The sequence below is a fragment of the Alnus glutinosa genome, chromosome 8 (genome assembly GCF_958979055.1).
Source record: "Alnus glutinosa chromosome 8, dhAlnGlut1.1, whole genome shotgun sequence".
Lineage (NCBI taxonomy): Eukaryota > Viridiplantae > Streptophyta > Magnoliopsida > Fagales > Betulaceae > Alnus > Alnus glutinosa.
The window spans coordinates 723560-862710 of NC_084893.1; the positions used below are offsets into that span (position 1 = coordinate 723560).

Here is a 139151-nt window from a genome sequence, read left to right on the forward strand (position 1 = left end):
AAAAGCATTAATTGGTTTTTTTTTTTTTTTTGGTTCTTATTTGATATAAAGAGAACTATAAAGTAAGTAAAAGGCACACATAGGTGAAGCCCTCTCCAGTTCTCCCTACCCCCGGGTGGCTTCCCCTTTAAAGAAGGGGCGCCAGCACTTGACTCAGTATTTGCTCGATCTAATTAAGCATAACATAAAATTGTACGGAAATGGAATAATCACAAAAAAATTATTCCTTAATGCACTAGCTAGCTAACACACTCCAGGGAATATTTTCACTTTCAAGTATTTATTAACAATTCTGACAAAGTTTATTTTTTGAATGTGAAATGGTAGGATCGTTTCGTTTTAATTATTAACCTGCAACCAATTTGATTAAAAACAAAATACAACCATCAATATATATTGAACGTCTCTTTCCAACTTCATGTTTCAAAATACAACCATCTTTTTTCAAACGGCTCAATTGACCGTGTTAAGTAATTAATTAGAGAAAAACAATTAATTGTTCATCACCTTAATTAAGAAAATAACGACATTAATTCAAACCTGGGATGCCACCATTAATTAATGGTTCTTGATCAATGCAACTAGCTTCTAGCTAGCGCCAAACGCATAATCTTCTAAATCTCTATTATTTTCAGGAGTTAATTAGCATCCCCTTAATTTGTTCTCAGGCATGGACATGAGATGATCGATCGTGGGCATGTGAGCAGCAGGTGGCTTGGTGATTCGAAAACCAGTACACGGAAATATTATACAGGAGTAGCTAAGATATAGCATGGCGGCTGCAGGTCAACTAGGAATTATTACGAAAGGTGTTTTCTGACTGGGCAAGGCAGCATTTATATATCATTCATCACGACGATGAGCCTCTTATCCACCGTTTGATTTCTTCTTTATGTCAGATAGGCAAAGATTTGGCAGAGCTCACCCCCATCAAGTGCGATTACAAATCAAAAAGCTGCTTAGTGGGATTCTGATCTAAGGGCTCCGGATCCCTCCAAAGAGCAACTGGGCTGCCCACTCTCATATATAGTACAGGCCCCGTGCATTGTCTTGGAGTGCCTTTTGTTTTTTTGTTGTCGGGCTCTTGTGTATTATTCTTTACTTCTTTCACCTCGTCATGGAAGTACGTCTCAAGAGCCACCCACCAGTCATTTTCCTTGAACTAATTAATACGAGAATCTTACTGAAAACTGAAAAAGGAAGAGAATGGGCAAAACTCGTCCACTCACATGGCTAAATTGTCCTACTGTTCTTTCCGAAATATGTGTAATTGCAAGCTAGCTGTGTGTTACTTAATCGAGCAATTGATAGCAACAAACATGGTTCAATGTGCTTGGTCACTCGACAATTTTGTTTAAGTACCGGAGGAACCACTACCGTACCCTGAGAAAGATCAAGGAAGTTTCGGACTAAGATCTAGACATAAATGATCAGTCTCATATGAGAAATTGTTCGGATTCCACCTAATATTCAAGCAATTTAATTTGATTAGTCTTACCTGTTCGGACTGTTTGAGCATCTTTCCGAATATATATATGGAGCTCGAATAGCCTCTCATATGAGATTAAAGATAGCAGTTCTTGTTCACGAGTCGGATTAGAATATGTCAATCATAACTTGACTTATTTAATTAACCTTGTTAATTAGACTCACAATCCTAACTCGATAATTTTATATTGAATTCTTATCGATTCGATTCGTAAATTATGTAAAAAATTATTAATCTTTATGTCGCATATTAAATTCGAATCATATCAGTATAAATATAAGAGTATATATATATATATATCAACTCCAACACCATGCCACCCAACTATACGAGACTCCACTCGATCATTGCATGGAATTCCTGCAAGGAAGTCTCAAGTTTTCAAACTTTGAGTTGTAAACCTTAAAACCATTAAGTGGGTGACACATCAGAAAGGGCCTCGGTGGGACCACAGCTATTTGGGTGCTACGCTAGGAATAGTAGAAAGTAGGGTTTACTTAAGTGAGGGGGGGGGGGGGGGGGGGGGGGGGGGGGGGGGGGGGTTGTACGATAAAAAACAAACCAAATAAGGTTATATGGGCAGTGTTTCAGAGAGTAATTAATTATAAACTACTGGGAAAGAACCGAAAGCTACATTGCTGGCTCACACATGCGTGCAACTTGACTGTCCCTCCTCACTATAAAACGTGCCACCCTTGTGCCATTGAGTGATATGAGATAGCTAAGGGGTTCACTTGAAAACACTGCTTTAGCTAGAGAGAGAGAGTTGAAGAGAGTTGCAGAAATGGCCTTTCACCAGTCATGGGCTTTTGCATTTGGCCTTCTAGGTATATATATACTAAGTGTTATTGCAACCACTTACCAAAATGAATATATTTTTCCTTCACCTATTCTTCTTTTACTCTAGAAGATACTTATTAATCCTAATGTAACTCCAGTCTCCATGCAACTCAGCAACTTAATGCACATGCAGCTGTATATATTTCAAAATTTCTCCCCTAACGTACTATTTGATATCAAATATCTATATATATATATAAAGTTCTAGGAAGGTGAATGGCTATAAAATTCTTTAAAGAACTGACCTTCTTTGTTATTTATGTTTTTTTTTTCCTTGTAGGCAACATCATCTCGTTTATGGTCTACCTTGCTCCACTGTAAGCACTCTTTTTTCTGCTTTTGCTTTCTTCTTTTTCCAATATTTACTCAATGTGAGACTGATGAAAGATAATGGGGAATAAGAAGCTGATTCAATTTTTTGGTTTTTGTTGCAGGCCAACATTCTATCAGATATATAAGAAGAAATCTACAGAAGGTTTTCAGTCACTTCCTTATGTGATTGCACTCTTCAGTTCAATGCTGTGGATCTACTATGCGATGCTTAAGAAGGATGCAAATCTTCTTATCACCATAAACTCGGTTGGCTGCGTAATTGAGTCCATCTACATTGTTCTCTTCTTATTTTATGCAACCAAGAAGGCCAGGGTAAAGATCAATTCTAAAATATTGCTTCATTAACTACTCAAATAATGTTATTCTAATTGAATAATTAATATTGGTTTATTTTCAGATCCTGACTGTGAAGCTTGTTCTACTGTTGAATATTTTTGGGTTCGGCCTTATGCTTCTCCTCACTCTCTACCTAGCAAAAGGCACAAAACGTGTCCAGATTCTTGGATGGATTTGTTTGGTATTTAACCTTAGTGTGTTTGCTGCCCCTCTATGTATCTTGGTGAGAAGGAATTTTCATGGCTTTAATTACTTTGAGAAAATGTTTCAATCCTTTGGTAGCTATTGCTTACCTTAGCTAGTTTCGCATTGTACAGAGACAAGTCATAAGAACGAAAAGCGTCGAGTACATGCCATTTCCTCTGTCTTTCTTCCTAACCTTGGGCGCAGTGACGTGGTTCTTTTATGGCCTTTTTCTCAAGGACTATTATATTGCTGTAAGTGCATGCATGCGTTATATTATATAAACCTCCAATTACTTAATGCTTTTGTCATAATTAATTAACATCTTCTTCGATCTTCTTCTTCTTTGTGGGGATCAACAGCTTCCAAATACAGTGGGGTTTCTCTTTGGCATTGTTCAGATGCTGCTCTATATAGTATACATGAACGCCAAGAAGGTTCTGGAGGAGCCGAAGCTACATGTACCTGAGCACATCATTGATGCAGTCAAGCTTACCACACAGCTTGTGTGTCCGGAACTAACTTCTGTGCTTCCACTTTCAAATGGGAACGGAAATGACGCAGTTGGAAATCAAATTGACAAGGAAAAGGCACAAGAATCCAAGACAGCCATCGATGATCATTAGTACTCGGCTAAAGCTTAATTAACCATTGATCAAGATCGAGGACGTACGTGGTGGTTTTTAATTTGTTTGTGTTTATGTGAAGTTCGGTTTGCATGTTACTGTACTACTCAAGGGGTTAATTAGTCATTTAGTCTGCCTCTCTCTTAATTAGCATGTCCCAGGTCTCTCAAGATCCTAGTGCTTCTCTCTCTCTCTCTCTCTCTCCAGCTATCTCCATGTAATTGAAGTGTCCCCATCATATTATTGCAAAAAGCTTTCTTATTTTTCATCTTGCTTAATTTCTAGCCTCTCTCTTTAATTGCACAAAACAACATGGTATTAATGGCCCGGTCAAAGTCATTTACAAACTGATTTGATAATTTATAATTAGTAAAATAATTTTTAAAAAATTTAATAGATCACATTTTTTGCTTAATGATTTTACTAATTATAGACTCACCTTAATCTGTAAATAATTTGTACTAAAATTGTAATGTACCCCTAGCTAACACCGGCCACTCATATCTTAATCTTTTCATATGAATAATACCAACTATATACTATAATTAATTAATTTAGTACTTGAACACAGAGTACTAGATAGGTTATCATTTTGTTGCAAAAGCAAGAGGTTAATTTAATTTGCAAAGCAAAAATACCCCACTGAACATATATATATATAATTAATAGCTCAGTTCACGCATAGTAATTTTTCATATACAATATGTCAAAAGAATGGAGTGATACCACTCAACACAACCGTTTTATACCAATTAACGTGATGTATTTTAAGTGAGTTTTTATGTTAGTTAGTCACTTAAAAAAAATTAAAATAATACTTAAAATATGTCTATCAGTCAAAGTAAAATAAATTTAATAAATAAGTATAAAGAGTATTATAATGCCTAAGCAGCATAAAATTAGGGGCTTGGTATTTTTCATGTTTTAGGCCAACGTTAACCCACTTGTGATAGTGTGCACGCTTTAGGCCAACCTGCAGTAAATGAATGTTTCTCTGCTCTCACGGGTGGCAAAAGAGACAAAAAGAAACGGCTCCAAGGAATCCAAATAGTGGAGAATTTCAGATTCTGTCTATAGTATAGTAGTGTCAAATGACTTGAAAGTTGGTCTCAGTCAGGTCTTAATGCATGGCCCTACCATATCAATGTTTAGTACTGGTAGCCCTCAGCTTGGCCGATCGACACTACGAGGAAAATAAAAGAACAAGTTATAAAAAAAAGGGGTAAGCATTAGGGATATGATTTTTCTCAAAATATGACTATTGACCATCTTATTCATGTGATAATATGATTTTCTAGTTAGTTTTAAGTCTTTTTTTTTAATAAATAAATAAAAGAAGTAAAAATAGAAGTTGTCATGTAGACAAAAATAGTTAAGAGTACTTGTGTCTTGGAATGACAATGTTTCATATCTCTAAGCATTATTCAAAAAGAAATCATGTAGATTCATTTCCTCCTTACATGCTTTGTGGAGTTGATGTAAACCCCTTATGTGAATCCCACATATCTAATCGTAAATTTTAAAAATGTGAGGATGAAAGGATGAATTTCACATGTGAATTTTGTTAAATTATCACTTAATATGGTAAAAAGTTAATAAAATACTCTTTAATTAAGGTCTGCACTTAATAATTGTATAATAAATGTTATTTCCAAAACAAATTTTAAGACTTTAACATGGTAAAAATTTAATAAATAGTTTCTAACTAAGGCCCACAATCATGGTAAAAGTAATTACAAATTAAAAGTCTCATTTTTCACATTGAAAAAAATATATATATTTATAAATTCTTGAAAAGTTTCACTTATTTACTCTTTTTAAAAGTCTCATTTTTACATCAATGAAATTAATCCAACGTGCATAGTTTTTTCTCCAACGTTTATTTGAATTGAATATTTAAAAAAAATATGAAAGGTCTTCAAAGTATATAAATTATCATTGTCTGCGTTGTGCAGAATAGATAGAATTACACCATCAGTGAGTCTTTAATTTCTAACAATTTCTCTCGCATTATGTTCTATTACACAACAATCTTTATATAACTTATTTCCATTTTTCTCTTTATTTTTCTTTAAATCTTATTATTTCATGTCTTTGAATCAAGTGACAAGTCATTCTATATCTTATAAGTTATTAAAATATATTTTACAAATAGAAGAAAGTACTCTAATTGACATATTAAATAATATATATATATATATATATATATATATATAAAAGATAAATATTTAATTTAATTTAATTTAATTAATATTTAAATATAAGAAAATGAACTCACTTAAACTTGTCGCCTTATGCCTCAAAATTTATCAAGCCGGCTCTGCTTCTATCAATGGCCTTGCCTTTCCTTACACTTTTTTCTTTTCCTTTCTTTTCATTTCTTCTTCTTTTTTATTTTTTATTTTGTATATATCAAGCTGTAGCCAACTTGTAGGGATGCTTACTGCAGTAAACTAAGTCAGTTTAAAGTTGTCCAAAATAATGATTGAATATGGTTGAATTATTTGAAGTTTTATATTAGGTTAAACTTTTATATATAATTCATAATAATTTGTGAAAAATACAAGGCCTACCATTCTTTTACAACTTGCTGACATATGCTATATGTTATAAGCATGTGATTGGCAGTTGTTAAAATAAAAATTAGTAGCTAATGTTCACTTCCAATCACATGCTTACATGCATCAGCGAGCCATAAAATAATTGAATTAATTGAATCCACTTCAAGTCTAGGAATTAGTATTTATTGTCTTTGTCGAGGACTAATTTGGACTGTGCTTCTTCTTCTTCTTCTTCTTCTTTTTTTTTTTTAATCAACGGGGAAAAAGGGGGAAATTTGGACCGTGCTTGAACCTTGCACATGCTGCTCAATTTAGACCATCTAACATTGATTGCCTTTTGTTATATAGTTGCCTGAGTTGGCTCGTATGATTATACCATCATTATTGTTACTATTATTCAATAATGATATTTATTCTTTAATAATCAAACAAAGTTTATTTTTAAATTATATTGAAAAAAATTCTTTTAATTTAGTTTATTAAATTGATATATGACCTTTGAGTACGTGATTTCACATGCTCGGTTAAAAAGCTTCTCTCCAAACTGTGTTAGAAAAAATTCTTTCAACTCAATCTATTAAACTAACATGTTCTTAGAGCACGTGATTGTCACGTACATTTTTAATAGAGCACGTAAATTCACGTACTTATAAGGACAAAAATCAGTTTAGTAGACTGAAATAAAAAATTTGGAAGAAAACTTGGCTCTTAATATTCTAAGCGACCATTAACATAAAGAGGGGGTCAGATTTTCTTAGCCAGAATCTTTAGCGAGTACCAAAACCATAGGTATATTTACTTAGTGCGGGGGTTAGCAATAATTGAGACCTATATTTAAATTTTAACCAATTGATTCCTAAAGTTGTTCTCCATGAACTTCGGAGGCTTGGTCCTTTATAATGGCTAGTGGGAGAATCTTTGACTGAAATTATGCTCAAAAGAAAGAAATGTCCCCCAATTGAATTGCTAGAACCCAAATGTTACCCATGAACATTTGGGTGGGAAATTCATTGACATCAGCCGAATCAGAATATGGGGCTTAAAAATACATAAAGTTACCAGGAACTGAGATTTGGTGGGAGTGAGCGGACGACATTTCAGATTCTCACAAAAAGGGCACAACCCTAAAAAAAATCAAAACCATTACAAAAGTCCATGCATTAGTAAAAAAAAAATTGATACAAATTAGCAGTACATATGGAACTGGAACTATATGCATGAAGCTCAATACGGTTGAAGTGTTGGTCAGCTCACCAGTACATTCTATATAGTAGATCTGCTAATCTTTTACATTAAAGAAAGAAATAAAGCCAAAGTAGGACTCCTTTCTCTTTTGTGCATACACATTTCATGGCTGTCTAGCAAGAGTAAGGGCCAAATCTGGAGAAAGAAACAGGAATTGTTGGAATCCATGACCCACAAAAGCACATATGGTCTTCACACGATGAACCTGCAAATCCACAACTTAGCAGGACATGACTCCTATGACTGATTTGATCATGTTCTTCAGTAAACAGGGTTAACCCAAGTTCTACAATTTTCTCAGTATTTTCAGAACGGGAGAGCAATACAATTTTCTCAGGACATGAATTTGAAAAGGAAAAAAAAAAGACTGATTAGCTTATTGATGCCCAATCTGGATATGGGCATTCATAGGTCCATCCAGGTCCAGAGTATTTAAAACAATGTAGCCACAAACCCTCTTCATGTGCGCCGTATCTGCAATTTAAAAGGTAATAGTGTAATCATGCATTAAGTTTTTTTTGAGAGGTAGAGAAATAAATGAAGCATATTCAGAGAAGAAATATGGAATGCTTAGAAGCATGTGACTCAGCTCCAAAATGATGAACCAGTCAAGCAAGCATAGATGGTGAATCTTGAGAATAATCTTTCCGTGTTGATCATACCAAAATATTAATGCCACAAACTTTTCAAGTCTTCTGTAAAAATTGATAATAATTGAATACATCACATTCATTGCTCTGCAAAGCCAAGGTGCACTCTCAACCTAATAGATCCTCAATATTGACCTGACTGGACAGTCACCATTCCACTAGAAAATTGCAGTATTCATGCAGAGACAATTTCTTGGTACAAGAATTGAAAGATGTTGGAAATTAGAAAGATGAACAATGATCTTCAATGTTAAGTATCTTGTAAGTTGTTAATAACAGAGACAGAGTACCTTTAGTCTCAATTGTAAATATGCTTCAAGTTACTGGTAAATATATGAACCAGACACAGATCCAATCTATAGGCATTTTCTACCATATCTTTTTTGTCATCTCTCTACCATGTGACACCGTAACATGTTCCACCTAAATGGAAGACATGCTAGTATCAAGCACAAAAAAGAAATCACAACTAACTTGGGAAGGTTCTCATTATAACATAATCGAGAATCTGACAAAAAAATTGAACCTCAAACAAATAAATATTCTTTCACTCAGCAGGAACCCTCAGAAGACTGGTTTCCAAGTGGCCAGTGGTATTGGTAGACCCCTTCACACTAACAATATATTCATGACATATTTCACCTTATAAGTCATAAGTAATATCTAACTACATTCCAACAAATTTCTTATCATAAGAGAAAGTCCCTTACCCTTTTGGATCCAGATTTGGGCAATTTGTACACATAGGATCAATGCTAAACTCATCTTCAGAGTTTTCTTCATATTCATCAAGACATTTATCATAAAAACTGGACTCTAGAGAATGATGTGATTTAACAGCAGCTCTATCAGCACTCATTCCTCCAGCAGACCTAACAGTTGTATGTTCAGAGAGGTATAGCATATCGTTGGCTATTGGATGCCCAGTGTACTGCAAATGTACACGTATCTACACGAGAGGAGGGGGGGGGGGGGGGGGGGGGGGGTGTAAGAACTTGATTTAATTCAGACCAGAAATATAACAAAGCTAGTTCACTAAAACATATGTAAGGGAAATTTCAAAGGAAGAAGAAAATGAAATGTAAGAGCGCTTTATAAAGAAAATTAAAAAACACAATAAAAATATCACAAGGTCTGCTGAGAACAAATATTCACCCTGACAGTGAAATCAAGAAGGCAAAACAAAAACCAGCAATTTTTTTTTTATTTTTTTATTTTTTCATGAAAGCAGCAGACCTATCTTAAAATATTGCTACAGATAATGTAACATTCCCCAGGTAACGTGTCAAATTCTCTTACTTGATGACTTCGGCCCGTGATTGGTTCACACAAAACTATGCTATGAGTTCCAGTTGTACTAATCCGAGTAAATTTTGTACAAGCAGCCTTCCCCTTCGCAGGAGTATCACTGCTAGTATCTCTTACCTGCATAAACAAAAGATGCTTCTGGGTTCGGTAAATGTACGGCAATTGTCTCATTTAAATCAAATGCCTTTAATAGACAATTTAGTATTCAGTAAGGACCATGGCAAAGAGTTAGCCAAGTCAAATGTATTAAAAAAAAAAAAAAAAAAGAAAGAGGAAAATGATTGCTTTAACAAGCACTGAAAAGAGCTAGGCACACTCCTTGTGTCACTCTTCTTTCTCTCTGTTTCTCCTGTCTCACAGTTAATAGCATCTATAGTTCTGCTATTAGAGAGGGTTGAATAAAACAACTCACCTCTGCTGTGCTCCTTCCTTCTCGAGCATTATAATCTACGTTAGCATCAACAATTTGCTGAAAAGAAGATTCATAATAATTATGAAATGGCGAAATAATAACACTTTGACAGAACAAAACTTCTAACATCCATCACTAATACCACTAGATTCTGCAAAGAAAATATCACTGAATCATGAACATATAATTGAAAGCTGGAAATTGGTGGGCTCAACTAAACCCTATAATTCAGAACTAAAACAGATAGAAAACAAGTATATCTATTTCTATAAATAAGCAGCAATTTATTGTATTCAGCTTTGCCTTATGCTTCCCATTATGTTACATCCAACCTATAAGAGTTCTTTACAATGTCAGGCATATAAATGATCATCAACTTGACCAAGATTAAGTGGAACACCGTTCAGAATATGGTTGAATTTCTTCAAGATGCACATAGTACTCTGCCATGCATAAATGCCTCAAAAAATTCACAACAGCATCACAGTTCTTCAAACATAATGCCACGCCTACTCAAATATTTTTGAAAATCATAGACCATTTTTCAAGCAAGGAAACAAAAATTCTGTAGCATGCATCATGGAGAGAGAGAAGAGTTATGACATCCCTGGAAAAAGAAAGTGGAGTATAATATGGTAATCTAACGTCCACCATTCTAACATTCAAGTAGGTGGTCTATGAACACCACACTCTAACTCCTCAGGCCTCAATAAAGACAGATTAGTAGGGCGATTTGAAAATAAACCCCACAGCATGTCTTCATGATTAGATACTATGCTCTAATACAGAAGAAAAATATCATAAAGACAAAGAGATACCAAGAAGAACAATTTGACTCTGCTTACCACATCCTCTGGAAATTCCCCTTTGACTTTCGCAATATATTGTTTCTTCACCAACCCAGCTTCAATCTGAGATAATCACATTATACTCTTAAGTCGGTAAGAAACATGTTCTCATACATGCAGATAACAAGTACCATATAGATTCTCTATGCAACTCTACAATTTTCTTCAACAATAACAGTGACACAAAAGAGATCTTTGGTCTTAGAAAGAAGAAGGTCATTGTCATGAAACAACATAATGCAGTAACCATTCCAGGAGTGTGCAACACACAAGCCCGATACTAGTTCCATCAGCCAGTAAGTCCTAAACTTCATATGATGAACCTACTGAACGTTCTCTAATTTTCATCAACAATATGAGTGACAGGATAAAGATCCTTGATCTCAGAAAGAATCTGCAAACATTATGAAATGACATTCTACTATAATCTGGCTCAAGAGTGCACAACTAGTACGCATGGTACAAATTTAATTTATTTGGTAGTTCTTAACTTTATTGTGTCTGAGAAACCATCCTTTTTCTTTCAGTTAATACATTCATGATTCTGTCTTATATTTTAGGGTAAAAAATGTTTAGTTTCTTGCTCACTAGAAGTTTCATATAGCCAAAACAGTAGTATAAGGCTTACTTGTTTTTTTGATAAGTAGTATAAGGCTTACTTGTTGCCTAAAAAGGTCAGCCTTTGAAGCATTTCTGGCCAAAATAAGGAGTCCTGAGACAAGACGATCAAGTCGATGAATCGCTGACCACAATCACGTCAAGGAAATGCAAAATTGGACAACAAAAGAGCAGGAAAATAATTCGAGTAGAACAAGAAGCTAATCTAATGACTTCAAATTAGAAGCCTAATTGGAATTTAGAACAATTTTCATTTAAAAATCCAATATTTGGTTCCAACACTATAATCTTTTGGATACGAAATAGAGGTGCCAGGCCATGCTCTGCTTGAAGGATGCCAACAACGGTGTTTTTACGATATTGACCACAGGGATGCACCTACATGACAGCAAAATCTCACATATTTAAGACTGTGAAGTTAAACATACGAATTCAAATTAGTCTGAGAATTGATAAGTTCCCCTCTCTCCCTAAAGTTAACTAAGGCACATATGCAGGCTTTTATGGATTTTTCATCAAGAACTAAAGGACTTGAGTTAAACGATAATAAAACTTTATGTTTTAGTAATCATATTAATCTAGATTAATAGAGACTATCACAAAGATTGATATATCTTAATGTAAATGTTCTGTGTTCCAAAGTGTCACATAAACCAACAACATAATATTATCGATATATCTTGACGTAAATGTTATGTGTTCCAAAGTTTCAATTAAAGCAACAACATAATATTATGCACATATCAACAACCACTGCTGACTTACCGGAACAGATGCTGGCTTACAAATAGTTAGCACATCTGGTTCTTTTTGAAGAACAGAGATACCCAAAGCCATCACCGGCGGTTCATGCCTACAATCTTTGAGAAATTAATTGCCAGTTTGATAACTTCAAAATACATTTTCATACCATAATAATAACAGTAATGCTATATACCATATTTTTATCCCGTACTTATCCCAAAATGCTAAGGTGATAATCCTGACCAACCGTTGGATCAGTCATTTTTATTTTTATTTAAAAATAAATAAATAAATCTAACAATTGGATAGGACTGCCACCTCAACATTGTGAGATAAAAATGTAGTATATAACATTACTCTAATAATGATAAACAAAAAAAGTTGAAGAAAAAGTAACGAAAAACCAATAGAAATTTTCCAAATTAAAATCTCAAATCAACACAAAAAGGAATGAAAAGAAACCAATCAAATTGGAATAAAATAACTCGAGGAAAACATGTTCTTGTAGATATTTAAATGAATTCGCCATAAGAACAGCAACAAAACCTGTGTAAAAAGTGGCTTATCTTCTGTGACCTTTTAACTATGTACGAAATCGGCACTATTTCTCCATCAACTTGTATCCGTCCACATTTTACAGCACTAACCTACAGCATTCAAGCATATGATCCATAAGCTCAAGACTCACCCCTAACATAAAAAATGAGAAAAAATGCTAAAGCAGCTCTTTAAACGACAAACATAAACAACAAGAGATAAACATACGTCATAATTAGAGCTGAACAAAAGACAGAAGGCATTATAAGCAAAACCCATAAATCCACAACGTTAGCACAATAATGTTATATTAACAAGGCAGAATTGTTGTTATTACTACTCATGCATTGTTATAAAATCATTAAAAAAAAAAAAATACATTTGCTAAACCTGATATACACAAATTAAAATATAAAAGTGTTAAAAGTTATGATGAAAGTGTGAATTTAATTATTTAATTAATATTTAAAAACTTTCCTCGCATGTGGGCTCAACTTTCTGAATAAATGAGCTCAACATGTGAAATATTCAATTGAAATGGAATATAAATTACCGAGACAATGTTTGAATTCAGCCATGTGAAATATTCAATTGAACTGGAATATAATTTACGGAGAGGGTTAGAATTCAGACAATTTTTCTAATACCTCGTAAAATTATCAATTATACCAAAAACTTAACCAAAATTTAATTATTTAATTAATATTAAAAAAAAAAAAAGACATTTAAATTTAAGACATGAACGAGGATGAAGAACAAAGCATTACATAGTAATCATAAGGTCGGCCTTTGAACTCCTCAGCGAACAAGTCGACGATGGTTTTGCCGGCCCACCGATTCTTAACCTGCGGCAGCCCCACAAACATATAAACCCGAATAAAAATTAGGGTTTAAGCAATCTAATCATGGTTTATTGAAAAACTAAACACATTCAGAAAAGAGTATGTTTTCGAATCCAAGCAAGCTCACATGAGAGATGAACTCGAAGTAGTACGGCCTGACGTGGCGCCTCCCTGCATCATTCCCGCGCAAAAAAAGTAAACATAAAAATAAAAACTAAAACTAATTGCTTCGCTTTTTTCACGTTTTTTCTTTTCTTTTCTTTTCTCTTGTGGTTTGGTTGGTTACCGTTACGGAAGATGTAATCGTGTGGCTCAGGTGGGTTTGCCGGGGTTAGCCATACGATCTTCATGCCTTCCTCTGCGTCTTCCCTCTTCCTCTTCTTCATTTCTCGTATTTTCTTATTGGGCCTGACCTATATACGTATTGAGGAGTTTAATAATTTATTCCGTATTTACTGTCTAAATTTCCTCCGATCGTAATTACTCTCTTCAAATTAAATAGTTGAGATAATTGCACTATTGATTTTGAAATTGGCTTAAATTACGAATGACTTCTTGTAGTATAAAAAATTACTGTAGAGTCTTTGTGGTAAACTAATATTACGAATCATTCTCAAAAGTTATTTTTCATCCTCAAAGTTAACAAAAACCGTTAATTTGTCACATCAGACCAATAAAAATGCGACATGTGTAACTTTTAATAAAAAAAATATATATTAATATATTCAAAATTAGAAACCTAAAATTTATTTTTATAAAAAAAATAGGTTTTGAAAAGGAGTGGTTGCTGGTTAGGTAGCCACCCTTTTGGATCCAGCCACCCCCAAAGGGTTGGGCAACCACCCCTTTCCAAAACCTACAATTTTTTAAAATAAAAATAAATTTTAGGTTTTTAATTTTTTTTTATTAAAAGTGACACGTATCGTGTTTTTATTTGTCTGATGTAACAATCTAACAATTTCTGTTAACTTTGTGAACAGAAAATCATTTGAGGAGTGATTCGTAACTTTAGTTTATCACAAATATCTTACAATAATTTTTTATATCACATGGAGTGATTTGTAACTTAGGTTAACTCTAAGTATCAATGGTGCAATTATCTCTATATAGTTTAAATCTGATCTTATAATAAACATTGAGTTGATAAAAAAAAAAATTTAATATAATAATATTTAATTTTAAAACAATATTCTTTATAGGGATAATTGCACCGGAGGTCCCTGTGGTATACCATAATTATTTTTCACTCCCTATGGTTTAAAAAGTTCACTGGAGGTCCTCGTGATATGCAATAATTACAAATCGATCCCTGGCATCAAATTCTGTTAAAATTTTTAACAGATTCCGTCAAATGCCACGTCAGCGCCACGTGTCGCCAATAAGATGGCGACACGTGTCTATCGTAATAAAAAATATAAATTTATTAAAAAATAAATAAAAATACTTATTTTTTTATAAAAAAAATTCAAAAAAAAAAACAAAAAAAAAAAAGAAGTTGAAGGGGTGGCCTGGCCGCCCCCAGCCACTGGGGGTGGCCGCGCGCCACCCCCAGTGGCTGCAGGGGGTGGCGCGCGGCCACCCCCAAGGCCCAGGGGGTGGCCCGAAGGCCACCCCCAATGGCCTGGGGGTGGCCGCGCGCCACCCCCGGCCACTGGGGGTGGCCGTGCGCCACCGCCGGCGGCCTCTGGGGGTGGCGCGCGGCCACCCCCATGGGCTGTTGGTGGCCTGGCCACCCCTTTTGGGGGTGGCCAGGCCACCCCTTTCCCATTTTTGTTTTTTTCTTTTTTTTTTTGTTTTTTGTTTTTTTTTTAAAAAAAATAAGTATTTTTTATTTATTTTTTAATAAATTTATATTATTTTATTAAAATTAGACATGTCAGCGCCACGTGTCACCAATAAGATAACAACACGTGGCGCTGACGTGGCATTTGACGGAATCTGTTAAAAATTTTAACAGAATTTGACGCCAGGGATCGATTTGTAATTATTGCATATCACGAGGACCTCCAGTGAACTTTTTAAACCATAGGGAGTGAAAAATAATTATGGTATACCACAGGGACCTCCGGTGCAATTATCCCTTCTTTATATAAGCTTTAACATTTTCTACATTTTTTTTTTAAAATACAATCATAAAAGAGAAGAAAATGAACATTAAAGAGAAGGGATCTCTTCCATTACACATGAAGAAAGAAGGAATACGAAGAAAAAAAAAAATGAGTGAGGAAGCAATTACGTTGGCAATTTTTGACACGACCTGCGAATCCAACACGAACACGACATAGGAAAATAGGGTTTGGGTTTATCATAATCGGGTTCGGATCACCCGATTAAAATCGTGTATGACAGGTCAACCCGCGGGTTGACCCGCCAGACACGATTAGACCCAATTATATTAAAAAAAAAAAAAAAAAAAAACAAACAAAAGGGCAACCCTAGTTGCAGATGCCCGCATCTTTTCTTTTCCCTTCAGTGCCTTCACCTTCTTCACGCGGCACGCCTGTCGCCTATTTGCTCCAAGCCTCCAAGAGACTGTCCAGTGTCCTCTGTCCAAACTCCTTCTTCATGATTTATCTTGCACTGGGATCTGAGCTTCAGGATCTTGCAGTCTTGCTGTTGGAGATCATTAGCGGTAGGCACGCCATCGACGTGAACTATAGCCCACCCTCGATGGTCGACTGGGCGGTGTTGTTGATCAAGCACGGCAAATTCGTCGAAATCTGCAACCGTCGGATCGGTTCTCGGATCAAACTGTCCAAGCTCAGTTGAACCTACTCTACCTCATGTCCTCCGTCCTCGTGGCCTGTGGGATGAGGCGGTGCCGATGAGCAGTGGCCAATGAGCAGGCGTTAACAGAGTTGCAAAACGTGTTCATCGGGTTAGTGTCGTGTAACCCGATTTGTTATTGGGCTGTGTTCGGGTTTGCAGTTGTGACCCGGTTAATAATCGGGTCGGATTCGTGTTGAACCCAATTATGTAATCGGGTCAGACGGGTCAACACAAACTCAACCCGCTGACCCGAATTGCCAACCCTAGATGCAATCAAAATAAACTCCACCAGTGGCCTTCGACATTGATAATTGGGGTTCAAATTCACGTATTGGTATAATGTTTGGAATGTACAATCCGACTGCGGCTATGAATACTACATTTTTGTTATAATTTTTTTTATAAGTTGGTGCGACAATTTACATGTTATTTATTAAGTAAACCTTTAAAACGTGATTATTTCGTGATAGTTTGGACATTTACTATGTAGCCACCAAAGCATTAACATCACACATTTCCATTAAAGCAACCACAATCCTATTGAAGGATACTTTTTATTTTTGTCAAAATATTGATGAAAGCAATTTTGGTTATTTTGTTTAAAGTTAATTATTAATGCTTTTACAAAAAGTTATTTTTTTATTTATTTATTTATTTTTTTTTAAAAAACCCTTTAAAATGAAGCCACAAAATTTGAGAATATCTACGTGATTCTCCCTTGTATTTAAATTTGTGTTGGTTCATTTATTTTGTGCAGTCCTATTTTTAGACTCTAATAGTTTACAGCTTTAATCATTTTTTGGTAGTTGTTATTTTCAAATTGAGGTACAGATAGGTTTGTCTTAATTTGGTTTGAGTCTATTGTTGAGGAGTCCATCATTTTTCATTCGTAGGATCGTCAATTTCTTATTCCTTTTAGGTTAAAAGTGGGAAAAATCTACGTTGGTAACTATTTTCCTTATTCAATTAAAAATAAATAAATAAAAAATTCTCAATGAATTATAGATGATTTTAAACCGACAGACCATGCAATGCAAACGGACTCATTTGGAAATGTAAGAAGTCTGGTGAGCTGTACACTCAAACGTCGTCGTTTCAAAGATGGAGTTTCGGATTTCCACGAAAGCAACCAAAACCGCGTCGTTTTCACTAGCTCGGTTTGGCTTGAGAAACACTTCAAATTGTCCTTCTCTTCAGCTCACCCAACCCACAAAGCACAGATCTTTCAAACCCACCGCAGACCAAAAAGGAAAAGGAAATTTTAAAAAAAGAAAAGAGAAAAGCCTTAAGAATTGCGGAGCCTGATCGTCGCAAGCTACGGAAGGTGCGGATTTCAACTTCTTAACCTCTGTATTTTGAATCCAAATCATTCATTAGAGATTGATTGATTATTGTTAAACAATTCAAAAGTGTTAGATCTCATGCTTGATTAGGTTTTTGATTGGCTTTTTACGAATTTCAATCCGTGGGACACATAAAAGGAAGGGGTTGGAGGAGAGGGGAGGAGTAGTCAAAGTCAAATACAGATGCCGGAGGAGGAGTTGGTGGACATAAAGTTCAGGCTGTACGATGGGTCGGATATGGGGCCGTTCCGGTACTCGTCGGCCTCCACCGTCGATATGCTCAAGCAGAGGGTCGTCTCCGACTGGCCCAAAGGTTGGTGATTGATCTCATTATCCATGCCCTCCACTTGTTTGTTATACTGTGTAGCTTAACAATTGCGTTTCTCTTAATAATCTTTTATTATACTTGTTTTTTCTCAATTCAGGGAAGGTGGTAAATTGATAGATTTTTTATTTGTTTTAATCGACTTTCGTTGGATTTTTCCTATCAATGAGCATTTTGGAGATCGCATCAGTATCCAATTTCACAGAAATTTGGCTGGTTTTAGAATAAGCGCTTGAATTTGGTTACTGGGTGTCAGAGGTTTGATGGGTTTGTGGCATTAGATAAGAGCATTCAGCATTTTTCATCGTTGTACTTTGATTGGTAAATTTGGTAGAACTGAGACCTTAAACAGCCTAATGGGTATGGTAAAATTTAGGTTAAGTACTTGGGTAAGTTGCTTTTGGGTATCAAAGTCCTGATTGTTTTGTGGCGTTAGTCAAACGGTATTCAACATTTTTCATTATTGCATTTTAATCAGTAAATTCTGTAGAATTGAGCGCTCAAACAGTCTAATGGGTATGATAAAATTTAATAAAATACATATTGGGGTTCTTGAAATTTTCAAAGCATATGAAAATTTTGATCGCTATTGCTGGAACAATGTTTCCTTTAGTAAATCCTTTGATTTTTGTCTGAAATTCAATGGTTCGAGGGTACAATAAGAGCATGTTTGAATCAGGTGACTGTATGGAATGTCTATCATCTGGATTCTTGTTTTGATTTTTTTCTTAAATGCTCTTTCCATTCATAGGTAAAACAATCATACCAAAGGTGGCGAATGAAGTGAAACTGATTAGTTCTGGAAAAATTTTGGAAAACAACAAGACTGTTGGTCAGTGTAAAATGCCTTTTGGTGATAATGCTGGGGGTGTTCTCATAATGCATGTTGTCGTACAGCCGTCTCCGGCAAAGACTAGAACAGGTAATTGCCATTCATATATTCAATCATGATGCTTTGATTCCCTATGAAGATTGTTTTTGTATCTTCCAATGGCTTTGAAATTTAGCTCGATTCCATTGTATGAACTTGATTCTGTTATGGAAAAATGTTTTCAGTACCAAGTTGAATTCTCATGAGCATTGGCGTCCACTTGGTGACAGCTCGGTTTGATTTTACACATTGTGGTGCCTATTTTTAGGAGGAGGTTTTATGCTTATGGACTATTGGTTGTAGTTTACGTATTCATTTATGCTTTATCCTGGAGAAGAATATTGTAAACCCGTGTTAGAGTAGCCAATACTTCAATAAGGAACTTATCAAAAAAAGATATGTAAGAAGGAACCTGGTACAGAAAATATGAGTCAAATAGCCTACCAGAGGATGGCTTCATTTCTTTCTATCTTCTTCATCAGCAGATTTCTCTTCTGCTTTTATGTATTTCTTCAGTGCTAATAGAACTAGATCCTTAATCATGGTCAGACTATCAAAACATGAGACTTGCATGGAGGGGTCTGTTCACCTAAAATGGAATGCGTAAAATAGGACTGGCTAGCTTACTTTTTGATAAGTAGGACTGGCTAGCTTACTACCTAGTTCTTCCTGACAAATTATAGTGATGTCCTAAAGATGGAGGTCAATTTAATTATAGTCATTCTTAGTGTGTTGCTGCCTCTTATAGCAACAAGAATTTCAAGTTCAGGACTCATCTAGTCCTATATTGGAATTTGATTGGCCAATACGAAAACAGGGTATGTGATAACTTAACAATTTGCTTCTCAAGGTCATGCTGTGATCCTTGGATAATTTTCCTTCTTTCTTCTCATTCTTCCTAGAGATTTTTATTTATGAAAATAAGCATTAATTTATGTTCCTCGAGGGTTTTCTGTTTCCAAAAGAAATCATGGTCGAATCCATAAAAAAAGTAGTGTTCCCGCATTAAACAATCCAGGCTGCCAATCTAAAACTTTATGGCGTTTCTTGAGGGTTACAAGATAGATTTGTTATTTTATGTGTTTGGACTCATAATAAGTGATTTATAACTATGTATACGTTTATTCCCCTTGGTGTTACACATAATCAGATTGCGTTGCTCCCTTATCCTTAGCTTCATAATTGTCCATTGGTCAGCCATGAACATTGAAAGTTGTTGGGATCTTATGTTGGTTTGTCTTATGAACAAGTCTGTTTTGTTTATATGGTTAAGAAGTAACTCACTAATCATTTTCATTCTGCAAATACAGTCTACTTTTATCATCACTGTCATCCATCAATTGATATTGATTAATTTTTCTTTGGTACCATATCATAATTAATGTAAATATGGTGGATAAAAAACCTTGAAATCTGAAGGTCATCAGTTTAAGCAAGTACGAATGATGCATTGAACTGGTACCATATGTGGATATTGACTGAGTCAATTTTTGTGGCATTTAATATTTGTTGACCCTAACAATTTCATTTTTCGTTGTGGTTGTTGAAACCTGCTTAGTTTGACGATGCATGATTCTTTGTCTGAACAGAAAAGAAGATTGATGATTCACCTAGGAAAATTGTCTGTTCTTGTTCCATATTGTGAAATCAACTGTGTAGAGCTGGTGAATACCTTGCCCCTGGTGTCGAAGCTTTAGCTACAGAAGCATACTGTGTCTGTTGCAGCACTCATTTGTCCAAGTGCATATTGGTGATGATGTGTTTATAAAAAATCTGTGCTGTTGATTACTTCAAAGTTCTCTTTCTATCAGAAGGTTGCTGCTAGCCTGCTATTGAATATGCTTTTTTAGTAGCATTTCTTACTCTCTTTTTTGTGTCATTTCTTATGTTAGCCTGAATGATTTGTCGCTGGACCGCAAATCTGTATACATCTTTCTATGTAAAGACAATCTGCAATGAAATCTCAATGAGAATGCCTGTCTGTTTGTGATTGATAAGTCTCAATGAGAACGTGCCTGTTTATAAATCTCGATGGCGAAAGGTTTAGGTAGTTTAGAGGGTCAATTGCAAAATTTTAGGGTTTGGAGAACATTGCAACTTGGATGTAAATTTTGAAAAGAGTAACGGTTTTTTTTTTTGGTATGGGGTTTGTAAATAATAAAACCATGCAGGTTCTGGATTTTGGAGACGAGCTTCAGGAGCAAATAATAAAATCTAACAGTTGCCATGATACAAAAGGTTCGCATACATGCAGGTTCTCGTAAACAGAGATTGACTACAAAACAACTCTGAATACAACTAGAAACAGCAATTATGCTAGAGGAAAAAAATTGAGAACCAATTTCGAAGGTGGTAAGAACCGTAATTCTTATTAATGGAAATCAGAAAAGATCAAAAGAAAAACAGAAAAATAAAATAAAATAAAAGGTACATGTTACGGGCTTAATTTTTCGAGCACCTAAAAAAAATTTAGGGTGGTTCAAGAAACACTAACACTTACCAAAATAACTACAAGAAGAGCTGAATAATAATAATAATCTTTTCATATATTTTATTAATGAACTTCCTCCTTATATAGATCATAGATGGATACATGGAGAAGTAGAAGGGAATTGGAATACACGGCAGATAAGGAATTGAACTACTAATTAGAATCCTCCTTGAGACACACGTCTTTTATTTCTCCTACTAAAGATACCTATTGGGACAACACGTCCTTATCTAACAAAAGTCATGCTTTATGATCAAAACTCTTCTTCAAATTCTAATCTCTTTCAATCAGGTCTTCTCCTCCAATATGAAGTTCTCCTTTCATAAGACTGTAGACCCGAAACGGCATCCCACTTCAAGGGGCTCTGTCCTCCACAGATTGCTTATAGCAATTGATTGAAATTCTTTTTCGGTGAATAGCCCTATGGCACTTCCTAACCCAGCAAGGTAAGGAATCCTAACCTAGCAAGGAAAGGATTTATTAGCTTAATAATAATAATAACAACAATTTAAGGGTTCCTAACGGAAGGTTAAAGCTAGGAATTAACACACTAAATCTGCCGTAAAACCTTCTCAGCAGCTGCTATTGTTTTTTAAATATCTGCTAATAATAATAATAACAACAATTTGAGGGTTCCTAACGGAAGGTTAAATCTAGGAATTAACACACTAAATCTGCCGTAAAACCTTCTCAGCAGCTGCTATTGTTTTTTGAATATCTTCAGAAGTATGTGCCAAGCTTGTAAATCCAGCCTCAAACTGTGAAGGAGCAAAGTACACTCCTTCCTCCAGCATTCCCCTATAAAACCTTGCAAACTTTTCAGTATCACACTTCTTCGCATCCTCAAAGTTGTAAACTGGCCCTTCTGTGAAGAAAAACCCAAACATCCCGCTTATATGCCCACCACACATTGCATGCCCAGCCTTCTTCCCAGCATCAACTATACCTTGAACAAGTTCACCAGTGATCTTATCCAAATATTTGTAGGTTCCTGCCTCCTGCAACCGCTTAAGAGTGTGCATGCCCGCAGTCATTGCCAATGGGTTTCCACTTAAGGTCCCAGACTGGTAGATGGTTCCTGCTGGTGCCAGCATCTCCATAATCTCCCTCCTTCCTCCATATGCACCAACCGGCAGACCACCACCCATGATCTTCCCAAGTGTTGTTAAATCAGTAGTTATGCCAAAGTATTCCTGAGCTCCACCATATGATAATCGAAATCCAGTCATAACTTCATCAAAGATGAGGAGAGCACCATTTTCTTTGGAGATTTTGCGTATGGCATTAAGGAAGTCAGGTTTAGGAGCAATGAAACCAGAGTTCCCAACAACAGGTTCAAGGATAATTGCAGCAATCTCTCCTTTGTTGATCTCAAAGAGATTTTCCACGGCTGAGATGTCATTGAAAGGGGCATTTAGAGTTTCACAAGTGGCTGCTTTTGGGACACCAGGGGAGTCGGGGAGCCCCAAGGTGGCAACCCCACTTCCTGCCTTGACAAGGAATGGATCGGCATGGCCATGGAAACAGCCCTCAAACTTGATAAGCTTCTCCTTGCCGGTGAAAGCACGGGCCAGACAGAGCACACCCATGCATTCTTCTGTGCCTGAATTAACAAATCGGACCATTTCTATGCTTGGAACAGCTGAGATGACCATCTCTGCCAAAACATTTTCTAGCACACAAGGAGCACCAAAGCTGGTTCCTTTCTTCATTGTTTCAGCCAGGGCAGCAAGTACCTGCAGGGAAATAGTAGCTTGGGACATAATCCACTGCAATAACTGAGAGACTACCACAATAAAACGAAAACAAAGGATTAGGGGAGTCTTGTTCAGTTCATTTTCTAGGAAAAGTTTGACAATCTCAATTCTCCAATATTTTACCTTTTCCCCGGAAAGAGAACTGCAAAGTGGACAAACCTACTTTAACAGAGGGATCACTTCTCATCAACGAAGTATCACAAAGCTTCCTCAGCTAAATAAAATATCACATTACCAAACATCACTTTTTCTTTTTCCTTTTTAGATAAATATTACAAGGACTAGAATATTTTGCTGTGGTAAAATGATATAAAAGGCGGGACCATATGACCAGTGTCACTAAACCAAAATGTATTCTTCCACAACACGAAAATCGTGTGAGTAATGTTTAGAGAATCAAGATTGAAGCTTGTCAACAGATGCACATTGCACAATAGCTATGGATATCAGAATGGTGTTAAATTTTAAGATTAGATAGCGCCATATCGGTTAGATGACACGGGGTAAGAAAGAATAGAACCTCATCATCCGCATGACCAATTATTGCCAGCCCCCAAGAACCCACATAGTCGATGTACTCGTTGCCATCTATGTCCCACATATGAGAGCCTTTGACATAATCGATCACAATAGGTTGCCCGCCAAACAGATTTAGAAGCACGAACAGGGGAATTCACACCTCCAGGCATCAAATCCTACCAAAAGCTCTTAACACACGTCAGTAATCAAGAAACTTGGAACAAGGTTTGCCTTTCAGACATCAGAAAAACAAAGGGGTTTGAATGGAACATCGAAAGAACAATAACAAGAGGTTGCCTACAATTTTTTCTTTTAAATATACATGAAAAAACATTGACAACGTAGTCCCCCCAAAGATCATAAATTTGGACATAATTGGTCAGATTAATATTATCTGATTTGGTTTAGGTGCTGTAAAAAACAAAAAACTACGGCACATCTTCTTCTCTAGTTTTTTTAACGGTTCAAATTTAATTTCAAGTTTTTCATATGAAAGAGAGAGAGGAATTAAATCTTGACCGTTTGAAAAAACTATTGGAGATGTGTATCATGTGTTGTATTTTATTACAGCACGTAATATAGCATAGATCCTTTGATCAATATTACGCAAAATCAATGTAATTAACTCCATTAAAGTACCTTTAAGTTGCGAATTCTCCAATTTCACTCATGGTTCACACCAAAACTCAGTTAAACAATAACCCAAATTCAACTCCCACCGCCTGATTCCTTTAGTAATTAGTAACCAACACACGAAAATTGAACTCAAAATTGACAGACCCCAATTCCACCATAAACATTTCCAATGCAACCCCAAGAATTTCAAGTCCCATCCAAGCTCAAACTCAAATCACATCCAATTCCCAACCCAACAAAATATTTAAAAGAAAAATAAAAATTAGACAATTGGGAAAAAAAAAAAAAAAATAGAGGGTGTTCAGAATGGTAATTGCACCTTGGCGGCATTGAAAGTTTCTTCGGATTTCTGAAGAGTGAAATTCTTCTTCTCGTCGAGCGAGACGGCCATTCTCATGCAACAACGACGAGCCGTTGATTGCGAAGAAGAAGAAGAGCGTCTCTGGGAAATCTTCGTCGTAGAGCATGAAAGCCCCAGGCTTACTCCTACTCCTACTCCTACTCCAGCCATAGCACCAGGCTACCGTGGTTGCTCTTGTAAAGACGAGAATCTCACGGGTCTAAAGACCACGTGTTTTTTTTGTCTAAAGCAGTACAGAGTAAGGGAAAGCAGCAAATGTAAAGACCACGTGATGATAGTAATGATATATACACATAATAAAATATCTCAGCAGTGAGCACATTCTACTAACGTGTCGTTGCCAATTTCACTAATTTTTTTTTTTCAAAAGCATATATCAAGAAGAATTGATAATGTCATATTAACATATATATAGTAAGATAACGAAATAATAGCATAGAATATAGAATTATTTTGACGGTTTATATAAGCTATAAAATAAGAGTAATATTATATATCACACTACTTGTCTATTATATTAATGTGATACTATCAATTTGTTATTTTTTTTTTTTTCTTTCAATGAATGTTGAATTAAGTAAGTTGAATGTGTCACGTCAAAATAATAAGATAAGAGATAAAGTTTTATTCCAAGTTGGGTTTGAAGAACTTCCTACACAACTCGGTCTATAAAAATAATGTCATTACATGTGAAAAAACACATGATTTTTAAATAATATGTGAGAAATATGTTTTTTAAATAAATTATCTTTCAATTTTGTTCTTGTTATTAAAAATTTATCCAAATTTTTCGTTGTGTTTCCTCGTATGTTAGGTTAAGATTGTTAAAGTATTGATGACATAATTAAATTTGCTTTTTCTTATCAGCTTAGGCTTTTGGAATAAATGATAATTTACTTATGGAATCAGAGCCAAAATTCATGAGTTCAAACCAAAATACGAAAGCGAAATATATTAAGATAAGGGGTTAAATCATGGATTAAAATATATTAAAATTGAAAATTAAATCAATATAAAAAAAAATTAGTTTCCATTTAGTGTTAGTAAAATATAGGCAATATAAAAGTTACAAAATAATTGTTTCTTAATATATATAATTTTCAATTCAATCACAAATTTTGCATCCATTCTTTCGATGTGCAACATCAAAGAATCAACCAAAAACTCATATTTATTTTTGTTGTGAAGCCTAATTTTGACAGTAATCATGGCTGAAAATGTGCTGCATAAAAAAAACTGCAAACTCAAGTGCAAGATATCGAAAGTAATAAATTTTTTGTAAGACTGAGGTCAATCCATAAGGAATAATAGATACTAAAGTAAAATTCCTATTATCTTGCAGAAAAGTAAATTAAATTGTTTGTTATTTTTCCATTAAAAATGGAGCAATGGATTGGTTGAGAATTTAATTTCAACATCATGTTACAAGATAAATTAAGCACTCAATATATTTTCAAATCATAACAAATAAAACAAAGTAAGCATTTAATTAATTTGAGAGTAGTTTCGTCAACATGAAACTACTCTCAAATTAAAAACATCATCAACATTCAATCATTTTACAATTAAATATAAAACACACAAATCAGAACAAAATAAAGAATGATAATGCTTGTTTTTAATAATAATAATAAATAAATAAATAAAAAACATATTTTAGCTATTATCAGTATCAAAGTACATTTGTTGTGTAATTAATTTTTTGCATGAAAAATACATTTAAGAGCTGAGACATAAGAAATTTCTTAAAGAACTGAAAGTCATGACACGCAAAGCATCATGACTTTTTGAAGGTCACATGGGAATACAATGATTTGTATAAGGGTCCTTCTAGGACAAGGGTCCTTCTCATTTTATTTAGAATGAATAGAATTTATTTTTTATAGTTAAAATTTAAAGTTTGTACATCTGACGGTTACATAATGTTATATTATTTTAATTTTTTTAAATGCGTGTTAACATTAACATCATGTATACTATTAAATGCATTAACTTTAAATCATGATAATAAAATAAATATTATGTATTTCATTTTAAAATGAAAACGATGATATTCCAAAATGACCGACGGTTATGGGACAGGAAAAACCTCTAATCAGTTTATTTCAAAGCCACAACTCATGGTCAGAATTGCCGGGGATGGTTCGTTTCGAAGCCACCATCCTTCTCGGAGTGGCGGGGCAAATAATAAGATCTAACAGTTACCATGATACAAAAGGTTAAAATACATGCAGGTAGATTGACTACAAAACAACTCTCAAGACACCTAGAAAACGGGAATTATGCTAAAGGGAAAAAAATAATTTGAGAAACGAATTTCGAAGGCTAAAGATACAAGAATTAACACACTAAATCTGCCCAAAAACCTTCTCTGCAGCTGCTATTGTTTTCTGAATATCTTCAGAAGTATGTGCCAAGCTTGTAAATCCAGCCTCAAACTGTGAAGGAGCAAAGTACACTCCTTCCTCCAGCATTCCCCTATAAAACCTTGCAAACTTTTCAGTATCACTCTTCTTCGCATCACCAAAGTTGTAAACTGGCCCTTCTGTGAAGAAAAACCCAAACATCCCACTTATATGCCCACCACATATTGCATGCCCAGCCTTCTTCCCAGCATCAACTATACCTTGAACAAGTTCACCTGTGATCTTATCCAAATATTTGTAGGTTCCTGGCTCCTGCAACCGCTTAAGAGTGTGTATACCTGCGGTCATTGCCAATGGGTTTCCACTTAAGGTCCCAGCCTGGTACATGGGTCCTGCTGGTGCCACCATCTCCATAATCTCCCTCCTTCCTCCATATGCACCAACCGGCAGACCACCACCAATGATCTTCCCTAGTGTTGTTAAATCAGGAGTTATGCCAAAGTATTCCTGAGCTCCACCATATGATAAACGGAATCCAGTCATAACTTCATCAAAGATGACGAGAGCACCATTTTCTTTGGAGATTTTGTGTATGGCATTAAGGAAGCCGGGTTTAGGAGCAATGAAACCAGAGTTCCCAACAACAGGTTCAAGGATAATTGCAGCAATCTCTCCTTTGTTGATCTCAAAGAGATTTTCCACGGCTGAGATGTCATTTAAAGGGGCAATTAGAGTTTCAAAAGTGGCTGCTTTTGGGACACCAGGGGAGTCGGGGAGCCCCAAGGTGGCGACCCCACTTCCTGCCTTGACAAGGAATGGATCGGCATGGCCATGGTAACAGCCCTCAAACTTGATAAGTTTCTCCTTGCCGGTGAAAGCACGGGCCAGGCGGAGCACACCCATGCATGCTTCTGTGCCGGAATTAACAAATCGGACCATTTCTATGCTTGGAACAGCTGAGATGACCATCTCTGCCAAAACATTTTCTAGCAGACAAGGAGCACCAAAGCTGGTTCCTTTCTTCATTGTTTCAGCCAGGGCAGCAAGTACCTGCAGGGAAATAATAGCTTGGGAGATAATCCACTGCAATATCTGAGAGACTACCACGATAAATCAAAAACAGAGGATTAGGGGAGTCTAGTTCATTGCATTGGCAAGGAAAAGTTTGACAATCTCAATTCTTTTACCTTTTTCCCAGAAAGTGAACTGCAAAGTGGACAAACCTACTTTAACAGAGGGATCACTTCTCATCAACAAAGCATCATAATACTTACTCTGCTAAATAAAATATCACATTACCAAACATCACTTTTTCTTTTTCCTTTTTTGATAAAAATTACAAGGACTAGAATATTTTGCTGTGGTAAAATGATATAAAGGTGGGACCATATGACCAGTGTCACTAAACCAAAATGTATCCTTCCACAACACGAAAATCGTGTGAGTAATGTTTAGGGAATCAAGATTGAAGATTTTCAACAGATGCACAATAGCTATGGATATCAGAATGGTGTTAAATTTTAAGATTAGATAATGGTTCGATGACATGGAGAAAGAAAGAATAGAACCTCATCATCTGCATGACCAATTATTGCCGGTCCCCAAGAACCCACATAGTCGATGTACTCGTTGCCATCTATGTCCCACATATGAGAGCCCTTGACAGAATCCATCACAATAGGTTGCCCACCAACAGATTTAAAGGCACGGACTGGGGAATTCACACCTCCAGGCATCAAATCCTACCAAAAGAACAAAGTTTGCCTTTCAAACATCAGATAAACAAAGGGATTTCAATGGAACATCGAAAGAAAACTTACAAGAGGTTGCCTACTATTTTTTCTTTTTAATATACATTAAAAAACATTGACAACGTAGTCCCCCCAAAGATCATAAATTTAGACATAATTGGTCAGATTCATATTAACTGACCCGTAAGAGTACAATAATTGCTTATATGACAGTCGGTTTATAATAACAAATGTAATCTTCTAGCTGACCCATAATATAGCATAGATCATATGATCAATATTACGCAACATCAATGTAATTAACTCCATTAGCGTACCTTTGAGTTGCGAATTCTCCAATTTCACTCTTAGTTCGCACAAAAACTCAGTTAAACAATAAACAAAGTTCAACACCCACCATCTGATCCCTTTATTAACCAATAAACACAAAAATTGAACTAAAAATTGACAGACCCCAATTCCACCAGAAACATTTTCAATGCAACCACAAGAATTTCAAGTCCATCCAAGCTCAAACTCAAATCAAAATCCAATTCCCAACCCAACAAAATATTTAAAAAGAAAAATCCAAAAAATTGAGACAATTGGGAAAAGAAAAAATAGAGGGTGGTCAGAATGGTAATTGCACCTTGGCGGCATTGAAAGCTTCTTCGGATTTTTGAAGACTGAAATTCTTCTTCTTCTCGTCGAGCGAGATGGCCATTCTCACGCAACAACGACGAGCCGTTGATCGCGAAGAAGAAGAGCGTCTCCGAGAAATCTTCGTCGTAGAGCATGAAAGCCCCAGGCTTACTCCTACTCCGGCCATAGCACCAGCCATTGTTGCTCTCTCTCTCTCTGACTGGGTCTACAAAGATAAGGAAATATAAGATGCACGATGAGACTGCACTTTGGCTTCGTATAGCCCATAAAAGAACGACGTCGGATAGATAACGGTTCTTGCTGTGGCCTAACGCCTTTACCCAAATTTTCCATTGGTGTTTCGTTTGCTGTTGTGTTAGGTAAAGACTATAACAAAAGAAAACTAGGGTGTGTTTGGCCGCTCATTCCCTTTTTCTCATTTCTCTTTTAAAAAGAAATAAAGAAAACATTTTTTTTTTTATTACCAAACAATTCTTTTTTTCACTTTTTTTTTTCTCACAAAAATCAATTTAATAGATTGGATTGTTAAAAAAAAAAAAAAAAAAAAGAGGCAAAGAAATGGAGTTTCAACCTGATATATGAAATTTCAAAAGAATCGTTGGAAAAAAAAAGGCGCTAAGAAATTGAATTTAAGCCTGATATACGACCAAAAATTTATTCTTAAAAGGCAACCACGAATGACATGTTTAGTGTATGGAATAGCTCATATTTGTTTGGTAAAACTCTTTTTTATTTTTTTATTTTTTTTAAAAAATAATAATAATAAAAACATGAATAAATAAGAATACAAGGTGGTGTTTGATAATGTTTTTTAGGATGTGATTTTTGTGTTGTGGTTGAAAAATGTTTTGATGAGATATAAATATGAATGTAATTTTAAGTTTTTGTTCATGTTTTGCAAAATAAATTGTTTGTTAGCATTTTGACTTTTGTTGGGTCGAAATAAAAGGGTTCGAGTCCCTTTGTTCCTTTCATTTTTCTTTTTTACGCAAAAAAGTCGAAATATTAACAAACAATTTTCTTCACAAAAATAAAAAAATTATTTTACTTTTATATCAGTTCACACAAAAAAAAATATCTACAAAAGGTTTATCAAACACCAGCAAAAAGTGTTAACAAACAAGCACGTTTTTAAAATATTTAAAACTATTTTTCTATTTATATCATATCAAAAATATTTTTTCAAAAAAAAAAAAAAAAAGCTTGGACAAACAGAGCGCAGGAATTTGGGAACACGGCAACACCACCTTTCGCCAATGTTGTTTTTAATTAATGAGAGTAGGCGTTGTACTAGTTTGAATTTGGCAATTTGTGTCAAATCACATTAGTCAAAGGCATGGGTTTTTGGTGGGATTAAGGTGGTTGGGTTTGGACCTTATTCAACCAAGCTTGGTTTGGGTTGCCACTTGCCTCCACTAGTCCACTGGGCCTCAACCTATTTCTGATCCATGAAAGAAAGCAAACCAAAATCCAGGCCTTTGAAGACAGACTTCTAATTTCTAATTTCTCTGATCCATGGGGGGCAATTGTTTGTCCCCACCAATCATTTTTCCTCTTGTTAAGGAAGAAGTTAAGGGAAAAAGAGAATTAAGTTTTCCTCAAAAACAAACTCAAATTATTAAACTGTCATATATTAAACTCATGTAATTGGATTAGGATCCTCTACAATTTTAAATAAATTTTAAAAGAATTTTTTCTTAACTTTTGAAGAAACTCTTATTCTTTGCAAGACAATTTTTTGCTCAAAGTTTTTCTACAAAATTAAGTATAAAAACCCCATAAAAATATACTCAATTTTCATTGTTAACGTGTCACATTTTTAATATGTAGCACTTTTCATGCCTTTCAATGCATGAAATGATCTAAAATTCACATAATTTGAGAATCTATAATTTTAAAGAAATTGTAAGGGATTTTGATCCTATATAATTCTCACATGTATTTTTAATAAGATTAACCAAATGATAGAGCATGTAAGCATTATTAAAATACATGCTGTTAGAAACATATGCCAATTTAATGGATTGAATTAAAGAAAACTATATATAAAATAATAATAATAATAATAATAATGATGCCGGGAATGGTCCACATGTTACTGTAAACTTCTAAAATCTAATGCATTATTAACGATGATTATGATATGCATAATACTCTTTCTCAAATACTAATTAATGTTATAAATTATATTTTTTATTTTACAATGTTGATGTGGTAATTTTAACCAACTATTAAATCTAGGGGCGGAGCTAGCCCTAAGTTTGAGGGGGGCTTGGGCTTTTACCCCTAATTTTTATTTTTTTTTAGTTTTGTCCCCTCAAATCTCAAATACTGGTTCCGCCCCTGCATTGGATCAGTCTTTACTAATATATATATTAAAGGATTGGTTGGTCACTTGAAATAATTGTGGGATAAAAATATTGGTTTCAACATTACTTTTACTAAAAAAAAAATAAAGAGGAATCATATATGATTTTAGTAATGTTAGAAACCACACTTTTAATCCAAAATTATTCATTCTGTTAACTCGTTCAATGCCAATTAACCCTTAAATCAATTATTGTTAAAATATATATATATATATATTAAAGGCCAAATAATTACAATAACAATATTGAATAATTGTGAAATAAAGTATGAGTTTTAGTTTTACTTATATGATTTACCAAAATCGGACAAGATAATTTGTCCTTTTATTTACAATTCCTTGGTTCTGGAGTCATGCTCTGTAAAAAAAGAAAAAGAAAAAGAAAATTCCAAATGTGGGTACGAAAGCCTTTTGTCTTCGGAATGCCAGGCTGGGGCAAAATGGACCTGTTTGGTTTTGGGAGGTTGTCCAGTTGTTTTCTGACCACTGGGATTTTGGCAATTGAGCCCCCACCACTCTCTTAATTAAGGAGCTTGCGGATTCATTATGGTAAAAGAAGACACTGTTGGTAAAATAGATTAAAAAAAAAAACTAAAGATTTAAAACCGACGTGAAAATGTAGAAAATAACTTATAAGCATTAATTAATTATTTAGTTTATTGATAAAGTTGATCACACGTCAAAAGATCAATCAAGAGTGCCGGCAAAATAGATCAATTTATTAGGTGTGTCGGTATATATAGAATATTTATGATGCTTAACTCAATATATAAGAGAGTAATGACTAAACAATAAATCAGCCAAAATTTGACTGCTTAAAAGTTATTACGAAAATAAAAAATTTATAATTACTCCCAAATAAAAAGGCTAGCTAACATATTAATTTTGACAATGACGCTTACATCAATAATTTACTATCGACCGCCCAAAAGTGGAAAGGCTTGATTTTGGTTTTCCCTTCAAATTACATTGAAAAAATTTCTTGAAACTTAATTTATTAAATTAACGTGCGCTCAAAATATACATGATTTTAATGTGTATTATATAATTCTCGTAGTTTTAAAGATACATAGTAAAAATTACATGCATTTTATACACATCAATTTAATAAATTAGATTGGTATTTTTTTTTTTTGACAATGAATTTCCAAACTTTCTAAGGCTGACATCACAGTTATTCCAATATTCCATATTGCTTATTTTTCTTTTTGATCTTTATTCATGCCCAAAAAGTGTAATAAAGCTGAATAAAGTCCAACTTTTTTTTTTTTTCCTGAGCTACTGTTGATAGAAGTACAAACTACAACTACTAAAACTGTAATCAGTGATTTGTGACAAGATGGTTTGATGACTTTTTCACTCCCTTGACCGCATTAGTCCCCTGCAGATGACCCCAAAAGCTAAAAAGTTGTGTTTAATATTAATGCTTGTAAAGAGAGTTTCTTTTTTTGTTTCATAAAAATATTTTGTTCTTTTATTATTATTTTTTTTCTTGGTAAAAGAATCCAATGCCTAATTATGGAGATAGTCAGATAACTGTAGTTAATGGGTGATGCATTGAATATCGGAGAAAGTTTCGAGCGTTAGAAATTGAGAATGTATGAATGTTGTGGGATAACCAAAATAAATAAACGAAAACGTGAAGAAAAGTATACAAAAGACAAGGCCAATGAAAGCAAGCTGTCATGTATCCGTCCGTCCAAAAACGATAGACCAAAAGATCAAAATAATTCTGCCTTTTTGTTCACCACATCCTCTCATCCAAGTAATCACAGTTTCAATCTCGAATTTAATTCCCATATCGTATATCACTATACCTGGCTACGACAAGTATCCACCCAAAATATCAGTCATTATCAACCAATTCCCTCTCTCTGTCTCTCTCTCTCTAACCCCATTCCAAAAGAGACCCTTTACAGTATACAAAACGCTCGAGTCAATCGAAAGTCTCAGAGAAGGACTCAAACCAACAAACGTATAAAGCCAAAGCAGAAGCCACCAAAAAACACAAAAAAGGGTATAGAGTTTTATTAGAGTAATAACTGCTAACTAATTCCTGCTCTGGGTACTTTATATGAATGCTTTAACACCTATATATGTAGTGGATCGGATTGGTAAAAGTCTCAAACTATGTTACTAAGGACAGGCTATTGAGGAGACTGCAAGATGGTAGGGGAAGGTGTTGGCATACTGGAAAGAAATCGTCCCACCATTCTCCAAGGGTTTTCCGTCATTGACCAGGCAATTGTTGTAGCCAAGCCGCTTGAAGATCTTGGGGTTGATGAGGTGGGCAGAGCTGAACCAGCCACAGTTCAGATGAATGCTGGAGATGTCGCAACCAGTGAAGCAGACATTCATGATCTCGACCGTGTAGGTGGGAATGCCACTCGGGAGTGCAGCTGTGGGGCCTTGATTCACCACAATGTCCGCCACGGTACACTTTCCTCCCGCAATTCGGTTCGGTTCCACCATTGCTGTGTAAAGCATGTACACAATAAAAACAAAGGTCTCTATAATAATTTCGGATGGTGAAAGGACACCAGTTTAAAATTGTAGCATTAAAAGTAAAAACATTAAAAATGTGAACACCCACCAACCCAACCAATGGGGTACCCCGTCTACAGACAAAACACACTTTTTGGAGGTGATTCACAGGAATTATGGCCTAAAAAATAAATAAGGAACAGACAAAAGGTACCCAAAAGGATAAGGAGTAAGAACATCGTGCCCACATCTGCTTTTTTCCTTGCCTTTCTTTTCAAGGCCTTGTCATTGAAATTTAACAAAATTCGTCAAACCTCATTTCCAATTCCAGCTCGCCAAACGTGCCACTAATATATTGCCAGCTAGCAGAAACGAGGGTTGGTAATTGGCGCAAAAGGCCTAGGTGCCAGGTGCCAGCCAACCAAAAAGAGCATAAAAAGAGGGTATAAACGTCATGGGATACTTGGGATCTTGTCAAGGAGATACTCTAAACAGTAACAATATTCCATTCTTCTTGTGAGGTTTTAGGGGGGGGGGGGGGGGGGGGGGTTCCAACCTAGCCAACGGTGCACGTTAGCATGAACCCTAACGAAAACACAGGCGTGCACCTCTGACACCACACCCACCAAAGAATTGCATTCACAACCCAAAAAAAGTTGGGACCAAAAAATCTGAAATTCATGCTTCAAAAAGAAAATGAAAACCACTCACCACGTTCAAGAAGCTTCCGATGAGGGGCAGTGAGTGACGTGGCGTTCTCCCCCTCCACGAGGAGGACGGAGCTCCTCTCCACACCTGAAACAAATGAGAGAGAGACAAAAAAAAAAAAAAAAAGATAAGAAAAGGTTAACAAAATGAAATCGTTTTGTTTTGTTGCGAATAAAACAAAGAGAATTAGAGGACGAAAGGGAAAGGAATGTAATGCGTATAATATATAGAAAGAAGGAACAGAGAGGCCCCTCGTGTTGCTGAAAGCCAAGCCAACCAAAGCGAGAAACGAGTACAGAAATAATTGAAGAAATAAAATATTCGGCACCAAAAAGATAATAATAAGAGAAAGAAAGCACTCAAAGTAATGAAGAAAATAGCGGAGGAATATATATATATTTTTACGATAAAATATTTCACTAAGTAAAGCGAAGATTATTTTATTTTAGCACCTGACAGGAGCACAGGCGTAAAAACGACACCGAAGAAGAAGAGGCAGCAGCAGAAGAACGTCAACGACGACGCTGCTAAAGCCAGAGGGACGATTCGGAGCCTCGAGAATGACGAGAAGCAGTCTCTCATCCTTGGAAAACACCGAAGGAATCGGTGAAGACTCGGTTAGAGCGAGTGAGTCGGAAACCCTGTAGATTGAAGAGCTCCGAAAAAGGACCTGCACCAAAAAGTAAGACGAAAAACAAAATTCAAAGATATATAAATAGATATCACATCAACGAAATTAATCAGTCAAAAAAGCGAATAAGACCAGCCGTCGATGTGAACAAACGAGCGGTTCAGCTTGGACCTCGAGTCTCACACTCACGGGGCTAGAAATAGGACAGTTAGGACTAGAGTAGCCAAGACGACGGCGATTTGAACCAGACCCTAAGGAACCTAGAAAAACGAAGCGAAGCACGTAAAAGGCAAACTCCAACAGTTGGAACACACGGTTTTCCACGGAACACGAAGCGCAATTCAAAACCCTCTCGGACGGAAAAGGAAAAAGCGGAGTTTCCTGGAAAATTAGGGAAAACAAAAGGCGGTTCGCAGTGGGAATTTACTGCGCGAGAACAGTGGACAAAGAGCAGAGAGCGAGGCGCTGTTGGTTGTGCATGCAAAAGCAAAGCCAATCCACAACAGCAAGGCAGGGCGGCCTCCCAAGAGACAAATATGGCAGTGCAGATCCTGCTAAAGCCACAAATGACAAAACACCAGTACACCCCTATAGCCTTCCTCCATTTATTACGCTGCTATATATTATATATATATATATATATATATATATATATAGAGAGAGAGAGAGAGAGAGAGAGAGAGAGAGAGGACCTTAATTGGATTTGCCTTGGGGATAAGGGTTGACAGGGGTGGGGAGGTGGGTTAAGGGGGTCTGCGAGATATTTATAGTGTAGGGGTTAAGATTAACAAGGCTTGAATAAAAGGGAGTGCACGTGGGGGGATGTTTGCGTGTGTTTTAATGGGAGTGATCGATGCTTATTAGGGTAATGATTAGCTGACTCCCATTCTAGGCTGTGGAGCGTGTGCCGCCTTAGGGAGAGTATTACGTGGGGGCTTATTATGGAGTCTAATTCCGATAAAGGAAATAAATTCCAGGGTTAAATACTTTTTGAATTTTAATAATTTTTTTTTCTTTTTTTAATTTTAGGTAGTATATCGTTTATGGACATATATTCTAATAATATCTTTGTCTATTTGTCATTAAAAAAAAAAAATAGAAATTCACGTCAAAGCCACGCTCTCCCTTTAAAGAAGTGACACATGTCCTAGATACTATGTGATTTCTCTGATGTATTAGACAAAATAAAATCTTTTGACAACGTAAATTTTCTTCATTTTTTTTTTTTTTTTTAGATATGATATGTTGCCATTTAAAAACATAATTTTTGACCATCTTTGTTCATGTAACTCCCTAAATGTCTGGAAAAACAGAAGAAGACAGATGAGAAAGAAAGGAAGAAGAGTAGGCTATGAATGAAAACTGAAAAGTGATAAAGGAAAGGGTGAAGACAGCCGTGAGTGAGAGAGTGAGCCATGAGGACATGTGCCATTTTTTTGTGGTTATTTGTTAATATTTTGAATTTTTGATAGTTTATTTATCATTATATTTTATTATTTTAATTTCACTCCTAGGTGGCAAAAGATCATTTTTTTTTTCTTTATTTCTTTAGGTATGATACTCAGCGATTTTAAACACTTTATCGATATACTATTTTTTTTTTTTTTTTTTTGACATGAATCGATATGCTATTTTAAGTAAACTTTTGTTTTTCATAAATATTTAGTCAAAAATAAAAGATTATATAACCAAATTTGCATATTCATAAATATGATTAAAAAATAATAAAATATTACTTTAACCCAATACAAATCAAATATGAGGATTTTATACAAAATCAGAAGCCTTTCCTAGAAAAACACGTTTTATGTATTGATCAATTATTTTATGATTGGTTAAGAACAAATATTTACTTAAAGTAATATTTTAGTATTTTTTAAATCATATTTATAAATATACAAATTTGGTTACATAATCATTTATTTTTGACTAAATATTTATGAAAAACAGAAGTTTGCTTAAAATAGTATACCGATAAAGTGTTTAAAATCGCAAAGTATCATACCTAAAGAAAGAAAACTCACGTTGTTCAAAGATTTGATTTTATTTTATTTTATTTTATTTTATCTAATACATTTTAGGAAATTTTTAAATAACATGATAATATATATTCACCACATCATATATATATATATATAAAATGAAATTTCAACCACAAAATATTTCCTCCCCGTTTCACTTTCTCACATGCCCACAGATTTGGAGAGGATTCCATATATTTCTTATGCCCAAAGATTCACATTTGCACTTGTTTCCTTTTATTTTATTTTAAGAATGTCTCCTTGTATTATTGATTGGCCACAAAAGTCTTTTTTGTGTCGGTACGGACGTCTTCTTAAACCCTCAATTTTGACCGAATACAATCCTTTCCATTTCGTTTAATGAAATGAATACTTTTCATTTTAAATGAAAGATCAGACTCTAAAGCTGATGCATCTAACGATGTATATAAAGTTAATGTTAGTGTTGATACAGTATACCGATAAGTGACGTGTTGATCAATGATTCGTCAGAGTACTCCTCCTTCTCAAATCTGCAAACAAGAACAAGCACTGCGTCGGGGGGGTGCTCCGACGTTCCAGCTCCGATGCCTAAGCCAGAGGATAATTTGAATATGAGCAAAGTAATTTTTAGAAGCGGTTAAGATAGCTCTCGGTTTGTACGGAGATCGGTAGTTGAGGAAGACGTGGCCTCGGGCGCACGGACATTTCGGGTTCCACGACCGCCTATCTTGGGCGCACGATCTAGTTATGTATTGTGCGTCGTGTCCCTTAAATCTCGGGTAATACCAAGATGTCCGCAGGTTCGAGTATTACGAGGTATCCGGGTCGGGTGTCCGGGTTGGCTACCCTGGTCGGGTGGACCGGTTGGGCCCAAATAATTCTGATGGGCTTACATAAACTAAATATTTTCCCTAACAATTAGAATGTTTTTTAAAATTTAAAATAATGTGAAATCATGTACATCATTAAATATATTCCCTTTAAATCCTTATCATAAAATGGATGCTATTCCTTTTTTTTTTTTTTTTTGACATGTCCAAACAAGAGGGGAGATGAAGGATTTGAACTAGTGACCTCCGCTTTATGAGGCGTGGTCCCCAGCCGATTGAGCTAACCCTCGGGGACAAATGGATGCTATTCATTGTTTTCTTTTCTTGCTTTAAAATATTATTTATCACTTTTTATTATATTCTATTTTCATGAAAAATAGAAAAGCGATAAACAACAAAAAATAAGTAATATGGAGAAACAATAAAATATTTATCCAGTGTGCTACAGTAAATAGTAAAAGGTTGTTATTTTATCTAGTCTCTAACTAATTTGCTGGAAGAAAAAAAAATAATAATCATATTAACTAAATATAACTAATATTAAATATTTACCGAATCTGCAAGAGATGGTTAAATATCTATCTAAATAATATGCAATTCATTCCTTCGCTTTTTTTTTTTTTATAAGTCCTTCGCTTTTCATGTGATGCGACATAGTCAGAGACTGAAGACTGTCATGAACAAGTACACGTGGACAATTTAGAGACAATTACAACTTTTTTTTCTTTTTTGTCACAGTGTTGGGTCTCTAGAGGATGCTAAAGAGATGGTCGCCAAATCATGCAGAACAGCATTGCAAACATGACAGAAAAACAGTACAATGTCGACTTAGAGTTCATTTAGATTTGCGGTTTTAAAATTAGTCATGTAAAAAATAATTATTTCTAAATGTTCAATTATAAAATTGTGTAGTTTTAAAATCACAATCTTACCTCAGATTTAAAATCCCTAATTTTGTATATTTTCAAAACTGTACCTTCTAAAAAAACACTTTCAAACAATATAATTTCACTAATTTTATTCAAAATCGCACTTGAACCGTCCCATCAGCATTGTGAAATAATAATAAGATAAAATTGTGTCATCTATCTTTAAAGCAACACGTAATTTTCACGAGCATTTTTAAAATGTATGCAAAAATACATGTAAAAATCACATGTTCTACGCACGTCAATTAAATAGACCTACTTTAAAGAACTTCCACAGTTAAAAAATAAATAAATAATTCTGGATTTGTGACGCAGGAAAAGCCAACCAGAAAGCTAATACAAATGAATTTTTACTTGAGTGGAAACTATAATTACATTCACATATCATACCGTTCTGATTCAAAATTTGACACCAGCATTGGTGTCTGCAGCTCAAGATAACAATCCGGTAGCTGATCAGTCTCCAGTTTAATTACCTTTGTACACTACCAAGGGCTAAGTATCGACAAACTTTACAAATGAATGACAAATACTCTGAAAATTATGGAAGATTTAACTTCTGTTAGTGCTCTCAGCATTCTGGTTTGCTGTTAGAAGACTACATTTTCTCAAGCTGCCTTATCCTCTCACGCAACTCATGGATGATATTACTTGCATCCTACAAGGGAAATAAAATCATAAGTAATCATACAAGCAAGAAAAGAAAAAGCAACAGAAAGAAGGAAGAAGGTCTGCATCGAACCTGTAGCTTCTTTTTCAAATTTTTCTCCACATTCTCTCTTCGATCCCGCTCCTCCGCAAATATGTCGATTAGACTCTGTTGTTCCCTGTTCAATTCCTCAATCTTTTCCTGGGCCACTTGGAGCTGATCAAATAGCATGAAGAGTTTCTCAAATTACAAGTAATAGTTACACAATGATTACAGAGCAGCTCTAAGCAATCACACATTCACTTTTAGTTTTCCTTTTTCTCATTTATTTCTAGCCATGACCAATAGAAGCCAAGCCATAGTATATATTATGAATTAATTTAAATGCTTATATATGGGGAGAAATAAAGGTGCATACCTGAGTCTCAAGAGATTTGCGCGCATCTCTTTCAGACTGCAAATCGTACAGCAATTCACCTAAACCCTCTCCCTCCTTTTTCTCTAATCTATACCACGAGAAATAAGTGTTTTAGTGTATGAAAGTCGCAGGTACTGCAGTAAACATGTACTATACTTATGTTTCATAGAAGACAGAACGAGTACCTTTTCTTCAACTCACGATTCTCTTCTTTGAACTGCTCCATAGTGCGTAAATCAGAGTCTGAAAGTGAATGCGCACTACAATTAACATCACCTCCCTGCCAGTTCAACAAAGACAATAGTTATGCTCTACTGGACAAAACCTTAATTCATTTGAGAAGCAATGCTGAGCATTAGTGGAAATTAATAGCAATGAGAAATCGAGTGCCTACAGGGCTTAACCAACTCTAAGACCAATGCTAACCATTAACCAACCATACTGTCTGTTCTTTTGGTTCACCTAATACAAGAAGATAAATCACTGAGGGCTTCAGAACTTACTAACTAACCTATGCAGAAGGCAAACGATTAGATGAATCAAACCCAAAGCTATAATGCTATCAAAAAATACCAATGATGTCCCACCAAATTATATTAAGATGCAACAAAGCTTCATAACATTTTCTCATCTAACGTTCTCTTCATCTAAAAGAGATGGTGCAGGGAAAAACTTTTCACTTCCACATGAAAGCAAACTAGCAACCCACTGCCAAATCCTAGTCTATTTGAAGGCCCTCCCTTTAAAGTGGTTAGGTCGTCTAAAATCTCTTTAAGGACTCCCCTCTTTGTTTGGTTGTCAATTATGAATCAACATTAACAAAAAGTGGACGTGAAAGAAGGGAACTGGCAATGGTAAATAAAGGTATCTTCTGCCTTTGAGGACTCTCCAGATATCCAACAAACAGTGTTTTGTCATGCACTGGAATACCTTCTTTAATCAACTAACTCAATGCAAAACAACAAGAACGATAATGGCTAGAAAATTACCTTTGACGGGGATCGAGAGGATTGAAAATTTCTTCCACCTGATGCACAACCTTGTTGTGATCCAGTATCGCCAACGCATGAAGATGGCCTTGTCATACCCAAGCCATCTTTGGCAAAAGATTTCCTAGCATGGGATGCCTTATGACCACTACCATTTACTTGTTTCTCATGTAGGTCTATATGCACGTCATTGTCACTGAGATCTTCTACAGAAGGCGGTGATGATTCAGAAAAAATCCGTTTTTTTCCAGATTTAGTCTTTGTTCTACTTTTCCCTTTTCTTGACAAATGTCCTTCCCCAGATCCCTGAAATCTCTCTGATTCTTTTCCTCCAGGCGGGGTCTTGCTGATTGAGGCAGTAGACTTCTTTTTCAACTGAGATGCTGGGGTCAGGTAGTCAGGAGAAGGTTCTACAAAATGAGATATATTTGTGATTGTGAGAGATCACAAGGTTGTCTAACCAGTAATGTTTCACAGCCAGATAAGCAGTAAAGCAAGAACCATATTTGGTGCATAAACTAATAAAAAAAGAGAACTAATAGAATGGAAATTCCCATAAATACCTCTATCTGCAGCTTCATATGGATTTTTCTTATTACGCCTTGCAGCATAACCAATTCTGTGACAGTTAGAGGACCTAAATGAATTAGCGAAGCCATTAGTAACGACTAAAGGAAATCAAGCTTTGTGAGTAGAATTGCATAATATTATATTGAGAAGCAAGAATAGCAAACCAGTAATGCTTTTGCATTTGTATTAATCGCGCCTCAAGTCTTGCAAGAACTGTTGTACGCTCAAATCCCTGCTTATCATGAGCTGGTTCAACAAAATTAGCTTCCAATACACCTGCAAGAAGAAATGTTCTTCATTTGAAGTGACCTCAAGTCAACTTACTAAGAGAAGATCAAAAACTTCAATGCAAAAACAGTACCTATAACTCCACGACCATCACTTCCTGCTGCATTCCAAAGCCTCCAGAAAGGCTGACAAACAATACACACTTATTTAAGAACGAATCCAAATATGTTCCTCAATTTGTATTTTGAACACTAAAACAAAGATCACATTTTAATTTAAAGCGAACCATACCTTAATAAGCCGATTCTTGTGATAAACATTGAAACCTTGAACATCAATATGATGTTTTGCATCCTTGACAAATCCAATAGTTACAACAGCAAGCATCTGATGGCAATAGTTGCACACAAACAGAATTAATATACCAAAGTAGACAAGAGTATCAAAAACATTGTTTTTAAGCATTACATTGAAATTCCTTGAGGCCCCATCAACACCAGGATTTGGCCGGTATGTGACCTCCTGAGACAGCATCATGTCATTCACTATATTGTGGTGCTCCACATCTTTCCCACGAAGAATAATTCGAAATCCTGGAGGAAGCCTTAGATAGAGGATCGATGCATAACTCTGGGTATTGAAATGGAATAATAATATTAAAAACAGATAATAGAAAAAGAAGAAACAATAAATGAATGGAAGGAAGAAAAAGAGAGAAAAATTCCACATGTTCAAGCTAGCCATGATATCTTAATAAAATCCTTTTTGCTTTTCCCTTCATGTTTTCTTTTCAGATTGTCTTCTTGGGATAAGTAGGATGAGTCCTACTTATCCTTTAAAGGAGAAACAAGTTCCATAATACTTTCATGGGACATATCAATCTTATCCAACTTTTGCATTTCCCTTCTTAAAAAAGTTCAAAGTACTCTTAACTTCCTCTATTACTCTTTAAAAAGTTGTGCCTTCTGTACTCCTCATACTTTCATGGGACATATCAATCATATCAATCTTATTGGTAAAAATATATTAATACTTATGTCATTTTTAGGGAAAATTTGGACTTATTTCATACTTCTCCATTTCACCTTTCAATGTCCTTTATCATTTTCCAACCTCTTTATACAATGTTATATTTCTTCTAATACCTATAGTACTACATGTGAAAGTTTAGTAGGCATAAGCTAAACGAAGACCTGGGGGCTTGCAACTGCAATTAGAGGACAGTAAAACGAATCTTAAAATACCTATGAGAAACCTTTTTCAAGGCTAAAAAATCACAAAAAACCAAACATCAATAGAGAGAAATGATGAATTTCATAAGAAAGCCTAGCATTACCCTTAATGAATGTCGATATGTCAGGAAATGCCTAGAGTTGGGATACTGTTTTGCCATTTGTATATGCTTCTCATCTCGGTTGACGCCTCTGATTTGAATGTCCTATCAAATGACATACCGCATACATTATGAATGTTAAAAAGAGAATTACGCTAAAACAATGCAATCAACAAAGAAAGGGCAAAAAAATCAGCAACTAGATGCAGGACATCTAACACATACATGAGGATCAGCATCAAAATCAAGTTCCAACAGTTCTTCATCATCCTCCCAAAGATTGTAGATAAATATCCGCGTGCCATGACTTCTCACCAAGTTAAACTGTTAAGAAAAATTACAGTCAATCACAGATAACTGCAGAGGTATTTTATAATTTAAAGTTCCATAAAAGAAGCTTGGCAGAGCATATTTTTAAAATAAAATGGAAATACTGAATAATAGTCTGCATGGACTGAATCTAAATCACCAGTGTGTTACCATGATAGAACCACAAAACTGCTGCTAATGGTCTAAACCATGATGACTTGGATAATAACAAAACAGCAAGCAACTGCAAACAATAATATACAAAACTTACTCCCCCCCCAAAAAAAAAGAAAAAGAAAAAAAGCCACCAAAAAATATATATAAATGACCCACAAATGGCTTATGATTTCTCTCTTAGTACAAGAACATTCTCTAAGTGATGCTGGACACAAATTAGGTAAAAGTACATGCATCATTTCACTTTGCAAACCAGAGTAACTTAAAAGGCACGTTCCATGTCCCAAACGGTGGTTGAGGGGACTTAGGGGACTTAGCAGTAACATATGATTTGCCCCAGTCATGGACACTTCACAGATCACAATAGATATTAAACTTGGGCAATTTCTTTAGATGCCAAGATGAACAATGATATCCCACCTATTTTTAAATGGAAACCCAAGATAACTGTCAAGGGTCACCGACATGCAAATTCCTATTCCTTAGGCATTTGATGCTTCCTACAAACATTACACCAAATTCTCTTGCCTATGTCTAAAGAAATATTTCAGTTTCACCAAGAAAAAAAAAATGAAAACCTGACAGGTAAACAATGCACAAAAATAAAAATGGATATTATGCTAAGCCTTTCCATTCCTACACAAGAAGTGCAAACAGTCACCTGACATAGAAGGTCTGCTTCACTGGAAAACGGAGACCATTGAACTATTGTTTCTACATTTTTGCTCCAATCACCAGGAGAAGATCGTATAATCTTTTTCCATTCTCGTCCTTCTCTTTCGTAGTCAAGCTTCGTATACGTAGCAGTAATAGCAAAACATACAAACCATATATATAATCAACACATGATTAATTAATTTAAAGAAGAGTGATCATCAGAAACTCATAATTGCTATGGTGACTACAATATCATGTTCCTTAATGATTCATAGTACATGTTTGAAAGAACTCAATCAGACAGGTATACCACTCTGCCTCATTGTTCCACGTTGATAATATGTGAACCACAGTTATATCACTTACATAAAAAAGTTGAAGTCCAAAATAATTGAAAAAAAAATTAAAAAGAAATTACCATGGGAACTACAATATCTTCCTTCCCTGTGCTCTTCAAGAATGTGTAGGACAATAACCCAATGCTTTGCGTAAGGCTAAAAAAAACACCAGACTCAATTAGTCATAGAAGAATAGTCACAAATGAAGCAAAAATAAAAATAAGTACAGAGTAAATTATACAGCAGATCAAACGACAAAGGCAACCACAATTTTGTCAACCTTCCAAGCCACTTAACAAGCAATCGATAGTAAATTTTTTTTACATAAGCAAAAGAAGCATCATATTTACCATCCATAATTGGAAAATCAACAAGAAGGTACAATAAGCAATAAAACAAGTATAAACCTTTTTCCATCTTTTCCACAACAACGCGAGAAGACAATTACGTCTGCCCCCAGCCTCATGGTACTTGTCTTAAACCCATTTCCATCTGATAAACCAATATAAAGGAAATTAATACTCCTATAGAGTTGAAATACGCAACCAATAAACATATTTGTGCATGCTTCCAGAACTAGTGGTTTACATTGTCCAATAGTATTTGCTATTTTGCTTTTTGCAGAATACCCCAACGACATGCATTGTCGCATTTTATCTGGATCCATCCCACCACCATCATCTGCAATAGAATTAAAATAAAGTGAGATTTTGAAAATTAATTGTGACATTAAAGCACTACAAGAAGAAATAACATACAAATACAACATCTAGCAGTTATGAAAAACAGAGACTCAAACAACTTTCTCGTCTTTGAACTTCTAAAACAAGAAAGAAAAGATATATATTTAAGTTTAAGGAGTTGAAAATTTGTTAGTAAATTCACGACAAATTTGAGGGTACAAATTTAAAAATTCCTTGGACCACATATATTGAATAAAAAACAACATCATGACATGTAAAAGTAAAGTAAGCATGTAAAGAAGCAATGTTAAATGGTGACAGGGAAGCTGCTTCTAATTTTAGATTTAGATTCCAAGAGGTAAGGTCAGATAACAGAAAATTAAACTAGACCCATCAAAGGCATGTCAGAATCATAATTTCCCCATCAATCTTGTCAATTTCAAGTAGCAGCACCGATGATGCAAACTCTTACCACTTTGTAAAAGTTTGTGAACAGACCGGACCTTCTCACTTGCTGCTCATTGCTTTTCACATATAATAGTTTTCCAGAGGACCACACCCTCGGAATTATATAAAGCCAATCATCTATGCTTTCTTCTTTTTCTTGTGGGGACAGATTTTACACAAGTTCAAGGCAGACTGATAAAACCGTTTCCTACCAGCTATTGTATTTTTTCGTCCGTTACATATCACCAATCACAATTATCGTTGAGATGGTATAAACTTCAGTCAAAATCCAAAATATGACTGAAGTGAACATAATATCTAGTTCCCAAACATAATTTAGTGGCAGGGGGAGGTAGGGAGAAGAGAATCCTAAATCCTGCAGAGAAAAAAGAAAAACGAAAAAAAAAAATTAATAAAAAAAAAATTGACAAAACAGAATACCTTCGATCAGCAGCATCTTGCTCTCATCTTTCCTATTTACAAGCATATCTATGTTAACATATGTAGCCCCATTGCAGACCTGACATCAAAATGAAGAAGTTGACGGCAGTGAGATATATATGCATGTGATGGTACTGCATAATTTACACTATATTACGTGCAAGATACCTCGTCCAACGAATTGTCCAGAAGCTCTGCAAAAGCTGCATGCAGAATTTCAATAAGCAACTTAAAGAACTAGAAACTATTAGTGAACCCAAGAAAAAGGCTCATACTGTCACGCATGATTGTAGAGAAACACAATCATATTTGCAGAACTGGTTGAACAACTTTACCTCCAAGAGCCCACTTATGACTAGTCGCATTGGAATGTAGAAATTTAGGGTGAACCCTGACATGATCCATGCCAACTGAAAATTTTAAAAGAAATATTAGATAGCCGTTCCTTGCCATATAAACTAGTTCCTTGCCATATAAACTAATAACATTAGATTTGGCAGCTATTCATTCATGGCATAGAATCTTAAACAGACAGAAATAAAGTGCTCATAAAAAAAAAAAAATTACGCTTACATGAACTTCCCTTTTGTATTTGGTTTTTTTTTTTTGAGGGTGGCATACATTGATGATGCCATACAAGATGAAATCATATAATAAAATAATTCATATGAACTTAAGAGAAATCAAAAGTAGCTTCAGTTCATCCGTAAGAAGAACCAAAAAAAAAAAGAACTCAATATTGAACCCGGATAAGTTTTAACTCGAAGCTCCACATTTCGTCATCCACCGCCATAATCTATGCGTACTTTTCAGGTCTTTAAAGAATACTATAGACCTCCTTAAAGGCTCCATCACAGGCTTACCACCCGGTACACTATAAATCCAACACATATTTGATACCACCGTAATGCCTATGCTCAAAACTTTTTATTTTTTCTAAAATACAGGCATTATATGCTCCTTTCACTCCATTCACTCTACCTTTCATAATCAGGTGATTTAAAACAACGAACTCACTCAGGACAAACCATGCTTTCCCCAAACACATCTATCTGTTCAATCCTCAACTAGAATATCAACTTGCTTCTAGTATTAATTCACTAATTATATTTTTAAATTAGTCTTAGATTCCAACAGGAAATCTAAGTTCAGAGCATCTTAAATCCCTCATTTTTACCAACAAAAAATAAAAATAATCCCTCATTTTTAGATCAAAATTGAATTACACGAAACAGTGTGAGCAATTGGGTTAACAGTTTACTCTAATTGGGTTCAACAGAAAAATCCATTGGAATGTGTCAAAAGAACCAGAAGATGCTCATGAATATTTCATTTACACTAAGAAAAGAAATCAATACTGTTGTCCAAGCCAACACAAATAACCAAATCAAGCCCACTTTAGTATAACAAAGCCAACATCAACATCCTTCTCTTTTCCTTCAATTTCTCAGCAACCAAAAAGAGAAATGCACTAAAGACACAGAAAGTAACAGAGTATTACCAGAAGACGAATCCCAGTCACCACCAGAACCTCCCTCATAGTCACCAGCTTTCCAGAATTGCTTGCACGAGCTCTGCCAACTCTCGGCGAGAGTCGCGGCCGATTGCCGGCGCGTGAGGGCCATATCCGCTGCTGCCGGAAGCGCTTGGAGGAATCCCGTAGGCACAACCACCCCCAACTCTTTCAGGTCCCTCACCGTCGAAACCCTCGCTCTCTTCCTCGAAACGGTGTCGTTGTTGTCGTCCGAGTCGGAGTCGCTGAGTTCAATCACCGGGAGGGGTTCCGTCGCAACGTCGCCGTTTCTGCTCCCCCGCTCCGCCGCACTCCAAGGCGCCACCAACTCCTGCTTTACACGAGCGTCCATAGCGCTTTGCAAAGAAGTGAAACAAAAGAGAGAGAGAGAGAGAGAGAGAGAGAGAGACAGAAGAGATTTAGAAGAGGCTTTGCATGCGAGAGATTCAAATGACCCAAACTCCTTTCTGGTTTTGTATTAAAGCGTGCTTTTTCAGAAAAGTGACGATAACTTTGCCACACTGTCTGCACGTGCACTGTAACGCTCGTACAGACAAGCTCTGTACACCGTCGGATCAAATGGTTTCGTTTGGATTCGCGAAATCACCCGAACTTTTCTTTCTTGACCACGTTTATCTTACAACAACGTGGCTCTAATTACAACTGTCAACCAAATTGGGTAAAAAGAGTCTTACAGTCCATTAATATTATCCAGATCACATGTTACCTTAATTAATTATGAGCACTAAATATCTTGGACTCCCTTCATCAAATGACAACTTAAAAAAGAAAGCCACTTCTATTGGACGACAAGTCGGAATGTCCCTCACGAACCAATGGAGCATAAGAGTATTATTGGGGAGCCAAAATCAAACCCGATGATTTGATAGACAGCATGGTGCAACATAATCAAGTAACGTGGTCCATTTTGACCCCTGTTCTCCGCTTCGTCTCAAAAACGAGTGGCCGTAGATATTTCTTCCTGCCGCAAAGTGAGACTTACGCGTATTCTATGGATAAGTACTCTATACACACTACACACATTCCTATTCTTATATATATATATATATATATATATATATATATAGATTATTCTTATATTTCTTATAGCACAGGCAATAAATACCCAACGATTTTTCTTCAGTTTAAGAACTTCTGTACAACTATAATAATTTTTTTTTTGCTAAAATCAATCATTGGATATATAAAACTATATGTAAGAAAACAGATCAAATAGTTAATTTGAAAAAAAGTTGTTGAAGTTGTACAAGAGTTGTATAACAATCATAGTTAGAATTGAGGTCTTCTAAAACCTCTTTATCCCATTTGAGAAATGATTGTTGTACAACTCTTGACACAACTCTTATACAACTTTAAAAACTTTTTTTCAAACTAACCATTGAATCTATTTTTCTACATGTAGATCCTACATATCCAATGGTGATTTTAAAAAAAATTGTTGAAGTTGTACATAAGTTGTAAACGTATCATATCTCATCATAGTTTCATCTAAGGCTCGTAGAGATATGATACGTTTACAACTTCTATACAACTCTAACAATTTTTTTTTTTTTTTTTTTTTTTCAAATCAACCATTGGATCTCTTTTCTACATGTGGGTTCTATATATTGTAACGCCCTGCCTTTTACAAAAGGCGTAAGTAGTGATATCTGATCAACCACGTGGCATTACTATATTGGAGGAAAATAAAATCATGCATTGCAATATTATCTAAAACATTAGATAACCTTCACATAACACTTCAGAGCTAGTGTATAGACCTCAAATAAATAAATATAAAAATGAGTTATTACAAAATAAATACACATTAGAGCATTAATTACACATAAGTGCCACAGGTGGCACAATAGCAAATAAAAATAAAGTGTTCACACACAGTATAGCAAACAAATGCCTAGTAATGAAAATTAGATACATAGCAAAAGACCAACTATATATAGTAGTCTTTCATAAAAATGCAACATATATCCTTATCCATGGATATCAGGATCGACATATGAATCCTGGCCGACCTAATCTTCCTCCTTCATACCTGCACATCCATCTATGCGATTGTGGGCATTACCACAAATCACATGTGCAATTAAGTGAGTCAACTGTTTCAATACTATAATGGTCACTAATTTCTTTATGAGCACATAATAAGAAAATATCATCCTCCTATGGTTATATAATATAACATCATGTCTATATATATATAAACATTTCGTGGTTAATAGTCATTATATATATATATATAAGCAATAAAACAATGATATGATGAAATGACAATTTTGTATGCAGAATCTTATTTATTTTCTTTCACTTCACACTCGGCTAACAAATATTTTTGGAGCCGACACTCCTACCATATAAAGCTTATTTGTTTGTTGCTGGAAGCCTATGGTCTTAGTCTTGTTATTATTAGATCTTTCACAAGAGCCTAAGGTCCCACTGGTAGCCATCTCACCCCTTGCTACTCACCAACTTTGTTATTAACATATTCATTAGTCATAACAATATACACAATATGTAATATTCAACTCATACAGATACATTTAATCAAATCTGCACTCATTATGTTATGTAAATCAGTATCATATCTCAGTAAGTAATTTACACTTACACTTCATAGCTTTCAGAGAGTATCCACACAAGTGATTAATGCAACACAATTGTGTACAGGTGATAATGAATTAGTACAAAATTGCTAAAAGCTTATTTTAACATTTTTCGTCACTTATAACTTCTAAACAATTTAACATAGCTTTTTAATGTTATTTAGACATTATGTTAGTGTATAAAAATAGGTAGATGGCATTACAACATATTTTCATGGGCATCACTACGACATTTAGTTAATGTCTAAAATACCTTTAAACTAAAACAAGCAGCATAACAACATTAGTATTCTAAAAACTGAATACTTTTGTATAAAAATGGACATAGTAACCCCATTAGTATAAATAATGGGTACAATATTAAAAACACAAGAACGGCATAACGACATAATTATGGATAGTTCTTATTATACCCTTTGTAAAAGTTGGCAAAGTAATAACATTAATTAGTGTAACTAATGCTTAAAAACCTTTTAAAATTTTGAACTGCGTCACAGCGTATTTATGGAATACTCAATTGAATTTGAGCATCATAATGGCGTATTTAGTAAATATTTAAACAATTTAGGAATGAAAACTTTCAAAGCATTTTTTGAGCACATAATAGATGTAATTAAGCTTAAAATAATGTAAATGACTTCCGAAACATAAAACTCATGAAATAAATGGTTGGAAACTTACTAAGATCCTTTCAAATGATATTGGAATACTTGAAAAGGAGTCCAAGCACAAAAACAAGGGCTGGTCAGGGGTGCAAGGTGGAGAATGTGAGAGAATTTTAATTTTAATTTTATTATTTTATTTTTTTAAAAAAAAAAAAAAAAAAAAAAGAAAAAGAAAAATCAAGTGAAAGGAATAGTGAATTAACCCTTGCCTTCTATTTATAAAGCTAATGGATGGTTTCAAGCTTCAACTTTGTAATCCAAGGTTGGAGAAGAGCTCTAGTGGCCGACCATACAAGGGGGAAGGAACCTAATGATTACTTGACAAATATCTATTTGAATTTCATTTCAATTTTAAGTTGCATTTGCACTTGCATTTGCATTATAATTAAGTGATTGAAGCTAGTTTTAATTAGGGCCTAAATGTAGAAAGATTAATGCCCTAATTAGCTATCTACATGGGCAGTGACATGGCAGTCCTAGGTGTGCCATGCATGCATGCTATCTAGTCCATGTGCAGTAGGTTCACAGACAGTTTCAACAAACCTACAAAAATATGGTTTCTATAAAACTTTACAGGTAGATATATGACTCTAAGTAGAGCGTTCTGGTCCTTGAGTCAATTAAAATGGAGTTTGTTTGACCCATTTTTGACCTGCCCAAAATTTCAAGTCCATTAAACTTATCCAATCAAATTGGAGCCATAAACGTGCCTCCATTGACTCTAAATTTTTACCACGTGTTCTTCACACATAAAAGGTCTTGGGGTAATTGTTTTAGAGAAAATATCATTCGAATTGATCTTCTATTTCTGAGTTACACCATTATTACGTATAATGAGTAATAAAAGAGATAATATTCTTTATTATTATTTTATTCATGTTTTAATATTCTTTATAAGCCTCAATAATACTTTAACTCTTTATTACCTTAAACATACCGGAAATGAAATCTACGACTTCAAATACCAATGAACATTTAATCCTATAAATATTCATATAGTCCTTATATTCTTTTCGGATTTACCATTGTATTGTTATTTGGTTTTAAATTCCAATTTACGACTACCTTAGTACTTGATTTAAAATTTGGGGTGCTTTTTAAAAAAAGTTGTTGGAATTGTACAAAAATTGTATAGAAGTTGTAAACATATCATATCTCAAGGCTCATAACACACAATTGAATGGAACTACTGTATTTATATTTGAGCTCGTTGCTAGGAAACTCACAATCTCTTAGGGTGCGTTTGACATTGCGGTTTTGTAGGCAAAATGTGTAATTTTAAACTAAATCGCAAAAAAAAAAAATCGTTTGGAAATGCGTTTTTACAAAATTGCGATTTGAAAACGCATAAAATATGTTTTTTTTCAAATCGTTGGCAAGGGATATTTTTTTGAAAACACACAATTTTAAAGGCTTAATTACAATTTTGCCTAACGCTTAATTGCATTTTTAGAAATTACATTTTTAAATCGTTATTTCAAAATCGCACGTTTTAAAATCGCAAACCCAAACGGACTATTATTTTTTATTTCCTTTAATCCATTTCCCATATTGCTTAGGGAAAAAAAAAAAAAAAAATCTCAAAATATTATTATTATCATGAATTTGAGGATGCGTACCCCATTTGATCAATCATTTTGGGCTTTGAAATTCTAGCTAGTTTTATACTCCCCAGTTAGGGGTGTAAATTCGGCCGGAAACCCGTAACCGGGTACCAACCGGCTCCGAGTAATCAAAAAATCGATTTGGTATCCGGTTATTTATAACCGGGAAACCGGGCACCTGAAGTCGGTTCCGGTTATTACATTCTTAAAAACCCAGTTATAAACGGGTAACCGCCTCCGGGTATATATATATATAAATAATAGCAATTTACCTATAATACCCCTTACCCTAATTCACGATTTCACATACGGCCTCTATTAGAAAGTTCAGACTTTTTTCTTTTCTTTTCTCAGTTTTCTATTCTAGTCTTCCTTCACCCTTCAGTTTCCAGACTCTTTGTAATACCCCGTATTTTAAGATATTTTATTAAGATATTGAATAAAATATTTTAAAATATGATTTAAAACCTAATAATAAAAATAACATACATATAAATATTAGTGGAATAAATATTCATTAAGATAAGTATAAATATTTATTAGAAATATATGTACAAGTGTATGAGAGTTAAAATGGATTAGAATTAGACTAAATCTAAATCGATCGATCGATATTAAAATTGATCGAGCGATTGTTTAATGTTCCAAAATCGATTGTGCGATTAAGGAATCGAACCCTTATTAGAAGCCAAAATCGATCGATCGATTAAATAATCGATCGTGCGATTTAGTTATATAGGTGCTGAAACAGATGGAAATCTGACTAAGTATAATAGATCGATCGATTATTTTATAGTGTAAAAATTCGATCGATCAACTTATTGTTCAATGCAATCGATCGATTATTGTACAATGTAAAAAATAGATCGATCGATTTTCTTCAGAAATGCACAATCTCATCAGAACACCTGTCTTATGATATTTATCAAATAAATCATCATTCCATTTGATGATTCATAGCCCAGCTTGACATTTCTACGGCCACTCATCAATTCTTGATCAATCTGAGCCATTAATACTTAATTACAAAAGAACTTAATTAGAGAATCATTAAAATCTAGTTATGAATCAGTTTCTAGTTACTTGAGGATAGGAGATATTATGTTAGTAATCATGATTATTCTTTGAAGATAGGATGAGTCATGGTGCAATCATGATTATTCTTTGAAGATAAGATGAGTCATGGAGTTAAGATTCTTTTGGATGAGTCACCTATGTTTAAATAAAACCTCCACGTATGGCTTCTCTCCTTTCTTCTTTCTTTGATATTTTGGTGGAAATATCTCTAACAAACTTGCTCTTCAAGTCGGATTTTAATCCATTGGATCATATCAAATTGGAACGATCTCAGCCGTTCAAAATCCTATATAAAAACATGGGCATTCGGTCTTCGCAATGCTTTCTCATTTCTCTCTCTATTCCCTTGATTTCTCTATTGTTTTTGCAACTCTCTCTTTTCTCTCTATTCTGTTGCATCATAGAAAGAGCAGGGAAGCTCTCTTGCTCTTTCTCTAGCTGGAGTTGCATCAAAGAAAAAGAAATTCTTCTTCTCTCTATCATGGGTTGGCAGCTTGGTGAGTTCTCCCTTCTTCCTTTGATTTTCTGGTTTGATGTTTCTTACTTACTAAATTTAGTTCTCTGGGCAGAGGAGAGTCTCTTCTCTTCTATTCAACAATTCCAATAGCTAAAGAGAAAAAGAAGATGAAGAAGTTCTATTCATTTCTTCTTTCTCTAATACTCTTTTTATTTGTTTGGTGAAGAATAAGTGAAGCAAGAAGGATCCTGTCCATTTTAGTTCTTTCTCTCCCTCAACATTTCTCTATCTCTCCGGATTCTCTACAAGGAGAAGAGAAGAATCTATTATCTAATCTCTCGGATCGGCAGCCATGGGTAAGCTCTCTCACTCTCTTTCGGTTGGTGTTAGAAAAGAAAAGAGAAGAATATGTGTTAAGATGAAGAAATAGGAGATAAGTGGTAGAACGGAATAAGAAAAGAAAATAATGTTTTAAGGATAAGAGAATAAGAAGAAAAGATTAAGAGAAAATGAATATTGCTTTTAGTAAGTTTTACAAAATATCTAAAAGATATTTTGAGATATTTTGCAAAATATCCCAAAAGATATTTTGGATCTTTACAAAATATCTTAAAGATATTTTGGATAAGATTCCATTCTTTAATGATTTAAGTTATGTTTTTAAATAAGATTTTTCATATGGCATAAAAGATATATAAATCATGCCGTTGTGATGCTCGAGTAAAAAGAATATATTTTATAAAAGCGCCGTTATGCCGCTCAAATGATTCTAAAAGCTATTAGGCATTTAATATAGTAATGCCGCTATTTTGTTCATGATTGTAAAAGTGTTTTTGAAACAATCTTTGCGTAAAAGAATCATTTTGGTAAACAGGGTATTTTGGTAATTTTAAGAAAAATGGTATTTTGGTCATTATAATAAGTACTTTTATAATGCCCGCATAAAATATGTGGCATTATACTTAACTAATTTTATACGCCGTTACTATGTCGAAATAGTAATAGGATTAAGAAATCAAAAATGAGAATAGGATTAAAACGTATAATTAGTGAATTATATTAATTCACTATTGTGTGCATTGAATAGTATTGTAGTGTATTCTTGTGTATTCAGTTTATGATGTTAATAAAATGGAAAATAATGAAGAAAACAAAGAAAAGAAACGTTTTGTTGCTCTCACGGATCGCATGTCTTTTAAAAGTGAAGCAGAAAAATTCTATGTTTCGTGTGCTACAGCCAGGGTGCAGTTTTAGTAATTTTTCTAGAAGTCTTTGTCAACAGTTGTATGAAAACTCTTTTGGAAGAAAAAGACGGTAAGTATCTTTATACTTACTGAGGGTGATGCTGGTGAAATTTTCTTTGATATTGTGTTTACTGTTTTATTTATTTGGTTGTGCATGTGAATTTGCATATTTTTTCTATGTTTAATTAAACTGATTAACAAGCCACTAAAACCGTAGGATTTCAGTTACGTTGGAACCGTAGAATTCTAGTAAAAGAATAATAAACAAGCCACTGAAACTGTATGATTTCAGTTATGCTGGAACCGTAGGATTCCAGTAAAAGATTAATAAAACTTTGTGAGGTGACACTGGACTGTAGGCTCCAGGGGACCGTAGGATCCCAAGTAACTCGTAAAAGGGGGACCGTAGGATCCCAATCAACACGCTAATACAGACTGTAGGATCCATTACGAGAGGAGTGCTACAAAGATATAATTAAGACTTTACATATAAAATTGTCATATTACTTATTTATGATTATGTTTATATTCAATCTATGACTAAGATTAGTTACCATTGGCCATAAATTGCATATACATATAATCTATATTACATTGTGTTGCATTGTATAAATAAATCAGGATTCATTATATTATTGAAAACAGTGGACTCACTTAGGTATTTTTGTATTATTGTCTCTCTCTGTATTATTTACCTATACAGGATTTGAGGATGAAGAGTATCAGGACTATCCAGATGATTAGATGAATCCTAGTGGCGGTCTTTTGAGGTTACGTTGCCTCCTATTTTGTGGACTCTTGGATGTGATAGATTATCCTGCTTAGTCTATTTTTTATTTATATGTGTTAGATTCATTTTCTTTAGTGTTGTAATATTTATTGCAGTTTGGTTGGTGTTTTATAACAGTGTCGTCTGTGGCATATATGTTACTACTTTTAAAGGTGTATTTATTATGTAAGAACATCAAGTTATATTATTTATTTAGAAGTAATTTCAGTCAGCTCTGACGTGTTATTGTTAAAGAAAAATATATTCCACTGCCAATTTATAACTCTGATGATGTCGTAATGATACATGGAAATTCAAAATTTTTACTTACACCTTTTGTAAAAATCGAGTCGTTACACTCTTCCAGTCTTCCTTAGTGTTGATCTTCTTCAGTTCTTCACCCCTGGCCTACTTCACTGTCTTCAACTCTTCAGCCAACGTCATCAGCCTGCCATACTGGTGATAGCTCGGGATCAACCGGCTACACGTGGATTTTAAATTTATAAGTTTACCACTCGCAATAGTACGTACCGATTGTACTATAGTAAGGGTGATCGAACCACAGAGAAATTATTGGTTGTTTTGCGTAATAGGATATGAAAGAGCGTATCTAACTTAATTTACCAACAAAAGTAAAAACAAAAGTTGTAGAATTGAAGCTACAACGATAAAGTGAAGGAAATGAAAGCGGGAAATTAAATTGACTTAAAAGAAAACTTAGGGTGTTGATCCTACCCAATCCTCAACCTATGCAATGCTTAAAGTCTATATGGATCTTCTTAACATGCTTGATATGAGCGCGTAATGGGCGTCAACCATTACGACGACCTCTACGTGAAAACACTCTAGTTACGACGGAATCATAAAGCACCTAGGTTTACATTAATCAACTCCACATAAAGACTAAACTATAATTGAAAAGACATTTACTCTACCTAAGGTGTGGAGTGACTAATGTTCCCTAGCTTACTACTTTATAACACATCCTAATGAGTATACACAATACATGAAAACCCTACTAGGCCACAATGACAAAATATCTAGTTTCACACCAAATCATTCCACATAAAGTTAAACTACAATTGAAAGACAATTAGACTACCAAAGGGGTGAAATGATTGGTGTTCCCTAGCATACCCTATAAGGTGACTCTAATGAGAAATCATACATCATGTCAACTAGCACCATTGAAAAAGACATCATTCTTGTTTCCAAGAATGTTGATTTTACTCAAGACTTCAAGAAAAACTCATAGACAAGTTAAACTCTTTTTCATGAATAAGTTTGATTGGAATCTTGATACCAAAACCTTTTAGCATGGGTTTTGATATCCTCTAGCCCTTAGCAATCATCAAACATCTAAAGAGAACCCTAAAAACCTCAAGAACACTTCATGGTTTTTGGATTGGATTTGGATCAAACCCTAAGACTAAATTAGCTAGACATGAATTTAAACTAATCTAAGCATGGAAATGAATGAAAACAGTAAAGGAACAAAGGAGAAATGAATTGAAATCAACTATATTAAACTTAAAGAAATTCGGATTACAAAAGAGGAAGAAAATGAAGAACAAGCTAAGCTAGAACTTGAAATTAAGGAAAGGAAATTGTTCTATGGAATTAAGCCTATAAAACGTGCATCAAAGTAAACTAAAACATGAAGAATTAAAGTGATACACCTGAGAAAATCCGAACAAACCCCAAAAGATGCATGTTCTAACCTAAAACCCTAATCTCATATATATAGAGAATTGGATTTACAAAAGAACATCAAGAGCTAATCCTAGCCACACAAGCAGAGCTGGTCGGCGTCCATTTCTGTCCACAAAATCCAACTTATGATTTGAATTGCATAAAGAATGCAAAGATCTGAAAATATCTGATTTTTTGGAAGTCGGCGAATTCGATCGATCGAAAATATGTCGATCGATCGAAGAGTCGATCGATCGAATTATTGCTGTACAAATAATCGATCGATCGAAATGCCTTGGACGATTCTTCATCTTCTCAGGATCTACCTCGAGCTCTGGAAGTGACCAAAATGCCCTTGATGTATTTCCAGGTCTAATTCAAGAGTTTTGAATTAGATTTCAACTAAGACCTGAAAATAAGATAAAACACAAAAACTACAACAAAACGTTATATATACAATACGAACTAGGTCTAACAAATGCAAATTAAGGGGTCTTGAATCGAATAATTCAAGACTTATCACATACCAACAATGCCAGCAGAATGGGAAGCGGTTTTTCAAGAGCGATTCGCCGATTTTTGAGGTAATCTTGATGGTTTTACTGTTTTAGGGTTTTCTATTTCTTTTGATTCGTGAATGTTACCCCCCGAGTTTTTTTGTTGATCTATTCTATTTGCTGGGCTGCTCTATTTTGGTGTATATTCTTGATTAGTTTAATTTTTTGTAATTTTTGGTTGATTTATGCTGGATTTTTATATATATAGTCGATTTGGGTGTTTTTTGTTGGTAGATTATTTATGTTTATAGCCGATTGGGGTGTTTTTTGTTGGTTAATTATTTATGTTTATAGCCGATTGGGGTGTATATATAGCCGATTATAAAGGAATTATTATTGCTTAACGCTTGTGCTAAGGCATGCTTTGGGCTTGTTTTTAATAATCTTTTGTCACTGAATAAAATTTATCAAGAGAGTTTCTCTATATTTCCTAGTGTATTCCAGATCTTTTGCTGGTGGATTCCAAAACCCTTGGAGTTAACGTGTTTAACTGTGGAGCCCACACCTTCCCACTGCGTCAATTGGTATCAGAGTAAGGATTTGCCTAGCTAGATGTCTTCAATCGGTCAATCTATTTAGCAGGTATATCACCTGAATTCCTACACAAAAGAGCGAAATTCGAGGTTTGCTCTTTATCCGGGCCCGGGTTCGATTGAACTCGTTGGCTCCTCGTCCATCCAAAGTCGGTAACCTTCGTCACCGTTAGCATTTGGTACTCTCACGATAGCTTCAATAGTTCACTGAAAGCCTTTGGTGTAGTGAACCGCAAGCCCTTAAGAAATAAAGACTTAAAAAAAGGCTTGATTGCAGGAACCGACGGTGATGAAGGTTACCGGGCCGATGCGGCCTTTGTTGGTTGATAATGATTTTTCAGTACCCGGTCCGAATAAACCGGGTACCAATCGCTATAGCCGATTAACCGACTACCCGGTTTTAAAGTCGGTTGATGTTTTTTAATAGTCGGAGACCCCGGAGCAGATTCCTGGTTTTGGCCAATAACCGAGAACCGGCTCTGAGTTTACACCTATATCCCCAGTCCTCTTCACACAATAATAAAAGCATTTTAGTTATTTTAATTTTCATTTTCAGTTTTTGTTGAGAGGCAAATATCCTTGTAACGCCCTGCATTTTTAAAATAAAGGGTGTAAAGTAAAAATATATCTTTTTTCATGTGACATTACTCTTAAAACAACGCAGCGAAAATGCAATAATAAATTTTTGCTTTAATTACTATATATTGGCATCAACAAATAAACAAGAGCTTCTATTTAAACCCAAAAACTTGAAATTACGAAAGCCAAGGTAAAAAGTAATATACCGATCGACTAATTTCGCGAAAAATGTTTATTAGGCTCGGAAATAGTAATGCTAGAAGTTACTCTTTTGTCACTCTTGTGTCCCTCCAATAATGATTTAGCTTTTAAAATCACCATTGAGCTTGTGATTGATCACTATTGAATATTGATCAAATAGTGATTTTAAAAGCCATCTCATTCTTGGAGGGACACAAAAAAGACACAAGAGTGACTTCTAGAATTACTCGCTCTGAAAATACTATTCCCGAGTTGCTTGGGCTTTTCTCCCTCACAAGAGCTCTCAAAGCTCCTCAAATTTTTATCTCTAAAGGTGAGAATGAAATAGTGTAAAGAAATGAACGAAGGAAGGGCTCCTATTTATAGGTTTTTCTACAAGTTGGAGAACCATTTCTCATAACTGTGTGAGGTTAATGCTTAAAGTAAGGATGATCTAAGATTAACCATGGCATAGGTTATAATCAAGTGAGGTATAGAACATGAAGGATCTAAGATTCGCCTGGAATTAGAAGCTATAGGGAATCTCTTGGAGTAAGACTAATAAAAATATTTTATTGCAGAAGATCGATCATGTCGCCCAAAAACGTTCCAACGGTGGTGGAAAGGAAATACCTATCACGAGAGAGTGTGTTGGCAGTTAAAAACTGGCCAACTTTATGTGGATTAAATCCGCCACATTTTAAGCCGAACCACCTTAGTTCTTTTTTTTATTATTATTAATATTTTTTTATTCTTATCTATTTTCTAGTTTATGCGTTCTTATGAAAGGCTCGAATAATATAGCGGCATCCCTAGCCCGGATTGCGTAGGAGTACTTGTAGGATGTAGGAATCGTCGCCACTTCTTATGTACTAAATGATATGAAGTAGGGGTGAGTATCGGGTAAGTCGGTGTCAGAAATAGCATATCCGATTACCGACCCGCCCTTGTCGGTAAAGTTGGATAATCACTCGACAGCTTTCCGCCAAACTTCATTTCCGAAATTGTTGAATAAATCGGAAAAGTCGGTCGGGTAAATCGGTAGCAGATGGGCTTTTCCCAACTGGGCTTTTCAAAATTGGGTTTTTTCCAATTAGGCTTTTTAATTGGTTTTTTTTTTTTTAAAAAAAAAAAAATAGGCTTTTTAATTTGAAAAGTTTTAGTTTTACAGACTAGGCCTTTTAAATTGCCAAATTGGCCCACAATTCTACATGTCTAGTTTTCAAATTGCCAAATTGGACGTTGGATCCAACTTAACAACTTACAACTTTCTAACTTTAAATATTTGATCAGTTTGTTGGTTTTTTAACTTTTTTCCTTTTTTTTAATAAAAATGTTTGATGAGTTCTTAATGAATGTAAATCATTTATAGTAAATGTAACCACCACATTCCAATAAACCCAACCAACATACTTACATACCAACATTCAAGAGTTGCAAGTTCCAACAACCAAACTACCACAGGGTCCACATTTCAAATTTCCAATAAACTGAATAAAGTGAATGAAGCAAAATATACCAACATGACCACATTCCAAACTACTTTATAATACTCACAATAAACCTAACATACCAACATAACTTACATAAGTTACATAACCTGATAACCACCACATTCCAAACTACTTTCTAATACTCGCAATAAAGCTAACATAATTACATAACCTGATAACCACATTCCAAACTACTTTCTAATATCCAAATTCAAAAAATCCAAAAACAAAATACATATATTAAACAACCCAGCAATAAACCTTAGAAAGTTCAACCGTTTAAGTGCTCAACATACAAAGTTAATATAAATTTAAAGGTCTAGCAAGTATAAAACTTAAAAGCAAGCAAACAAAAGCATAATTCAAAAGGAAAGCAAAGTGATAAGTGCTGAATGTTACACATTCAAGCCCCTTAATTTACATATGTTAAGCTCTTAGTTTTGTTATAGTTTGATGTTTTGTGTTGTTTTTGTGTTTTCTTATACTTTACAAGTTTTGGAAGAAAAACCGATCAAATTCCAAGATTATAATGAAGTCAGCAAACTCACTTTTGGATAGATTCAATTCCAATCAATTTTGAATTTAAGGAAAGAGAAGTTGGCAAAAATTCGTTATTTTTGAAAAGAATCCAGAATAAGCACGTCTCAGTAATTTAATCATAACTTTTGGCTCAAGCATCAGATTGCAACAAAATTTGTGGCGATGGAAAGCTAATAAGAAATGAAACAAATATGTCAGAAATAAGTTTTTCCTAATTCGGATGTTTACCATGCCAAAATTGCCCCGAAATAAAAGACCGCAAATCTGTACGAATTTTGGAATCCTTTTCCTACTTGGATAGAAATTTCAGAAAAGGAAAAGACTTGTAATTATTCTATTTGGACTAGAAGACCTACTTAGAATTGTAATAGGAATTCTAGAGCTTCTCTAATCCCTATAAATAGGCTTCTAGCCTTTGAATAAAACACACAAGCTTTGAGGAAGAATCAAAGGCTACATCAAGAAGGAGGTTCTTTTTAGTTTTTATTTTCTTTCTTCCTTTATTTATTTTCTGTATGTATATAATTTTAGTTTATATTTGTTGTAACTAATACTTTAGTTAGGGCTCGATTGAAGCCATAATCATGTCTCTTTAAGTCTTTCAATTTGCTTTGCTACAATTTATATATTGATGTTTAACTTGATTAATTTTAGTTTCTTGAATTCCTCGCATGTTTATGTTTGGCCATCATATACATGTGGTATGGATTTGTTATTTATGTCAATTTGGATGACCGAGTCCTGGGCATAATAGAGTAACGAAAGAACCCCGACACAGGTTCTTGGATTAATCAACATAAAGACAACTGGAATAGATACCATATTCCAATCTGAGTGTGTTTACCGATTTTCATAGATTTATGCTTCCTTGAAGAACAACTTAGTAGATACCATGCTAAATCCTTCAAGGAAGAAAATAGTTAGAGTAGATACCATGCCTAACTCGTTGCTTAGGGAAATCAATAGCTTTAGAAGAAGATACCATTCCCTTGTGGCTGGTAAACATTAAGCATCATGTTATGATTGTAGTATTGTGCATATTACGAATCTTATTTGAGTATGATTAGCGATGGATATCGAAGCCCTACCTTTTCTTCATAGTATTTTTAATTCAATCTTTTATCCCGTCTTATTCAACATATCGCTTTTAGGAATTTTTCTTTAAATACAATTTATACCAATCTTCGTGGAAATGATCTCGTATTTGCCTGCTATACTATTGTTTTGATCTTGTGCACTTGCGAGTAAAACGTACAAGTATTTGCCTATTTATTTAGGTAGATATTTGCGCAACACAAAGCAAAACAATTCAACCCATTCTTAAACAAAATCAAAAGCAAAGCAAAGTAAATTAAATTAAATGATTACAATCATTTCAAATCTCAAAATCAAAAATCATTGTATCAACCATTCCAAACCATGAGCCACATCGAACAGAAATTCATAAACCTTCAATTTGCATCCTTCAATAATAAAAAAAATAACCAACAAATAAACATAGTTAAAGGTTAGTGACAAAAAAAATAATAATAAAAGACCATATAAAGAAGTAAATATCAAGTAAGATAATAATAGGATGCAAAAAACTTACCAAATACTTTCAACAAACATTTTTGACAAAGTACATCCATCGAGCCTTACTCATTGTCAATTGTGGAATTAGACAAAATTTCTACCACAATGCAATTTTTAAAGTATTAGTAAAAATCAATTCAATCAATTGAAACAAATAAGTTAAATAACAAATATTAGTATATTACCTAAGTCAAGCTTGTAGCTCTCTTCATCTTCAACACTAGACAAAAGCAAGTCCCTGCCTGGCTAGTCATGCTCACTCCAAGTAGATCTCAATCAATTCTGAGTACATATAAGAGCCTCCACTATTTTTGAAGCTAAAAAACTCCGAAAACAATCTATAATGCGACCTCCAGTGCTAAATGTAGACTCGGAAGCAACGGTGGTAAGTGGAATAGCCAAGACGTCTCGCTCAATCCGAGAAAGAACTGGATACTTTGATGAGTTCACATTCCACCACATTAAGATATCAAAGCTTTGACTTGGTGTCTCAACACCCTCAACATAATATTTTTCTATCTCTGTTAGAGCTAGCATCAAATTTCTCCTTGCCCGAAATGTATGGAAGTCCGTCAAAGCATCTTTATTCAAGTCAAGATCATCATAAGTACCACTACTCAGTCCCACACCAATGAGGTTGAAGTTGAGCAACTTCGACCTTTATTTGACATTCTTGCCCCATTAGACCTACTTTTTCCATCATGCATAGCATAGTGACTATATAACTGTTCCAAAATAGCCTTCAACTTGGAGACAATTCGGTCTGTTTTTGCTTCACCTATATTACTCAAGAATCAAAACTCCAATACTTCCAACTTGTAACGAGGATCAAGCACATAAGCAATGAACAACAATGGATTAATTTTCTCAAAGTCTTCCCAATACTTATCATATTTCAATTTAATTCTAAAAGCCATGGCACTCAACATATCATCATCACTACCACAATACGCCATCAAACAATTATAAACTTTCTCCAGTTTAAGGAAATACTTGTTGGTAGTTGAGTACAAAGAACCCGATATCTGCACAGTCACATCATAAAACACTTTCAAAATTTTTTATAAAGTGTCGAACATTAACCCAGTTATCATCATTCGGAAGCCCCAACCCCTTTTTCCCTGGCCCATCATCACACAAATATGTTACGAAATTTGAATCTTCGTCTATCATTAGATCAAAGACCCTTTCATATTTCACCGCCACCTCTAACATGGTATAAGTGGAGTTCCATCTAGTGGGAACATCAAGGGTCAAAGAAGCATTACATGCAATTGTTTTTCTTTCCGCACAAGACTTGAATTGGGCCAATCTATGAGGAGATCCCTTCACATACTTCACCATGTTTTGGACCTTTACTATTGAATCATCTATATCTTTCAAACCCTCATGCACAATAAGATTGAGAATATGGGCACAGCACCTTACATGAATAAACTTGTAACGACAAAGAACATCATTATTACCCAAATTTCTTTTTTTGAAAAAGTCAATTGCGCTATCATTAGCGCTTGCATTGTCAACGGATATTGTCAACAACCTTCCAATTCCCCAATCTACCAAATATTGCTCTACCTCCCTTGTAATTGTTGGGCCATTGTGATTCGACACTTGCCAAAATGACAATATCATTTTGTGATATTTCCAAGATTGGTCAATGAAATGGCCAGTGATGCACATGTAATTCATATTTTGAATTAAAGGCTATGTGTCAGTGTTCAAACAAACCCTTTGGCCATTCATCAAAAACTTAGTCTTCATTGTATTCTTAAGATTCACAAACATCTTGACACAATCTTTCATCACTGTATACCGGGAAGGAAGCTTAAATCTAGGCTCAATAACACTAAACAATTTCCTAAACCCCATCCTCTCCATAGTCGAAAAAGGAATCTCATCAACAATGATCATCTTACAGAGTGTATCCCTAATGAGTTTTTCAAAATACTTGGCAATCATTAGGTTCTTACTATCTTGAGTCTGCCCAGAAGAAAAAGTAAACTTAGTTTGAGAGCTATCTTGGTTAGCTTTTAAACTCATGTACTTTTGGCAAGTCTTGACATGATACAACATGTTAGAAGTCCCATAATTTTTTGCATGACACATATACAGAGCCTCATAATAGTTACAGTGTGCCACAGGATTTTCTTCAGGACTATTTAAATCTTTAGTGAAATGCTCCCAAACTATAGATGGCTTCGCCACTTTTCTAGTTTTTTTCTTCTTAGGGAGTGGTGGTCGTCCACCACGACCACCATGACCTTTCATAGAACCAGTAGATCTATCAGTTTCCATCTCATCAGAATCACCATCCTCATCCATATCTACCCCACCCATTAAATTATCAATAGGAGATGGTGGATAGTGATAACAAGAAGCAGTGGTTGATGCAGAAGATGTAGGTGTGCGTACTGGTGGTGGTGGTGTAGGTGTGCCTATTGGACCAGGAGGTCTAGGAGTAGGTGTACCTACTTGTGGAGGTGGTGGTGTAGGTGTAGGATTGGTAGGTGTAGTACCACCTTTAGCTTTAGGTGTACCACTACCACCTTTAGAACCACTAGTAGGTGTAGGTCCATCCATCTGAAAATATAACAACAAAATGCAACACTTGACATTAACAAAATGGCAAAATATTAAATTGGTTTGGGATTTTAAGAATCAAAGTAGAAAAAAAAAGGCATGATCAATAAGCATCATAAACTAGTATAAATGTATAATACATTAATACTAGTGGTGGATTCATGTTAGAAATAAATTTTCCCAAACTTAAATAAAATCTGCAACAAGAATCAAGATTATTTTTTCATTATTTTTTTGCTTTATTTTTATTCACTGCAATAAGATGCAGCACATGTTACATTTAGTGAAAACATTGAAAAGACCCAAAAAAGAAAAACTTGGACCAGCAACATCATTAACATAATTGAAATGAAAATATCATAGCAATTCTTTTTTTTTTTTTGGATGAATTAAAACTTTTATAACATTCTCAACCAAAACATCACTCTAGTGAAAACCGGAACACATCCAAACTAATTACAACAACCAGTTTAAGTAGCATTGCAGCAAGTAGAAGTGTAGAACAACAATGAAAGCTGTAAAACAAGCATACAACACTATCTAAAGTTCTAAACACCAGTACAACAAATGCAACAACATAAGCACTGCTACATTCTACCAGAACAAGCAACACCTACAGTTTACAATCAAGACCCATCATTACAACAAAAAATATAGCAAAGGATGCATCAACACAGCAGAATCCCCGTAATTAATATCATATCAGTTCAACAATCAAGAACTAGTATAAATGTATAATAGTAAATTACCACTTAGCAGCAGAGTCGAGCAGTGCACCACCAAATCCGAACAACCACTGAAAAAAGCACTGTGACTTTGAAAAACAAAACGGATTTGTTAAGCCAAACATTAATAAATCACAAATGCAACCAGACATTAACAACTACTGAAAAAAACTAACAAATAAAACAAACTAACCTCGGGGCCTTGAGAAATTGGACAAGTTGAACACGGGGGGAGGGGGGGGTTACACCGTGAGTCTGTGACAAGTGACAACGAGACTCCGAAACACCGAACACAAGAGTGAAACTGTGAGAGAGAGGACGCCGAACGGCCGAACGGGCAGAGGGGCGATTGGCGAACGGGCTAGGGTTAGGGTAGACGGTGCCGTGGGTCTGAGGGTCGAGTGAGTGGAGTGATTCGAGATTTTGAGGGTTTCCAGCAGTTTCCATAAAGAATGAATATATAGGTCTTTCAAAACGGCGTCGTTTTGGATCCTAATCGAAACGACGCCGTTTTAATTTATACACAGACGAAGTCGTTTTGACAAGGGAAAAATGACGTCGTTTAACTAAAGCGCTGGACGACGTTGTTTAGCATAGTCGGGTCGGCTACTGATGAAAAACTCGGTTATTTCGATTATCAACCGACATAAATTTGATTTTTTTTTTTTTTTTTTTTTTTTTTTTTTTTTATATTCTGAATTTCGATTAAATATTTAAGCAGTAGGCGGTCGAAGTCGGTTCGGTGACGGTTGGCGGATAATTTTTTTTATTTTTTTATTTATTTTTTATTTTTTATAAGTACATCAGAAACGATTACAACAAAAAATTAAAATTACAAACACAGGAGGGATTGGGCAACCCAAAATATAATCTAAGAACGAAAGTACGCGGGGGCAATGCTTCCGAAGATGCGGGCCCATTGGTTTGAGGCACTGATGTCACAAAGCCGGGGTCACCAATAAAGGTGATTTCACAAGTGTATTGAGTCACAAGGACCCAAACACCAAAACATGGGTAAACAGGGGAAAATGGATACAACAAATAAGCCCAATAAAAGTATAAAACAAACAAACAAACACAAAAACAACAAATACAGCAGAAGTTCTGTTGATGGAGGAGGAGTGGGAGCCGTTCGTGATGGCGCGTGAGATTCACGCGCCGTCAAGGGGAGGCCTCTCAGCAGCCGGATTAGTCGGCGAAGCCCAGAAACACCGAAGGCGGTCTAAGGGGAAAGCGGAGAGAGCAACCATGGCACCCACGCGCCGAAAAGAGTAGAGAGCTCTCTGGAGCGTGTGTGCCACGCACAGGGGAGCAGAAGCTGGCGGAGAGAACGATGACCGTCGGTGGAATCCAGAGACGCCAGTGAACCCGTTGGTGAGGTTCGTGTCTTGTAATTGTTTGTGGAGGAGTGTAGATCTAGATCCGAAAAATTGAAACAAAACCCCTTGCCAAAAATTACAAAAATCTCGGTGGAAGGTGGAGGAAAGGATCATGAACAGCCGGTGTATAGACTCAAGCCACGAAAAAACAAGGAAAAAATAAGTAAGATAGGTGGGTAGATGGAGCTTATTCCTTATCTCCAAAGGCTTAAAAACTGTAAAGAAGCTAGAAGGGTGAAGTGATAGATGATGGTAAGTGAGAAGGAGGTGTGGTTGCATGTTGGGGTGGAAGGAGGAAGGGATGGAAACGAAGATGAGTGCTGGGGAGGGAAGCACAGTGCTTCCCTCCCATGGCAGTTTGCACAGGGAAAATATGAATGGGATAGAGGAGAGAGAACGGAGCGTTTGTTGTTACTAATTGTTTTTAAGTGGTTGGCGGATAATTGGTAGTCGCTAATTGGGTAATTTACTCACCCCTAATATGAAGGAAACCGGCCAAGTCGTGTTTTAGTGAACAAAATCCAAGTCAATAATCTCGTTTTGATGGCAAATAAGGTTGGTTTGCAGAGTTGGAACCATGTGAATACGAAAATGGCCGGGTTTGTTGATGTTAAGGTTTCAGAATCCTTGACAGCGTTGTTTATTCCCTGGTGAGCTCACTGATGACATAACAATATCATTATTATTTTCTTATCACTGATGACATAACAATATCATTATTATTTTCTTATCACTGATGACATAACAATATCATTATTATTTTCTTATTAGAGCTCATAATTGAGTTAGAATTGTTCTGCAGAAGGTATATCTATAGCTCGAAAATTTGAAATCAGATGTTACGACTTACGAGTACTGTTATGGTTGACTGCTCTTTTTCTTTTTATTGCTACCATTCTTTTATTTTGGTTGGACAAAGGCTTGAATTCTCGGATCTGACCTAATCCTGCGCCATCCTTTAATAACCTTCTAGGCCTGACAAGCAGGAACTAGTACTATTGAAAAAAATTTGATAATTAATGAAGAAAGAAAAAACAAATGATAATAATAGTTTTTTTTTTTTAAAAAAAAAAATCCACGGTGATTTTATCATCTTAACTGGTATAATTTTCACCTTTAGAGTCTACACGGTAATTTTAATTCTTTTTAGGCCGGGGTACCTTTTTTTTTTTTTTTTTTTTTTCTTTATTATTTCTATATGACAAATATTAATTTCTTTTGTTTTCTTGGAATCCAATGGAAGATCAGAAGTCCTCTTTTTTTTTTTTTTTTTTTTTTAAAAAAAATTATTTTCTAAAAATCTAGGCCATGCATTTGATGCTTGCTTTTGTAATAGCTTGAACTAGAAGTCTAGAATTATGAGCGTCCTTTGAAGATCATGTACATCCTTAGGGGTTTGGTTTGTAATTAAAAGCGGTCGTATTATAAAATTAAATCATGATAATGAAATGATTTTTCTTCATTTAAAGTAAAATTGAGAGGATCCCATCCTATACCATTTATCACATCAATCTATAGCCAACTAATATTTTAACTAATTCTCTATTTTAATTACTTTATTTTCTTTTTTTTTTTTCTAAAAAAAAAAAAAATTATAAACACTCTAACAGATTCTCTATTTTATTAAAATATTATTCTTTCAGAATTTTTTTATTCTTTTCTTAAAGACTCTCTAAAAGAAAATCAAACTATATCTAGATCATTAAGAAACTCTGAAACTACAACACTATACTGTAATTTTTATTTTATTTTTCCTTGCATAAGCGAAATCCTTTTTCTATAAATATATGATGATCAGGTGAGAAATAAGTCTTTTATCCTGTCCACTCATTTATTGTTATGTGATATTTCAAACACTAAGACCTATATGTATATATATATATATATCCTCTCACTAACAACAACCTATATATCCTCTTCGTAGCGCCACCACGTTGAGCATGTTTGTTTCTGCCAAGATTAATTTTTTGGGGATCGATCATTAATGCTTGATGCAAAGTTTTTTTTAATTAATTCATACTTTATTTTTTTTATTCTTGCTTTGTTTTTTCCTTCTGGTTGGGATTCGTGCCTGCGTGTGTATATGGATCGACATATAGGCAATTATTGATGGAGATTGCACAAAACAAAAAGCTATTGACTGTAGGATATTGATTTCGTGTATAGATTCCAAAAAGTCTTGGTTTGGCTTGGTAGGTCGTGGGTCTTGTCGGTAATCAAAATATCCATGCTTCCACATTCATGACAAATGACAATGTACGATGATGCCAACTCAAGGAAAGTGGGCCTTGTTTTCACCCAAATGTCGTCGATCGTCGGTGTTCTATGCGTACGTCGGTCGATCTCAACATGTTGTACGCGAGTTTCTTATGTCTATTGGCGTGCGTGATAGGAAACTAGACCAGATCACGATGCAATTATTATTATGTATAAGCAAGCGGAAAGATCGATAATAATTGAAGAGGTGCATGCAGGCAGCCCAAACAGGATTTATGATAACAACGGCATGTAGTTATATATATATATTACTAGCTAAAACTAACCTTAAAGAGGCCCATTAATTTTAGTAGAGATGAGCTTAGCCTGATGGTAAGATTACGATTGGTATTAAGGGACAATTGTACTATTGATCCTTAGAGTTTGCGTAAATTACAAATCACTCTATATGGTATATAAAGTTTATGGACGGTCACTGTGGTAAACTATAATTACGAATCACTCCCTAAATTCATTTTCCGTCAACTAAGTTAACAGATTCTATTAGTTTGCTATATCATACCTAATAAGAAATCAACACGTGGCCACCCCAGGCCTAGGTGAGGTCGTGCGCCACCCCAGACCTAGCCGGGCCACCCTTTTGCTATTTTCTATTTTTTTTAAAAAAAATATATATATATTTTTAAGTTTTATTTTTTTATTTTTTTTTGTAATAGACACGTGTCGATTTCTTATCGGGTATGATGTGACAAACTAATGGAATCTGTTAATTAGGAGGACAGAAAACGAGTTCAGGGAGTGATTCGTAATTGTAGTTTACCACAGGAACGTATCTTCCACGAACTTTTTGTATCACAGGAAGTGATTTGTAATTTAGACTAATCCCAGGTACCAATATTGCAACCTAATAATTCTATCAAGGGCCACCGTGATAAGATCGATTAAGAGAAATAATTCAAGTTATAAGGTGATTATTTGATCTCGATAGGGTTTAATTAATTTGTTAGTGGGATTAATTTTGTCTCCGTTTATTTGTAAGTCGATCTGTTTTTAATTAGATCATTTGAGAGATCAATAAAGTATGTTGGAAATTTTTATCAACTAATCCCTTTCCTCTAAAAAAAAAAACCCACTCAAATTAATAATGCCTTTACACACTTGAAATTCGAGCACGTGACAGAAAACTTCCACGAAACTCACTAAATTAAACCTAGTACTCCTATTATATAAAAAAAAAACCTAGTACTCCTATACTTATCACGTGGATTCCATCCAACTACCGATAAACGTCTAATTACATCATTGCTTTGAATTAATATGCTACTATTTAGGTCATCGATCTTTTAATTTGACAGTGTAAATTCTTGAACGCATATACGCGGATATATGTACGATAAGATTTAATAATATTTTCTTCCATCTTTTTTTCCAACATCCCGCCAGGCGCTGAAGAGACATAATACAAGTGGCCCTCTATCTCTTGCCACTCTATGACTTATTTTAAACAATTTATATTCAAAATCTTGCAGCTTTTTTGCGTTGACAAAATCCCGAATTATATATTAGTGTGCCGATCGTTTACTGGCCTATATCGATCTCCTTTCAAAGGTTTCGCAGTCGCACATATACGTACGCGTCTTCAATTCTAAGCATAAAATGATACAAACCTAGTAAATTGAATTTCTCTCCTTCCTCTTCGATCTCTTCCATCTTTATTTCATTCAGGCTAGGCTATGAGTTCTTGAGCTTTCCATCTCAAATGATGGGGTTTGAGCAATAATATATACAAATAGGCCGGAATTTCCTAGCTAGTACGTAGTAATGGATACTGTAAAGGGTAAGTGCAAGAAGAATCTGATTTTCAAGGCATGGGAGCGATGCCGATCAGTAAGCGCTAGACGCAACACAACATCGCCCGAGGACGACAACAAGAGCCAAGAGAAGTCCCAAGTAGCTCCCGAAGGTTGTTTCCCAGTCTACGTCGGACCTCAAAGACAACGATTCGTGGTGAAGGTGAAGTTCGCTAATCATCCTTTGTTCGTGACGCTGCTGGAGGACGCTGAATCGGAATACGGGTACAACAGTGAAGGCCCTATCTTGCTCCCTTGTGACGTTGATTTATTTCACAAAGTGTTGGCGGAGATGGACGGCAGCGAGGACATGATCGGTACTCCTGGTTGCGGCTTTGCTAAAGGTTATGGCTCTTTGATATTCCCACGCAGTCCAGCTCGTAGTCCCAATTTTAGCATTAGCAAGGGCGGCCATGGTGCCTATATATAGGATTCTCAGATCTCCATTGCAGAGGATATCGATGACTCAACTCTAATTAAGGATTCGTAAGATCGATCATTTAATCCAGCTAGCTAGCTTTCCTTGTGCAGCTGTGCTCTTATGGTATATATCCAAGTCCAACTTATCTGTTATATACTTGTATATATATAAGTAATAATATAGAAAAAGAAGTAAAAAAAAAAAAAGGTACTACTCAAGCTTTCTGTGATCTCTTACGTGTTCTATTTTCTTTCCAATTTTGTTATGCATGTTAAGGATAGTAACACGATTGGAGAGTCTTTTTACGATGATGTAATGACTAATCTTACTCTTTCATTTTTTATCACGCTTATGTACGTGGTTTAAAGATTCGTTTAAGTTTGTGATTTTATAACTTGCGAATTTAAAATTAAAATTTGAATATGTTGTTAGTATTTTTGTTGGCTAAATATGATAATCAAAATTCTCTATTTTTATAATTTTGGTTCCTGGTATTTTCTTGGTGTAATTGTGCTCTTGAGACTAAGTGATTTGAAGTATGAGAAATTGCCTTGTCTGCCATTCCAAATGAGCTATTTTTAAAGAGCCACAAAGCCTGCAACCTCATCTGTAGTGCGTATGTAGAGTTAATTTTCTTTAAGTGTCACAAATACACTCTTCTAAAGAGTAACAAAGACGATCGTCAACAATCTCGTCTGCTAAGCATTTGATAAAATCTCTTTTAAAGATGTTGTTTGGAGTCTTGTTTATTATTTTCAATTGTGATTTTAAAAATATAAGGGATTTGATTCTTGTACAACACCAATACAACAACTGTACAACAACCCTTCACATGAGGGTGGGCTCCAGTATGTGGGACCCACCCTCATATGAGGGATTGTTGTACAGTTATTGTATTGGTGTTGTAAATCTAACATTTTCCAAAATATAATATCTAAGCATTTGATAAAATTATAGTTTGACCTTTAAATTCACACAATCGCCATTTGCCTACGATTTGAAATGTAAAATCACGATTTATTAAAAACATACTCCCAAACAATACATCTATACTATTTAATTTAAGAGGAAATGTTATTTCTTCAACTCTTATCCAACTTCTATCCAACTACAACAATTTTAATTCTTAAAAAAATCAACTATTTGATATGTAAGACCCACATGTAAAAAAGCATATTTAATGATTAGTTTGAAAAAAAATGTTAGATAAGTGGTTAGCATTATTGATCTATTGTAATATAGCACGTTGTAATATCATTCAAACCTAAATGTTTAAACTAATAAGTTTAAGCCCAATTATATGAGACTTAATTATTTATTTATTTATTTAATATATATATATAAACTACTTATATAGAATGTAACGAGAATTCATAATGAATTTGACTACTTACCTCTCAATACGAAAATTAAGAAGCAGGATCTAACTTTTTGTTGTAGCTATTTGCTGAAAAGAGATTAAAATTGTAGGATATTAGATGATCCTAGGCCTCTTGCCAAACACAAGGTTTGAGGGATAAACCTTTTGCATGCCTTTTTATTCATATATAGATCGTTACCTTGGCTTAAATATCCTCACACGTAAGAGATTACAGATTCCTACCCAATAACAGTTACGTACGTACATAAGAGATACACTAAAACATAACAACTAAAATAAAGTATATATGATAACAAAGACCATCTCCAGGATGACTTGGAGATAGAGTTCTTAGAGTATCAGTAACAGTTCCCTTCGATTTTTCTTAAATTTAACGAACAAAATCACTTTTTGCTTCTCTATCCAAATACACTTCATAATAGTTTTCATTATCTTTTCTTATACGTACCATTAAAATATTATTTCTTTACAAAATACAAGTTCCCTACCTACCGTCACATTTTTTGAAAAATCCCAGCACAATCCTCAATGAAAGACAAAAAGATGAGAGATAAGAGAGAAATTTTATGTTCATATAATGTATAGAGAAGCTAACTCTATGATTCACAATGTTTAGAAAAGCTATTGCATGTGACTTTTAGTGATTTTTTTAAGATTTTTTTTATTAATGAAGAGAAGATCGAGGTTATAGAAAAATTGTTGCTAATAGTCTTATTCCTTTAGACTAACACCAATATAAACTCCTTATTCAACCGACCGCCGGTAACTCGATGTACGTACTAAAAGTTAAAGATAAGATAAAGAAGATCGAGTTAGATTCCCAACTCCGTCGCACTTCATGACCACATTGTATGTGCCCTTTAAAACTCTTTTTTTTTTTTTGGCCCATATCTATATATATTTAATAACATTTTCCACACGTGTGAGTCTGGCTACATCAACTACACTTTAATTTTCCTGGAATATCAAGTGTCATGTGTCATTACCAAGAGTCGATTGGATTTCCGGTAGTGGGAACTGTTTCCCCCACAATGGTCCGCTTGGGCTCCAGGTCGCGGGCACCGGCAATCCCCGGTCACTGCGAACCCTATAAAAAGCCTTTCCCTCACCTTTATTTTTCACTTTCCTCCTCATTTTTATTTTTCGCTTTTCTCCTTCCCCTTTTGCTCTTCCCGTTCCTCCACCGGTGCGCCCAACACTCTCTCAAAATGCCTCCTAAGAGCAAAGACGACACCTCCTGCCCGTGCGGTCGTAGAAAATGTAGCCGGGCAAGACGAAGAGGGCATTCCCAGGGACCCTCCCGCAGTGCTCATCCCTCTTGAGAACCGACACGTCTCCCTCTTCTCCGTGCAGAGTGAATGGATCCTGCGTGTGAACTACGTCATTGGCAACTCGGTTCGTCTTCACTTCCAAGATTCATCCATGTTGAGCATCCCGGGCGGTGATATTACCCTCTTCGAGAGGATGTTCATGGCGGGGTTGAGGCTCCCGTTTCCCGACATTGCTCGAGAATTTCTGCTTTACTTAAAGGTAGCCCCGAGTCAAATTTTTCCGAACTCGTGGAGGTATCTCTTCGCCTCATTCATACTTTGGAGGATCGTGATCGGGTCTCGGATGTCGATTCCCCAATTTATGAATGTATACCGGCCGACTATGGACTCCAAAGGGGTCGTAAAGCTGCGGACCCGACAAGGTCCATCATTTATATTTCTGAAACCCATCTATTCAAATAACAAAGATTGGGAAAAACAAGTTTTTCGGGTATCCGGCGAATGGGAATGCCCCAGATCAATGAAGATCGCCGAGTCTCAGAGGATTAGTCGGGAATGGAGGGCTCTGGACGGTAACCTTGTGAACCCCCTCGAGATCTCCGATGTTGAACAAGAGGAGGTGACCCGGATGATCGACTTTTGTAATCGGCACCACAAAGTGGAGAATGACTTCGACGTGATTGTCACCGTCAAGTCACTGAATGATCACTTGGGCTACAAGATTCCCGAGAATAAGGTCCCGCTAACCAAGGCTGGGAAGCCCAAGTTTACGAAGAGCAAGGCCCCAACGACACCTATCCCACCCGCCGCTCAGAGAGGGGCATTGCGAACTCGGAAGCCCCCCTCACGAGCTACCGGCGCCAAGGGCGCCCGTGTGGCCCCAAGTGCTGCCTCTCCCTCTCGGGAAAGAAGGACGCGTGAAGCCCCCCAGACTCTGGGGCACGATATTACTATTGCTACAGACTTAGGGGGCGTTGTTGTGCCCGAGGCTCCCTTATTCCGAGAGGCTGGGGGGGTGGTGATAGAGATGGGTATACCGGATTCCCCTCAAGCGGCGAGGGCCGACTCCGCGGGAGGATCAAATGAGGGCTCCCGAGAGGAAGTGTCGGATGCTGAGATCCAGAGGAACGTCACTCCGCCAGAGGTTCCCGATCGGAGTTGTGACCCCGAGGTCCGTCAAACCACTCTCTCTGGCACAACACGCCTTCGCAAGGGTGTCTAGACCAAGCGCAAGGCCAACTGTTTTCAGGAAGGCGGGGCCTCCAAGAGGCCCTATGTAGAGGAGGGGGACGACTTCTTACTTAACGAGATATCCCTCGCTGCCCAAAGCTTTGGTCTCTCGGAGTTTACATGGCGGGGTGAGCCCCTTTCTCCCCTGAGCCCGACAAGTGGGACTCGAGTGGGAAGCGAGCCCTCCCAAGAACCTCCGTCTGCCCCTGACCTGATGCTAATATGTGCGGGGAGGAGACCGCCAAAGCGCTCAAGGTGATCTCTCCTGGTACCCGAGCGGAAAACTCAGCCTCGGGGGCCGAGGGTGGTTCCTAAGGTGAAGGACTCGGCCAACACACACCTTTAGATCCGGGTGTAGATGCTCGCGCGGACAGGCCTTTGGGAGAAATGCCTGTTCCGACTACTTCGGGTGCCGGGTTTGACTTCTTAGGCATCCGCCTGCTTGGCGACCCTCTGGAAGCGTTGGCCTCCGTTCTTCCCGACGGACTTTTTGAAGACATCGGGAAGACTACACCTTTCAAGTTTGCCCAGGATATCGTTGAGTCCCAAATAGCGGTACCCTTCTTTCGCTTTCTATTGATAACTGCTCCTTTTTTTTCGGTCATTTCTCATCATTTTCTTCGCTCCAGGATTCTCTTCGATCCGTTGCAACTTGGTCCAACTTTTTGGAGCACATGCGCGCCAACCCTGACATAGAAACCGTTCTTCGTCCCAAGATCAGCCGACTTGAGCACACCATAGTGTCTCAAGACGAGGTCATTGCCGGTCTGAGCCAAGAATTGTCCGATTTGAAGGATAGGTATAGGGTTCTTCAGACCAGGGCCAGAGTTCCCGAGGCTAGCCCCAACCGTGTTCCCGACCTTTCCCCTGAAATCGGGGGGTTGAGGTAGCTCCCGACGCCGGACGGGCGCCATTACCCACCGAGTCGGTCAGCACCCGTCAAGAAGTGGAACGCCTCTCTAGGGAATTGAGCTCTTTGAAGGTAACCGAAAAAGTAACTTACCCCCTTATCCGAAGGAGGATAAGAAAAAATTTATGCCGAGCTACCCCCTTATCCGAGTGAGGGTGACCGAAAAAGCTTTTAACTTACCCCCCTTATCCGAAGGAGGATAAGAAAAAATTTTGTGCTGAGTTACCCCCTTTATTTGAGTGAGGGTAACTGAAAAAGCTTTTAACTTACCCCCTATTCGAGGGAGGATAAGAAAAAATTTTATGCCGAGTTACCCCCCTTATCCGAGTGAGGGTAACCGAAAAAGCTTTTGACTTACCCTCCTATCCGAGGGAGGATAAGAAAAAAATTTTATGCCGAGTTACCCCCTTATCCGAGTGAGGGTAACCGAAAAAGCTTTTGACTTACCCCCCCTATCCGAGGGAGGATAAGAAAAAATTTTGTGCCGAGTTACCCCCCTTATCCGAGTGAGGGTAACCGAAAAAGCTTTTAACTTACCCCCTATCCGAGGGAGGATAAGAAAAAATTTATGCCAAGTTACCCCCCTTATCCGAATGAGGATAACCGAAAAAGCTTTTGACTTACCCCCCCTATCCGAGGGAGGATAAGAAAAAATTTTGTGCCGAGTTACCCCCCTTATCCGAGTGAGGGTAACCAAAAAAGCTTTTAACTTACCCCCTATCCGAGGAAGGATAAGAAAAATTTTTATGCCGAGTTACCCCCCTTATCTGAGTGAGGGTAACCGAAAAAACTTTTAACTTACCCCCTCTTATCCGAAGGAGGATAAGAAAAAATTTATGCCGAGTTACCCCCTTTATCCGAGTGAGGGTAATCAAAAAAGCTTTTGACTTACCCCATATCCGAGGGAGGATAAGAAAAAATTTATGCCGAGTTACCCCCTTATCCGAGTGAGGGTAACCGAAAAAGTAACTTACCCCCCATTATCCGAGTGAGGGTAACCGAAAAAGCTTTTAACTTACCCCCTATCCGAGGGAGGATAAGAAAAAATTTTATGCCGAGTTACCCCCCTTATCCGAGTGAGGGTAACCGAAAAAGCTTTTGACTTACCCCCTATCCGTGGGAGGATAAGAAAAAAAAAAATTTGCACTGATTTTTTTGCAACTTCAGACATTCCATTCAAAACATACGGGCTTACAAAAAGGGAAATTTAACCAGAATTACATGTAGTATTTCTTCAGGTGTTCTGCATTCCACGCCCTTGGGACGGGCTTGCCTTCCTTGGACTCCAAGCAATAGGCTCCTTTGCCGTGGCATTTGACTACTCGGTACGGTCCTTCCCATTCGGCATTGAACTTCCCTTCGGCTGGATCCCTCATCATTATGTTAAGCTTCCTTAGCACCCATAGTCCATAAAACTTCAGGGACGTATTCGACCCATAGTCCCTTCCGCCGATCTAACTTTTTCTTCAATGTCACCAGCAGGGTCTTGTTGGTCGCCTCCACTTCCCATTTGACTTGGGGTACATAGGGGTCGAGTAATGGTTCCGGATGCCGAGCTCAGTACACCAGCTACGGAACGGTTTTCCGTCGAACTGGGCGCCATTATCCGACACTAAGGCATAGGGAATTCCAAAGCGACAGATGACTGACCTCCAGAGAAAATTTATGACATTGTTGGCGGTGAAGGTTGCTAGGGCCTCAGCTTCCGCCCACTTCATGAAGTAGTCCACAGCTACCACCAGGAACCTCTTTTTTCCTTTTCCGCATGGCATCGGTCCGACCAAATCCACCCCCCATTTGGAGAACGGCCAAGGTGACAAGACCGACGTGAGTCTCTCGGGCGGGTTCTTCTTAACCCGGGCAAACTGTTGACATTTATCGCAACTCTGAGCGAACTCCATCGAGTCTTGTGTCATCGTGGGCTAGTAATACTCGGCTCTCACCGCTTTGAGGGCTAGCATTCTTCCTCTCGAGTGGTTCCCACAAACTCCTTCATGAATTTCCCTCAGGACATAGTGGGCATCCAGAGCCGAGAGGCACTTTAACAGAGGGTGTGAGTATCCCCTTCTGTACAGCAAGTCGTCCACCATCGTATAGCGTGCAGACTATAGTCTCACTTTATGCGACTGTTTTTTATGACTGGGTAACTCTCCGCTTCTCAGGTATCTAATCACGTCCGAGGCCCATTCAGGCTCCGGCTCCCTCTCCCGGGCGACCTGCATCAAACCTTGACTCTTGTTAATCGAGGGGTTGGGTTGAACTAGTACCTGCTGCTTCATTTTGGCAATTTCTTGGTCGGTCGCGGACCTTGCCCTAGCCAGCACGTCCGCTTGAACATTCTTTTCGCGAGGGATTTTTGTGGCAGTCATACTCCTGAAGCAAGACTGAAGGCCATACACTTTCTCCAAGTACTTGGCCAGTCGGTCTCCTTGTGTAGCAAATTCACCCGAGATCTAGCCTACGACCACTTGCGAGTCGCTCCGGATTTCGACATCGAGAGCTCCTACTTCCTGCGCAATTGCCAAACCCACCAGCACCGCTTCGTACTCTACCTCATTATTGGTTGTGACAAAGTCCAGTTTGACGGTGTACTGGAACTTCTGTTTTTGCGGGCTTATTAGCACCACCCCAACACCGCTTCGCTGGCACTGAGAGGAGCCATCCACGTAAACAACCCATAGTGGATGCTGCGCTGGGTCTCGAGGCTCCGGAGTATTGCAAAATTCTAGGAAGAAGTCGACCAGAGCTTGACCCTTAATCGCCGTTCACGGATGAAATTCAATGTCGAATTGCCCGAGTTCAACAGCCCAGTTGACAAGCCTACCCGACAGGTCCGGTTTCTGGAGGACCCTTTTCAATGGGTACTCAGTTAGCACCCAGATGGCATGCGCTTAGAAGTAAGGCCTCAGCTTCCGGGCTGATACTATCAGAGCAAATGTCAACTTTTCTATCCTCGGATACCTGTCTTCCACCCTGCGGAGCGCTCTACTCGTGAAGTATACCGGCTTCTGAATACCTTTCTCTTCCCGGATGAGGGCTGAGGAAACAGCCGAGGATGATACTGCCAAATACATCTAGAGGACCTCTCCTTCCACCGGTCGACTCAAAAGAGGAGGATTCAACAAATACTCTTTCAGATTCCCAAAAGCCTCTTCGCACTTCGAATCCCATACGAATGCTTTCTTCAGAATTTTAAAGAAGGGGAGGCACTTGTCGGTAGACCTCGAAATGAATCGGTTCAAGGCCGCTATCGTTCCGGTTAGCTGTTGTAATTGTTTCGTGGTCCTTGGTGGTTGCATCTCCAGTACCGCCAGAACCTTCTCGGGGTTCGCCTCTATGCCCCTTTGGGACACCAAATAACCCAAGAATTTCCCGGACGAGACCCCGAAGGCGCACTTGGCCGGGTTTAACCTTATCCGATAACGCCTTATCGTATCGAACGTCTCCTTCAGATCGGAGATGTGATCTGGGGCCTTCGCACTTTTCACGAGCATGTCATCAACGTACACTTCCACATTTCAACCTATTTGTTTCTCGAACATCCTATTCACTAACCTATGATAGTAGCGCCCGCGTTCTTCAGTCCAAACGGCATCACCTTGTAACAATACAGGCCCCGATCGGTAATGAAAGAGGTCTTCTCTTGATCTTTGTCCGCCATTTGTATTTGGTTGTACCCCGAGAACGCATCCATGAAACTCAGGAGTTGGTGTCCGAAAGTCGAATCGACAAGGAGATCTATGCGGGGCAGTGGAAAGCTATCTTTTGGGCATGCCTTGTTCAAGTCGGTGAAGTCCACGCACATTCTCCATTTATTATTGGGCTTCTTCACTAACACGACATTAGCAAGCCATTTGGGATAGTCAACTTCTCGAACAAACCCTGCTGCCAACAACTTCGAGACTTCCTCAACCACCGCCTGATTTCTTTCGGGCGCGAAAGTTCTTCTCTTCTGTCTGATGGGTCTGAAACCGGGGTCCGCATTCAGCTTGTACACAATTATCGAGGGGTCGATGCCGGGCATGTCTTCATGATTCCACGCAAACACGTCACTGTTACTCTTGAGGAACGAGACTATCTCCTCTTTTAGTCTCTCAGGAAGTTAGGAGCCAATCTTTACTCTATTTCCTGGATCTCCAACTTCAAACTCTTCTAAGTCCTCGATTGGCTCCAGGGACTGTAATTGCTATTTCTCCTCTTTTCCGACATCTTCCGCATGGCCGGCCTTCAAGGTAGTGATATAGCACATGCGAGCAGCCTTCTGATCCCCTCTGACCACCCCAACTCCTGAGCTAGTCGGGAATTTCATGCACAAATGCAGGGTCGAGGTTATGGCCCCCAAGTCATTCAAGGCTGGCCTCCCCAGGATGACGTTGTAAGCTGACCGCCCTTCCACAACTAAGAACTTTACCATAATCGTTTTTTCCTGGGGGCTAGTTCCCGCCATGACCGGTAGGTCAATAGACCCGATCGGGAGGACCTGTTCTCCGAAAAAACCGACCAGGGGACCCTTTGCCGGGACCAGCTTCCCTTGACCTATGCTCATCAACTCGAAGGCTGACTTATATATTATGTCGGCGGAACTCCCGGTGTCAACAAGGACTCTATGTATCTTATGATTGGCGATCGCTAAAGTCACCACCAAAGCATCTGAGTGGGGAAGTGAGACCCCAACAAAATCTTCATTTGAGAAGCCAATAAGTAAGTCCTCATACTTCCTCATTTTTGGCGGTCTCTGGACCGAGTATATTTCAAACTCTTTTAGATGCCTTGCATATGCCTTACGCGCCGCATTTGAATCACCTTCGCCCCCAAAACCGCCGGATATTGTATGAATTTCGCGGAGGTTTTCCCGACCAGGCAGCCGCGCTTGACTCCTGTTTCTCTCTCGCCTGTCCCGGTCGGCTGCTCGGTTGTTAGGCTCCCTATCGCGATCCAGGGGACGTTCCATCCTTTTCCTAGGTTCTTCCCGATACCTCTAGGGCTGGTTCCTTTGCTCTTCAGGCTGGGGGTTTCGGTCAAACCCAGTCGGACCCCGTTGACCTGCCAGGAAACAGACTAGCTTCCCGTTCCGGATGAATTTCTCGATTAAGGCCCGCAAGGATCTACAAGTCTCTGTTCTATGTCCCTTTGACTCATGGAAAGCACAATAGCGGTCAGCGGATCTCGGATGGGGAGTTCCCACTATCTCCGCAGGCTTCTCATACATGGGATCCGTTTTAATCGCCGCTAGGACCTCCTCGATGGGCGCATTGAGGGGGGTCCAGTTGTAATCCTGGAACTTCTTCTTGATCCCTGACTTCGTTGCATCTTGTCTCTTGTGAAATTCCTTCTTTTTCTTCGACTTCTCTCCCTGATTAGAGGTTTGGGCGATTCCTTTCCCGAGCAAAGCTCGAAGCGTTTTTTCTTGGTTGATAAACTCATCCGCCCTCTCCATGAATTCATGAAGATAGCGTGTCGGCTTTCGGGCTAAGTCAGCCATCAGCGGCCCATCCTTTCTGATCCCCTGATAAAGGGCCGAATGCACAAACTCTTCAGTGGGGCTCTCAGTGGTGAGTCTTGATTGATTGAAACGCTGGAGGAACTCCTTAAGCGACTCGTCTCGCCCTTGTTGTATTGACATCAAAGTGCATGCCGGCTTCCTTCTCACAATTCCCGCCATGAATTGGGTTATGAACATTTTTCCGAATTCGTCGAAGTTTTGGATAGACTTCGAAGGAAGCCTTCTATACCAATCTTTGGCATTTCCCGACAGGGTCAGCAGGAAGGTGCGGCACGCCACCTCATCCGGGGTTCCCTGCAATTCGAGGTGAGCGCAATAGTTGTCCAAGTGCTCAACTGGGTCCTCCTGCCTGGTGTAGGTCTTGATATCGGGGACTTTGAACTTCTCGGGGAGGCGGAATGAGGCCACCCGGTCAGCAAATGGGGAAGCCGACTTCTGGAGCAGGTCCCCGGCTCTAGACGTGCTCCCGTTATGCTGATGCTGTGCCGTTTCCGTCAGCAGGTCACACCTCTGCTCCAGCTTCTCAATGATCTCCTTGAGCTTCTTATCCACCTTTTTCGACGTCCTGGGCCTTTGGGGTCTTTGATCCACGGCATTTTGGTTCTTCTTTCTTTCTTTCTGTCCTCCTTGACTACTCGGTTGTATTTCTTCATCCTGCTCTTCTCCCCCGTCAAGCTGCGGAGTCGCCGAGTTCGAATCTTCCTCATGGTGCTGCTGCAGTTCGGCATTCTTCTTCTCCAACTCATACATCTCCTTTTCCATCTGAGCTATCCTCTCATTGAGGATTTCCAGTGTGGGAGACGGTCTTGAGGAGGATTCTCCCTTCTCAAGGTGCTCTTTCGCCCGATCTCCCCACGGGCCTCTCAGGGCTTCAGACCTCGTGGTCACCATATCGGATGCACAGATAAATTTCACAAGAATAACGAGCGGTTCCCACAGACTGCGCCAAACTGTTGATGGAGATTCCGGCCGGTGACGTGGAAGCTGTGGTTGGAGGATACAACCGAGACCTACAAAAATCAAAGGACACACAGTGGGCTCCCCCAACGGTCCTCCTCCGATGCCCAAGTTAGACGAAGAGTTTTAGAGAGAGAGAGAGAGAGAGTGGATTCAGATCAAATTCTCAGAACCCAAAAAAAACTTAATACCTGGGTCTTGCTATTTATAGGCAGCTGTCCTCATGGTTAGATAGGAATATCCCGGCTTTTAGGGGACATCGACTTCCTGTATGTGAACAGAGTTCAAGTACACTTTCAACAGTGACGAGCAGGTGGATCCTTTAATGACGGAGCATGGAGTTTCAGTAAATCCCAGATCTTCAGGGGTTCAGCCACCTAACCGCACTCCTTTATCAGTATCGTCATCATTACCACTTGTCGGTTAATGAAGCATCCGACACCTCCCGCTCGGACGTCCTCGGTCGGGGCCTCACCCTCTCGGGAAGGTGATTTTATCAACAGTGCTTCATCCGACACCTCCCGCTAGGACATCCTCGATCGGGACCCTCCCCTCTCGAGAAGGTGATTTTATCAACATATACAGTACTTTATCGTGGGATAGCAACAACTGATCATCAAAGGTGTTAGCTTAGTTTCTTAACAAAGGGTACCAAAGCTGATGAGTAATTAAATGTACACGTACGAGAGAAAAAAGAATTATGTATATCCCTCATTGAAAATATATCGTAATTAAGTATTTCATTAACTTGAGATTTTGATTTGAGTAACATCCTAAGAAAATTAGACTTCCAAAAGAGTTAAACCTCATTAAGTGAACAATATAATTAACTAGCAGAATTTCTATTGGGTTTTTGGTGGTTGGTATAATATCATCTAATGGATAATAATGGATAATAATTCCGATATCCCAGATGTTATATTATAACTAGTACTAATCAGTGACATCCATGGTATGACGACGGTCAATAATGATGATCATATTATATATATATAAACAAAAATAATGCTCGTGGGCACACATGAGTAAGAAACCAAAATTGTTGTTTTGAAAGACTTTAACAAATCTAATTTAAAGTAAATGTATAGCAATGACGTACATTTTAGGCTGCTAATTAAAGGTGACAAATTAATTGTCAGGAATGGGGCGGATGTCTGTTGGGTGTGCATATTTTTGGTTGGTCTTGACCATATGGGCAATTATAGAGAGAGAGGGGATCTTATGCAGGGACGGAGCCAGACATTTTAATGGGAGGGGGTCAAATAATTTTTTTTTTCTTAAGTAGGGGTTAAATTATATATATAAAGGCAAATTTTAAGTAAATTAAACAGAACCCAGTTTTGATATTTTTATTATTTGATTCAAATTAAAAATCAATAAGTAAAAGTGAAAAGAGTTTTTAGAAAGAAAAAAAAGTAAAGAAAACCGCTGTCCAAAGATTCAGAAAATAAAAAATAAAAATAAAAAAGGTCTTAGTTATTTTTTTCACACATTCTTAAGAAATCGAGCTTGGTCAAGCTTGTGACTCCTCAAATCCACACCTGTCTTCTTCTAATGCACTACTTGACAAAACCCTTTTCGTTTACTTTGAACAAAGCATCTACAACTTTGTAAAGATCATTCCATTGTTACCTTCTCAGACATGTCCATTGCTACCCGTGAAATTTTAAAGGAAAAAGTTTTGACAATAGTTGAACAGATGATAAAAGGGAAGGGGCCAAGGAAAAAAAAAAATCTTGCTAGGGCTAATAGGCAAAAAAAAAAAACCTTTATTTGATTCATCTAAAAAAAAATACCTTAATTTATTTTTTTTTGTTTTACCTTAATTTATTTTTTTATTTTTCTTAAGAGTTGAGGGGGGCCATGGCCCCGACCGGCCCCCCTTCTCTCCGTCATTGATCTTATGGTTGTAAAACTCAACATTAATATTAATTTTGTCCCAAAAAAAAATTCCTAGTCCTTCCGCGTCTATTTTTCAGCGGCACGGGTTAAATAACTTATTCCAAAAGTTTAAATTGTTAATTAATATTTTAAGAAATATAGTATGAAAGCCCAAAAAAGGATGATCTGATGTGCATATATTGGGAGTACAAATCGTTGGAGTTATGGATACGAAAGCCTTTCGTGTTATCTTGCGTAGCCAAAATTAATGAACTGGTGGTATAGTAATAGCAGCCAATGCCATGGTGACCTTGAATAATGAATAATATGGGGCAAATGCATGCAACGCGCGCGTACACGAATGATACAGAGAAGTGGAAATTTTCCAAGAGGCGCTTAATTTGCTCTTAATTTGCAATTAACCTGCTAATCGAGTCATATATTGACCACGTGCGTCTTCAAAATCCCACATACACGTGCAGATAACTTATTCCAAAAGCTTAAATTGTTAATTAATATTTTTAAGAAATATGGTATGAAAGCCCAAAAAGGATGATCTGATGTGCATATATGGGGAGTACAAATCGTTGGAGTTATGGATACGAAAGCCTTTCGTGTTATCTTGCGTAGCCAAAATTAATGAACTGGTAGGATAGTAATAGGCTAATAGTAGCCAATGCCATGGTGACCTTGAATAACGAATAATATGGGGCAAATGCATGCAACGCGCGCGTACACGAATGATACAGAGAAGTGGAAATTTTCCAAGAGGCGCTTAATTTGCTCTTAATTTGCAATTAACCTGCTAATCGAGTCATATATTGACCACGTGCGTCTTCAAAATCCCACATACACGTGCAAATAACTTATTCCAAAAGCTTAAATTGTTAATTAATATTTTTAAGAAATATGGTATGAAAGCCCAAAAAGGATGATCTGATGTGCATATATGGGGAGTACAAATCGTTGGAGTTATGGATACGAAAGCCTTTCGTGTTATCTTGCGTAGCCAAAATTAATGAACTGGTAGGATAGTAATAGGCTAATAGTAGCCAATGCCATGGTGACCTTGAATAACGAATAATATGGGGCAAATGCATGCAACGCGCGCGTACACGATTGATACAGAGACGTGGAAATTTTCCAAGAGGCGCTTAATTTGCTCTTAATTTGCAATTAACCTGCTAATCGAGTCATTGACCACGTACGTCTTCAAAATCCCACATACACGTGCAGATAATGTACTAATTTATATATTAAACCAAATTATATTTAGTAAAAGTAAGTAACGTTTGATAATAATTAATAACCAAATGCATGTTAATTACGTTTGTAGATATTGGTAATTTATAAACTTATCACGTTGAATAAGATTGCAAAAAAATACAAAATTAATCATGACAAACGTCAAACGTTATGTAAAATGTAAAATGCTCGGAGTGTGTGATTAACATGCCATTGGCAGTTCATAATTTATTATTATTTTTTTTTTTAGAACAAAATAATCGGAGCTACCATGCATTAATCTGAAGAGGCCCAATGGTAAATACAGTGAATAGAGGCACATTGACACCCTACACATTAAGCCAGAAAAATCTGATTTGGGTGCTGCCTATAAAAAATAAACAAATATTACAATGACAGATATTTGAACCACTCTTTAACAATAAAGTACCCCTAACAAAGAAAAGATGGCTGATCTAGCTAACAAGCCATAAAAAATCCAGTAAAATCTGCAAATTTAACAGACAGACTTTCAAAAACTACTATAAAAAAATAAAAAACTACAGAAAGCATCCAACACAAGCTTATATCGGAAGAGAAACTGCGCGTGTTTTGCAGGAACCAGTGGAAAAACATAGATCTGTCCTCAAAAGTAGATGTAGAAGAAAAAAGCTCAGCCAAATTTTCGCCCGTGACATAGACAGAGAGGTCACTTCCCTACAAGACGTCTTGTATTAGCCTTCGTGCCTAAAAAAACCAAAAACAAGAAAAAATACAAAGCTTCATAGCCCTAGAAGGACTAGGAGACCCAAAGCTCCATAGCACTAGAAGGAATAAGAGAACAAAAGCTCAATGGAATCTAAGCCAAAAAAAAAACCTCCATAGCCCTAGAAGGACTAGGAGGGAAGTACCATTGGGGGAGGCCCGCCTCCCTCCTCCTCAAACACCTCTCTTCTTTTTTTTAACGTGGTAGTTCATAATTAATAAAATAATTAAGAGTGCGTGATTGAGAAGTTGGTTACAAACTAATTAAATTTATATTTTATATTTTTTGTTTAATCATTTCATCAATTATGGATGGTCACACCAATTTGTTAAAAAAATTAAAAAAAAAAAAAAAAAAAAAAAAAAAAAGAGGGGAAAATACATTTTACTCTCTCCAAATTTGACAACTTTTTGCATCCTATGTTTAAAAAGTGACAATGCACCTCAACAAAAATTTCAAATTTTTCAATGTAAGCACTCCGTTAATTTTCTCTCTTCTTTAACAGAAATTATTGAAAAGATTAAAATGCCCCTAATTTAAAAAAAAAAAATGAAAAAAGAAATAGAAAAAAAAAAAAATCCACCCCCCATTTGCCGGAATTGGGATAGTTCGAACACCCCAAACCCTTTGGAGGTGGCTCGGCTGCCTTTCTTTTTTTTTTGTTCTTTTTTTTTAAAGGGGGCATTTTGAAAATGAACACGTGTATATATATATGAGGCAATTTTAAAAATTTTGTACCAAAAAATACACCTGTGGTGCATGCGAGCCATTTTTCGTCAAAGAATTAATAAGAAAATGACTAACAGAGTGCTTACATTAAAAATTAAAAAACTTCGTTGGGGTACATTGTCACTTTTTAAACATCGGATGCAAAAGTGAAAAAATGATCAAACTTTAAGGGCTAAAACGTATTTTTTCCAAAAAATTATAATAAAAATGGGGACCGAGATCCGATGGCTGCTGGTTATTGTGATGGTTTTGTGGTTATTGGTGGTTGGATGGTCCAAATTGTAACAAAAACATTATTTTTTTAAAAAAGAAAAAGAAAAAGACAGATGGTTTGTGGTTATAATTGGGGTGGCGGCCACCTCTAAATGATGGTTTGGAGGTAGCTGGTCACACCACCCCAACAGACTTTGGGGTGACTATACTTCGATCACGGCCATGGGGCGGTTGCGGCGACCACAGGAGTACAGGTTGGCGCAATCACCCGGATGCGCAGTCGAATTAACAAATTTACAAATTGCATCCACATTTTATTCTGGTAAAATTAGTGATAAAAATTCCGTCTTGTAGCGTGTCGGCTGTCGCCCTACCCCAGTGCCCCCCAAAAAGGTAAATTTCATAGCAGCAATTAGTGCAATGCTATTTTTTAAACAAGTCAAAGGGAAGTAGACCATAGGGCATAGTAAAGGTGCTTCGCATCTAGCAGATAATTCTTAAGCTGCAAGTTGCAGAGATGCGAGAAAGAGCATTTCAGACGTGATGATATTAGTTGGTCTATGGTCGACAAAAAGATGCATTGAAGGGAGTCTGAAATAGATATGTCAAAGGAGTGTAAATTTCTACACCCACCATGTGGTTTATTGGGCCGCAGCTAATGTTTACTTTGACTGCATTCTTACTTATTTTTCACCCTACGCCTCTTTTCTCATTTGTAGTGGCAAAAATCCACCTTCCTTTCTTTGATTTGAACTTTGATTGTATTTTTGCTTTGTTCTTTTAATGGAATTCTACTTAAAAAAAAGAATTTCTTTAACGTGTAGTTGGAAATCTAGTTTGCTTTTTAATTATTATTTTTTCTGTCTTCTTTACTCTTTTGTTTGTAACATAAAGATATTGACAAACAATTTAAAATATTTACCACAGTTTTTACCTTTATATCACGTAAAAACACTTTTTCAAACCGGCCAAAACAAAAAAAATAAAAAAAATAAAAAAACTCATTAATATGGATGATATCTTTTGACTGATCACATAAATGCATAATGACCCACAAAAATCTCATAGCCTTCCGATAAGCTTAACATGAAAAGTCATCACAATTCACACAACAACCTAAATAGTTAAGTCAAATTTCGTAGCAATAATCGTCAATAAAAAGATGGACATTTTCAATTGGTGTGGTTGGAACATTTTTAATTTTCTCCAAGAAAAAATATATTACAATTTGTAGAAGACTTCTCTAAACTGCATGTGCACGTACATATCCTTGTGTATTTGATAGACAACGTCGTTGGATCGAGGCTGGAGCACTTCTCGGAGCTCCTGTTGACTCCCCACTTGTTGCTGGCCAGTTGTGGCCCTTCCTGAGTGGAGCCTCACCAAGCTCTGATGACAAGGAGAGAGCAAATCTTCTATTCATGGAAGCACAAATGGATCTGTTGCTGGCTTTCGCCATGATGAACTCCACACCCATCCAAAAAAAAAAATACAAAATTGCACTGTTGGAGAGAAGTGCTCGGATCTATCGGCTCCAACCACATCAATGAATTGAAAAAGTGCAAACTTTTTTTTGGAAAATTACAAAGATGGAAAACATTGCAAACAATAATAGACTATATATTGCCTAGACAAATTCAATCAAAGAGTACTAATCTTCTTCTTCCTCTTTCCCCTAATTATCTGTAGTTTTACGGCTGCAGCAGTAAGTCTAACAGATACATCTGACCATCAAAAGTACTTGCAAGGCTGAAGCCCCGAGGAATGCTACTTTCATTACCTCCCTTTTCTCCTGCGCTGCGAGCCTCAATTTCTAAACCAGTTCCCTGCAGTTCAACTTTTCCATTATCTTCATTGACCACCATTACATCATTTTTACTTATTTCTCGATCGATCACTTCTCCCACCCCTTCCATTTATTTTCCTCTCCCTGCAACAACCCCTAGACATCCTCCATATATATATATATATAGGCTTAGAGCCCCCTACAATTAATTTAAACCTTGCTTGAAACTTTTTGCAGCAAAAATCAATAAATATATTTATTAATGAGTAATTCATAGTTAAATTAAACCTTACGTAACCATAATTAGTAGTACTTGTCATGTTGAACAAATTAAAAGTGGCGGAGCATGCATTCATGCCTAGCTTCCACGCGTGATTTGATAGTTCCTATTCCAAAAAGTGTCGTGGAAGAGGGCATTCTGTATAAATTAAACCTGGCCTAGCTTACGTACACATAATTGCATTTGGAGCAGGTCGTTAATTCGGACGGTTAATGTGAAAGATTTGGTAGGCAGGCTCCCCACCTTGCTCGGGTTGCCTGGACACTTACTCGGATAACCCGAACAATTGATTTAGAGCTCACCTATTTCCCATAATTAGTAGTTTTCACTTTTCATCATGTTCAACAAAATGTGGTGGGTGCATGCATGCATTAATTCATGCCGTATAGTAGACGCGTGATAGATGGTTGCTATTCCGTATCGTGGAAGAGAGCATATATGCAGTTTATCGTTTTGCTCTAGTTTTCTTTCAAGCTAGCTATAGCTAGTTTGTACGTAAGTGGTGACGCTATTTTTTGCTAATTTGGCTTCGATTGTTCTAATTAGCATGTGTCTAAATCGATCGAATGTTGCGGGAAGATATCATTTACTAGTACTGCAGTACTTATTATACCCTATGGGTGGCATGCATATCCTGATTAATTAATTGATCATTAGTGACCATAAAAATTGCAGAAAATTGAATTTGAGGAAATTTAGTGCCGTAACACATGAAGCACTAGATGTATAAATTAGAATAAATTAAGCACTAGACGTCCATCCTCTAACAGTAGGTAAGAATATGTATAAATTAATCTAGCTAGAAGTTCCACAAATTAAGAACTTAATTAATATTCCAAAGGGAAAAAACTTATATATGAAACCCACACGTACGTGTGGCATATTCAGACTCATCTAGCTGGCTAGCAGAAAGGAACAAATCCAATAGTACAAATAAAAATAAAAATAAGCCTTTTTTTAATGCTAATGTTTAGAGCATCTTCAATGGACTCTTTAAAATTTCACTAAATTTTAGTGAAAGATTTCAATTTTTTGTGTTTAATTATCACTTTTAAAAAGTTTCATACATCAAACTCTCTAAATATTTATCTATTTTAACTAAATATTATTTTTTTTCTTGGTTTTGGAGCAACTACTTTAACTACTTAAACATCAAAAATTGAAGGGGATCGATTCTCCTTGCAAGGATTTGGTGGGAAACTGAAAGAAAATAATTAAAAGATAAATAAAGAAATAATTTGGGAGGTTAAATATAGAGAGGGTTTTTGTCATTCACCATTTTAAAGAAACTTTAAATAGTTTAATGTATGGGGTGTTTTGACAATTTTCACCAAAATTTATAGAAATTTTTAAAGTAGAGAGTCCATTGAGAATGCTTTGAACCGAGACGTTGAAAACATTAGATGTCTGTCTTTTGTACAACATGTGGTTTAACTTTAAGATAACATAAATCATAGAGTTTGAAGGGCCCAGATACATGGAATATAATGTCTTCCGCAATGGCGGCCTTGCGGTGGACCATTTCAGTCTTCCAACTTTTTATTCCTAATTTGGACGCTTTGGGGTTTGGGATATATATTGTAGCCTGTAGGTAGTTAATTAAAATAAGTTTGAACCAGAAGAATCCAAGAAAGCCAGAATTAAAAGAGGAAAAAAAGAAGAAGAAGAAAACGAAATTAAAGAAAAATGATGGAAGAAAGAAGGCTTTTTTCACACCTACTCCCATGGCCACTTGCAAGGAGACAACGATTGGCCGTAATTATTTCTCCATCCAAATTTGCTCCGACACGTAGGGGACATTCAAGGTGTGGGGGATAAAATTAAAAAAAAAAAAAAAAAAATTTAAGGGGAAATAATTAATGTGATTTAAAAAAAATTATAAAGACAATTTATGTAAAAGTTAATAAACTTTACTCACTCTCAAAAAACGCATTGAGAGATGATTAGTGTTTATGGCCTATAAAGTGTTTAGGTCATATATTTTTTGGCAATGTGTGGCACTTTAGCACTCTTCCTCACGTGTGGTAATTTCTGGCCAAATACGTGTTCCACATCGAGAGGGAAAGACCTACCATCGTTCAAGGAACTTAACTTTGATATCATGTAAAAGTCGATGGGCCTTACTCACTCTCAAAAGACATTTTGAAAGAGGAATGGACGAAGGGTGTCTATGGACGCTTATAGAATGTCCAGATCATGTATCTCTTGGAGATATAGGAAGCTTTAACCTTTTAAAAAAAAAATAAAAAAATTTGAAGATCATTTTGGACCAAACTCATTACTACGTACTACTAGTTCAGCCTCCGGCTAGCGCCATTGGAAAAAGCCACTTTTAATTGCCTGTTGGATTGCATTACAATTCAGGTGATTACAGGAAGAGAGCCCCTTCTATAAGGTCACGGCAGAAAACAAGAGTTTTTTGCCCACCAATGAGCACTTGACATGTCAGTTTAGCATACCAAAGTACAATAGGGTGAAAACACTCAATCACACCAAATTCATAAAGAAGAAAAAAAAAAAGAACAAAAAACTCAGCAACAGGAACGCAACCGCTGAAACCCCATCCCCAGCCCAACCCGCCCCAAATTCGCAGCCCCAGGACAGAAAGCCGCCACCACTAGGCTGCGCGGCCACTCCACAGAGGCCGGGAGTGGCCGCACGGCCACCCCCGGGGTCTGGGGGTGGCTTTCGGGCCAGCCCTAGATGGATCTAGGGTTGGCCCGAAGGCCACCCCAGGCCCCGGGGGTGGCCGCGCGACCGCCCCATGGACTAGGGGTAGCCGCATGGCCACCCCCCACCCGGCCTTTGTGGAGTGGCCGCGTGGCCACCCCCCAGTGGCAGGGGGTGGCCGCGCGGCCACCCCCAGGGCCTGGGGTGACCTTCGGGCATACCCTAGATCCATATAGGGGTGGCCTGAAAGCCACCCCCAGACCCCGGGAGTGGCCACGCGGCCTGGTGGCGGCGGCTTTCCGGCCTGGGGTTGTGGATTTGGGGCGGTGATGGTGCTCTTCCGTTGGGGCCTTGGGGGAGTTTTTCTTTAGGCTGAATCGTGATTTTCTTGGATAGCAGCATTTTATTTTTTGAGTTTTAGCTGACGTGTCGATTTCTTATTGGTTGGCAAAAAGCCCTTCCTTTTTGCCATGACCAAACAAAAGTTATACTCTTACGGAAATCCCCGTCCAACTTGTGTAGAGTTCCAACCTAGCTAGCTAGGTAGCTACTAGTTAGATTGTCTTATCCAGTTTAAAATTTCATTTTTTTTCCTCTAAATGAACCCATCAGGTTATATATGTTAGCCATGCTGTCTTTTACGTATATATATATATATATATATATATATATATATATACCAAGTCATATAGGATGTACACGTGTGATAATAATTGTTTGTTAAATATATGTCGTCTATCTTTTTGTCCACTATGTAAGCGTTGAAGACACGTAGAAGTGGCCCTCTTCTCCGGGCAACTAATAATTCAAAATCTAACAGCGATAGTGCGTTGACAAAATGTGATATATTATTAGGAGTATAAATGAATAATGGGCAGTAGTGCCTGCCTCTCCTAATCCGAGTTTACCCAGTTATAAACGCTCCTCCCCTATGAGGTGTACCCCGTGTGGTTCTCTTCTGCATCGATCGCTTTCGGCCACACTTTACCTTTTACACATTTGTATATTAATATCCAGCTTGCTACGGACAAAACTCTATCTCTCTTTCGATCAGCTCTATTTCTTGAGCTACACTTCTGTTAATGGAATTGTGTGTTTTTGTATGGGCAAAACGTATTTCTTTGTCCCCCCCTTCTTAGCTTGCTGCTTTTTGGGGTTTCAGATACAACCTGCAGGTCAAGAATGATCAGAGTGATCGATCCGAAACGATTCATAAGATAAGACAACAATCCTTCAACGGGATAAGAAACTTGAGAGGATCGACGAACCTGAGAGAGGGATGATCCTGATCTTCAACGTATAATATTGTTGATAAATATAATTACTTCCTACAACTTTTCAACATATAGTAGGATTCATGGATATTGTGAAGGAGAAGTGGAAGAAAAATCTGATAGTCAAGACGTGGGACCGCTGCCGATCACGTGGAGGCGGTGGCCGCAGCAAGAGTAACTCGTTCATGACAAAGAGCAAATCGTGGAACTGCACCACCACCATGCCAGCTAATCAGCAAGAACACAAGTCGAAAAGGGCTCCGGAAGGGTGCTTCTCGGTCTATGTTGGACCCGAGAAGCAGCGGTTCGTGGTGAAGACCGAGTTTGCTAACCATCCGTTGTTCAAGATGCTGCTAGAGGACGCTGAATTGGAATATGGGTATAATAGTCAAGGCCCTATTTTGCTTCCCTGTGAAGTTGATTTGTTCTATAAAGTCTTGGCAGAGATGGACGGCTGCGATGATCGTGATCAGTTCATCCCTGCTGGTTGCAACTTTCCTTGCAGTCCGGTTAATCGGCGTTCGAATTCTAGCGGCAACAAGGCGTATGGCGCATATAGGCTGCTAAGTCCTTCGCGAATGCTTAAGATGAATCATTTTTAGCCATGTAATATTGGTATGCCGCTTAATTTCCACGTACTTACAGTATGTAATTAATCAAATTCTCTAGCTATTCAGCCATGCTTTCCTGGCCTCTTTTCTTTTTTCTTTTTCGAAAATGCTTCCGATATTACTACAAAGTCATTTACAATCCATAATTGATGCAATAATTAAGAACGTACGTATTAGTGTAGTTGAGAAAATATTGTATAGTACAATTGGGAAGAGGCTTAATTAATGGAGCGGGGAATAACTGTATTCAAAGACAAAAGCTTAAAAGTAACATTAGCTTTAGGGGTACGTGGTAGTATATCACATTTGGAAGCAAATGGATGATATAAGGCATGATATATTGTTGAAAACAGAAGAACAGATTCTCAAGAGGATTGATTGAGAAATTAGGAGGTTCAAGAATTAAGTCAGAAGTTAATAAGGTGGGGGATTCAAGAAAGTATGATTATATATATATGTAAATAAAAGATCGTCAGTTATGGTTTTTGATAGTAATAATCTGTAATGTCCATGAACGTAGATTTTGTTGTACGTTGTCTGCAGTTGATCTGGTTAGTAAGAGTTTTGATGTAAAAGGCTGCTGGTGTTTTGTTTGTCAAGCAGTTGAACTTGTAAGCTAGCTAGGGAATTTTGCTGTAGGTGTTTGTTAATGAGTTGCTGTCTTGTTAGAGCATCCTAATTAGTGATCAGCTCTCTATTTCAAATTTTTTACCAAAAATCCAAAACAAAAAAAAAATTACTTCAACAAACTCTCTATAATTTCTCTATTTTAGTTATTGTCAGTATTTCACTCCAAATTTGGCTCACAAATTTCATGAGCTATTAAATATTTAATTATTTATCTCTCATTTCACGTCACTTTTCACTTTTTCTCTCTCCTCATTTGTTAAGAGTGATTGCTTAAAACCTATAAAAAAATTAATATCTCGTTGAAATAGAGAAATATTTGAAGAGTTTGAGGATGTAAAAAGTTTGTTAAAAGTAGTAGTTAAAATAACAAAAATATATTTTTTAACTAAAATTTGGAGAGCTCACTGAGGATGCTCTTATGCAGCTAATTAGTTCAAGTTAATAAGTTTGGAATGTATATATATGCTTGTAATCAATCTTTTCGTTTGTTTTAGCTAGCAAAATCATGCTTATTTTTTTAAAAATACATATATATATATATATATCACATTGTTTCGTGAATCAATGCATGGAATACTTATGCAATATTGATTCACAATGCTTAGAGAACACTGTAGCTCACAATAAATGTAAAATTCATTTCGTTTAAAGAATCAGACTGACATGTTTTTAAGCTTTTAGTTAGTCATTTTACACACAACTCTAAAACGCATAAACTACTGAGTGTTCTAAATTTACAATTTATATGTAAATTAAACCAACAGTACTGTTAAATTATAAAAAATACTATTATAAATTAATGTTAAAATATAAAATATATAAGAAAGGCAGATGATCAACAACACGAGAATTTTGGGTGGTTTGACCTTAGGCTTATGTCCATCACCAAGAAGTGCCCTATATATATATAAAGCTCTACATCTTAATTTTATTGACTTGATCGATCACTTTATTCAACTGATTAAATTCAAGACATATAATTTAATTATTTATGGAAAACTAGTAAAAATAAAGAAGAATGTTTGAAAGTTTTGAAGACGAAATATATATTCGATCTTAATTACATCCATGAGAAAAAGAAGCGAATGAAACTCTATTCATTCATAAATAGGCTCCTAAAACACGTGATCAAGTTCTTAATGACATCCTAATCGATATAACATTAAATAGACAGATATGATAAATACTTAATAAAACAAATCAACACAAATATAGAAAATAAACCTTAATTAAAAGAATGCGTGGAAGCTATGACTAGCTGTACAATAAACAATATTGTATCACTTTATTCAACTGATTAAATTTGTTGGGGATAAATCCCACTCAATCCGATTCAAAGAGGAGATTCAAAACTCAAATAAGGTCCAAACAAATAAGAATAATGATCATATCAGAAGTCTAAGAAGATATCAGATCAGAAGTCTAAAAAGATATCAGATTGGAAGTCTAAGAAGATATCCAATTAGAAGTCTAATAAAGGATTAAAGTCCAATTAGAACTCTGACAGCAGTTCTAGATCAACAAGGAGCAGAAGTCCTAATCCAGGTTTGACTCTACCTCTATGCCTATAAATAGGCTCATACCCCAGGTATAAACGAAGTCTCAATTTTATGTATAGAGCATTATTTTTTCACAGAAGCTAACTTAGGCATCGGAGCAGGACCCCCGTAAGGGTCCCTAGGTTTTGTTGTTTTGCAGAGTTATTTAGAAGCGTGAAGAACATCAAAGGAACGTGCAGATTCACACCATACCGGAAACTGTACCAACAAAATTCAAGACACATCATAATAACTACTAGAATACATATAATTTAGGAAAAACTTCATTTATCACCTCTGAATATCTCCCATTACTTTTGCAATCATATTCTTAAACTTTAAAAAGTGTCAATTTAGTGTATCGATATTTCAATTTTTTTCAATTTCACCCATCTATTAGGATTTTTCGTTAAATTTTGTCAAAATTTTCAAAATACCATTTTCTTAAAAATTAAAAAAAAAAAATTAAAAAAAAAAAAAAAAATTAAAGATTCAAGCATGAATATTTTTTCAAATTCCATTAAATTTAAATCTTGACCAACACCTAAATCGTTGCAATTTTTTCTTTTTCCTTTTCCTAAAAAAATTGAGAAAAAATTTAAGAATTTTGACACCATTTTGTTAGGATTTAACGGAAAATTTTAATGGATTGACGAAATTGAAAATAATTGAAAAATTAATACATTAAATTAACACTTTTTAAAGTTTAAGAATGTGATTGCAAAAGTTATAAAAAATCAGAAGTGATAAGTAAATTTTTTCCTATTATTTAATTATTTATGGCAAAACAATACATGTCCATTTAATTAAAGATACTATATGAGCAAAACTAAAGAGTAAAGGTTTATTTGGATCTTGAAAAACTAGTTTATTTTTAGGGAAAGTTAAACTTTCATTAATCATCCAGAATAAGTACAAATCACCACCAACCGGTGTACACAGAACAACACCATTTAGGTGTGTACCCCAAGCTGAGTCAGGCTCAAACCAATACATCGACAAGCAACAAAAACCACCCAAACGGAGCTACAAACAGAGAAGAAGAACACCCCCCGAAACGGCGCCTGTAACACATGCCATATCCGGAAGACACCCTGCCAACATCAACCACCAAAAGCCGCTGGACGCCACCGAACCACGGCAAAAGGAACAGAGCATGGCCCTCACGCGCGTCTCAGAATGACAATAAACCCTAACGCTTGAGGGTTATGCGCCGAATACTGACCATCTTTCTAGCCATAGTAATCAGCAGCTAGACCAGAAGACCCCGGCGACCAAAGCTGAGAGGCGTGTGTCGATCAAAGGACATCGGAGTTTCACAGATCTGGCCTCACGACATGCTTAAAACGTTGAGGAACAGCCAATCCTGCCATCGACGGCACTAGCGGAGCATCACTCCTCCTCCGGTACCTCACTAGGTGTTTTCCTGCCATAAACCAAAGAAGAAAAAAAAACAAAACAAAACCCTCATAGTCCAAAAAGACTAGCTAAAAGGGGCACTACCACCACTGGATTTAAACCGGGGGAGACAAAAACACCACACAACCCTAATGGTTGGAGAATTCTAGCCTCCACTAGAAAACCAGAGAGGAAACAAAACCCCCTTAGTCAAACACGGCTAAGAGGAAGAAAACAAAAACCAAGAGGGAGGCATAAAGCCTCCACCACCAAGAGAGGCCAAAGGTGAAAGACTTTTCTTAGAGAGAGAGGCTCTGGACTTTTCTTAGGTGAAAGACTGACTGTTTAAAAAACTAGTTAAAATAAAGAAGAACGTTTGAAAGTTTTCCAACGAAATATTAATCTTAATTACATCCATGATAAGAAGCAAATTAAATGAAACTCCATATATATTCATTCATAAATAGGCTCCAAAAACACGTGATCAGAATTCTTAATGACATCCTAATTGATATAATATTAAATAAGGAAAATGATACTTACACTCTTTGAGTACAACAATGGTTAGGGGTGTAAACGAGCCGATCTTGAGCGGGTATTGGCTGTTCGAGATCGGCTCGTTTATGTTGGGTTGAAGCTCGAGCTCGAGCTCGAGCTCGACACAAGCCTAAGTTTGGTGTGCGAGCTCGGCTCGCTATGGATAAACTACTGATCGAGCTCGAGCTCGAACTCGATTATTTTGGTCGATCTCAAACTCGAGTATTCGGCTCGAGCTCGGCCCGAGTGAAAAATTTAAACAAATATAAACACAAAATAAGCAACGAGTAGATCAAATCAAAACTCTAGAGCCAACCAACTAATCCCATACACAAAATTCAGAAAAGCAGAGGACAGGAAAATAGAACGCAAACCTGATGGAACGGAGCTAAAGAATGCGTAGGAGAAGGCTCTTGCGGCCGCTCCGTCTTTTCCAAGTAATGTGGATGCATTTCAAGAGAAGATTGACGCAGCACGTAACACAGTGAGCCGTCTCAATAGAGCTTGTAACAAGTTTTTGTGCTTGGGAGAAGAAACGAAAATTTGGGAAGGGAAAGGATTCTGCTTCTGCTACTGCTACTGCTACTGCTACGCATACTTTGGGAAGGGAAACGAACGGGGTATTTGGCAAGCATCTCAGCTGAGCTGAGTTCTCCCTTGTCCCATCATTTTACTGTTTCAAATTATTATTTAGTCAAAAAGTTGCTTACGACTTGGCAGGTGCGCGGCATATCAGCTTAGCTTCCGGTTTTTATTTTCAAAAACTCTCCTCAGTCTACTAACGTGAGCGTCAACTCGTCCTCTCTCGTCAAGTCCACTCAGTCTGGGTTGGTTGATGTCTGGAAAGAGGAAAGTTAGTCCCTTGAGCCAAGTGATCTTGAAATGATATATTGTCATTTAATAAAGTCATTATATACAAAGACAACCGATCAAAAGCACAGAAAGTAGTTTCAAATTTTAAATTGTTAAAATCGGTAAAAATAAAATAATTAGCTTTAAGCTTCAGGACTTTCCAATGAAACAAACCATTGGTTCAAGACTCAATAGGAAAAGCTAAAAATATGTTTTTTTTTTTTTTTTATGTAAAAATATATATATATTTTTCTTTTCACAATTGACTGTTGCTCATGGACCCGTGGTCCTTCTTATCATGTTATGTCAAGGTTACCAACCACATTGTTAAACCTTTTTATAGAATGGGTTATCAAGAAAAAAAAATTGACAAAAGAATCGTTACATTTACATTTTATATGCATTATGTATTTTCATTGAGGATGATGGTACACATTGAGTATTTGTAACAAAGTTCATTTAATATAAGTATAAATTATAATACACTATTATCAAAATCCTTTATTTGATAGAATGGAGTCTATAAATTTGTGGTTTAAATTACTAATAATTTGAACTGTAATTATGAGAAAATTTATATATAATTTACCTATTCGAATAAGTGGCTAGACAACTCAAAATTTATGTAAGCAAATAGATTTATATGAATTCTTTCCTAATTCGGTGCTCAAATTATTGGATATCTTAATCTATGATTCAAATATATAATAATAACATGACAATGGCTGCTCATTCACTTTATTTAATTATTTAAAAAATTGTAGTTTAAGTTTTTTAGACTATTTTTAAAACTATGTGTCAAAAAATTTGGCAGCTCACAAGTAAGTGAAAATTTGAAAGTGACATTCCTACAATTTTTTACCCACTTTTTGTTTTATATTTTTTTTATGCCTTTCCTCCTCATCTTCTTCTTCTTCTTCTTCTTCTTTTTTTTTTTTTTTTTTTGTCTTCATGTTCTTATAATTAAATGTAAGATTTATTATTGATGTTTTATTTACAAATGCATAGAAACAGCTCAATGAACTCCAATCTCTATATGGAACATCCTAATAGATTAGACCAACCTTATCATTTTTGTTTTGTTGTCTTTATGTCATAGGATAGAAATCTTGTCATCTGTTTTTTTCCTCTCTCTACATATGTGCTTTCTAAACAGTCATACGAGATGGAAGTATATTAATACAGTTTTAATTGTTAGATAACCTATTGTCTCAAAAAATTAATCAATAAAAAATGAGAAGTTTAATTTCTCAACCGGTTATCCTACAAGCTCAAACTTAAAACTTTTGCTTTCATATTATGTTAAACCTTCAATGTCTCAAAATATTGAGCAGACAAGAAATTATTAAATTAATATTTTTAACTAAAAAAAAAAAAAATTGTTTTTCAATGTATGAAAAACAATTAGAAAGATTCAACGCAGGGTTACTTTCAATTGACTGAAAGCATAACCGAAAATCAAATAATATAAAGTTGAAAAACAACCAAAATTGATGTTTAAGTGGTTAGACAAGCAAAATTATGAATCATATCATATCACTTAACTTATAAGATTATAATTTATCTATGATAACATTGATAAATATAATCATTATAAGTCATAACTATTATAATTTCTAACTATCTTCTAATAATACTAATATCATATGAATCATATAATTGTATGATCTAAGTCTTATTGTATGATTATATGATTCATACGATCTAACAATTCATATGATCTTAAATCTTGAATCACTCGACGAGGGCAATGTAATGATTCATAATATCTAATAATAAAACTTATAAGTTATAATATTAGATATAGTGAATCAATGATTACATGTCATACGCTACAATGTTATATTATTATATCATTATATAGTCTTATTATATTACATAAATAATATAATATGAATCATATAATTAAGTATCTAAATTGTCATTATATCAGATGATTAAGTGATTAACAATTAAGTATTGATATTATTCACTTTTACTAATATTTTATATATATATTGATATAACCAATTAATATTTACTGACAATTTTTATTTGTTACTTAGTTTATACTTACATATAGTAATATATATAGTATATTGTTTATTAATATATATACACTATATTATAATACTAAGTTATATATTAACAAATTAATATATATATATATATATATATATATATATATATATATATATATATATATATATATATACGAGTCGAGCCTTAATAAACGAGTCGATCCTTATACGAGCGAGTTCACGAGCTTTAGTCGAGTCGAGCCGAGTTTATACGAGTTTGTATCGTTTAATAATCGAGTTTGATTTTCGTGTTCACGAGTAGCTCATTTAATAATCGATTCGAGCACGAGTCGAGTTTATTCGAGCCGATCTCGAGTAAGCTCACGAGTAGCTCAGCTCGTTTACACCCCTGTCAATGGTACAACAACAAAACACATTGTTATACATTGTGAGTATTTTGATCATTTTCCATTAAATAATGTCCACGAAACAGATTATAGAAATTAGGAAATCTTAGAATTGAAGCAGCATTATTGAATTATTAAAAATTGGCTGTGGGAAGGACTCCTTTGTAAGTTCCATTGAATTCTTCTCGAAATTGCAATTAATTTAATATCTGATACTAGTGTTAGCTTTGAAAGTCTTCTTGTAAATCAAATTACAGCATACATGAACCCTCGACTTTTTCTAATAAAGTAGATATTAATTAATTAACCACAGCTGCAATGGGCAGAGCTTTCTTCTTCTTCTTCTTCTTTTTCCTTTTTTTTTTTTTTTTTTTTTGGAACAAAGAGTACCTGCATTCCTTTAAAAAGGACCCAAAGGTTCAATTATAGCGGTTAAGGTGTATAAAGACTCCCTAAACATAAAATCAGAACTAATTTTTAATTTGAGAGCAAATTGCCTAATTAAAAACACCCAAAGAATACAAGAACATAAATTGAAAGTCACTCTTAACAAATATGCACCACTACTAAAATTAAAAAACGGCTGATCTACACTAAAAAGCAAAAAAAATCCAATAATATTCAAGCATCAAAGAGGCATCCTACGGATCTAACCAAAGAAAAAATATCCGGCAACAGATCTGGCATCAACAAAGCATGTGAAGAAGATTGCACAGCCAGAAAAAAAAACACCACATTGACAACACAGAAGATGGCTAGAAAACAGCAACTGAAAAAAAATATAGATATATATATATATAAAACCAACATCAGAGGTCCGGTTAGGAGAGCCTCCAGCAGGAGAACACCGGATCCGCCAAAAACTGCTGCTAGCTGAAGAGGGGTGAAGGCGGTTGCCGGGCGCATGACCACCACGCGCCCGTGCACAGGGACAATTGGGGGCACGCCGACCACCGAAGGACATGGAGTATGACGATGAACCCGTTGGGGAGGTGCATGTTATGCAAAAAAGGAGAGGGAAGCTTAGATCTACAACCAAAAAAACCAACCAACAACCCTTCCAAAAATGGCAAAAAACACCGTGAAATCGAGGGACAACCGGTGAGCTCTGAGTTGAGAAGAGAAGGCCTCAGAAGAGGCGGTAGCGAAGAAAAATAAAGGGGAGAGGGAAGCTGAAGCTAGCAAAAGCACAAAAAAATGAGTTCTTTTTCTAGAGATAAGCAGGAGGTTCTCTCACTAAAACTCCCCTTAGGGCATAACTTTATTCTAAATTGGTAAAAAGTTCTTACAATTCAATCAATAAAATTATTATGCGTTGATCTTTTGAATAGGTGAGAAATACCTAGTACTACGTACTCTTGAATTATATATATATAATTAATAATTTCTATTAAAAAATATACATAAGTACATCGTTAAAATCAAACATACCACTAAAGGCCCATTTTGAAGGGACATGTCTGAATGGCAATTGCCCCACCAAGCTATGATTGTCATGAATCAAAGCATGTGTAGCCCATTTGATCAATCATTTTGGGCTTCGAACTACTCACTTTTACTCCCCACCCTTTCGCACAATAATATATTAATATAAGTATTGGATTGTTTTGTTTTACTTTATTTAATTTGTAATCAAACACCAAAAACATATGTCACCCTTATTTGTATGAAATCACATTTTTATTTTATTATTATTTTAATTAGTTGATATAGCAGTGTTAATCAACTCTTGAATTTATTTTTTTATTTTTTTTAACAATAACTAATGGACACTATCACGTTATTAAAATAAAATAATAGAATAGGCCAAATTTGAAACAATGGAATAAAGATTCGTAGAGTTTATAAGACCAGGATTGATGGAATATTTGTTTTTTATAAGTGATTGTGAGATACTATTTATATGACCCACCTGATTAGATAAGTACTTTGACAGTCTAATTTTTATTTAGTTAGGTATGTTTCATAAATAGTCTCTCACAATCACCTATTCGAATTCTCTCAAATTCAGACAAATAATTTAAGAGAATTCTAATCAAATTTTTTGACCTGTTTTAAGTTCTCTCAATTTTTTTTCTTCCCTTAAAATTAATTCATCAGCCAACACAAAAAAAAAAAAAAAAAAAAAAAAAAAAAAAACAACAACAACAACGACGACGACGACGAAAAAAACTGAAAATAATAATAATAATAATAATTGATCATGCTTTTCTTGTCTCATCTCAAGCAACCAATAGGCCAAAACTTGTCCGCATTTCCTGTCACCAGATGGGCTCTAAAAGTTGACTGATTAAAACCCTGCGACACCGTTTGGTAATTCATAGCATTGTAAGAGCATTCTTAATAGGCTTACTAAAATTGGTTTTTTTTTTTTTTTTTTATATATATATTTTGGTGAGCTCATTTGTTGAAATGATTCAAAATGAATTTTTAGTAACCTTACCAATTTGATGGAAAAAAAAAAAATGATGAGTGATCAATATTCACTAATAATACTGAGCACTATTCACTCACCAAAATAATAATAAAAAATAAAATACTAACATTTTATTTCTTCATTTTTTTTATTTATCTCTAATGCATCACACAACTGTCTTTTTGAAAAAAGATTATTTAAATAGAATAATGATAGTTGATAGCTAAAATGGTGAGGCTGCTAAAAGTGCTTTAAAAAAGTGAATTGCTAAAATAAAAAAATACAATTTTTAACTATTTTGACTAGTAAAATTTAATGAGATTACTAAAAATGCTCTGACACATAGTATTATTATGCCAATACAATCAAAAATCAAAGTATAGTCTTATTGAACATTTTCTATGATGGATATTGATGTACACACTTCTAAAAGGCCCATTGAACCCAAAGGCCCAACAAACTGTGGAACAAGGCTCATAACCTCCAGAGCCCATGAAGGAGATGAATACACCCACAGCGCCCGTCCGACCCATTGACCACTTGTAAATTAGGAAGAGATGCATAGCAAGGGATTACTTCCCGCCATTACCATAATTGCCCCAATATTTTCAACAATGAATCTAGGATAGAGATATATGAGAATGAGATATGAATCTAAAATAGAGTTATACAAAAATTATTTAAAAGTTGTAAACGTATTATATCTCTATCAGAATATTCTCGACTTTTTTCTTCTGTGTATTCTTCCTAAATACATTCATTAACTTAAACATTAAAGGAATCTCCATCTCCGCTGACACATCCGACAAACTTCTTTGTTTACTTTTCATCTCCGTTACATGCATTCTCACCCGACACTACAATGTGCAGTTTAGTGTACCAACAAATATTGACCTATGAACGGCTAAACCTAGACAACCTTAACCCTCTTGTATCTTAATTTCTATCCTTTCCCATTGCATTTTCTTCTTATTTTATGTATTATCACATGGTATTGAAAATATTCTCTCTCTTTTTTTTCTTCTTTTTTTTGACATGGGTACAGATAATATTGGATGACGATGGATTACATAATTGCATTAATTTCGAATGACATAGCTTTCTTATTGCAGCTACCACTCAATGATATACGATGAGATGGGGGTACAGCAGACTTTTCAAATTAGCAATAAAGCCGTTTTTATTTTTTATTTTTTTATTTTTAGATCTAATAATTTTATTAATCAAATATCACGAATATAAAGTTTTTACATCATAAAGCATAAAACTCTGTAAAGTTATAATAGATACAAACAAAATTCTTACAATAAAGTGATATTTATGATTTTTATCTTTCGCTAACCCATGTACAAAAATAATTAAAGAGCAGATCTGCTTCAAATAGACTAAATTTAAAACAATGGTAGCTAAATATCCAAAAAAAAATTATTTAAACCGACCGTGAGAGATAATCCTTTACACAAAACTATCCAGGCCGTGAGAGATAACCTTCACACCGAACTAATAGACTAAATCTAAGAAAATGGTAGCCAAATATCCAAGAAAAATTTATTTAAACCGGCCGTGAGAGATAATCTTTTACACAAAACTATCTTAATCATTTACACAAAACTATCCAGGCCGTGAGAGATAACCCTCACACCGAACTAATAGATTAAATCTAAGACAATGGTAGCCAAATATCCAAGAAAAATTTATTTAAACCAGCCGTGAGAGATAATCCTTTACACAAAACTATCCTAATCATTTACACAAAACTATCCAGGCCGTGAGAGATAATCCTTTACACAAAACTATACAGGCCATGAGAGATAACCCTCACACCGAACTATCCAAACAGTGAGGGATAACTCCTCACACTTGACTAAACTATATCTCATAGATCGTCTATGAGAGCAGATCTATGAAGAAAAAAACTCATGAATGGCATAATACGGAGGTAGATAGGCGGATGCATAGCGGAAATGCAAAATTAATGATCTGGTTGGAGAACACCTACATACAAGAGAAAAATCTAGAATGGGAGGGGGAGAGTAGGAGCAAGGAGTAGAAAGGGAAATGGAGAAGAGGGAGCTGGAGGAGGAAGCAGATCTGCTCCCTCCTCCTCTCAAACCTTTTTTCTGAGAGTTTTTTCTCTATGGCCGGTTGAAAGAGTCTCTCTCACTGGTCTTTTTGATATGTAACAGATGTAGAAAGAATATAAAGCCAAATTGTCTATATGTTTGCGCCCGGGACCCACCCTAGCTCCTTTTGTATAGTAATTCTAGACAGTATATTTAGAAGTGGGCAAAACCCGCCCTGCCACGTGAAGTCCGAATTTTAAGTTTGAAATCACGGATACAGATACAAAATCAGACTATCCGTGCAGGGCGGGGCTGGTCACATATATAAAATTTCTAAACTATTGGGTACCCGCACCCTAACCCTAAACTACCCACTCCTAAGTCTTGCGCAGCTCACCCCCTCAACACCCAAATTAAGTTCTTCATTTTACCCTCAGATTCGCTTTCGTTTTGTCTCTTAATTTCCCCATGTACCTACTTACTTTGCTATCCCTCCCTCTCTAAAAGTTGATTATTCTAAAAAGTAATTTCAATTTTTGATCTTTCTTTTGGGGTGAGCCAATCTTGCTTTGAATTTAGAATCCGTCTATGTTCTACATTTATTGGTCCATGCTATTTTTTTTATACTTTGTTTGATTATGATTTTTTCAACACTTGCGGTGGTTAGCGATTGTAATGGCTATGCCTACGGTTTGAAGCTTTCATAAATTGTGGGATGTCAAGTTGGGCGACTGTTGTTGACAGCAAATAGATTCAAATCATACGTGGGTTATGCTTGTTTTTGTTTACCAGCTGATTGCGGCCCAACCAACCAATTGAAAAAAAATTACAAAAATCCCATGCACAAAACACCTCCCACCCCCCGCGGGAGTTCAATCCGCCTCGCGAGACCCACTGCTCCCTATTACTTTTGATACACAAATTTTAAAAAGTGTTAATTTAACGTAATTCATCTTTTGATTTTTTTCAATTCCAACCCTCCTTAGAACTTTTCTGTTAAATCCTATCAAAATTTTTAAAATATCCCTGTATTTTGATTTTTTTAAAAAATAAATAAAAATAAAATAAACATTCAGGCATGAGTATTTTTACAAATTTCATTAAATTCTGACCAATACCTAAATCTTTGAATTTTTTTTTTTCTTTTTTTCCTTAAAAAAAAAAATGATGGGTATTTTAGAAATTTTTAAAGGATTTAAAGAAAAATTCTGATGGTTGAAATTAAAAAAAAAACTAAAAGATGGATATCCTGAATTGACACTTTTTAAAGTTTAAGTACCTTATTTCAAAAGTCAAGAAAGAAAGAGAATGGTTTATAAGTGAAATTATTACATGTGGCTTTTAAAATCATAATTTGATCGAAATTTAATAATAATTAATCATAAATCCAAAATTAATTTTAAAAAACACATTATTATTCCTAGAATCATCCAATTTTCCCTTTCCCCAATTCTATCAAAAAAAAAAAAAAAAAAAAAAGCAAAACAAACAAACAGGGCTACATAATTTGTTTTTGGTTTGTATTTAAATACGTGTGTATAAATGTCACCATATTAAAAAATACATGTTTAAACAAATTAGGTGGCTATTGTTACAACGTACCAACGCCCACAGAAAACAGAAGGTACTTGAAAAGTCTGCTATACCATAAAATTTTCTCCAAACTCTATTAATATTATTTTAAAAAAAAAATTGTGTTTATCATGTATTAAAAAATAAATGTCAATTTTATAAATTGAATTAAAATATATATATATATTCTTTCAATTCCGTTTCAAAGAAAACGATGTCCGTAGTAAAGCCATTGGACCAGAGTCATTGTTTAGATCTGAAAATTTTAAAGATGAATTAATGAAAATTTTGAAGATGAATTCCAAAATTTGAACAGCAAATAAAAAATTACAAAAAAAAAAAAAAAAAAAAAAAAAAAAAAAAAAAAACGGAATTAGAAACACAAGCAAAAAGGAATTACCTCGAAGAAGCTCCTTTCCCCATTGAACTATGTATCCAGTAAACAAGTTTTTTCTTTTTTTCTTTTTTTTTTCTTTTTTTCTTTTTTTATTTTTTTTATGGTCTTTTTTCAAACCTACGTAAGTTAAGGAACCAAAACTCTCTCTCTCCTCTAGAGCCCCTCCCTTGTGAGCATGGTTTTCATCGGGAGGGGGTGGCCTCACGCCTCCCCCTCCCGATGGTGATTTCTCTCTGGCTCCTTGTGAGCCAGCGTGTTTTTTGTTCCCCCTGGCTTGTTTCAATTGGGTTAGTTTTCTCTCGACCATTAGGGTTGTGGAGCTTTTGTTCCCCCCGACTAGATCCGGTGGTGGCTGTGTTTGTCCTCATTTTTAAAGCTATGGAGTTTGTTTTATTTTGCTTTGTTTTTTCTTCTAGTCGTTCTCTAATAGGAAGGTTCATCTTGAGACGTCCAGTGGGGAGCTTGTTATCATTCGTGTCGCCGATGGAGCGTTTGGCTAGTCTTCATTTTTCCTTTATTTTTTGATGCCAGATATTTGCTTTTCCATCGGCTTCTGAGAGACATGCGCCACTCAAATGGGTTCACCGTGGTTTTCTGATCCTACCGTCGTTTGCAGTGGCCATGGAGGTTACTGGTGACCGACGCGTGACCGTCACGCGTCAGAGAGATTTTCTTCTTGAACTGCGTGTGACGGTCACGCTCTGTCTTTTTTCGCCCTGCAAAGGTGGCGCCGGGAGACAGGGAGGCCGATCTAATGTTTGGGAAGCTTCGTGGCGCGTGCCGTACACGTGTCAGGCTCTGGCAATGACAATAACCCTACTGCCGGCTTGGGTTGATTTTCTATTTAGATGTGTGTTTGTGTATTCTTTTGTTTCGATGTATAGTTTGCTTACGTATGGCTCAAATTTTATTGGAATTTTTATTGAAATTGGGCTTAAATGTAATTCTAGTGAGATTTGTGATTCTGCTTAGGTAGCTGTTTTTTAAGTCGGATCCTTCTGGCTTAAAGTGTTGGGGGGGTATGTCCCTCTATTTTCAAGTTATATGCCTTCGGCCTTTCCAGAATCAATGATAGCACATGCTATTTGTTCAAAAATAATAATAAAAAATAAATAAACAAGTTTTTTTAAGAAATGTCTTTTGTGTTTTTATCTTTCTTTTTTGGGTGAATCTAGTGTAATGATCACTAGTTTTAGTGATAACAAACTAGAAGAACTAAGAAGAAATATAAAGGGTGTGTACATAAGAAAAATAAGAGATCATGTGTTGTTGTGATGAAGTATTAAACACACGTGTGATAGAAATTGTTAGGCTAACTGTAATTAGTTGAGCCACTTGTAATCTGTTAGGCCAGCTAAACTTGGTCGTTAGAAGGACAGCTAGAGTCGGCGTCCAATAAGTGGGCTAGGCCCAGCAATTATAATGCTATATAAGTGGGCTTTCTAGAAGTGAGTACGAAAATATATGAAATCATTTTGTAACCTTTTACATTTTGGAGCTTGTGATCGGGCTCGAACCAGTCTCCCTATTTCAATATCAGTTCATTCATATCTTCCATTCTTAATTCTTCTATTCAATCCATATTTCCATTCATAATTCACAGAAAACCATTAGAAAAATACATGAGTATTACATCTAGAGTACTACTTAGTTGAGTTGTGTTTGTTGTTTATTGGAATATACAAAAGCAATGCGAAAATTGCCTAAGTTAATTTTTTTTTTTTTTGCACTGGGCGTTCATTTTCTCCGCCACGTCTAAGTAAATTAAATCTTGACCGTCCAAGTCCAAATTTTCACCTGTTATTTTATTAACTGCTCGTAAGCCCGATCCCCCAGAAATTTTCCGAGTGAAAGTCCGACCTTTTCAGGCTGGTCATGAACTTCCAACTACTAGAACTACAGCATTTATGAGAGAGAGAGATACGTACGTCTCAAGAAAAAGTGGGGCAGGATTTTCTGTTTCACAAATTTAATGACAAGAAGATGATGAAGAATGAAGGAATTAGAATAAGATCAAATGTGGGCCCAGAAGGTGGGAAGTAGTTGTATATTTATAATTTGAAAATAAGCTAAAAATAAGTGGCTTGCTTGCTGATATCTCGCTATCTCATATCTGTGAAGAGTTTTAAGAATATGTTGTTAACATGATGAATATCCATATATATGGAAGTCCCCATCTCAAATTGTAAAACCATTGTCGGCCAATCCTGGCCACCCTTTTACTTATTTTTGATTATTATTATTATTATTTATAAATGTAGTATATAGTATTAATCTTTTTTGTCTCCTAGGCTTTTATTGAAAGAAGGGGTAATACATTTTTTATCCTACTTTTATTTCACTCCGCTGATGTGAAATTTTATTTTTTTAACAGTAACTGATCCAATATATGATTGAACGGCACTGCCACGTTAGCGTAATGGAAAAGTGATAAGATAAAAATATGGTTTTTAGCAATACTTAAAGAAAAACCCCTTTTAGGAGAGGTGGGGGGTACATTTGGGTGTATGTGTGATGTTGGGTAAGAAACTTCATGTACCTTCGCCCCAAATTCAAGCCACATTTCAACACTTAAAGAATTATGAAGGAATTTGGAAATGTAGGTGGCTTGTATTATACAACATAAAACTTTGGGGTAATTTTAAGGGTTTTCCATTATTTAGATATTGGCAATTATAGGCTATTTTAGGTAGAAAAACATGTTTTTCAAAAAGATCAAACAAACTTATTAAACTAATTAACAACTGAAGAACAACTGATTCACAATTTCACAGACCTCCAAATGAATTATTGACTCTGAACTTGATACCCCAAACATGGGAACTTCCATACAGATACAAATGAGATAAATTTGCACTTCTACAACCTTTCTTTTCCAAATTAAATAGAGCAATCCAGTGGTCACTATTTGAACTAAACTGGACTACCTGTTTATCTCCTGGAATACACCACAAACTATAACAAATGCTTCAGTAAAGAATTAAACCCAGGAATATACCATCAAATCTGCATCAGTTCTTCAAAGATTTTCATGGCAGAAGCCGGCAAACCCAGAAGAACATTTATGCTTTTTCTCTCTTTCCCATGAGATAGGAACAGAATTACTTCCTTCTCAGGCAAAGTCACCGGCCCAGAAAAAATAGGATCTCCCCATCCAAAATCAGTCGTGTGGAAAGATAGCCTAGACCAAGTTGTGACCAGTAGGGTTGCTGCAAGAGAAGGCCTAGCTCTTGTTACTTCGAAATAGTCTATGGCTGATCTCATATAGCTATCTGTAACCATATTAACTGCCTTCTGAACTAGTCCAACTGCAAAGGACAGTGGGTTCTCCAGTAATTCACCTGCACTGCATATCGAATTCGTTAACACAATCGCATTTCCAGCGTACCCCTTTGGTATTGATGGCTCAAATCTTGGCCGCCCATCAACAGCAAAGAGAAGCTTTGTCTGTTGCTCGGGCTTCATCCCTAATGCCCGAGTTCGAGCTCTCCAGACAAAAGCTGTGAGGGCTTCAAATGTTGTGCACTTCTCCAGAACCCCATCTTCCTTAGCTTTTTTCTTGAGCAGTTCAAGCTTCTCAGGGTCAAAACAGAATGTACTATAAAGCATTTCTTCTTTATATAAGGTTTCTGATATATCTTCAATCTGAGCAAATTCCTGGTGCTGAAACTCTATACGAGGTGGTTTTCGGGCTTCGAATATGCTTCGGTCGAGAAATGGAGGGACTTTAAGGGGCAAGCCTCTTGCAGTTTCACCCCATGAGTTCACAAATTCCATGGCACCAATTCCATCAAACATACAATGGTTCAAGCATAACCCAAGAACAAAACCTCCACATTTGAAATTTGTCACCTGGACGATTAAATTAGCAATACAAGTCTTAAAACGGGATGTTTGTTTCAAGTTAGCAAAGAGGAGAAGAGAAAGAAGGAAAGAAGCAGAGCCAAGTGTTCCGTCTGATTTCCATTAATTTCTTTTCATTCAATAAATTGCACTATTAGATAAAAAAAAATATGTTCTGTAATTACAGTAGATTATATAAATTTAAGAGTAATGCTATTTAGTAGACTTATATAATTGCCATATAATTGAGATGACGTAACAGTGAAAAATCAACACTTCTAAAAAAAAAAGTACTGCCACATCATCTCATTTGTATGACAGTCGTATAATAGTCTACTAAATAGCATTACAACCACCTACTTTGAATTGAACATTGTGATCCACCTTTATTCAAATAGCCAAATAATGGTATGGAAAATACAACTCAATTCCAACCCCTTTTTTTTCCAGTTCGGCAACCGTTTGTTAACGGCTTTGTTTTTTGTTCTCAAATAATAAAAAATATTAACAAACAATTCAAAATACAAAATATTCTTCAAAAGAAAAGAAAAAGAAAAAAAAAAAAAAAAAAAAAACTATTTTTTACCTTTACGTCACATAGTAATACTTTTTCAAATAAAAAACACCCCCAATTGTTTATGATCCTTCTAATTGTGTTAGACTGCTTAAATAGTTAGAAAATCTATACAAGTGAAATACAAGAGATATCAGTTTTGTTAGTTTGACCTTGAATTTTCCATACAGGAGTACCTCCTTCAATGTGATATATATATCATAGATGTAAATAATGAGACATGAGATCCTCAAACCTGAGCCACCAGAGGAGGAATCTCAAGTATGGTTCTTGCACCAGGAATGTCATAAACCAGCTTTCCAAGAGTGATCGGATCAGGCTTTGTTATGTCTCCTATCTCCTCTATCGCACAGTCTGCTTTTGCCCCAACAAAAACAGCACCCTCCCCTGTGCAGTTCACCATAAGCTTTCCTTCTGAGCTGATTGTCAGCCTTCCTGCGAGTGGATAGTAGTGAACAAGAACCTTTGACAAGGCATCCTTGATGACTTTCACAGCGTCCTTATTGCCTTTTGAATCAGATTTAAAGCAGTAAATAGTACGAACTGGAACTGCAATGTTCTGGTCAAGGTTCGATAGAAAGTAAGGACCCTTCACAGTTTTCTGTGCAGGAGGAACCAGAGTTGGCTCTTCGTGCTTCACACTCAGTTCACAGGAGTTATTACTTACTTTCTCCATCAGAAGCACCCTTTTAGATCCTAAACCTGACCAAAACAATCCCCCCCACCAAAAAAAAGGTTATGATATGATAGTATAAGCCCTCATAATTAAGAACATAACCCACTAGGTATATATATGTAACATATCAAGAAAAGAAAAAAAAAAAAAAAACAACATGAGCAAATTGCTAATCAAGGAACATAACCCACTATGGGTCATATGATTGTATGACATGACAAGCAATGAGTTATATATATATATATATAGCCAGTACAGAAAGCCAAACTTCTCTGAAGAGACAGAAGGGAACTGCAAAATATACCTCCGGTGCAGGAATATTTGATGTGAGAAGAACAGATTTGGAATGAACTTGATCAGTTGTCTTCTTTTCCTTTTAATTGTGTGGGTAGAGGGATTATATAGAAAGAAGTGGGCCAAGAATTTGACAAATTGATAGTTTGGGTAAACAATAGGTTGCAGCATTAAAGGGACAGGTGGTAGTGGATAATTGGAGAAAGTTCATATGCAAAAAATGTTTTAAAGGAGAAGCCTTATCAAGAGAGAGGGCAGTTTCTTTGAATCTTATTTTGGATTTTTTTCTTTCTAGGCATATTGTGTCAAGGTCATATGGGTTGTGGTAGGCTACTTGCCAGTGAACCAAAACATTACCAGCCAAGGAGTCTAGCGTGAGAGAGAGAGAGGAGAGCTAGTGCAGTTGTTTGGTGGAGTTTGGCGTCCAAAACTTTGTTACTTGGCCTACTTTTTTTATTGAAAAGGACGGCCAGGAGGTACCAGCCTACTTGTACGAAAAGAATTTAATTTGAGAGTAAATTTGAAAAAAATTAATGACGGTTTTAAAACATGAAAATACAATAACAGATTTTGCCGAGCTCTTAGACTATTTTTAAAAATCAAGTTTTCACTAATTGTGTTTTGAAATTGCTGTTTTTTTAAATTGCACGTTTTGAAAGGGTTAAACCAAACTGTCAAGAACAAAATCTATGTGCTGTGGGCTGGACAAATATAATTTTTGCGTAGAAGATTCAGCAAAATGATAAATTAAACATTTATGTAGGTTTCAAAATGGGATATTTTATCAAGAAAAAACATAGGGTGGGTGGGAGTGATCCCTGACTTCTCGTGTTTATTTTCCATTCTCTTGGTCTGATAGGCCTCGCAGTTTACTCAAGAAGGAACAAACATTTCCAATTGTCCATATTAAATACGAAGTTATGCCCAGTTCGCTGAAACATTTCAATCAAACTTTTACTAGCATGAGGGTAAATGATTGAATGGGTTTTCTATATCTTAACACAAAGTTTGCCTTAATTTTGAGGTTTTACACATACATACATTAATATCTCAACACAAAATTCGCCTTAATATTGGGGATTCGTGTCGATTATCATGTCAGTTTATAAAAAATTTGTAATGCATATATATATATATATATATATATATATATATATATTGGCTGATCAGGTCGGATGAAGAATATGAGAGATAGAGGGTAAATTATTTGAATGGATTTTCTTTCTCTCAACACAAAGTTCGCCTTAATGATGGGGTTTTACTACAGCTTTCACTACAACCAGGGCCGGCTTAATAAATTTTGAGGATAAAGGCCGACAACAAATTTAAGTGGGGCCTTTTTTATTTTTAAATTTGAATTTTCTTTTCTTTTCTTTTTTTTTTTCCAAACAACTTGCAAAATTCATCTATATTAGGAGACATTTAATTTCAACATGTCATATTTTGTGTTGAGCTACATATAATTCTTTTTATATATAATTTAATTTGCACAAAATGAAGTTTACTTTATTCTAAAAATTATTTTAATGAATGAACTTAATCAAAATGTTGATTTTAAGTTCATGTGAAATTATGAATTTAGTAACTGTTTTAGGGGGTTCAATTAATATAAACTTTTAATTTTTCTTTCTTTTCCTCTTTAATATCTTGGAATTCAATTCTTTACATTTATTTTTTACCGTAATTAAAGCCTTAATTAAGTGCAGCGACTAACTTTTTTGTCGTAATATAATTTTTTATCATAATTGAGACTTTAATTAAAGAGCATTGACTAAGCATTTTATCAAAATTGGGGCTTTAATTTTTTATTTATTTTTTATAAATAATAATAATAATAATAATGTTATCATTATCTAGTGCCTTAGGCTATTGCCTAATTTACTTAGTCATTAAGCCGACCCTAACTACAACCTCATTGCAAACTCACATGCATGGCCCACATTGACATTTAACACGCCAACGTATCGATCTCTGGATAACCGAGAGCAATGCCGGGCCGGGGGAGATTCATTTTTCTATGCTAGAAAAGGATGGATATCTATTATAGCTGACATAGATGGGGGAGTCGGGACTGAGAGTAATGAAGACACAGACATTCATCACTGTCAGCTAGAAAACTATGCATATCTACCAGTTGATCATCGAGATTGTAAATCTGTATATAATGTACTCGCAACTTGGATTGAACCCAAGTGCCCAACGCTAATTTATATTCAAATTATTATATGGAATTCACAAGATATTTTCCAACCTCAAAATGAAGAAGTAGCCTATGTCCCCATTAACCTGTGCTAATCCATACATGAAAAATCTTTTGGATTAGATCAATAGTAAACAACAGAAATAATGATAATGAAAAAGTAAGAAGTTGTATCACTAATTCGCTCATGTCACTTTCCATAACACAAATTTGATTGATGTCGGCCATTCCAAAACCCTCTCAATGACATTCTATTCATCCACCACCATCCCTATACCGTCTGTCGCAATCTCTTGTGCGCCCACACAATGTATAATCAATGTCTAACCACTCCATAACTATACCTGAACCAACTAAATTTTTTCACACAAACTAACTTAAGATCACCTAATTTACCGTATGCATTTATGTCGTACTTTTCATTATAGGTTAAAAAATGCGTGTAAAATTAGGGGTGTGCATGGGGCGGGGCGGTGCGGGTTTCCGCCTTTTTTTGCCCCGCCCCGCACCTTTGCGGGTTGGAAATTTCCAACCCGCAAACCGCATTTGATAAATACTAACCGTGCGGGGTAGATCACTGCGGGGTGGGTTTATGCGGGGCGGGGATTGCGGGTATTGCGGGGCGGGGCGGGTATTTTAAGTGGCATTTACGTAATTTTGATTTTATTTTGTAAAAAATAAAAATTCAAACAAAATACTAGTATTTTAAATAAAAAATTAAATTCATATTTCCATTCAAGAACATTTTTCATGGAATTAGCCTTTTAAACTAAAAGCCCTATTAATTATAAGATAAAATTCTAAGAAACATGATTTCTATTTTCTCCAACCAACAAAGCATAATTGAATAAATGTAAAGAATAAAAAGTTATAATATTTCACTATTCCATGTAATCAATTTTCTTGTCTTTTCCAAAAGTAATGAAAATATTATTTCAAATAACAATACAATAAAAATGTGTACACTTTAACATCCTATGAAATTGAACCATAAAAATTGTATTTCTCACACAATGAAATTAAACCATAGAGCTAGTTTTTTTTTTTTTTTTTTTTTTCTTCCCCTTTGTGCGGTGCGGGGCGGGGCGGGGCGGGGACCCGCATTTTTTAAAAGGCTAAACCCGCAACCCGCCCCGCCCCGCATAAATTTCTCAAATTAAGATCCTAACCCGCAAAAAAATTCGAAAACCCGGTCCTCTGCGGGGCGGGGTGGGGCGGGTGCTGCGGGGCGGGGCGGGGATTGCGGGTTTTGCACACCCCTATGTAAAATAGTATGTCGTATTAAAAGTTATAGATTAGTACATTACCGAACGTGTTAAATCAAATTAAAAGATGTTCAAAAATTTGTTTCTGTACATATAGTTTAAAATGAAAAGAAGTATAAAGAAAAAGAATAGCAAAAAAAAAAACTTGGATTCTGATTGTTAAAGCATTAATAGAAAATTAGAAGAAATGTGTAATATTGTTGGTTTGATATTTTTGAATATAAATAAAACTCATATAATTCTGAACATTCAAAAAAAAAAAAAAAAAAAAGAGCAAAATAAAAATAAAAATAAAAAATCTTTTTTTTTTATGAATACAAAATAAAACAAAATATTTTACTTAATATTTTGTTGCAATCAAATAAATCCTCTCACATAAAGTTCAATGCTTAGTTATCTCTTTGGTGTTTTGAAACTGTTTCTTTTCTTTTTTTTGTACAACAATCAAATCATTTGTTGCATTCTTTTGAAGCAGAAAAAAACAATTCAAAAAATGAACTATATAAATTAAAACATTTTGAAATCTTTGTTCCAATATTAGTATTTTGAAATGAACAGAAGTATAAAGAAGAAGAGAAAAATAGCAACAACAAAAAAAAAACCCCTTGATTTTGATCATCAAAGCATTAATAGAAAATTAACAGGAATCTCTAATATTTTTGGTGTGATACTTATTAGATTTCAATACAAATAAAATATATACGAGATGTGTTATTTGCACATCACATTGATGTACACCAAGGTGATGTACAAGAATCATTAGCCAATACATATATTTCTGAACAACTGAAAAATCAAAATCAACTACCTCAAGACTACAAAAGAAAGAAAAAAGAAAAGAAAAGCAAAGCAGGTCAAAAACAAAAAACAAAACTATTTCCTTGAATGTTGTTGCTAGTGTTTATTATGGGAGGACGGTCAATAAATTTTGCCCAATTCTTTGCCTTCAAGAGTAGAATCGTTGACTTCAAAGGCTCTATCAAAGAGGAATATTAAGTAAGCCATAATGTTTTGATGCTTCTTAATTTTATTTTATTTATTTTTTATTCATATGCTTCTTAAAATTAAGGAGAGAGGTAGAAATCAGAGAGAAATTAATTACTGTAAAATTTGATATTTCTATTATTTTTCTATTTAACGTAAGAGAGTTAATTAAGGATATTAAATTTGCCGTTTATTTCCCTTGAAATACATGGACTGGTTCAGTGAAGAGAAGTAAAAATTAGTGAGAATTTAATGACAACAAAATTTGACATTTCTATTCATTTTCAATTCAATATAAGAGAGTTAATTAGACATATTAAATACACCTTTTTTTTCACTTGAAATACATGAACCGGTTCAATTTTACTTAAATGACCGATTCAATGTTTTTTTTTTTTTACATGTCCACACATGGAGGGGGGAGTGGGGATTCGATCTAGTGACCTCCGCTACATGAGGCGTGGTCCCCAGCCGATTGAGCTACCATTTGGGACACCGGTTTAATGTTTAAAAAATATAAGTTCACGCCACATGTCATTATTCTAGGCCAACTCTAAGTTGGAATTCGGCTTTTATATATATACATATGATGAATAATACAACCTCATTTCACTGGGCTAATAAGACCCTTGAATTTTTTTTTTTTTAACAATAACTAATGAAAACTATCACATTAACCCAAAGAAATAAGAAATTAGATAAGGATGAAACTTGAAAAACTTGTGGAGTGGTGGAATTGTGGAAGTATATATCCTCGATGATTCAAAATTCAGGCCAAATAGCAAACAAGCTGAAAATCAAGCCTCAAAACCAATAAAAAGGGGAACATAACATCATTAACTTTGGTTGTAAGCCAAAATCTTTGACCGAAAATATGAGTAAATCGCACAAACGAAAAACAAAAAAATAAAAAAATCATCTCAAAAAACATTCAAATGAATAACAACACAACCAAAAAATTTTACAAACAAAACAGAAACAGATTTAGATCTCCACCCAAACATAAATTTATATTAAAGTATCTTACAAAGAAACTTTCTCGAGAAACAAACATAAAGATAATCAAATAAATTTATGCCTTATTTTGCTTTCAAAAAAGAAGGAAAACAAAAAAGTTATAAAAAATGTCAAAAAAATCTGAGTAAACCACACACACACACAAAAAAAAATCAAAAATCAAAAATCCCAAAAAACATTTAAATGAATTAAAATATAAATCTATTATTTTTTATTAAATCAAAACCCTAGAGTGAATCAACTTCAAAATCAACAACCTCAAGACAATAAAAGAATGAAAAAAGAAAAGAAAAGCAAAGTAGTTCAAAAAAAAAAAAAAACAGTATTTACTTTAATGTTGTTGCTAGTATTTATTATTGGAGGACGAACAATAAATTTTGCCTTTAGAATCAGTGACTTCAAAGGCTCTATCAAAGACTAATATAGAGTAAGCTCTAATGTTTTGATGCTTATTAATTTATTTTTATTTTTATTCATATGCTTCTTAAAATTATGGAGAGATGTAAAAATCATGGAGAATTTAATGACCACAAAATTTGACATTTCTATTATTTTTCTATTCAACGTAAAAGAGTTAATTAAGGATATTAAATGCATCGTTTATGTCACTTGAAATGCATGGACCGGTTCAGTTTTACTTAAATGACCGATTCAATGTTTAAAAAATATAGGTTCATGCTACGTTATTCTAGGTTAACTCTAAGTTAGAACTCGACTTTTATATATATATATATATAATGAATAATACAATCTCATTTAGTCATTTCACTGGGCTGATTAGGCCCTTGAATTTTTTTTTTAGAAAAGTACACATAACCCTCTCAAACTACCACCTCATTGTCATTGTACCCCCCAAACTACCAATTGTGTCAATGTCCCCCCTTAAACTACCAAAAAATGTCAATGTCCCCCTAATGACAAAAATGCCCTTTATAAAATTATTAAAATAAAATAAAAACTAAAAAAAATAGAAAATAACAAAATTTTATTCCAAAAAAATAATAAAAAATTAAAACTGTTTTTATTTATTTTATTTTTTTAAAAAAAATTAATTTTCAGTTTTTTTTTTTCGTTTTTTTCTTTTTTTAAAAAAAATTGTTCTTTTTCGTTTTTTTAAGTTAATAAAAACTGGTTTTTTTTTTCAATTTTTTTTTATTTTTTTAAAAAAAATTAGTTATTTTTTGTTTTTTCGTTTTTTTTTACTTCTTTTTTGTTTTTTAATTTAATAAAAACTGGTTTTTCTTTTTTCATTTGTTTTATTTATTTATTTTTTTTAAAAAAAAAAAAAATCTGTTATTTTTTGTTTGCTTTTTTTTTTTAAAGAATAAAAAATTTGTTCTTTTTTTTTATTATTTTATTTTTCGTTTTTTATTTATTTTTTTTAAATATATTTTTTTTAGTTTTTATTATTTTTTTTCAAAGTTTTTTAATTTTAGTTTTAATTTTTTGAATTTATGAGGACATTTTTGTCTTATTCAAAAAAAATTAGGGTCATTTTTGTCTTTTTGTTGGTCTTAGGGGGGACATTGACATTGTTTGATAGTTTGGGGGGGGACATTAACACAATTGGTAGTTTGTGGGGTACATTGACAATTGAGTGGTAGTTTGAGGGAGTTATATGTACTTTTCCTTTTTTTTTTTTTAACAAGATCTTATTTAAGAACTAATGAAAACTATCACATTAACCCAAAAAAATAAGAAATTAGATAAAGATGGAACTTGAAAAACTTGTGAAGCAGTGGAATTGTGGAACTATCCTCAATGATTCAAAATTCGGGCCAAATAGCAAACAGGCTGAAAATCAAGCCTCAAAACCAATAAAAAGGAGAAGATAACGTCATTAACTTTGGTTGTAAGCCAAAATCTTTGACTAAAAATCTGAGTAAATCACACAAATGAAAAAAAAAAAATCATCCCATAAAACATTCAAATAAAGAACAACTCAACCAAAAAAATTTACAAACAAAATAGAAACAGATTCAGATCTCCACCCATACGTAAATTTATATCAGAGTATCTTACAAATAAACTTTCTCGAGAAACAAACATAAAGATAATCAAATAAATTTATGATTTATTTTGCATTCAAAAAAGAAGGAAAACAAAAAAGTTCTAGAAAATGTCAAAAAAAATTCGAGTAAACTACACAAAAAACAAAAAAACAAAACAAAACAAAAAAAATCCCCAAAAACATTTAAATGAATTAAAATATAAATCAATTATTTTTTATTAAATTGAAACCCTAGAGTGAATCAACTTCAAATTCAACTACCTCAAGACCATAAAAGAAAGAAAAAAGAAAAGAAAAGCAAAGTAGTTCAAAAAAAAAAACACTATTTACTTGAATATTGTTGCTAGTATTTATTATTGGAGGACGGACAATAAATTTTGCCCAAATCTTTGCCTTCAAGAATAGAATCATTGACTTCAAAGGCTCTATCAAAGAGTAATATAGAGTAAGCCATACTCTTTTGATGCTTATTAATTTTATTTTATTTTATTATTATTCATATTTTTCTTAAAATTATGGAGAGAGGTAAAAATCATAGAGAATATATTTAATGACCGCAAAATTTGACATTTTTATTATTTTTCTATTCAACGTAAGAGAATTAATTAAGGAAGCCTCTAATAATTTAATGATATTAAATTAAATTTTGTGGATAATGTTGGTTGGAGGAGATGCCAATGTGTGTTAGAAGAATTGTTCTTAGGGAATGCTCTTGTCCCTAGATCCTATTTATTGGGATCAATTTGCACTTGTTCTCAGAATTGAATTTAATGATATTTGCCCGTTCAAAAATAAAAAATAAAAAAAATTAAGGATATTAAATACATCATTTATTTCACTTGAAATACATGGACCAGTTCATTATTCCACCGCTCCACAAGTTTTTCAAGTTCCTTCCATATCTAATCTCTTATTTCTCTGGGTTAATGCGATAGTTTTCATTAGTTCTTTTTTAAAAAAAAAAGTCAAAGGCCTCATCAGTCCAGTGAAATGAGGTTGTATTATTCATTATATATATATATATATATATATAAAAGTGGAGTTCTAACTTAAAGTTTACCTAGAATAATAACGTAGCGCGAACCTATATTTTTTAAACATTGAATCGGTCATTTAAGTAAAACTGATCGTGAAAATATCCTCAACGATTCAAAATTGAGGCCAAATAGCAAACAGGCTGAAAATCAAGCCTCAAAACCAGTAAAAAAGGAGAAGATAACGTCATTAACTTTGGTTGTAAGCCGAAATCTTTACTGAAAATCTGAGTAAATCACACAAACGACAAAATATATATATATATATATATATATATATATATATATATATATATATATATATATATATATATATATATATATATATATATATATCCCGTAAAACATTCAAATAAAAAACAACTCAACCAAAAATTTTACAAACAAAATAGAAACAGATTCAGATCTCCACCCAAATATAAATTTATATCAGAGTATCTTACAAAGAAACTTTCTCGAGAAACAAACATAAAGATAATCAAATAAATTTATGCCTTATTTTGCTTTCAAAAAAGAAGGAAAACAAAAAAGTTCTAAAAAATGTCAAAAAATTCCGAGTAAACTACCCAAAAAAAAAAATTCCCAAAAAAATTTAACTGAATTAAAATAGAAATCTATTATTTTTTATTAAATCAAAACCCTAGAGTGAATCAACTTCAAATTCAACTACCTCAAGACCATAAAAGAAAGAAAAAAAGAAAAGCAAAGCAAAGTAGTTCAAAAAAAGAAAGAAAAAAAAAAAACTATTTACTTGAATGTTGTTGCTAGTATTTATTATTGGAGGACGGACAATAAATTTAGCCCAATTCTTTGCCTTCAAGAGTAGAATCATTGACTTCAAAGGCTCTATCAAAGAGTAATATAAAGTAAGCCCTAATGTATTGATGCTTATTAATTTTTTTATTTTTTTTATTCATATGCTTCTTAAAATTATGGAGAGAGGTAAAAATCATAGAGAATTTAATAACCGCAAAATTTGACATTTTTATTATTTTTCTATGTAAGAGAGTTAATTAAGGATATTAAATGCATCATTTATTTCACTTGAAATATATGGATCGGTTCAGTTTTACTTAAATGACCGATTCAATGTTTAACAAATATAGGTTCGCGCTACGTTATTATTTTAAGTCGACTCTAAGTTAGAATTCAGCTTTTATATATATATATAAAATATATATAATGAATAATACAACCTCATTTCACTGGGCTGATGAGGCCCTTGAATTTTATTTTTTTTTAACAAGAACTAATTTAAAAGTTAATGAAAGTTATCAGATTAACCCAGTGGAAATAAGAGATTAGATAAGGATGGAACTTGAAAAACTTGCGGAGTGGTAGAATTGTGAAAATATCCTCAATGATTCAAAATTCGGGCCAAATAGCAAACAGGCTGAAAATCAAGCCTCAAAACCAATAAAAAGGAGAAGATAACGTCATTAACTTTGGTTGTAAGCCAAAATCTTTGACACGTCCCCAACTTCACACAAGCTCACGTCCATCCACCTATCAATATAAGTTTCCAAAATAACACCTAAATTTCAGTTGTAAAAAAGGAATGACTACTGCATACTAAATTGAGTTTTCTGATCTCATCACCATCAAATATTTCACTTCATCCAATGCCTGCACTAATACAACAATCATATTAAAAACTTGTTGAGAACCCTTTTGCCACGGAAGACAAACAGAGGGGAACTTATATTACGAACGAATAGAAATTTTTTACAAATTAGTTTGTAAAAAATTTCGTTTAACTCACGTATAAGATTGACATATATCCTTTAACATGTGAGAAACACTTGTTATTTTAATATAATGTGCTTCTTACATGCTATTTTAATAACATTGATTGAAAAACATATACTTCTCACATCTTTAAAGAACACATGTCAATCTTACGTGTGAATTGTACGAAATTTCCTACAATTTAGTTTGTAAAAAATTTATGTCCATTACAAAACCCTCATGTTTTCGTGTTTTTTAACATTGAGATCTCACTTTTCAATTTAATAAAATCGAGACCTGAGCTTCAAGAATTTATAAACCAAGACCAATAAATGTTTTCCATCAAAGAAATAATATTAAAATACAATTATACCTCTCTTTTTTTTTATTAAAAAAATAAAAAATAAACCAAAGCGGCTAAGGAGCCACCTACCCTTTCTATTTTATTTTTACTTGAAGGGCTTAATTGTATTTTCATTCCATTTTTATCAACAATTTGACAAAAACACTTGATAAGGCTTTGGTTTACACATGCCTAAAATATGAAAGGTCATAACATAATTTCCCTAAACAAAACTTCACCTGAAACCTGTTAGTGTGTTACAAACAGAATATCTGCAGTTTCGTATTCATATGAAACGGCATTTTTCTTCTTGTTTCGGAATACAATTTGATAAGGTGCTTGAAGTAATCTACAGCACAGCAAACATGTGGTTTCCAGAAGCATTCCTGCTAAAACACTGACATTATTTTGGAATTCTCAGGATGAGCCATTCACTAGACATTTATAGAGGATAAAGGTCAAAAGTAAGAACACAATTTTTACGGAAGGAAAGAGAAACTACCAAAAAAAAAAAAACAAAACATAAAGTTCAGACAGATCATCAGTACAAGAGAGGTTAATTTATATGGTACAAAGAAACCCAGTTGGGTACATGTATATGGAAAAGGTCACGAGATCTAGACATCAACTGTAGTTTGTCAATCATAGAAACTGAAAGATCCCCAGTAGAAAGATGATCTACCTGAAGAATGCACTACATGCCTCAAATATTATGCAAACGCCAGAGAATTTTTTCTGGCCCAGTCCAATAAACTAAGCATCCTCATCCTTGTCTCCATCTTTGTCCGCATCATCACCAGCCTCAGCATTCTCCTCAGCCTCCTCTCCTTCTTCTTCCTCATCAGTCATGTTATTTATCACATCTGTAATTATTTTCTTCACCTCAGCCTTTCTATGCATTAAATCAACACCAAAGTGGGTACCTAAAAGTTACATTCACAATTCACAATTCAAAAAGTCGGCCAAGTTAAACGAAAAAAAAAAAAAAAAAACTATTGTTATGGTTTAGGAGGGGCAAAAATAATCGAGGGCTAACCATACCAAGTAGCCTGAGAATATCGGATAGAGTAGCCTGCATGTGACACAGTATATTTTAGAATGACTTGACAAAACTTAAACAAATCAATCTATGTGATGCTACATAAAAGCGCTACTTACTGTATTGAAGTCCACTTCCTTCAGAATTTCAACAACTACAGCATGCATCTCCTCTCTGCTGGGTTCTGCCTTTGCCTTCTTCCTAGTTTGGCCCTTTCCTAGTTCCAGGACAAATTTGAAAAACAGAAGGTGAGAGGTTCTATCAATTATGGAAGCTTTTTGAACACAAAGGAATGAAATTAGTCCTAGGATACGATGCATTTATTAAAGAAAAATTATCTGCTCATTGACCTTCAATCATTCAAAGCATCATAGTTTACTGAATAAAAAAAAACCAAAATTCACAATAACCATTTTTTCCCTGGGACTTGTGATTTTCTTAAATACATACAAATTAATTCTGATAGATCATATCTGCCCAAAAAAGTATACAGCTATAAGATGTGGATAAAATCCCAAATAGTAATATATGAACAAAAACCGTCAAGCCACAGCTAGAATTCATAAAAATAAAAAATAAAAAAGTTTTTAAACAAAATTAGAATTTTGAAGTGTCAAAAACCATGCATAAGAGTCATTGGAGGATTAAAACAAGCATTTATTTTGTGAGGGAGGGGGGCAACGAACCTTGATCCTTGCTTGAGACCTTGGCTGGAGTCTTGGTTCGCTGTTTCTTACTTGTATCTTTCTCTTTAACGTCTTTCTGGCTTCCCTTTTCAACTTTCTGTTTTTTAGATGTCGATCCCTTTGGCTTTGAATGTGAGCCAGATGTTCCATCAGCATCACTAGCACCTCTTTTCAAAGCTGAACTAGATGCTTTTTTTGTAGATTTTGCAGGAGTTTTCACAGTTTTGGCGGGGGTAGCCTTTTTGACAGGTATGGGTTTCTCTTTCACTTTTTTCACAGAACCATCCTTCTGAACTTTTTTGGATGAGCTTTTTGACATCTGCTCCTTTTGTTTATCTTCTTCTTCCTCCGATCTACTTTCTTCATGGTCACTTTCTTCATTTGGCATTGTTTCATTGTCATCATCGTCATGAGATTCATCTTTTGCATCAGAAGATTCAACTTTATCATCAACGTCTTCTTCTTCCTCAACTTCAGATGACTGTTTTTGCTGTTTTGCAACTTGAGGTGTTTGTTTCTGTTTCTAAAGGCAAAATGGGAGAAAGCAAATGACAAGAACATGCAATGAGATAGACAGGCATAGACATGCACACAAGATACCCATTAAAAATAAAGGTTAACAGAGAGAGAGAAACTACATCAATCATCAATTACATTAAGTGCCTTGGCAGAATATCCTCGGTCGTGAACACTTATTCATGAGAATCTGGAAAAGTTATAAACCAAACTAAATCATCAAGTACAATGCAATGAGCTGAATTATAAATTAATTCTCTTTTCCCTTTTTTGGGGTGTCTCTTTCAGGGAGAAAGAAGTTGGATACATATACATATTGCTGAGAGAGAGAGAGAGAGAGAGAGAACTCAATCAAAGGCAAAGCACACACCCAATTACTCTCCTAAAAATAGCAGCATGTAATGTTATACACCTTCATACAGAGCCAAGATCCCATTTCTTAAGATGCATTTGCTTTCCTCTTTGCACATTTCAACCAAAACAATATACAACACCATATAAGAAAATAAAATCATACAACCTCTTTATCTGTGTTTTCAATATTCATACGCATCTTATTGAAAAATGTCAACCAATAGTGTGGTCTCCAACTAACTTCAAATGCACGAAGGGGACAAAGAGTGCAGCAAATACGTAGCCAATAGAGACATGACCATTAGTGATCACCCTAATCCATTTAAGAGTGTGAAGGGCATCCCACTCACCTTGTGTTTCGATTAATTAAATCTCTCCTACACCAACATACCGTATTTTGTTGAGAATTCTCACTCTTGAAGGTAAAATTAACAGCAAAAGGGAACTTGGGCGCACATAAACAACATAACAAACTTCTTTACTTTGAAAACTTAATGCTGCACTAAATGATTCATAGAAGTATAACCCCTGGCAGAACAGTATTATAAAAGATTCCTCTTTTCTTTGATTAACCAAACGTTCAAACTTATCAACTATAGATGGCAATCTCAAGATATTGATCATAAAATGAGCAGCAAATTGTCACCACATAAAAGTTTCAGGGTCATAATTACATTCTAGCATCAAAACTAGACGTTCCCTTTATTAAAGTGAGATATCCACAGCAACCATATCAGATAATGATTAATACAGAGGGTCACAGAAATAGAAGTGTTTAGCAGATATAAATGAATTAAAGAAAAATATCTCCATTTAAAGTTCTAGCACCAAGATGTAGCAACTAAAAAGTTGAGTAGAATTCTAGTAAAAGAAGACAAACCTTGGGTTCTGCTTCTGCAGATGCTTCTCCAGAGCTAGCAGTTTTGCTCGGTGTGACCTTCCTCTTACGCTTTTGACCTTTCTGAAATTCATATCAGAAACAAGACTCAGCAACCTTACCCTGGCTGCTTAACATCACCTAGTGTTTAATACTACACAAAGCAATGATGTAAAATAAACCTGCTCCTTATCAGCAAGCAAAATGTCAGTTGTCACATGGGGGGATTCCAAAAACTCCAGTAACTTCACAGAGAGCTCTTCCTGAAATCACAGACAAGCTAATAAAATGATAGGCAACTGAAAAGTATAAGATACAGTTACAAGCATCATTCTATCACGACTTACCTTCTTCACACCAGACCTACTTATTGGAATATTAAGCACATCGCAGAAATCCATCAATTTTTCCTTAACGCACTTGTCAATCTTCTCCTTCACCCTTGCCCTCTGCTTTTCCTGCAGTAGAACAAATAAAAGCCTAGTTTCTCAGTACTAAATTAACATAAAACTATATGCACAGATATACAAGATTGTATGCATCAAAAAGCAAGAAGAAGATTGTAAATCAGAAATCAGCAAGAACGATGAAACAAGTATTATGTCAGCATGAAACAAAAAATACCTCATTCTCCGTCCACACGTATCCTGAGAACTGGCTTATATTTCTCTTCAAAATTTGTGCCTAGAAAACAATGCCAACAATTAACACCTCAAAAGAAAATCCGGTAACAACCATCTGATGAATGACAAACCAAAACAACCAAACCAAGAAACATATTGGTTGGTCACCTTAGCTTTCCTTCCAAAAAGTATTGTATGAAGTATTTGCAGGTTGTCATCAGTTTTTCTCTTGGACAACTTGAAAGCCACTGAAACAGTTAACAATATCAGACAAAAAAAAGGCCAGGCTTCTGTAACAAAAAAGTTGAATAGAAGTAAATTACATGCCCAAAAGCATAGTAATCTGTGAACAACAATAGCTGACAACCTCTTCCTCTCAACATGCAGAAAATTCTTGGATATGTAAGAGCCGTATAAAATTAAACAAAAAAATAACAATTTCTTAAGAACAATAATGAATATAACACCTTCCTTCAGTTCATTATTCTTCGCATTTACTCACTGCATTCTCCAATCCCAAGGGCATAGTATTAAGACTTAAAAAAAAAAAAAAAATCCTCACATATTCAGGTATTTAAAACTCCAAAAGAAAGTACCTCACATATTTAGATTACCAAATTGTAATTGTTCATCTGACATTCCCTCAGGCTATAATGCCTCAATAGTTTTTCCATTGATGAATGAAAGAATCACTAGCATTTTTTTTTTGTTGACAAAAATAATGTTTTACAATGAAATAGAAAATCATAAAATACAATAAACTCCCTTTACAACTTTAATATTCTATCAAATAGCAACCCCCTAAAAAGGGAAAAGAAAAACAAACTTCTCTTTCCTAGCTTCACTTGGATTATTCACTGGTGCACTTAAATTGACAAATACATTCTCAATATGACTTTTTTATAACATAAGTTTAGTGCAGCCACTGTACTGCTGCACCCCAGCCGCAAGTTAAGGATTATAGCAATGAAGGCCCTAGCCTAGTGACAGTTTTTGTTACCATGGAGGACCCCATTCAAACAGAGTGGTTATGATAAAGCGTATCATGAGTACGGAAAGAGATTAGATATGAATTATGATTCTTGGTGTTAGGAAGTACAGAACATACCAAGTGAACTGTCTTCCAATTCCCATTGATAGATTACAATAACCTAATCAATTTTTTTAATAGTCTATATAGCCTACAACGTGTGGCACTGTATGACCCTACAAACGAAAACCATCTCCTCTGTAGAGATCTTCCAAGACATAAAACTACTATGATGACACCATAAAACCTCCACAACTCAAAGGAATATTGAGTGGTGTGTGTCCGTGAAACTTGTCCAGCCAATTCTGAGATCCTATTGTTATGAATTTCTGCAATTATTTTTCTATTACCATTAGGAGGAGGGAGGAGGGGGGGGGGGGGGGGGAGAACTCCCTGAGAAACAGAAAAGTCATGATAACAGCTCGATTTCCCTCAGCAACTGAATCAATCCCAAATATTTCTTACCCTACTTTGTGTTGATACAAAGCATCAAATAGTAATTAATATGATATAATTTTTGGATCAATGCTAGATATAAAATTAAAGTGCTACTACACATAAAGGATGTAGTATACTACAACTCCACATTTAGCACTATGAAGTTCGTGTGATAATTTATCTCTTGCAAACCAAGATTACCCTATTCTTCCAAGGTTGGCATGCAGTTGTATGCTGAGAATTTATGCAATAGTATAGTTTTAAGCTTTAGAAAATAAAAAATAAGAGCACTATATCTGATGAAGCACACTAAAAGCCACAAGACTGATACTATTTGCAAAAAGATTTTGAATTTCAAATATCTAGTCCTATCCATGCCCCCAAATTCATATAAATTTACGAGAGCAACAGGCTTGCAACATATGCAGCCAGGGACAGAACTAGAATGTTTATCTATGGGGGCCAAGTATAATTCTAAAATAAAATCTCGGCTAACTCTTTTTAATAGCGCCAATTTAATTATCCATGGGGGCCAATATAATAGCGGCATTTTCATCTTTCAAGTTTTAAAGAACTACCCGCTTCACCAAGTCATAAACTTTCCCAATCCATCAACCACAAATACCATAAAACTACACCACCCAACAACAATTAGAAGCTCAACACGCCAAGAAAGCAAACCAGAACATACCATTAGGAATTTCCTTAAGCTGCGTACCACGACCCTGCAAACCCACAAACCCAAAAAATCAAGAGCATATCAAAATGTGTCATAAAGACTGCAACTTTACACTCCATACCTTCTCAATCGACAACACTTTGCTCGCCGAAGACCTTGCAGACCTTCCGGGCGACGGCACTGAGTACCTTTCGACCGTTTTCCTCTCCCTCGTCGGCCTCTCGCTTGCCGGCGTAACCGGTTCCTTCCTCTCCTCCTCGGCTGACTCCTCGCTCGGCTTCTTCTTCTTCCTCAGCTCGCTCTGGTCCTTCTTCGAACCCCCCCTCCGACCTCTCTTCCCTTTCTTGCTCACCTCGCCTTCCTTCTCCTCCTTGCTTTCTTCTTCACCTTTAACTTCAACGTCTTTTTCTTTGGGCTCTTCTTCTTTCTCAGCAGGAGCTTCTTGCTCTTTCTTGGCTTTTCCCTCTCCTTCTTCTTCTTCTTTGCTCTCTTCCTTAGCTTCCTCTGCTTCGGGCTTGACCTCCGCTTTGTCTCCCTCGGCAGGAGGAGCTTCGTCCTCGGGCTTCTTCTCCTCTAGGGTTTCCGACGCCATGGGCACACCCAATCAACAGCGCAGAAACACCAAACAGCGAAAATCAAAGCGAGACACAGAGATATTGCTAAAACCCTAGGGTTTGGGGTTTTGGAAGAAACCCTAAAATTAATGGCTCTGAGTGTTTGATTTTGGGGATTTGGAAGGAAATGAAAGAAAAATTGGGGATTTTTAGGGCGGGCTGTGTAAGAGCGGGGGTTCAAAATTTGATGCCAAATTTGTGGGCGGGCTTGGGAGGGTTTTTTCTCTTTCTTTCTTTTTGTTTCTTTTTTTTTCAACACAACCTCTCTCGTCTCGTCTCGTCCCGCAAACCCAAAATACGGATTGTCATTTGTCATTGAACATGTTACCCAATATGGAACTTTCGGATAATTGTAAGCATTAGTTTTTATTTTTTTTTTACAGTATTTTTTACTATTTTAGTTTGTTTTCTCAGCACACTTTAAATGAAAATATTAATTTTTTAATTGAAGAACTATCTCACATAAACTTTTGAGGATCTATAATATTAGTCATTAGCGATATTACACATTTTACTACTTGTCTTTTACGTATTGATTTGATAATTCATATAATATTTATTATATCAGTTAAACTAATACAATGATTTACGTGACGCTCATTTTATATGAAATATTAATTATACGTGAATTTGTAATAAATATAGTAATACCCCGAACATTTTTTATCACACAAACGCTAACAAGTCTTAAATTTGTAATAAATATAGTAATATATATACTCATTACTATAGTATATTATACATTTCTTCATCGTGTGAGAATATTGCTTTGTTGAATGACTGAGAGCATTCATATTAAACTCTTTAGACTTTAGTCAATTTGTCCAATAAAAAGTATTATTTGAGAGGAAATGAATAATATCTTGGAGGAGAGAGAATTGCGAATACAAAAATGGTTTTTTGGCTTTTGTTGAGTTTATAAAATAAAATTAATTACGGTTAGGTCTCAAATTGATAGAGCACAATAAGTCTTTTAAATTACAGGTTTGTAAGACATAAACTGTGAATAAATTTTAATTTACCTCTTTTAATTTTTCTGCTCCTGGTCATTGCTGAAGTAATTAGACTACAAATTCTTTATACAATAAAAGAACTATAATCACTAAAGTGTTGCTAGGTATTATATAATTTTTATCACAAACTTTTTATAAATTGACGTAATAATTAATGCGATACTTATCACGTCAAACATAAAATAATTAAATTTATATGTAAAATCTGTTTACCTAATGGCAGCACATAAACTATTACATGAATTTGTAAAAAAAAACTATAATAAACCCTATACTGTATGTCGGTATCACGCATTTTCCAAACCAATATTATTTTGCTTGTTTGGGTTTGCAAAAATTTTTTATATTGTTTCTAAAATCGTGAATACCGATAAAAAAATATTTAAAATTATGTTACGATAGTTTAGAGAATATGAAACAAAATTGGGAATATATGTTTGGAAATTTGAATTAAGTTGAATATAATTAAGAAAAGTAAAATTAAACTGAAATAAATAAATAAAAAACCTAAAACTAAATGAAATAAAAATAAAATGGGTGGTTTTCAAATCACCCCCAAGTGTTTGGAGTAGGGCTGGCAATTTTGACACGATCCGATGACCCAATACGAACATGACACGAAATTAGCGGGTGTGGGTTTACCTTAAACGGTTTTGGGTCATAAACAGGTTGACCCGTTTAACTCGGTTTGGCGGGTGACCCGCCAGACACGATTATCTTGTTCTTCTTTTTTTTTCTTTTTTTTTTAAAGGGAGGGCGGGGTGGGGGGGAAAATTGGGAATAGCGACAAATGGGCCATAGCCGAATACTATTTTCTGATTTAGTAGAAAATTCGAAAACACAAACTCACAAAGTGACAAAACATTCAAAAATCAAGAGAATCAAAACTAAAAAGTAAAAACCCTAACTTTTTTCCTTCAGCAATTCAGCAAAATTAGCTTCGTCCGAGACCCTAAGTCAGCCGCCCTTCTCTTTTTCTTCCATTTTCTTAATCTTCAGCTCCGCGCCGCACCACACCACGCCGCCGCCGCCCCTTCTTCTTCCTCCCTTAGTCCCACTGGACGCTTGGAGGCTAAACCCGCTCCGGGCCGCTCAAGTCGACGCTCTCTCTCTCTCAACCTCTCTAGTCTCTGCTCTCCGCTTAGCGCTCGCTGCCGATTGCCATCGCTCTCCCCGTCTCTCTGCCGCTCTCTCTCTCTCTCTCTCTCTCTCTCTTCCACCAATGTCGGTACCACCAGTATGTTAATAGTTGGATTTCCATTTTTATAGCATTTTGACATGAAATGATTTGATTATTTAATTTTATAGTAATTTTCTTTTTGTAATTAAGTGATCTAATTTTTTTTATGCATAGAACATAAAAGAAAAAACGAAAAAACGAAAAGTGATTGCCATTTTAATCTATGAAATGGTTTGTGTAAACTGTAAAGAGAGACCAAGAGAGAGGGTGATTTTCTCACCATTAAAAAAACTAAAAAACTAAATAAATAATATATATATATATATATATATATATATATATATATATATATATATATATATATATATATATATATATATATATAATAAAAATAAAAAATAAAAACCTAAGCGGATCGGGTCGGGTCGATTCGATTCGACCCATTATGTTAAAATATGTTTCACGGTTCGGGTCGGGTGACCCCCGAAATTATCGTATTCGTGTCGTGTCTGGAGCCCTGACTCATTAACATAAACGGGTCGTGTTTTGGTATAGCTTAAACGGGTTGCGGGTCTTACCTGGTCGTGTCGGGTACCCGTTTTGCCAGCCCTAGTTTAGAGGTGGTCGAGGCACCCTCGAAAAACACTCGGGGGTGGCCCCCCTAGGTCTGGAATTTTTTGTTATTGCCTTTCCATTTTCATTTTCATTTTAATTTTTTTTTAAAAAAAAAAATTATTTACTTTTAAGTTGGGTTGAAAAAATTTGAGTTGAGTGTAAAATGTTGACAAACATTAATTCTAAAAATAATTAAAAATATGAAAAATTACAATTTAGCCCCCCAAACTGCCCAATGCTTTGGAAGTAGCCTACCAAACTATCAACCCTTAGACTCTGGCCCCCCAAACTACCAAAAAGTTTTAAAAATACAAATTTTATCTAAATATGCCTATAATACCCTTGTCATGTGTCATTCTTCAATTAAAAATTAAAAATTAAATTAAAAAAATATAAAATTAAATTAAAAAATTAAAAAACTATAAAAACAAAAAAAATAGGGGGTGGCTGGCAATAGAGACCGAGACTCACCGAAGCTCCGATGACCGAAAGAACTCCTTGCCACCTCACGTCCAAGCAAGAGCTCTCTGTAATGGTTGTCGGGCTCACCAACGTCGTCTCAAGGTCTACCAGTACTACGACCTCCGCTTTTAAGTATTGAGCGGACACCACGCCGTTCCTGCCCTACGAATTGGACATTTGTTAGGCGTGCAGGATTAACGACTGTCTAGACTGCAACTTCTTTTTTCCCGCCATCGCACCAAAATCATCGAGAAGAGGAAGATGAAGAGAAGAAGAAGAAACTGAAATTGGGAGTCTCCAAGAGATGCGTGAAGAAGAACAACAAATGGGTTAGATAAAGGCCGTGGGGCAAATGGGCCATTGAGATCCAAGACCCAAAGAGGGCGGCCTAGGTGTGGGTCGGCTTATTCAACATCGCCGAGGACGCCGCACATGCATACGACAAGGCAACAATCAATTTTTCCGCAAGCCGCGTGTGAAGCTCAACTTTCCCTTTTCGGACTACGCATCAAACAAGGCGCCCAATTCAAATTTCGAAGTTGATTCAGTTTGAGAACCCAAGCTCCAATAGCTTGGCCGAAAACTCAAGCGTGATTCATGCACAGAGCAACCACGAGATGCAAGCGCCAGCAATCACAAACCCAGAGCTTCTTCACTAGGGAATTGAACTTTTCGGACTACGGATTCAAGGGTAGTAGTGTAATGCCCCATATTTTATTAGACACAATATTTTATTAATAATAATAATAATAATAAAATAATAAATAATAACTTATTAAGTAAGTTAAGTAGCGTAAAAAAAAAACAAACAACAACTTGCACAGTAAGTTGATTTCTTCTTTTATAATTTTCTTATTCTCTCTATTTTCTGGGTCTTCTTCCTTCTCCGTTTCTTTTCCTTTCTTCTTCTACTTCCCGAGAGACACAGGGAGAGACGGAAGAGAGAGAGATCGAGAGATAGAGAGAGAGTTGAGAGCAGAGATTGAGAGGGAGACATAGAGATGAGGCCGAGAGATGGAGAAGAAAGGATCCGGTGGACCGTGAGCTGAACCCGATCCTTTCAGAGGTCCGATCCTTCATGTCTGGCGGCCAGAATTGATATCCAACGATCCTAGTAGAAGTTTCCGGGGAGCCCGTGACCCGCATGTGTGTGAAACCCGAACAACCCGAAACCGTGACCCGTTGAAACCGAGAGGAGACTCGGTTCTCCATGTGCGTTTTCCGGCGAAATCATAGGCGATTTTAATGGGTTTTTTAGGAAAATCCCAAATGTATATAAATCCTATAATTTTGTGGATTGATTTGATTATTGCTAAATTAGGGTTTAATGATTTTTGGGGGTTCTCTATGATTGTGTTTCGGATCTGCATGGTTTAAGAATTGATGATGTTGGTTGAGATTGATTTGTGATTTACTCTCTGTGTGCGTGTCTCGATTGAGTGGGTGTGTGTTGTTTGGGTCAGTGAGTGCTTATGTGGTGTTTGGTTGCTGTGATTTCCGTGAGTGTGTTATTGATGAATTCCCTTGTTTTGGCTATTTTGTATATTGATTTGGGGTTCTTGATTGGCCGAGTGGTTGTTTTGATGTTTAGACAAAATTAGGTGTTATGGATTTAAGGTTGGATGGTGTATTGATCATGTGATGTTTTGATAATATAGTGATTTTGGGCTTTTACTATGTTTGGTCGATTATGAGTATTTTGAGAGATGATTGTTTGAACTGAGTGTATGGATTTTGGATCTTGAATGCCCCCTGCTTGGTGGCTATTAATCAATTGGGGTTTGTAGAATGGTTTTAGTAGTTGTTTTAACGATGTGTTCTATTATAGAATATTATGGTTGGAATGACTTTAATGTTTAAAGAAAATGAATTTTTTTAGTGCATTGAGATTTTGCTAAAAGGCTTGAGGACTTATCATATTTTGGACAAATTGATGAGAACTGAGTTTTCTCTTAATGATTGGATAGTGTTTATGTTTTTGATAAGGTTCTATCTTGTTGCCATAAACTTTAATGAGTTCAACTTAATATTGGTTTGCTTGGATATGAAATTTTAGACTAAGGATTAGTTAATTCAAGGGAGTTGTTGTTCTTGGGGAGTTTCTGTGGGTTAGGCCAAATGAGTTCATATTAAAATTCGTAGAGCGTTGATGATTTAGTCACTAAGAAGTAATGTGGACTTATGAATATTGATGGATAATACAATTTGGAGACCTCTTGTTATGTGTTATGTTTACTTTAGTTAAGTTGTAGGCTTCAAATTTCATAATATTTTTCTGAGCTTCTTATTTCAATTTATTTAGGTAGAAGGTCAACTATGATGCTAATGGATAATCCAGGTAAGGTGATACAACACCGAAAAACCCCCAACAATATTTTATTACAAATATTTTGAGAAAAGTGTTGGAGAATTTTACGAAGCATTTACTCATGTGATTTTAATTATATCAATGTCAAGCTTCTATTACTCATATGTTAATATTCATGCAATTTTGTGCATAAACTATAGTTATGATTAAGAGCATTATAAAGTATTGGTTTATGCATAATTACAGTTGTGAATAAGAGTATTTCAAATTTATTACAGTTATGATTAAGAGCATTTTAAAGTTATGATTTATGCATAATTACAGTTATGATCAAAAGCACTGCAAAGTTATGGTTTATGCATACTTAAAGTTATGAATAAGAGCATTTCAAGGTTATGATTATAAAGCATTCCTTTATACAGTTTTAAATGAAAAGATGATCTAAAGTTTGCACATGACTATAGTTATGAAAGCGGCTCTTACAGTTTTAAAGTAAAGTGTACAATTATAGCAGAGCTTACAGTATTATAGAAAAACGTTAATGTGCAGTAATTGTTTAACCCTGAGGCACTATTACAGTTATGATCGGTACCATATAGGGTAGCAAGACAAGCATACCGAAAGAAGGTGTGTGCTATCGGCCGGGGTTGGCCTTCACCTAGGGAAGATCCCCAACCCGGTGACTCTCCCCTGTGACGACAGGCTGAGTCCATAGGTCCTTTGGACAAAAGCCAACGTGCTCCGCTCACGAGTAATAGCGGTGTAGAGCCTATAAAGAGTTAAACAACGGTTACAGTTTTAAAGAGAAAATGAATGAAAATATTTTACTGGATCATTATAAATTTATTATGTCATTACTCATATCCTTCATTCACTTACTCAAAAGTTTCATGTTTAATTGTTCATTATGATATTTTGCATAAACTGTCATTTAGATGAAAATAATTTATTGGATTATTATAAATTTCTTATGCCATTACTCATATTCCTCATTCACTTACTCATAAATTCTGTTTAATTGATCATTTTGTTATTTTGTATAAATTGTCATTATGCATGACTAAAGATTATGGCATGAAGATTTTATGATATGTTTTTATTTTCCTGGTGTTGTATTTTCCTTACTGAGTTGTTGAACTCACCCCTTTTTCTCAAAATCTTTTCAGATGACCGTCATTTATTGGTATTGGCGTATACCTCGTTAAGAGCAATATATCATTGTGGTTCGACCAAATCTTTACTTTGTATAGTATGTTTCTCTTTGGAGTTCATGGCATTGTAAATAATTATTAATAGACAGAAATAATAAAATAGGAAGTTAAAATCTAGATGTTGTAAATACACGTTTCCATTTAAATGTTTTTAGCACTCAAGTTTGCGTTTCTC

The 139151-nt window shown here is 35.5% G+C and overlaps 10 protein-coding genes, 1 long non-coding RNA gene and 1 pseudogene across 18 annotated transcripts; 5 read left to right on the top strand and 7 right to left on the bottom strand.

Annotated features, from left to right (window-relative positions):
• Positions 1-2182: 2182 nt before the first annotated feature.
• Positions 2183-4075, top strand: LOC133875543 (bidirectional sugar transporter SWEET14-like). The gene is made up of 6 exons (XM_062313711.1): positions 2183-2316; positions 2610-2646; positions 2764-2974; positions 3060-3221; positions 3316-3435; positions 3544-4075. The coding sequence occupies exons 1-6, from the start codon at positions 2274-2276 to the stop codon at positions 3805-3807; spliced, it is 837 nt and encodes a 278-aa protein (XP_062169695.1). The 5' UTR covers positions 2183-2273; the 3' UTR covers positions 3808-4075.
• Positions 4076-7500: 3425 nt separating this feature from the next.
• Positions 7501-13993, bottom strand: LOC133876384 (RNA pseudouridine synthase 7). Of its 2 annotated transcripts, none has more exons than XM_062314652.1 (12): positions 13859-13993; positions 13700-13743; positions 13498-13575; positions 12770-12840; positions 12215-12302; positions 11749-11827; positions 11491-11573; positions 10829-10894; positions 9984-10040; positions 9563-9688; positions 8974-9212; positions 7501-8087 (listed from the first exon to the last, which is right to left on the bottom strand). In XM_062314652.1, exons 1-12 carry the CDS (start codon positions 13956-13958, stop codon positions 7985-7987), a joined length of 1134 nt encoding a protein of 377 aa, XP_062170636.1. In that variant the 5' UTR covers positions 13959-13993; the 3' UTR covers positions 7501-7984. The 2 variants fall into 2 exon arrangements, with proteins under 2 accessions (XP_062170636.1, XP_062170635.1); XM_062314651.1 differs by having other exon boundaries at positions 12740-12840.
• A 3516-nt stretch (positions 13994-17509) lies between these two features.
• Positions 17510-20877, top strand: LOC133876525 (membrane-anchored ubiquitin-fold protein 3). 3 transcript variants are annotated; one of them, XM_062314813.1, is made up of 4 exons: positions 17510-17665; positions 17775-17997; positions 18761-18931; positions 20470-20877. In XM_062314813.1, exons 2-4 carry the CDS (start codon positions 17868-17870, stop codon positions 20523-20525), a joined length of 357 nt encoding a protein of 118 aa, XP_062170797.1. In that variant the 5' UTR covers positions 17510-17665; positions 17775-17867; the 3' UTR covers positions 20526-20877. The 3 variants fall into 3 exon arrangements, with proteins under 3 accessions (XP_062170797.1, XP_062170799.1, XP_062170798.1); XM_062314815.1 differs by having other exon boundaries at positions 17538-17665; positions 17823-17997; XM_062314814.1 differs by having other exon boundaries at positions 17546-17665; positions 17758-17997.
• Positions 20878-21374: 497 nt separating this feature from the next.
• LOC133876477 (glutamate-1-semialdehyde 2,1-aminomutase 2, chloroplastic-like) lies at positions 21375-24851 on the bottom strand (annotated as a pseudogene).
• Positions 24852-26715: 1864 nt separating this feature from the next.
• Positions 26716-29656, bottom strand: LOC133875269 (glutamate-1-semialdehyde 2,1-aminomutase 2, chloroplastic-like). The gene is made up of 3 exons (XM_062313342.1): positions 29390-29656; positions 28579-28752; positions 26716-28060 (listed from the first exon to the last, which is right to left on the bottom strand). Exons 1-3 carry the CDS (start codon positions 29579-29581, stop codon positions 26993-26995), a joined length of 1434 nt encoding a protein of 477 aa, XP_062169326.1. The 5' UTR covers positions 29582-29656; the 3' UTR covers positions 26716-26992.
• A 4119-nt stretch (positions 29657-33775) lies between these two features.
• LOC133875496 (protein TAPETUM DETERMINANT 1-like) lies at positions 33776-36379 on the bottom strand. 3 transcript variants are annotated; one of them, XM_062313644.1, is made up of 4 exons: positions 36287-36379; positions 35416-35633; positions 34967-35050; positions 33776-34245 (listed from the first exon to the last, which is right to left on the bottom strand). In XM_062313644.1, exons 2-4 carry the CDS (start codon positions 35543-35545, stop codon positions 33908-33910), a joined length of 552 nt encoding a protein of 183 aa, XP_062169628.1. In that variant the 5' UTR covers positions 35546-35633; positions 36287-36379; the 3' UTR covers positions 33776-33907. The 3 variants fall into 3 exon arrangements, with proteins under 3 accessions (XP_062169628.1, XP_062169629.1, XP_062169627.1); XM_062313645.1 differs by lacking the exon at positions 36287-36379 and adding an exon at positions 35784-36210; XM_062313643.1 differs by lacking the exon at positions 36287-36379 and adding an exon at positions 35727-36210.
• A 3236-nt stretch (positions 36380-39615) lies between these two features.
• Positions 39616-48557, bottom strand: LOC133875609 (protein MICRORCHIDIA 4-like). 2 transcript variants are annotated; one of them, XM_062313790.1, is made up of 20 exons: positions 48097-48557; positions 46931-47005; positions 46764-46798; positions 46596-46674; positions 45613-45705; positions 45432-45516; positions 45105-45180; positions 44691-44819; positions 43769-43867; positions 43547-43648; positions 42679-42840; positions 42502-42597; positions 42344-42395; positions 42147-42258; positions 41976-42049; positions 41413-41822; positions 40609-40703; positions 40424-40511; positions 40099-40221; positions 39616-40014 (listed from the first exon to the last, which is right to left on the bottom strand). In XM_062313790.1, exons 1-20 carry the CDS (start codon positions 48458-48460, stop codon positions 39955-39957), a joined length of 2409 nt encoding a protein of 802 aa, XP_062169774.1. In that variant the 5' UTR covers positions 48461-48557; the 3' UTR covers positions 39616-39954. The 2 variants fall into 2 exon arrangements, with proteins under 2 accessions (XP_062169774.1, XP_062169773.1); XM_062313789.1 differs by having other exon boundaries at positions 42502-42840.
• Positions 48558-54438: 5881 nt separating this feature from the next.
• On the top strand, positions 54439-56730 carry LOC133874859 (uncharacterized). Its single transcript, XR_009901398.1, has 3 exons — positions 54439-54572; positions 54759-54888; positions 56480-56730. It is a non-coding gene; the product is annotated as an uncharacterized LOC133874859 (long non-coding RNA).
• A 15514-nt stretch (positions 56731-72244) lies between these two features.
• On the top strand, positions 72245-73095 carry LOC133876404 (auxin-responsive protein SAUR71-like). Its single transcript, XM_062314682.1, has one exon. The coding sequence runs from the start codon at positions 72417-72419 to the stop codon at positions 72873-72875; it is 459 nt and encodes a 152-aa protein (XP_062170666.1). The 5' UTR covers positions 72245-72416; the 3' UTR covers positions 72876-73095.
• Positions 73096-94582: 21487 nt separating this feature from the next.
• Positions 94583-95621, top strand: LOC133875920 (auxin-responsive protein SAUR72-like). The gene has a single exon (XM_062314193.1). The coding sequence runs from the start codon at positions 95025-95027 to the stop codon at positions 95541-95543; it is 519 nt and encodes a 172-aa protein (XP_062170177.1). The 5' UTR covers positions 94583-95024; the 3' UTR covers positions 95544-95621.
• Positions 95622-112118: 16497 nt separating this feature from the next.
• LOC133875528 (omega-hydroxypalmitate O-feruloyl transferase-like) lies at positions 112119-114917 on the bottom strand. Its single transcript, XM_062313694.1, has 3 exons — positions 114760-114917; positions 114015-114481; positions 112119-113214 (listed from the first exon to the last, which is right to left on the bottom strand). Exons 2-3 carry the CDS (start codon positions 114453-114455, stop codon positions 112363-112365), a joined length of 1293 nt encoding a protein of 430 aa, XP_062169678.1. The 5' UTR covers positions 114456-114481; positions 114760-114917; the 3' UTR covers positions 112119-112362.
• A 10955-nt stretch (positions 114918-125872) lies between these two features.
• On the bottom strand, positions 125873-132467 carry LOC133875041 (DEK domain-containing chromatin-associated protein 1). 2 transcript variants are annotated; one of them, XM_062313025.1, is made up of 11 exons: positions 131695-132467; positions 131586-131619; positions 129595-129674; positions 129428-129487; positions 129151-129261; positions 128986-129066; positions 128807-128887; positions 127057-127573; positions 126490-126587; positions 126373-126403; positions 125873-126254 (listed from the first exon to the last, which is right to left on the bottom strand). In XM_062313025.1, exons 1-11 carry the CDS (start codon positions 132163-132165, stop codon positions 126085-126087), a joined length of 1734 nt encoding a protein of 577 aa, XP_062169009.1. In that variant the 5' UTR covers positions 132166-132467; the 3' UTR covers positions 125873-126084. The 2 variants fall into 2 exon arrangements, with proteins under 2 accessions (XP_062169009.1, XP_062169008.1); XM_062313024.1 differs by having other exon boundaries at positions 127057-127579; positions 131695-132465.
• Positions 132468-139151: the final 6684 nt, after the last annotated feature.

Bases quoted from the DNA above. Each gene is read 5' to 3' on its own strand.
- LOC133875920 (XM_062314193.1), top strand. From the start codon at position 95,025: ATGGATATTGTGAAGGAGAAGTGGAAGAAAAATCTGATAGTCAAGACG.
- LOC133875543 (XM_062313711.1), top strand. From the start codon at position 2,274: ATGGCCTTTCACCAGTCATGGGCTTTTGCATTTGGCCTTCTAG. The intron at 3,222-3,315 runs GTGAGAAGGAAT...CGCATTGTACAG, and splicing joins CTGCCCCTCTATGTATCTTG to AGACAAGTCATAAGAACGAA. The intron at 3,436-3,543 runs GTAAGTGCATGC...GGGGATCAACAG, and splicing joins TCAAGGACTATTATATTGCT to CTTCCAAATACAGTGGGGTT.
- LOC133876404 (XM_062314682.1), top strand. From the start codon at position 72,417: ATGGATACTGTAAAGGGTAAGTGCAAGAAGAATCTGATTTTCAAGGCA.
- LOC133876525 (XM_062314813.1), top strand. From the start codon at position 17,868: ATGCCGGAGGAGGAGTTGGTGGACATAAAGTTCAGGCTGTACGATGGG. The intron at 17,998-18,760 runs GTTGGTGATTGA...TTCCATTCATAG, and splicing joins CGTCTCCGACTGGCCCAAAG to GTAAAACAATCATACCAAAG. The intron at 18,932-20,469 runs GTAATTGCCATT...TTGTCTGAACAG, and splicing joins TCCGGCAAAGACTAGAACAG to AAAAGAAGATTGATGATTCA.
- LOC133876384 (XM_062314651.1), bottom strand. From the start codon at position 13,958: ATGAAGAAGAGGAAGAGGGAAGACGCAGAGGAAGGCATGAAGATCGTA. The intron at 12,303-12,739 runs GTTTTGTTGCTG...CAAAGATTGTAG, and splicing joins ATAAGCCACTTTTTACACAG to GCATGAACCGCCGGTGATGG. The intron at 11,828-12,214 runs GTAAGTCAGCAG...GCTGTCATGTAG, and splicing joins GTAAGCCAGCATCTGTTCCG to GTGCATCCCTGTGGTCAATA.
- LOC133875041 (XM_062313024.1), bottom strand. From the start codon at position 132,165: ATGGCGTCGGAAACCCTAGAGGAGAAGAAGCCCGAGGACGAAGCTCCT. The intron at 131,620-131,694 runs GTATGGAGTGTA...GTGGGTTTGCAG, and splicing joins AAGTGTTGTCGATTGAGAAG to GGTCGTGGTACGCAGCTTAA. The intron at 129,675-131,585 runs GTATGTTCTGGT...TAACTGTTTCAG, and splicing joins GCTTAAGGAAATTCCTAATG to TGGCTTTCAAGTTGTCCAAG.
- LOC133875609 (XM_062313789.1), bottom strand. From the start codon at position 48,460: ATGGACGCTCGTGTAAAGCAGGAGTTGGTGGCGCCTTGGAGTGCGGCG. The intron at 45,517-45,612 runs GTAAACCACTAG...TTGGTTTATCAG, and splicing joins AGCAAATACTATTGGACAAT to ATGGAAATGGGTTTAAGACA. The intron at 41,823-41,975 runs GTATTTATGGGA...CTCATTTTGTAG, and splicing joins ATATGAAGCTGCAGATAGAG to AACCTTCTCCTGACTACCTG.
- LOC133875269 (XM_062313342.1), bottom strand. From the start codon at position 29,581: ATGGCTGGTGCTATGGCCGGAGTAGGAGTAAGCCTGGGGCTTTCATGC. The intron at 28,753-29,389 runs GTGCAATTACCA...TTCTTTTGGTAG, and splicing joins AAGCTTTCAATGCCGCCAAG to GATTTGATGCCTGGAGGTGT. The intron at 28,061-28,578 runs GTTCTATTCTTT...ATTTCCCTGCAG, and splicing joins TTGGTCATGCAGATGATGAG to GTACTTGCTGCCCTGGCTGA.
- LOC133875496 (XM_062313644.1), bottom strand. From the start codon at position 35,545: ATGAGAGACTGCTTCTCGTCATTCTCGAGGCTCCGAATCGTCCCTCTG. The intron at 35,051-35,415 runs GTGCTAAAATAA...CATTTGTTTCAG, and splicing joins TACGCCTGTGCTCCTGTCAG to GTGTGGAGAGGAGCTCCGTC. The intron at 34,246-34,966 runs GTGAGTGGTTTT...TGCTTTACACAG, and splicing joins TCGGAAGCTTCTTGAACGTG to CAATGGTGGAACCGAACCGA.
- LOC133875528 (XM_062313694.1), bottom strand. From the start codon at position 114,455: ATGGAGAAAGTAAGTAATAACTCCTGTGAACTGAGTGTGAAGCACGAA. The intron at 113,215-114,014 runs GTTTGAGGATCT...TTAATCGTCCAG, and splicing joins TTCCTCCTCTGGTGGCTCAG to GTGACAAATTTCAAATGTGG.